The sequence below is a fragment of the Macaca fascicularis genome, chromosome 4 (assembly GCF_037993035.2).
Source record: "Macaca fascicularis isolate 582-1 chromosome 4, T2T-MFA8v1.1".
NCBI lineage: Eukaryota > Metazoa > Chordata > Mammalia > Primates > Cercopithecidae > Macaca > Macaca fascicularis.
The window spans coordinates 161,869,603-161,977,699 of NC_088378.1; the positions used below are offsets into that span (position 1 = coordinate 161,869,603).

At 41.1% G+C, this 108,097-nt stretch overlaps 1 protein-coding gene and 1 non-coding gene across 5 annotated transcripts; one reads left to right on the forward strand and one right to left on the reverse strand.

The window, feature by feature from the left end:
• Positions 1-5,046: 5,046 nt before the first annotated feature.
• LOC123573248 (small nucleolar RNA U13) lies at positions 5,047-5,150 on the reverse strand. The gene has a single exon (XR_006697975.2). It is a non-coding gene; the product is annotated as a small nucleolar RNA U13 (small nucleolar RNA).
• A 36,200-nt stretch (positions 5,151-41,350) lies between these two features.
• Positions 41,351-102,031, forward strand: ELOVL2 (ELOVL fatty acid elongase 2). 4 transcript variants are annotated; one of them, XM_074038870.1, is made up of 8 exons: positions 41,351-41,428; positions 74,972-75,138; positions 80,863-81,050; positions 86,324-86,401; positions 91,262-91,433; positions 95,658-95,782; positions 96,236-96,370; positions 98,954-102,031. In XM_074038870.1, exons 3-8 carry the CDS (start codon positions 80,886-80,888, stop codon positions 99,077-99,079), a joined length of 801 nt encoding a protein of 266 aa, XP_073894971.1. In that variant the 5' UTR covers positions 41,351-41,428; positions 74,972-75,138; positions 80,863-80,885; the 3' UTR covers positions 99,080-102,031. The 4 variants fall into 4 exon arrangements, with proteins under 4 accessions (XP_073894971.1, XP_045246458.2, XP_073894972.1 ...); XM_045390523.2 differs by having other exon boundaries at positions 74,972-75,035; XM_074038871.1 differs by lacking the exon at positions 80,863-81,050 and having other exon boundaries at positions 74,972-75,035.
• Positions 102,032-108,097: the final 6,066 nt, after the last annotated feature.

Genomic DNA, 108,097 nt, shown 5'->3' on the forward strand with positions numbered 1-108,097 from the left:
CCTGTAATCCCAGCTACTCAGGAGGCTGAGGCTGGAGAATTGCTTGAACCCGGGAGGCGGAGTTTGCAGTGAGGCAAGATCGTACCACCGCAACACTCCATCCTGGGCACTCCAGCCTGGGCAACAAGAGTGAAACTCCATCTCAAAAAAAAAAAAAAAAAAAATCAAATAGCTAATGAGACAATGAGAAATAAGTGGGCCAAGATTGGGGAGAAGATAGAAATAGAAAATCTAAAACAAGAACCAGGCATTTGGAGGTTCTTTTACCCAGGGAGGGCATTCAAAGGTCCTAAAAGGAGGCTGAGCAGTGCTTTCCACAACTCTGGGTTGACAAGGGCACAGCTGGAGTTGTGGGACTGGGGCTCTAGAGAATCCCAGGCATAGAGGGCTCAGACCCCAAAGGGCCTCACCACAGGAATAAAGGGGTGACTGAAAATAAACCTGAAGCCTGGTTGGCTTTGACTGATGGGGCTGACCCAGAAAAGTTCAATTTCTGAAACTGGATTAGGGGAATCCTGGATTAGTATAGCCTTAAGACCTGGCAGAAACAAAGAAAGAAGCTCATCGTCCTAGGCCTCAAATGATTTATGCAAACACCTTTTCAAACACAATTTCCAGCACATACTCAAGTATTTTTTTATTGTATGCCATTCTTAAGTTAAAACAAAAATTTTGAGCACACACGTTTAATACATATTTGTTTACAAATTATCACACTTGTTACTTTATATTATGGAATGTACAGAAAAAGAAATGCTAGAGGATGAGATGAATATGAATAAAATATTTAAGCTTTTACATTTTATTTTTGTATTGCAAGAAGCAGTTTTGAGTTAAAATTATTTACGAAAGCCCAAAGACATACTTCATGATACTCGTACAAACTTTTTTCCTTGGCTTTTGCTCCAGAGATCACAGCTGTGAAATACTGTGTAAAATAAAAGCAGGACTGGCCGGGCGCGGTCGCTGAAGCCTGTAATCCCAGCACTTTGGGAGGCCGAGACGGGCAGATCACGAGGTCAGGCGATCGAGACCATCCTGGCTAACACGGTGAAACCCTGTCTCTACTAAAAAATACAAAAAACTAGCCGGGCGAGGTAGTGGGCGCCTGTAGTCCCAGGTACTCGGGAGGCTGAGGCAGGAGAATGGCGTAAACCCGGGAGGCGGAGCTTGCAGTGAGCTGAGATCCGGCCACTGCACTCCAGCCTGGGTGACAGAGCGAGACTCCGTCTCAAAAAAATAAAAAATAAAAAAAATAAAAGCAGGACTGGATTCAGAAAAGTACTCTACTTTTCTAATTTCCAATGGGTAGTATTTTTAGAAATATTTACAATGGAAAAAAAAGTTTACTTTAAAACTTTAGTTAATTTGCAAGTCATTTCAAGAACCTCAAAAGGTAGAATTCTCTGAACGTTGAAAACACACAAATGCGCTGCATTTGGTGAAGGAGATATCTCCCCCACCTAAAACTTTATTTTTAATAGTAGAGAAAATTTTTAATATCACGGTGTTAGTTTGCTGGAACCACAAAGTACAAAGAACCACAAACTGGGTAGCTTAAAACAACAGGAGTTTATTCTGTCACTCTTGTGGAGGCTAGAAGTCCAAAATCAAGCTGCTAGGAGGGCCATGGACCCTCTGAAGTTCTAGGAGAGGATCCTTCCTTGCCTCCACCAACACTGGATAGCCCCAGGTGTTCCCTGGCTAGTGGCAACATAAATGTAGTCTTCGACGACTCCTTACCTGGTCCTCTCCTCTATGTGTATCTGCTCTCTCCTCTTGTTGTAGGGACACCAGTCATATAAGGGCCTACCAGCTGAGCACAGTACCTCACACCTGTAGTCCCATCACTTTGGGAGGCCAAGGGGAATGGATCACCTGAGGTCAGGAGTTCAAGACCAGCCTGGCCAACGTGGTGAAACACCGTCTCTGCCAAAAATACAAAAATGAGCCGGGCGTGTTGGTGGCTGCTTGTAATTCCAGCTACTTGGGAGGCTGAGGCAGGAGTATTGCTTGAATCGGGGAGGCGGAGGGTGCAGTGAGCTGAGATCAGGCCATTGCACTCCACCCTGGGAAACAGGAACAAAATTCTGTCTCAAAAAAGAAAAAAAAAACCCTTATGACTTCATCTTAATTTAACTAATTATATCTGCAATGACCCTATTTCCAAATAGGAACTGAGGATAAGGATTTCAACTTAACTTTTTGTGAGACATAATTCAATCAGTAACTATCACCAGTCTTCATTACTTCAAAAAATCTTTTGAAAATGATTAATACTTTGAGGTTTAGCAGTTCAATGACCTATATTCACTTTATCTTAATACTGAATTTTAATATTTGTCATAATTTAAAATAATCTATGACATAATAATAAATATATATTTGGTCTCTGTCTCCAGTTCTTGACACAGAGCCCCTAAAACTCTTGCAGTTTCCCAAGCAATAGGAGTACTAGGAGCATCTTTTATTTTAATATTTGGTCCTCAACTCTGTGATATGGTTTGGATGTGTCCCCACCCAAATCTCATGGGGAATTGTAATCCCTAGTGTTTGGGGTGGGGCCTGGTGGGAGGTGACTGGATCATGGGGGCAGATTTCTCATGAATGGTTTAGCACCATCCTCTTAGTACTGTTCTCACAATAGTAAGTCCTCTCAAGATCTGGTTGTTTAAAAGTGTGTGGCATCTCCCCGCTCTCTTGCTCCCGCTCCAGGCATGTGAGATGTCTCACTACCCCTTTGTCTTCCGCCATAATTGGAAGCTTCCTGAGGCCTCCCCAAGAGCAGAAGCCACTATACTTCCTGTACAGCCTGCAGAACTGTGAGCCAACTAAACCTCCTTTCTAAATTACCCAGTCTCAGGTATTTCTTTATAACAATGTGAGAATGGACTAATACACTCTGGTTCCTGAGACAGAGGTCCTACATCCTTTGGAAATTATTGGGATGTCCAAAAGCCGATGGGAATGTATTTTGTTCTAGCCAGGCAACTCTTGGTAGGCTCCTGAATGGAGCTGGTCACCAGAAAGACCAAGCCATGATTAGAAGCTTGGAACTTTCAGCTCCACCCGGCATCCTCTGGGGAAGAGGGAGGGACTAGCGACTGAGTTAATAATCAGTCATGCTTCCATGATGAAGCCTCCACTAAATCCCTAAACTACCAGGTTCAGAAAGCTTCTGGGTTGGTGAGTACGACCACGTGCTGGGAGGTTGGCACATCTCAACTTCATGGGGACAGCAGCTCCTGTGCTGGGGACCTCGCTCTATGTACCTCTTCATCTGGCTGTTCATTTGTATCCTCTATCATATTCTTTATAATAAACCAGTCAATGAAGGTAAAATGTTTCCCTGAGTTCTGTGAGCAGTTCTAACAACTTATGGAGTGTGAGGAGAGGATGGTGGACAGCTCTGATGTACAGATTTATAGCTGATTGCTCACACATACAGTAGGCCCAGATCTGGCACTGGAATCCAAAGTGGGGCAGTCTTGTGGAATGGACCCATAACCCGTGGGGGCTGCACTAACTCTGGGTAGTTAGTGTCAGAAATGAATTGCAGGGCCAGGCACGGTGGCTCACGCCTGTAATCCCAGCACTTTGGGAGGCCAAGGCAGGAGGATCACCTGAGGTCAGGAGTTTGAGACCAGCCTGGCCAACGTAGAAAAACCCCGTCTCTACTAAAAACACAAAATTAACTGGGCATGGTGGGCATGGTGATGGGCGCCTGTAATCCCAGCTACTAGGGAGGCTGAGGCAGGGGAATCACTTGAACCTGGGAGGCAGAGGTTGCAGTGAGCTGAGATCGTACCACTGCACTCCAGCCTGGGCCACAGATTGAGACTCCATCTCAAAAGGAAAAAAAAAAAAAGGAAATGAATTGTAGGACACTCAGCTGGTGTACAGAGGGTTGGAGAATTGGTTCTTGTGACACACACGCCCACATTTGTGTCAGCAGTGTGGTAAGAAATCATTTTTCTTTAATACCTTAAAAAAATGAAGAATTCCAAATGAAAACACTGCCCCTCTGACTGACTTTTGTTTTTTTCTTTTTTTAGACAGGGTCTCACTCGGTTGCCCAGACTGGAGTGCAGTGGTGTGATCATGGCTCACTGTGGCCCCAAACTCCTGGACTCAGGCGGTCCTCCCACCTCAACCTCCCATGTCTGTTGTCCTGGCTAATGTTTTTAATTTTTAATTTTTGTGGAGACAGAGTCTCACTATGTTACCCAGGCTTCTGACTAACTTTTGAATTATGACATACATTTTTTTCTATCTCATCTACTTACTATACAAATATTTTTCTTGAAATTCAGCTAGCAAATTTCCATCTTTACTATTTGTGGGGAAAAGAAAGAGATCAGCCTGTTACTATGTCTATATAGAAAGAAGTAGACATAAGAGACTCCATTTTGTTCTGTATTTGAGATGCTGTTAATCTGTGACCCTATCCCCAACCTTGTCCTTGCAAGAGACATGTGCTGTGGTAACTCAAGGTTTAATGGATTTTGGGCATGCAGGGTGTGTCTTTGTTTCTAGAAAAGCTAGGTATTGTCCAAGGTTTATCCCCATGTGATAGGATGAAACAATGCTGCTAAAGGTTTATCTCTAGGCACAGGATTTTCCTTTAAACTTATTCATGTCACAGAGATCCTTGTTCTTATGTCTTACTGCTGATTTCCTCCCTAAAAACGATCCTATTGTCCTGCCACTCCCTAATCTTTAAGATGGTAAAGATAATTATCTATAAATACTAAGGGAACTCAGAGACCGGTGCTGGCGTGGGTCCTCTGTAAGCTGAGCGCCAGTCCCCTGGGCCCCCGCTTTTCTCTATACTTTGTCTCTGTGTCTTATTTCTTTTCTCAAGTCTCTCGTTCCACCTAACGAGAAACACCCACAGGTGTGGAGGGGCAGGCCACCCCTTCACTGTTACTTAGTTGTTCTTGAACACTAAATGGAATACGTTACATTTTTATTGTTTTTATAAATAAGTTAGAAATCCACAGAAACTCTGTTTAGCAAATTTTTATTTTTTATTTTTATTGTTCACATCAGGCAGGGAATGTGCCAATGTTGTAACAAGGCTCAAGGGAGGCACATCTCACACGTGGAAGTGAAAACTCAATCATCAAGCTTATGAACCACAAAAGGATCTAGAAAAGTTTTAAACATATGAAACAATTCTGTGTCCATGCTTGTGTGCATCTAGATAGGTGACACTGTTATATAACTTTTTGACTTAAAATCATCTAACAGTGGAAATGCTTTCCAACATTCTTTTTCAAAACACTCTCTCAACTTCATGAACATAATGAAAGGAACAACACAAACTGGGGCCTATTTGAGGGTGGAGGGTGGGAGGAGGGAGAGGAGGAAAAAGAGCAACTATTGGGTACTAGGCTTAGTACCTGGGTGATGAAATTATCTGTACAACAAATCCCTGTGACATGAGTTTACCTATATAACCAGCCTGCATATGTGCCCCTGAACCTAAAACAAAAGTTAAAAACAAAACAAAAAAACCAAATCCAAAATACTCTCTCCATAGGGTGCAATATTTCTAAACCAACTATTTTCTCATTTGTTGTTATGATATTCTTTTTAGCTTGAGGAAACATATGAAATGAGGTTATTTTTCCAAACACATCTGTTACATGGTATGCTATAGAGACTCACTCTATCTTTTTGTTGCAGAAAACGTCACTGTCTTAGTTTAGTTTCAGCTGCTTTAACAAAATGCTATGGACTGGGTAGCTTATAATCAGCAGAAATTGATTTCTCAGAGTTCTGGATGCTGGGAAATTCAAGATTAAGTTGCCCGAAGAGTGGGTGTCTGGTAGTAAGCGCCCACTTCCTCGTTCATAGATGGCACCTTCTCACTATGTCCTCACATGGTGGAAGGGCAAGGCAGCTCTCTGGACACTAATCCCACTCATGACCTATAGCCCCTCCCAAAGGCCCCCTTTCCTAATGCCATCACATTGGGGAATTAAGTTTCAACATATGAATTTTGGGGAACATTGACATTTAGAATGTAGCAGTCAGCCAATTCTGTATCCTCATCTTCTGGGATGAATGCTGTGATCCTCACCCAGTATATCCCCCTGTGATGTTGGTCTCATTGCTCCAGGTATAGGGAGTGCTGGCAGGCATTTCAGGGACTGTCTTGGCCACACTGCTTCCTGGGGTGGACATCCAGTGACTATCCCATGCAGGAATATAAAGAACTGGCCATCTCAGCCCAACTCAGGACAACTCTGAAGGGCCATTCTAGCTCCAAAGCTCCTGTGGGTTCAGTCAAGAGTCCCGGCCTGAAATGCATCTCGACTTCTGTCTCTCCTCTGTTCGATTCCTTCTTCCCCCTTCCTTCTATGGGTGTTGAAACCAAGGATGAGCCCTAATAATCATCCAGCAGAATGTGTCTCAGAATTTTCTTCCCAGGAATCTAACTTATGACACTTTCATCTAAAAGAAATAAAAAATATGTGTAACTTATCTTTAAGTACTTTGCCAAAAAAAAGTCAGAAAACTCCTGGTGGTAAGAAAAGGTTTGCCTGGCCATTTTAGTGATGGCCTGTTAATTTATTGTATTTATTTATTTATTACTATTATTTTATTATTATTATTTTTTGAGATGGAGTCTCCCACTGTTGCCCAGGCTGGAGTGCAGTGGCGGAATCTCAACTCACTGCAAGCTCCGCCTCCTGGGTTCATGCCATTCTCCTGCCTCAGCCCCTGGAGTAGCTGGGACTACAGGCACCCGCCACCATGCCCGGCTATTTATTTATTTATTTATTTTTAGTAGAGACGGGGTTTCACCGTGTTAGCCAGGACGGTCTCGATCTCCTGACCTCGTGATCTGCCCATCTCAGCCTTCCAAAGTGCTGGGATTACAGGTGTGAGCCACTGCACCAGGCCATGGCCTGTTATTTTAAAATCTTGCTTTTACAAAATGAGACCCATTGAAAACAACTCATAGCAAGGAAACAGCAATACAGAGTGATACACTGACAGTGGAACTCCTACCATGCCCTCAGGATCCTTCCTAGTATTCTATTTGACACGTGATCATCGAACATAAGAGACAAATTGAGGACCCAGTGTCTATCCTTATAGCAAATATTAAGAAAGCTTAATTTCTTACCTTTTAACATAAATACATATACTTTCTCATATTTTCTATGTCCTTAAAATACAGCATTAAATTGCAAAGTCTACTCATGTGGGCAAAAAGTCACAAGAAGTGAATGTAAGGAAGGCAGATGGGGACAACCCAGTGGGGCCAGAACTTATGAACTGTCTGTGCTGCTGAGGACATGGGAAGAGCCAAAGATAACTTCTAGATTGCTAGCTCAAGTGACTGAATGAAAGTCAGTGCCCTGAAATCTTTGACTTGGGGAGAGGAGCAAGATGGCATTTGCCATGCAGGATTTGGAGCGTGATGGTGGAACATCTGGATACAGGAGTTCAGTGGGAAGGTTCCAGTGTATGTATGCATGAGGGGCAATCAGGAGAGCTGCCAGGACTCAAGTGGCCATCTGCAAGCTTGGGAACGTTAAAGCAAGGAAGTGATGAGAGTATAAAGAGAGAAGATGACAAGCCCAAAGTAATGTTTTTAACAGATTAGGTCCAGCAGTAGTATTAAGGATATGATATGCTGGAAAGGCCTCAGATCTCAAGGCAGCCTGCAGGAGGCTGTAGAGATGCAAATGTGGGCTAATGAAGTCCTGGGCAAGGACATAGGGAGGGCGGAGGGGTGGGAAAGAGAGGATGCGTTTGGGCAAGCTTTATGACTAACAGGAGTAGGGAACTAGGGAGAGGAGGGAGTTCATGTTTTCCTTTTAGACCTTATTTGGAAAAATACCTTTATTTTAAATACTCTGTGCCTTACTCCCATTCTGACGTTATGAAAATCCACATGCATATGAAGCCTTTATGGTTCCAGTTTTAGAAGTGGTTAAGCTGCAGTTAGGCACTGAACACACACCAGTTCCCTATGGCAATTTAGATGACTAACTATAGTAATAGATTTTTACCTACACAGACAGCAACGACATGTCATAAACAAGAAGGCAAGTATGACTGATTCTCACTTCCTTCTGTGGTGTAATCACTCCCATGACAGGTAGAATATTTAGTTCTAGACCATATTTATAAAAGTTTAGATTGTAGCTGTTTAGGTTCACTTGTTAGTGTTTTGGGGGAAAGTTAACCAATTTAGAACTTTGAAAGGGTATCTATACTATTATTTTCACAATTTAATAGGTAGAACATTTGAAAAAATAGATACCGTATTTCCTTCCTTTAGCAGCTGAATCTATCTTTTTCTAAACTTCCATAAGTACTTTCCACTGACCTCCCTCCACCCCAAAAATGAGTAACAACAAAGAAAGGAAGACCATCATGCAAAAAAATACAAATTTCTCAAACATGTCATACTTTCTTTGGTGTTACACAGAATGGAGCCTGCATCGTTCCATTTAAACCACAAAAGCCCTGATTGTTACATTCCCACAGAAATGTGACATTACTGGATCTTCATTTTCTAGTACAAGATGTAAATTTCTGGTAGAATTTTTTCCCTCAGTATGGTTTTAGAATGCTAATCAGTTGGATAACTAAGTTATTGCAGGCCTGTTTGAATCAGGACTGAGGGGAAATTGCATTTGGGATTACCAAAAGCACTTTTGGCCGGGCGCGGTGGCTCAAGCCTGTAATCCCAGCACTTTGGGAGGCCGAGATAGGCGGATCACGAGGTCAGGAGATCGAGACCATCCTGGCTAACACAGTGAAACCCCGTCTCTACTAAGAAATACAAAAAATAGCCGGGCGAGGTGGCAGCGCCTGTAGTCCCAGCTACTCGGGAGGCTGAGGCCGGAGAATGGCGTGAACCCAGGAGGCGGAGCTTGCAGTGAGCTGAGATCCGGCCACTGCACTCCAGCCTGGGCTACAGAGCGAGACTCCGTCTCAAAAAAAAAAAAAAAAAAAAAGCACTTTTATTGGACTTAATATTTACTATAGCTCCATATCAAGACACTGGTTTAGAAGTACTTATTATTATATTAATAAGTAATACGTATTATATTGCTACTCTTCTACTTTGTCATGAAATTGGAGTTAGGCTCAAACTTTACATTGTAATTTAAGCCTAGCTAACAGTAGCTAATAACATTCCTGTTGTGCTTGTCTACGATGTTAACTCATTCAATCTTCACCTCAATTCTATTAGGTAGGAACTATTGGCTGACCATCCCTAATTCAAAAATCCAAAAGTTTTGAGCACTGATACAACACCACAAGTAGAAAATTTCACCCTTGACCTTGTGTACACAAACTTTGTTTAATGTACGAAATTATTTAAAATGTTGTATAAAATGACCTTCAAGCTATGTGTATGAGGTATATATGAAACATAATTTTATGTTTAGACCTAGGTCCCATCCCCAAGATATCTCATTATGTTTATGCAAATATTCCAAAATCAAAAAAAAAAAAAAATCTGAAATTCTAAATACTTCCGGTCCCAAGCATTTTGGAAAAGGGATACTCAACTAGTATTACTGTTCCCATTTCACAGATGAGGAAAGTGAGGCATGTAAGGTTAAGTAAGTAGACTAAAATTATACAGCTAGTACGTGGGATGGCCAGGATGTTGACCAGACAGCCTGCCATCAGTTCATGCTGCTCTACTGCCTGCTTAAGTGAGGGTTAAGTAGTTTTGAGGGAAAAATACTCCAGTTTGCCTTTATAAAATTCCAGAAGTCAAACATGTAGTTATATTGTAGATTAGGGGGAAAATAAGTGGTAGCTATAATAAAAAGTGCTCCTGGAAGACATAGCAAGCAGGTCTTTTCTGCCATCCAGCCTACCCTGGAATCCCACTTTCCAATATTCCATTTCACACAATAGAAACGCCTGTAATCCTAGCATTTTGAGAGGCCGAGGTGGGTGGTTTCCCTGAGCTCAGGAGTTTGAGACCAGCCTGGGCAACATGGTGAAACCCCATCTCTATTAAAATACAAAAAATTAGCCTGGCATGGCATCATGCACCTGTGGTCCCAGCTACTTGGGAGGCTGAGGCAGGAGAATTGCTTGAACCCAGGAGGCGGAGCTTACAGTGAGCCGAGATCGTGCCAATGCACCCCAGCCTGGGCAACAGAGCAAGACTCCATCTCCGGAAAAAAAAAAAAAAAAAGACAAATGAATGCTTTAGGAACCTAAATGCAATACAATTTTATCACATTTTGCCAATGAATAGTGATTTTTTTTTTAAAGATGAAGGCTGAAAAGGTCATCCAGTTCCAATTTTGCGAGTTGCAGGCCACTATGCGCTTGTGAAAAGCATTTTAAAAAATAGATTGCAGACTAGGTGCGGTAGCTCACGCCTGTAATCCCAGCACTTTGAGAGGGAGGCCGAGGTGGGCAAATCATCTGAGATCAGAAGTTCAAGACCAGGCTGACCAACATGGAGAAACCCCATCTCTACTAAAAATACAAAGTAAGCCAGGCGTGGTGGCGCATGCCTGTAATTCCAGCTACTCAGAGGACTGAGGCAGGAGAATTGCTTGAACCTGGGAGGCGGAGGTTGCAGTGAGCCGAGATTGCACCATTGCACTCCAGCCTGGGCAATAAAAGTGAAACTCCGTCTCAAAAAAAAAAAAAAAAGGATTGCTATAGAATGAATGTTATCAGAGTACATATTAATATTGTTTTGTTTGTGAAACTGTTATTTATGTGCAAGATCATAACCTAAAATATGTTTCTCACTGTGGGTCACAAACAAAAACTTTGATATCTACTGATCTAGCTCACATTCACCTTCCAATAAGAGAGACGAGGCCTGAATTTTCACTCAACAATGGCTTGTCCACTGGATTTTAAGTGCATCCTTAAAAATTCAAGCCTCACACTTGTCACTTACTTTGAAAATGTTTATTGCCTTAGAGAAAATTCTGGGTTATATTTAATATTGTTACTTACCTTTTTAATTCATTGCCTTGAAATGTCCTATTTTGTTATCACCTGAAACTATACAGATTAAACTATAAGTGATTTATAAGTGAATACTTCCAAAAGGTAGAAAGTTTTTCAAGCAAAACAACTGCAACAGAATTAGAAAGGATTACCAGAAACCATCCAGTCCCTTGCTATTCAAAGTGTGGGCCACAGACTAGCAGAATCAGCATCACCTGAAGCAGAAACTCAGGTTGCACTCCATGCCTACTCAATCAGAATCTGTGTTTTCACAAGATCCGCAGCTCATACTTATGCACTGACCTCAGCTTTGTCCTCCTTACAAGTCAGGACTTGTGGTATTAGCAGGGGGAATAATGTTTATCAACTTAGATTTAATAGAACTTTCCCCCAAACTAGAAAATGGCAAAAGAGAATAGTAAGTACACATTATATCTTGTCTTACATTTTCAGAGATATACATATGGGTGTAGCTATCTCTCTATATGTAGACATACACATATGTATACACACACACACCAACTAGTTTATTTGTTCATGACTATTTCATATCTGTTTTTCCAGCCCTTAGTGTAAATGTGTGAGAAAAACAGAAGTTGTCTGAAGCAAGCCTTCAACTTTAGATCAACATGTATGTTAGTTCGTTTTCATGCAGCTGATAAAGACATACCTGAGACTGGGCAATTCACAAAAGAAAGAGGTTTAACGGACTCACAGTTCCATGTGGCTGGGGAGGCCTCACAATCATGGTGGAAGGTGAAAGGCTCATCTCACATGGTGGCAGACAAGGAAGAGGGCTTGTGCAGGGAAACTCCCCTTTATAAAACCATCAGATCTTGGCTGGGCATGGTGGCTCACGCTTGTAATCCCAGCACTTTGGGAGGCTGAGGCGCGAGAATCATCTGAGGTCAGGAGTTCGAGACCAGCCTGACCAACAAGGTGAAACCCTATTTCTACTAAAAATACAAAAAACTAGCCAGGCATGGTGGCATGCGCCTGTAATCCCAGCTACTCAGGAGGCCAAGGCAGGAGAATTGCTTGAACCTGGAAGGTAGAGGTTGCAGTGAGCCGAGATCACGCCACTGTACTCCAGCTTGGGCAACAAGAGCCAAGCTCCATCTCAAAAACAAAACAAAACAAAAAAACCCTCAGAACTTGTGAGACTTACTCACTAGCATGAGAATAGTATGGGAAAGACCCACCCCCATGATTCAATTACCTCCCACCAGGTCCTTCCCACAACACGTGGGAGTTGCGGAAGCTACAACTCAAGATGAGATTTGGGTGGGAACACAGCCAAACCGTGTCAGCACGGTTATTTATATGGTCATCCTCTGGCCACCTCACTTACTACTCACTTTTCACCTATTTGCCTCCCCACTCCAACTCACCTCCCTATTCCTTCCCACCTCCCTTCCCTTTCTCTGTCTACTTTCTAGGGTGTTCTCTCTCAACCCAAGCAAAGCATTAACTTCCTGCCCATTCTGCTCTTAGAAGTGTGCCTCTACATGTATTTGCATGTACGAATGTAACCTTACTAATGTGGATCTATGAGAGATCTAATGAAATTTATAGTATAATGAAATGTAATGATGAATTTCATTTCAAAGTGCCCTATTGAGTTCAAAGCAATGATCTAGGAAATACCGGGGGTCGGGGGAGGCTGGAGGAAGGAAAGAAGCTATTATCCCTTTTATATTTTTTACAATCTCATGGTGCAGAGAAGTGTGAGATGTCTTATGTAGAAATGCAGATGCTATGTTATGGAAGTGTAGAGGAAGTAGAAGCAGAATTCATGTTGAGTGGGGATGAAAAAAGAGAAAGCTTCCCAAAGGATGTGGTCTTGCATTGGTATTTTAAGAATAAATGGCATTTCCGGCTGGGTGCAGTGGCTCATGCCTGTAATCCCAGCACTTTGGGAGGCCGAGGCTGGCGGATCACCTGAGGTCAGGAGTTCGAGACCAGCCTGGCCAACATGGTGAAACCCTGTCTCTAATAAAAATACAAAAATTAGCCGGGAATGGTGGCGGGTGCCTGTAATCCCAGCTACTTGGGAGGCTGAGGCAGGAGAATCACGTGAGCCTGGGAGGTGGAGGTTGCAGTGAACTGAGACCATGCCACTGCACTCGTCTGGGCAACACAGGAAGACTCTGTATCAAAAATAATAATAATAATAATAAATTAAACAAATAAATGGCATTTCCACAGATGGAGAAAGGAGAAGTAAGAAAAAGAAAAGGCCTTTCAAGTGAGCATGATACATATTCTCAGGAAACAATCAGTATCACAGAGCGTGTAAGGATGAAATTGAAAAAACAGACAGAGCCCACTTAGAGAAACTTACATATCATGCTTGGGCACTAGGTTTAATTCTAGAGTAAAGGGAATCCAATCTTGTTATATCCAACCAATTATTTCTTCTCCCAAACACAGCAAGAGCAATTTTGTTTTGAAATGCAGAGCTGAGAGTGTACTGCCTATCCCATCTACCCTGCTTCCACTGGCCCCTTTTTACCAGCTCCCACTATTCTAAAGTAAAAGAGCAACACTCCCCCGATCTCCTTACTATGGAATCTTGTTTGTCTTTCACTCATCCTTTCTAGATGCAGAGCGGTGCACCTGCTGCTTTCCGTGTGTGCAATGTTTCTCTTCCACCAGCCCACCCCTCTCTTCAGCTGGTTAGCACTGTCCACCGAGTTCAGGTCATCTTAGCCCAAATACTGCTTTCTAACTTAGTCGGCTAAATTAGGTTAACATAGTCATATAATTAAGATAGTCACATAGAGTACCCTTTCAAAATACATATCACAGTTCATAACTATTTATTTTTTTAATTATTATTATTATTATTTTTTCTGACAGGGTCTCCCTCTTTTGCCCAAGCTGGAGTGCAGTGGTGTAATCTCGGCTCACTGCAACCTCTGCCTCCTGGGTTCAAGCAATTCTTGTCCCTCAGCCTCCGGAGTAGCTGGAATTACAGGTACATGCCATCATGCTCAGCTAATTTTTGTATTTTTAGAAGAGACGGTTTTCACCATGTTGCTCACGTTGGTCTCAAACTCCTGACCTCAAGTGATCCACATCCGCCTCCCAGCCTCCCAGAGTGCTGGGATTACAGAGCGTGAGCCACCGTGCCTGGCCTACAGTTCATAATTAAATACTTACCAACCTCTTCATTTGGTGAAAGTCTGTTCTCCAATAAGACCATAAACTCCCTAAAGACAGAGATATTGTATGCTTTGGATGTCTCCTCCAAAAGTCACATTGAAATTTAATTGCCACTGTAACAACATTAAGAGGTGGGACCTGTAAGAGGTGATAGAGGCTCTGCCCTCATAAATAGATTAATGCCATTCCCCTGGGAGTGGGTTAGGAGTGAGTTCCTGATAAAATGAACTCGACCCCCTTTCCTCTGCTCTCTCATGGTCTTCCAGCTTCCACTGTGGGTGACACAGCAAGAAAGCCCTTCTCAGATGATCAGCCCCTCAACCTTAAACTCCCTAGCCTCCAGAGCCATAAAAAATACATTTCTTTTCCTTATAAATGACCCAAACTGTGGTATTCAGTTATAGGAGCATAAAACAGACTAAGATAGGAGATAATGGGTTTAGCTTAAAATGGGATTCCCACCACTTAACACTTTGTCACATGGTTTGCTGAATGAATGAGTAGGAATGACATAATGTGGACTGAGATTTGGCAGATGAATCAGAAGATACTGTAGAGAGACTGGAAGCTGTAAGTGTGCTTGCCCACAAGAATACATGGTGGGGAGGCTGTTTTGAAGAAAGGCATATTACAAATTATTACAAATTTCTAATTTCCTTTTTTTTTTTCTTTTTTTAAAAGAGACGGAGTCTTGCTCTGTCGCCCAGGCTAGAGTGCAGTGGCACAATCTCAGCTCACTGCAAGCTCCGCCTCCTGGGTTCACGCCATCCTCCTGCCTCAGCCTCCTGAGTAGCTGGGACTACAGGCACCCGCCACCACGCCTGGCTAACTTTTGTATTTTTAGTAGAGACAGGGTTTCACCATGTTAGCCAGGATGGTCTCGATCTCCTGACCTTGTGATCCGCCCGCTTTGGCCTCCCAAAGTGTTGGGATTACAGGTGTGAACCACTGCACCCGGCCTACAAATTTCTCATTTTCATTAAGGACATTTCTACTTTTTCCATGTGTAAATTATATACACATTAATAACTATATGAACATGTATATGTCTTTCTAGGGGATCTGCAGGAGACAAATACCACTGGTGCATGAATAGTGTGTGAGAAGGCCAGTTGGCCTTAAAAGGAGAGGCCTTAAAAGGCCTTAAAAGCTTAAAGGAGAGGCTTCTTTTAGTACAGATTTTAAATAACATTCTCCAAACCCTATATTTAAGACACAAGTCAGAATGATCACATTGGCATAAATCACCCGTATTTATCAGAAGTGTATATAGTTTCTCCAGCAGAGGGTGCTAAAAATATAAATTTGACACTGTGAAGCCTAGCATAAATTTATTCAACAGATTTGTCAACTCAGTCCTTATTGTCAGGTTCTTGCAGCAAATCTAACCAAAAAGGGCCAGTCTTGTAGATTATGAGCATGGGAGGTCTTAGAACCAAAGTTTTACAAATGTGAAATTTTTAATATTAAATTTTAAATACAAGAGCAATTTCCTCCATGTTAGCTTGCTATGATACTTTGCAAAACTTTTAGTTAATGTTTGTTGGGGAAAAAACTTGTTATAAGGGGCTATATTATGTTATATACATAATATTTACATATTATGCTATATAATGTAAGTCATCAAAGGACTGGAAAATAAGCCTTTTTAGAAAGATGGGCAAAATTATCATTAGTCCCTCCAATTTGTAGAGGGTGAGTGTTTTATCACACTCACCAAGCCAAACTCTTTTCTGAAGTTATCTTAAAGGTTATCTAGAGGCTCATTTCTCATTTTAATCCTCAGAAGCCCTTTTTTTTTTTTTTTTTTTTTTTTGGAAACAGTCTCACTGTCACCCAGGCTGGAGTGCAGTGGCGTGATCTCGGCTCACTGCAAGCTCCGCCTCCTGGGTTCACACCATTCTCCTGCCTCAGCCTCCTGAGTAGCTGGGACTACAGGTGCCCACCACCACACCCAGCTAATTTTTTGTATTTTTAATAGAGACGGGGTTTCACTGTGCCAGCCAGGATGGTCTCGATCTCCTGACCTCATAATCCACCCGCCTCAGCCTCCCAAAGTGTTGGGATTACAGGCGTAAGCCACCGCGCCCGGCCCCTCAGAAGCCTTTTTAAAAGCCTATATTTCAGTCAAATGAGGCTAGGTAATGCTGCAATAACATTCCACCTCAAAGTTTCAGTCACTTAAAACATCCAGGGTTGATTTCCACCTCATGCTGCATATCTATCACAGAGTTGGCTGAGGGATCTACCGGGTGAATCAGACCGAAGAAGCAGCCGTCACCCAGAAAGTCACCAGTCACTGTGGCAAAGGGAAAGCAAAGCACAGGCAATCATGCATTGGCTCCCAAAGTTTGTCTGGAAGTGGCATCCATTTCCTTCACCCACACTGTCTTAACTATACAGCAAATCACATGCCCACACCTAACTTCTAGAGTTCAGGAAATATACTACTATTGTGAATCTTGGAGGAAAACCAGAAATATTTAATGGACAGCACTAAGACCTATTACATGTTATAAATGTGATAAGAAGAAAATAAAACATACAAGTGTAAAAATTTAAAAAATATTTCATTAGAAATAATATAGCAACATTGATTTATACGTTATCCTTATATCTTCGAAGTAAGGGCCTGTAGGCTTATTATTAACTCAACTTTCGTCCTTAGTGACAAGAATTGCTAGCATGGATAATGAAAATATTTTGCTTTTGAATTCATTACTACATACGGTTTGGAGAGGAGGAGCAGGTAGTCGATTTACTCCTCTACTTAGGTTTGTCTTTGATTAACGTTAAACCTACTTGACTTTCCTGAGAACATAACTGCAAGATGTGCGAGGAGGCAGGAAAGGAGACACTAGGCTTGGGATAAGGTCAGGCAGCCGGAGCCTGAGCTTCTGCTGCTGACAGGCGACAAAACAGAAATGAAAACTTTGCTGCTTAGCACATCCTTTTTGCTTAGCCTCATGAAGCCAGAGAAGCAGGTATGTCTAATAAAGATGTAAAATGAAGTAAGTACTCCCTCCAAGTACTAGAAAGGAGAGCTTTGTTTCTTAGCGCACCCAAAAGGAATCTCAGACGGATCTGCCACTAAGCACAGAGTTTTGCCACCTCGTGCAGTGATAGCTGCTCACTGCTCACCGAGAACAACGCAGGGCTGCAGTCAGGTTGTAATCAGAGAGACACAAAACAGGTTATCTTGGGAACCGAAGCTTTCCTGCCAAGGTAGACCTGGCAAGTTGCCTGACCTAAACAGATAACAGGTGGACAACATGACCTTAACATCAGCACCCCAACCTGGATCCTGTCTGGAAAGGCAGTGAAGACAGGGTCAGAGTTTAGGTCCTATCTGCCTATGTCGCAAGTTGCTGAGTTGGGGAGAAAACTTCAACGAATGCTTTGTGCATTTCCACACAGTCAACTGGGAGAAAGAGAAGCCCCCAAGGAACTTCATTAGAATGTGGTATCACACTTTAATACTCATCATCTTCAATCCTCATCTGCCTACACTTTGCTAATATCCTTCTCATCATTCAAGGGCCTTGCAGATCCCACATTCTCCAAAACGCCTTCCCTAACCCCCCAAATCAGAAAGCCCTTTCTGCCTCCATGTCTTTCTGTCTACAGCTCTACTACAGACTCCCGACAGCCCACTTTGTACTCAGTCTGCTTCGTATCCGTTTGTCTCCCGCCACCAGCCTTTGGCCTGTGAGCATCTGGAGGACAGAGATCAAATATCATTTATCTGTGGATTTTGCTCAGCTCCTACCCAGTTCCATGTACACAGATGGTTTGTTGATTTAGATTGACTACATGGCCATTTTATGACAGCATTCAATTTTTTTTCGTTAACCTAAGAAAAATTTCAAACACCCATAAAAGTACTGAGAATAACATAGCACTCACTCAGGATGGCATTAACTTCTAATACGTTTACTCAGGCAGTGTAGCCTAGAGGTTGAGAATGTGAACTCTGGAGTCAGAATGACATGGTTCAGCTCTGTTTATTATTACTTCACCTCTGAAATCTCAAATGGGAGAGTTTTTCTATCTGTAAAATGGGGCTGAGGGTTGTTACACAGATTAACTGAGATAATATATGCAAAGCACTATGAGTGCCTGGTTTATAAAAAGGCCTCAAAAGGCAGCTACTACTAGTGTCACAAGTATTACCATAAACTCTTGAGACTGAGCTTACAGTCCATACAAAAAGGGACTGTATATCCAAGCACAGTAATCACAAAAGTTGAAAATTATATGGATTAAAAACTATCTGATGAGAAAAAAAAGAAGTTACAGATCAAAAGAAAATTAAGAGACATATCAATCAATTACAATTATAGGCCCTTATATGGATCCCATTTCAAACTAAGTAAATACTGACTTTATCTGATGTTATTGGGAATTACTGTTAACTCTTAAAGGTGTAATAATGGTATTGCAGTTATGGTTTTTAAAAGGAGGAGTCCTTACTTTTGAAAGATACAGCACATCCTGATATGTTTACAGATAAAAATATGGCATATGGGATTTGCTTTGGAATAATATAGGAAATACAGTATTGCCTAGTTTTAAATAATACAGGAAATAACTGGGGGGGGTTTAGGTAAATCAAAGTTAGTTGTTGAGTTGGTGTCTTAGTCAGTTCAGGCTGCTATAACAAAATACCACAAATTGAGTGGGTTACAAACAACAGAAATTTACTTCTCATAGTCCTGGAGACTGGGAAGTCCAAGATCAAGCATCTTCAGATTCTGTGTCTGGTGAGAGCCCATTTCCGAGTTCACAGATGACACCTTTTAGCTGAGTTCTCACATGGCAAAAGGAGTGAGCTAGCTCTATTGGGTCTCTTTATAAGGACATGAATCCCAATCATGAGGGCAGAGCCCTTATTATCTAATCACCTCCCAAAGGCTCCACCCTCCTAATACCATCACCATGGCGTTTAGAATTTCAGCACGTGAATTGTGGGGGAATACCTTCCTGACTATATTGTTGTGGGTCCATTTGCCTATGGGAAGCAGTCTCTGAAATGGATAACATTTACTGGGGAGTGCTCTTGGGATCAATGTCTGTGAGGGAGTGAGGAAGCAGGACTGGCCAGTGATGGGGGGGACTCATTCCATCCTATGGGGTGCTCCAGAAGCGGCATAGGGAGCTGGGCCTTTCTATCCTCACATGACCAGTCACCAAATAAGAGCATAACCAGGACAAAGAGGTGGTGTAACTTCCATCAAGGCAGCAAGACTCTCCTTTGGCCTAGGACAAGGGAAGAAACACACTTAGCTAATCTGAAGTCAAGACTGCAGCAACTGGCACAATAAGTAGCTGAAAAATGATGAATATTAGTAGCAAAAGACTTTACTTATTCCACCTGAAGTATAATAATTACATTTTAAACATCCTTAATAAAGATTGCCTGATAGCAGATATTTTATTTTTGTATGTATTTCAGGAAGTCGTCTTTCTTTTCATTACTCTGTCTCAGTTACTAGCTTGAGGGAAAACATATCATTCTACAAAACAAGTGCAAGTGACTGAGCCATGCTTCCTCAGGTTGATAAACAGCTTTCTCTTGAAACCTTCTTTGAGAAAAAGCTAGAGGAAGTAAATAAAAACATTGAAAATTCCTGGATAGCCACCTTAATGAACACATTATCTCAGCCAGTTTTGTTTTCTCCTAAGGCTGACTGGCAGACTTCTGATTCCATCTCACAAGGGAGTCTCATCTTGCTAATCCCAGAAACAATGCCAGGGCCATCTGTGTGCATCACCAGCTAAAGGCTTGCAGCCAAAGAGTAGTGATTTAGTTTCACTGAGGATGAAGCAGCATTTACTCTCTTTTGCCACAATCTACAATACAGTTTGAAATTTGAATGAACAAATATTTAAAAAAGAAAAAAAAAGGAAGAAGGAAAGATTTTTTTTCTCTGAATAAAAAATGCTACTAGATCCTGAATATCTGAAGTCTTGGTAAGATTACCTGAAGAGAAATTGTAAGTTATATTTCACGAAACTCTGCTAGTTGAATGTACATAGAAAAATTATTATTGCTAGTCCATACCATCAGCTAGTGGAGACTTATTAATCTTTTTTTTTTTTTTTTAAGAGACAGAATCTCGCTCTGTTGCCCAGGCTGGAGTGCAATGGTGTGATCTCGGCTCACTGCAACCTCCATCTCCCAGGTTCAATCAATTTTCCCACCTCAGCCTCCCAAGTAACTGGGATTATAGGCATAGGCCACCATGCCCAGCTAATTTTTGTATTTTTAGTAGAGGGGTTTCACCACGTTGGCCAGGTTGGTCTTGAACTCCTGACCTCAGGTAATCCACCCACCCACCTTGGCCCCCCAAAGTGCTGGGATTACAGGTGTGAGCCACCACACCCAGTGCCCGCTCCTTTTTTTTGCCAGGGTCTCCACGCTGTTGCCCAGGTTAGAGTGCAAAAGTGCAGTCCTGGCTCACTGCAACCTCTTCCTCCTGGATTTAAGCATTTCTCCTGTCTCAGCCTGCCAAGTAGCTGGGATTACAGGCACATGCCACCATGCCTGGCTAATTTTTGTATGTTTAGTAGAGATGGCATTTCACCATGCTGGCCAGGCTGGTCTCAAACTCCTGACCTCAAGTGATCAGCCTGCCTTGACCTCCCAAAGCGTTGGGATTACAGGTGTGAGCCACCGTGCCTGGCCAGAGACCTAAGAATCTTGATTTACCAGTGAGTACAAGAGCTAGCCCCGTGTAATTCCAAGTTTCTCACTCTTACCCAAAGTCCTATTGAAAGATGGGGGAGCAGCTCAACTTGGGTGCAGGCCAAGGGGGTTCCTTGTTCATTAAGAATATAAACAATATTTTTTAACTGCATTAAACATTTGTCTGGTTTTTCTTACCACTATGTTAATAGGATCGGGAATCTGGGCAGCAATCAGCTGAGTGGTTCTTCTGCTTTGTGTGAAATCAGCTAAGGTCATTCCTGCAACTGAATTTAGAGGGTAGCTGGACTGGGATGGAAGGTCCAAGAAGGTTTCCCTCACGTCTCACATCTGGTGTTCCTTCATGTAGCGTTTCTCTCCGTAGTGTATCTTACAGTTCAGTAGTATGCTTGAGCTTCTTTACATTAAGGTGGCTGGCCTCCTCAAGAAAAAGCAGAAGCTGCTAGGACTCTTAAAGGCTAGACTCAGAACTTAACTTGCACGTAGTTACTTCTACCACAATCAATGGTCACAGCAAGTCACAGATCAGCCCAAGTTTAAGGGGAATGAAAGCAGATTTTACCTCTTGATGTGCTTACAGGGAGAAAGGGAATTAACAGCATTCATCTCCAGAGATTTATTTATCTCAGGTAAAATACTTGAAATCTCATGTAAACATGGGCCAAAAAAAAAAAAAAAACAAACAAAAAAAACACACAGAGAATTCATTACCTGAGACCTGTGCTACAAAAAGTAGTCAGAGAAATTCTACTGAGGAGTATGATGCTAGGCAGAGAGTTGGATCTGCACAAAGAAATGCAGATCTCTAGAAATGGCTAAGCTGAAAGTAAAATCTTAAAAAAAAATGTTTTAAGTTGTTCTAAAGATAACTGATTATCTGAAGCAAAGAGAAGAGTAACGAATTATATAGTATTATGGCACATAAAAAGTAAAATGCATGCCAACAATAGCACAAAAGGTAGAACCGGAGAATTGGGAATATACTGTGGTAAATTTCTTATGCCATATGAGAAGCAACACTATTTGAAGGTAGACTGAGATTAAAGATGAAGGCAGCTTAAGTATATAGAAGACCAAATATCACAAACAAGCATGACTTAGCTGACACTGGCTGAAACCAACATTCCACCCAACAACAGCAGAATACACATTCTTTTCAAGCACACACAGAACATTGTTCTGTTGTTTTCTGATAATGTCTTTGTCTGATTTTGGTATCGAGATAAAGCTGGCCTCAGTAACGAGTTGGACAGTCCTCCCTCCTCTTCTATTTTCTGGAGGAGTTTATGTAGAATTCATGTTATTTCTTCTTTAAAAAATATTTAGCAGTACGTATATTTGAAATCATATGAGCCAGAAGTTTCTTTCTTAGAAAAATGTAAAATATGAATTCAACTTCTTTAATAGACATAGAGCCATTCAGGTCATTTATTTCTTTTTGAGTGAGCTTTAGTAATTTGTGTCTTTCAAATAGTTTGTCCATTTTATTGTCAAATTTGTTGGCATAAATTTGTTCATCCTATTCCCTTATTGTCCTTTAAGTGTCTGTAGCATCTCAAGTAATGTCTTTTCTTTCATTTTTAATACAGACACACAATATTTTACTGCACAAAGAGATATCTGGGAAACCTCCAAATCCTTAGAAATGAAAAGAAACACTTCTTTTTTTTTTTTTTTTTTTTTTTTTTTTTTGAGATAGAGTTTTGCTCTGTCGCCCAGGCTGGAGTGCAGTGGCGCGATCTCGGCTCACTGCAAGCTCCGCCTCCCAGGTTTATGCCATTCTCCTGCCTCAGCCTCCTGAGTAGCTGGGACTACAGGCGCCCGCCACCGCGCCCGGCTAATTTTTTGTATTTTTAGTAGAGACGGGGTTTCACCATGGTCTCGATCTCCTGACCTTGTGATCCGCCCGCCTTGGCCTCCCAAAGTGCTGGGATTACAGGCGTGAGCCACCGTGCCCGGCCTAAAAAAGAAACACTTCTAAATAACACATGGGTCAAAGAGGAAATCACAGAGAAAATAGAAAATATCCTGAATTGAATAAAAATGAAACAAAACATGTCAAAATGTGTGAAATGTGGCTAAAACAATGCTTAGAGGAAAATTTAATGAATGAAATTTCCCAAATCCACAAACTAAATAAGAAAAAAGTGTATGATTATCTTACTAGACCACAATCAAGGCATTTGAGCAAATTTAACATCCATTTATAACAATAAAAAAAAATTCTCGGCAAACTAGAAAAAGAAGAGAATTTCTTTCTTTTTTTTTTCCCCCGAGACGGAATTTTGCTCTTATTACCTAGGCTGGAGTGCAATGGCACAATCTCAGCTCACTGCAACCTCTGCCTCCTGAGTTCAAAATGACTCTCCTGCCTCAGTCTCCCAAGTAGCTGAGATTACAGGCACCCACCCCCAAGCCCAGCTAATTTTCTGTATTTTTAGTAGAGACGAGGTTTCATCATGTTGGCCAGGCTGGTCTCAAACTCCTGACCTCAAGTGATCCACCTACCTCAGGCTCCAAAGTGCTGGGATTACAGACGTGAGCCACCATGCCTGGCCAAAGAAGGGAACTTCTTTGACCTGCTAAAGGACATCTACAAAACAAACACAAGCCTACAACCATCATCATAATGACTGGTGAAAGGCAAAGCTTTCTGCCTAAGATGAGGAACAAGCATTGGATGTCCGCTCTCACTATTCCTATTCAACATTGTATTGGAGGCCCAAGTCAGCTGAATGAGTTAGGAAAAGGAAAAAAAGGCATACATATGGGAAAGGAAAAACAGCCGTCTCTATTCACAGATGACCTGATTATTTATGTAGAAAATCTCCAAGTATCTACCAAAAAGCTTCTGGAATGAATAAGTAAGTTTAGCAATATCACAAGGTAGAATGTTAATATATAAAAATTAATTGTAATTCTAAATACTAGCAACGACCACACATTGAAATTTTTAAAATACCATTTACAATAGCATCAAAAAACATGAAATACTCAGGCAAAAATTTAACAAAATCTATGGAAGATATGCCTAGAATTACAAAACAGTGCTGAAAGAAGTCAAAGAAGATTTAAACAATGGATAAATATACCAGCATGTAGATTGGAAAACTCGATATTGTGAAGATGTCACTTCTTCCTAAATTGTCCTACAGATTTAACACAATCTCAGCCACACTTTCTCTAGGATTTTTTGTGGAATGTTGACAAGTTGATTCTAAAATGTATATGGGAAAGCAAAGAAGCTGGAATACCCCAAAACAGCTTTGAAAAAGTGGAAAATTTACACAACTTGATTTTAAGACTTACTATAAAGAAACAGTAATCAAGACAGTGTGGTATTGGTGAAAAGGTAGACACATAGATCAATGAAACAGAATAGAAAGTCTAGAGATAGACCCATATATATATGATCAACTAATTTTTGACAAAGGTACAAAAGCAATTAAAAAATAATAGACTTACTGAGGCAGGTGGATCACCTGAGGTTAGGTGTTCAAGATCAGCCTGGCCAAAATGGCAAAACCCCATCTCTACTGAAAATACAAAAATTAGCCCAGCATGGTGGTGCATGCCTGTAATCCCAGCCACTCGGGAGGCTGAGGCAGGAGAATCACTTGAACGCAGGAGGCAGAGGTTGCAGTGAGCTGAGATTGCGCCATTGCACTCCATCCTGAGCAACAAAGCAAGACTCTGTCTAAAAAAAAAAAAAAGAAAGAAAGAAAGATAGTTTTTTTCAACAAATGGAACTATAGCAATTGAACACTTGTATACAAAAGAAAGAAAAAAAAAAAGAACTTTGACCCATCCCTTACACCATACACAAAAATTAACTGAAAAATTAACTGAATACAGACGTAAATGTAATACCTAATGCTACCAAATTTCTAGAAGGAAATACAGGAAGAAAATCTTTGTGACCTTGGGAAGCAAATATTTCTTGTATACAACACAGAAAGCACAACTCATTTAAAAAAAAAACCAGCTTGAACTATATCAAAACTAAGAACTTTTCTTTGAAAGGATTTGTTAAGAGAAAGAAAAAAACAGGCCATAGACTAGAAGAAAATACTTGTAATATGCATATCTGATAAAGGACTTGTATGCAGAATATATGAAGAACTCTCAAACCTCAATAAGAAAAAAATAATAACAAATGGGCCAAAAATTTGAAGAGATTTTTTGCTGAAGAAGACACACACTAGTGGCAAATACTACACACATGAAACGAGCTCAAAAATACCTGCTGAATAAATGAATGAATGAATGAGTTTTGGTCTTGCCAAAGACCACTACTTGATTAACTCTTTAGAATTCATTTTGATGATTACTCTAGTAATTAGAGCAAGTGAAAATTATTGCATTACAAACATACACAGTAAAGTCAGATAAAAAATAAGTTATATGGACTTCTACCTTAGGTTCCTTCTAGTAGGGCAAGTAATTTTTTTTTTTTTTTTTTTTTTGAGATGGAGTCTCGCTGTGTCACCTAGGCTGGAGTGCAGTGGCGCCATCTCCGCTCACTGCAAGGTCTGCCTCCCACGTTCACGCCATTCTCCTGCCTCAGCCTCCCAAGTAGCTGAAATTACAGGTGCCCACCACCGCGCCCGGCTAATTTTTTGTGTTTGTAAGAGAGACGGGGTTTCACCATGTTAGCAAGGATGGTCTCGATCTCCGGACCTCGTGATCTGCCTGCCTTGGCCTCCCAAAGTGCCGGGATTACAGGCGTGAGCCACCGTGCCCGTCCCAAAGCCAAGTAATTTTTTAAAAGTTATCTACATTAAGATAAACACAACAAGGCTGGGCGCGGTGACTCGCACCTGTAATCCCAGCACTTTGGGAGGCCTAGGTGGGTGGATCACAAGGTCAGGAGATCGAGACCATCCTGGCTAACACGGTGAAACCCCGTCTCTACTAAAAATACAAAAACAAAATTAGCTGGGCGAGGTGGCGGGCGCCTGTAGTCCCAGCTACTTGGGAGGCTGAGGCAAGAGAATGGCGTGAATCCGGGAAGCGGAGCTTGCAGTGAGCAAGTGAGATCGTGCCACTGCACTCCAGCCTGGGTGACAGAGTGAGACTCCGTCTCAAAAAAAAAAAAAAAAAAAAAGGTAAACACAAGAAAATATGTCACAGGGCTTCTTATGGTTTTTTGTTTCTTTGTTTGTTTGTTTTGAGACAAAGTCTCGCTCTGTCACCCAGGCTGGAGTGCAGTGGCATGATCTCGGCTCACTGCAGCTTCTGCCTCCTGGGTTCAAGCGAGTCTCCTGCCTCAGCCTCCCGAGTAGCTGTGACTATAGGCGCGTGCCACCATGGCTGGCTAATTTTTGTATTTTTAGTAGAAACGGGGTTTTGCCATGTTGTCCAGGATGGCCTCGATCTCCTGACCTTGTGATCTGCCCTCCTCGGCCTCCCAAAGTGCTGGGATTACAGGCGTGAGCCTCTGCGTCCGGCCTCTTACGATATTTCTTAATACAAAATAATAGTATAGTGCAAAGTTTAGTCGAACAATTCAGTAAGGGTCAGTTTGATGTGGTCCCTGTCCTAAGCTTTCTGAAGACCTGGCTTAACGCAGGGACGGATTTAGCCTATGTAGATAAGATTACAAAAACGCCAAGTCCCCATTAAAAAATTCCTCTCTCAGACTTTTGGTGGATACTCAGTATCAGTAAGTTCAAGATAATACTAAGAGACAAATAGAGTATAGATGGATATCTATTAATGACCTTAATAAGGAAATGTGTCTGAGATTATTACTCAAATACTACATCTTGGCTACAGAATGAGTTTGTACTTTGTTTCAAGGCTAAGAGTTAATTTCCTTGGTTCTCTTTGTCAGCACTAAGTTGGGTGCAGTGGCTCATGCCCATAATTCCAGCTACTCAGGAGGTAGCATTGAGTTTGTAGAAAGTTAAGTGTTAAAAGTTGCTCTTGGCGAGGCGTGGTGGCTCACGTTTAATTCCAGCACTTTGGGAGGCCAAGGTGGATGGATCACGAGGTCAGGAGATCGAGACCATCCTGGCTAACACAGTGAAACCCCATCTCTACTAAAAATACAAAAAAATTAGCTGGGCGTGGTGGCGGGCACCTGTAGTCCCTGCTATTCCGGAGGCTGAGGCAGGAGAATGGCGTGAACCCGGGAGGCGGAGCTCGCAGTGAGCCGACATCGCGCCACTGCACTCCAGCCCCGGCGACAGAGCGAAACTCCATCTCAAAAAAAAAAAAAAAGGTTGCTCTTACATTTATTTTTCTTGAAGATTGATGATATTTAGAGCCCTTTGAGATTATGTTCTTGGTCTCCATTGTGTCATATTTTAAATTTTAATTTTCAGCCTATCTTCTGGCAGAGTAAGAATCTTGAACAGTCGCATTAGAACATGGATTGGGTTTTCTTTCCATTTATTTATTTTTTCTTTTTCCTAAAGTGTAATAAAGGGTATTGACCTGTTCCCCAGCCAGTTCCAAAGGCTATCAGTTTGCTTTAAAGTGTTTGTTGGCTGGGCACAGTGACTCACACCTGTAATCCCAGCACTTTGGGAGGTCGAGGTGGGTGGATCACCTGAGGTCAGAAGTTCAAGAACATCCTGGCCAACATGGTGAAACCCCATCTCTAATAAAAATACTAAAAGGTCGGGCGCTGTGGCTCACACCTGTAATCCCAGCACTTTGGGAGGCCGAGGTGGGCGGATCACGAGGTCAGGAGATTGAGACCATTTTGACTAACACTGGGAAACCCCGTTTCTACTAAAAATACAAAAAAATCAGCTGGGCATGGTGGCGGGTGCCTGTAGTCCCAGCTACTTGGGAGGCTGAGGCAGGAGAATGGCCTGAATCCAGGAGGCAGAGCTTGCAGTGAGCCAAGATCCGGCCACTGCACTCCAGCCTGGGCAACAGAGCCAGACTCCATCTCAAAACAAAAAAAAATTAAATAAATAAATAAATACTAAAAATTAGCTGGGCGTGGTGGCGGGCACCCGTAATTTCAGCTACTTGGGAGGCTGAGGCAGAAAAATTGCTTGAACCTGGGAGAGGGAGGTTGCAGTGAGCCGAGATCTCACCATTGCCCTCCAGCCTGGGCAACAGGGCAAGACTGTGTCTCAAATAAATAAATAAATAAATAAATAAATAAATAAATAAATAATAAAGTGTTTAAGAAATTCAGAAGTGGTCAGATCTTTGCATTTATAAGCACGTTCTGAGTACTGTTATGAGAGAGCATGCTAAAGTTCCAAGATATAGTCTGGTTGATAGTCTATTTGTCTGGATGAGAAAACTATGTGTAACCACCAGCAGAAGTTCACTTAGCAAGGTCCAAAGCTATGCAATACTTGCTAGAGGCTGGAGGCAGGATGAGAGTTGTGGGAGCAGGGTGAGTCCAAAGTTGTATGGTAAAAGAGGCCATCCTCCAAATATGAGGTCTTTAATCAGGTCTATGCATCCAAATTCAGGAATTTAGTGACTTCAGCTCACTGGAAATGATGGACTATAAATTGTTGCACCATGATGTCTAGCTGTTGGTGCGTTGCCTTTTATTTTACTATAATTAATTGATTCATTTTTAGAGTCAGGGCCTTGTTCTAGTGCCCAGGCTGGAGGGCAGTGGCACAATCACACCTCACACCAGCCTCGAACTCCTGGGCTCAAGCCACCCCCTGGTCCCCCACTGCCTCACACCCTCCTGAATAGCTGGGATTACAGGCACCCTCCTGAATAGATGGGATTACAGGCATGAGCCACTGCACCCAGCTTGGTGCACTGCCTTTTAAAGCTGCAGATATTAACATAAAAGAGCAGGTGAGCACAAACTCAACTGGAAGTATCACCAAGCTTCATTCAATTTCACTACAGGAAGAATGATCAGGATAGGTACATATGAATTGAAGTGTGTGTCCTTTTAGGGACAAAAAATAGAGAAAATGCAAATAAGCTAAATATGCTTTCATTGGTAATACTTGGCCCCACTCTTACTAGCTAACCTTATCTCAGGCTCCAACATATGTAAGTTTCCTGGACACTAATTCCCAGCTCACTGAATTGTCGCCATTACTGGAATTCAACAGACCCTGTGGGTACTGGTCAGGCAGCAGTTTCTTCACTGCTAGTACCATGTTCAGTGTCACTATCAGAAACATGGAGAAAATATTAGGACCTACAAAATACAAGGTCTAAAGCAGCCACTGTGCTTAACAAATGTGATTGTTGTTTTTATTTTTGTGTTATTTAAATGTGTTTTATATATGTGTTGTATCTCTGTGATAGCTAGAACTGTGTGTCCAAAGTTTCTTGCAAACATCTTTTTTTGTTTTTGTTTTTGTTTTTGTTTTGAGATGGAGTCTTACTCTGTCGCCCAGGCTTGAGTACAGTGGTGAGATCTTGATTCGCCACAACCTCCACCTCCTGGGTTCAAGCGATTCTCGTACCTCAGCCTTCCTAGTAGCTGGGATTACAGGTGCGTGCCACCACGCCTACCAAATTTTGTATTTTTAGTAGAGATGGGGTTTCACCATGTTGGCCAGGCTGGTCTCAAACTCCTGACCTCAGGTGATCTGCCTGCCTTGGCCTCCCAAAGTGTTGGGATTACAGACGTGAGTCACCGCGCCCAGCCTGCAAACATCTTATAATACTAGCATGGTGCAGGTCTCAAAATGGTAATGACCACATTTGTTTCACAATATTGTTTATATAAATATATTATTAAATTGGCATTTAATCAGGGACTATATTTCCATTATCTAATAAAATAATATACTTTTCAAAGAGCTTTGAATCGGATAAAATTCTCTTTAGAATGTCATAGAAACCCAGGTGGCATGGGGTAAACAACAAAAGGCCAGTTTGTCTCAAATATTTACCAAATATCTACTGTGTGACAGAAACTAAAAAGGCAGTCAAAATTAACATTATAAGTAAAATACTGAACTAAGCTGAAGTACTGATAGGATTAATTATAACTTTACCTGTAACAGAATTAGTTAGAGATTGGACATAGACTATATTTTCTCCCAAGATTACTGAAACATGTACTTTTCCATCCAATTAGTTCAATGAGGTCACCAAACAAGATTTTAGACAAATTCTTCATGACTCCCTCTCCTGAACTCTGACCTATCCCCTTGAAAAGGATCAATCATGTTAAAGCCTTCTGTTAATTTTTTCCTTTTCAGAGCTTATATAAATAAAACGAATTCTTTGAAAGAGCCACTCTATTTTCAGGTAGAACATAAGTGATGAAAAAACAAGTTGGGCAACAACAGTTAACGTGGCATTATTGATCTTGGCAGTTAGCACGAGTATTTCTAAATGCTGTTTATTCTTCGCCTATCTCATATCTAAATTTTGAACTCGCTCTCTGCATTTTTAGATTGTCTAATGAACCAGCTCTTCTTTTTTATAATTGGCACTTATCCTGTCTTTCCTACACAAACTATACCCCTTAGGTAATCAAAGAGTATATGAGGGATATTTTTCTGTAAAGTAGTCTAGCTAATGAATGAAAAAGGAATGTAGAGCTAGAATACCACAGTTTTTCAGCCCCTAATGAATCACTGGATGTAGTATTGAGCATGCCTGAACATCATAGAAAGAGTGGATAATCAGATGTTTTGTGCTTCCTGATACAAAAGCACACCACACATGTATGAAGTATTTTTGCCAAAAAAATTCTTACCTGAATCTGATCAAACCTCTAGAGCCAGTTACCGATTTACAAACATGCAGAATGCACAGCACTTGTTAAGCTATGGAATTCCCATTGCAGGGATGCCATCAACAAAATCCAGACTATTGGAAATTCTACGGTGCAAACAAATTACGAGAAAAAGAGATGAACAGATGTAGATATTAAAGGAGACTTAAAAGACACATCAAGCAACTGCAATGTTAAAAAGAAAGACATAAACCTAGTTGGAGAGTTGTATACTTATTTTATTTTATTTTTGTTTTGAGATGGAGTCTTGCTCTGTCGCCCAGGTTGGAGTGCAGTCGTGCCATCTTGGCTCACTGCAACCTCTGCCTCCCGGGTTCAAGCAATTCTCCTGTCTCAGCCTCCTGAGTAGCGGGATTACAGGTGCCTGCTACCACGCCCGTTTAATTTTTGTATTTATAGTAGAGACAGGATTTCCCCATGTTAGGCTGGTCTCGAACTCCTGACCTCAGGTGATCCACCCGACTCAGCCTCCCAAAGTGCTGGGATTACTGGCATGAGCCACCGCACCTGGCCTACACTTACTGTCTCTAAAGATAATAAGAAATCTGATTTTTAAGGTATTATAATGGTATTGTGATTGTGTTTTTTTAAAAAATCCTTGTCTTTAGAGATACATATGAAATTATTTACAGATAAATTATTATATCTGAGGTTTGCTTCAAAGTAATAGATGGAGGGAAAATAGGTAGGATATAGATAAAGCAAGATGGGTCATGAGTGTTTTAAGATAGATGATGGGCCAGGCGCGGTGGCTTAGGCCTGTAATCCCAGCACTTTGGGAGACCGAGGCAGGCGGATCACGAGGTCAGGAGATCGAGACCATCCTGGCTAACACAGTGAAACCCCGTCTCTACCAAAAATACAAAAAATTAGCCGGGTGTGGTGGCGGGCGCCTTGTAGTCCCAGCTACTTGGGAGGCTGAGGCAGGAGAATGGCGTGAACCCGGGAGGCGGAACTTGCAGTGAGCCAAGATCGCGCCAATGCACTCCAGCCTGGGCGACTGAGCGAGACTCCATCTCAAAAAAAAAAAAAAAACAGAAGATAGATGATGAATGCATTGGGATTCATTATTCATTATTATTCTGTCTTCTTTTGTATATGTTTGAAATGTTCTATAATTAAGAAAAATAAATAAAATCACTGGAAGGCTCACACCTTTTCTGCTCTTTTAGACATTAATACTAATAGCTGAAGGAAGACCGGTGACATACTCTTGTATTTTCACTCCTTCAGCAAACAATGCAGAAGAATTTCCCTTTCACCGTAACTGCAAAATTAACCTACAGATCACTGAAGGCTGTCTTTAAGCCACTATGACAACCTTAATGAGCATAACATTTTGCTTCAACCGTACTCTTCTACCAATGCTGTGAAGCTCTCCTAGAGTCATGGTGGACTCATGTCATAGAAGTGACTGACCCTCAAAAAGTGAAAAAATGACCTGAAGAAAGTGAATTTCTCTGATAAGTCTATAAGGATTCTTAAAGATAGGATTATTCAAAATAGCATGGTGTCCTGGAAACAGTCCAACAGGCCTCAGGTTGAATCCTGGCTCTCCTACTTTCCAACTGCCTAACCATGTGACACTGTGTACATTACTGAATGTCTCTGAGCCTCAGGTCCCTCACCTCTACAACGGGGCTAGTCACAGGACTATTGTGAGGATTAAATGAGCTACTGTTGTAAGTTACCTAGCATAATTTTGGGCTTCTATTGGATACCCAATAGCTACCTGTAAATGTCACATCTGAGCTTACAGAATGATGAAGTTATAAGCTGAGGCTGCCTGCTATGACTCCTGCACTAATTATAGGATGCCTTTAGTCAAAGCTTGTTCAACCCATGACCCATGGGCTGCATGCAGCTCAGGATGGTTTTGAATGTAAACTTTTCTAAAACATTATGGGATTATTTTGTGATTTTTTTTTTTTTCCAGCTCATCAGCTATCATTAGTGTTAGTATATTTTATGTATGGCCCAAGACCAATGTGGTCCAGGGAAGTCAAAAGATTGGACACCCTGCTTTAGTCTCTGTTTCGCAGACACTGAAGAACTTGTTCAGGTTGTAACAAGGTACATAATTAAGACCTGCATTCTTGACTATCACTGAGACTCGTCATCTCTATTTCTTCTACAAGGTTAATGGACTGATTTACTGGAAAGATAAAATGTTAACTACATTGAGACTGTTCTTATTTTGTATTCTCATTTAATACCAATTAGGACAAATATAATAATGCATTAGCTATGTTTAAATAAGACTCTATTTTCTAGCTATTTTTATTAGCCTGATGACTTCTTTTTTTTTTTTTTTTTTTTGAGATGGAATTTTGCTCTTGTCGCCCAGACTGGAGTGCGATGGTGCGATCTCAGCTCACTGCAACCTCCACCTCCCAGATTCAAGCAATTCTCGTGCCTCAGCCTCCCGAGTAGCTGGGATTACAGGCGCCCACCACCACGCCCAGCTAATTTTTTTGTATGTTTAGTAGAGAAGGTTTCACCATGTTGGCCAGGCTGGTCTTAAAACCTGATCTCGGGTGATCCACCTGCCTCAGCCTCCCAAAGTGCTGGGATTACAGGCGTGAGCTACTGTGCCCGGCCACCTGATGACTTCTTAGTACATTTAAATTCCTTGCTTTAGGGTGAAGTTGACAAAATTTTTGAGTAGATTATTTGTTGGCATATAGGGTTTTCATATGGAAGGCTTTTGTTCTTGATGACAATAGAAAGGAAATGCAGGACCAATCAGTCTAAGGTGAAGCAAAGTCAAGGGAAGAGTCTGTTAAATTTTGTGTATCCATCTAAATTTTATCACCAACTACATTCGCAATAACATCCTCAATAATTTACAATAATGAAAATAATTTGTGGTAGCATGAACTTGTAATCCTGGCTCCTCAGGAGGCTGAGTCAGGAGGATCCCTTGAGCCCAGGAGCTTGGGACCCCGCCTGGGCAACATAAGGAGATCTCATCTTGGCCAAGTGTGGTGGCTCACGCCTGTAATCCCAGCACTTTGGGAGGCCGAGGCAGGGAGATCCCTTGAGGTCGGGAGTTTGAGACCAGCCTGGCCAATATGGTGAAACCCCATCTCTACTAAAATACAAAAATTAGCCAGGCATGGTAGCATGTGCCTGTAATCCTAGCTATTTGGGAGGCTGAGGCAGGAGAATCACTTGAACCTGGGAGGCAGAGGTTGCAGTGAGCTGAGATTCCACCACTGCACTCCAGCCTGGGCAACACAGCAAGACTCCAGCTCAAAAAAAAAAAAAAAAAAAGGAGATCTCATCTCTTAAGAAAAACCAAATTTACAATAATGTTGTAAAAATCATTCGTTACAGATCAGCCCAACTACAGGCCAAAAAATCATAGCCTTCAAAACGATTAATTGTGGGTTGCTCGTCTACTCTCTTATTTACATTACTCTCATTCTAGCAGAAGAGGATGTGTGGCTTCACACTGCCACCCCCCTACACGCACACTCACACAATCACACTTACAATGGGGAACGGAAAGGGGGAGTCCCTGCAGTGTGCCCTCCTTGAGACCTAAGTGGTCAGATTTTTATCAGCATTTTCTCTCCTTCCTCAGTTGAATTCTAGGCTTCAAGTTTGCTGTAGAGTAGGTTTGCAACAAAAATAGACTGGAGAACTACTGTGTGGGGTTAATCTTGGAGGGGTACACCTGGGAAAGGAACAGCCACTCTGTGGTATGGATTGGGATGGCTATGGCAGGCCATGCTGAGGGACTGCCTTCCTTGTGAAGTACACTATTCCACTTTATGCCTGTGCTAGTTGCCATGAATACATTTTAAAAAAATTTAAAAAGAAATTAACAAAGACAATTTAAGTAAAATAGCTTCTATGAAAGACAAAACGGTAAAGTGCAAGAATGCATAAATAAGATCAGTTAAGTGAGCATCACAAAAGGATGAACGATAAAGTCAAATGGCTACAAAGGTACAAAGTAATGGCCCCCATTAGATTTTTTAATCTAGGATAAATGCAGCTGACTAGTAAACATCACATGAAAATGTTCTGCCAGGACCTGGATTCCTTAGGACTGAGGTCCTCAAAGGCATAGCAACAGAGCAGGGACCAGTGGCCACGGTGTCAACAAACACATGGATCTCTATCTATAGGATTTGGTCAGGAGGATGATGGACCTGCATCCTCACCACAATCCCTGATGATTCACACTTTCCAGACACACTGGCTACCTTCCTGTTCCTCAAAGAAGCCTGATTTTTCTGTCTCAAAGTGTTTCCATTTGTTATCTTCTCCAGGAAGGATTTCCCGTACATCTTCTCATGGCTTCATGGCTGGCTTGTTTTCATCACTGGTATCTCAATTTAGATATTATGTGCTTAGGGATCTTTCCTGACCATCCTGTTTACAGTGTTCTTCCCAAGGAAAGGACACCTACTTCAATAAATGGTGCAGGAGAAACTGGATAACCATATGCCGGAGAATGAAACTGGACTCCTACCTCTCACCATGTACAAAAATTAACTCAAGATGGATTAAAGACCTAAGTGTAAGACCTGAAACTACAAAAATCCTACAAGAAAACCTGGGAAAAAACCTCTTTTAAAAGACACTGGCCTAGGCAAACAATTTATGACCAAGTCTTCAAAAGCAAACACAGCAAAAACAAAAAATAGACAAATGGGACTAAATTAAAGTAAGAGGCTTCTGCACAGCAAAAGAAATAACCAACAGATTAAACAGACAACCTACAGAATAGGAAAAAATATTTGCAAACTATGCATCTGAAGAAGGGCAAATATATAGAATCTATAAGGAACTCAAATAGCTCAAAAAACACACAAATAATCCCATTTTAAAATGGACAGAAAATATGAACAGACTTTATTCTTTTTTTTGAGATAGAGTCTCACACTGTCACCCGGGCTGGAGTGCAATGGTGTGATCTTGGCTCACTGCAACCTCTGCCTCCCAGTTTCATGCGATTTTCTTGCCTCAGCCTCCCAAGTAGCTGGGATTACAGGCGCACACCACCACACCCGGCTAATTTTTTGTATTTTCAGTAGAGACAGGGTTTCACCATGTTGGCCAGACTGGTCTCGAACTCCTGACCTCGTGATCCGCCTGCCTCGGCCTCCCAAAGTACTGGGATCACAGGCATGAGCCACCGCGCCCGGCCAACATTTCTCAAAGGAAGACATATGAGTGGCCACCAAACATGAAAAAATGCCCAACATCACTAATCATCACAGAAATGCATTTTAAAACCACAATGAGATATCATCTTACACCAGTCAGAATGGCCATTACTAAAAAGTCAAAAAACAACAGATTGGCAAAGATGTAGAGAAAAGGAAATGCTTATACATTGTTGGTGGGAATGTAAATTAGTATAGCCTTCATGGAAAACAGTATGGAGATTTCTCAAAGGACTAAAAATAGAACTACTATTTGATCCCTCGATCCCACTACTGGGTATATACCCAAAGGGAAAGAAATAATTATATCAAAAAGATACCTGCACTTGTATGTTCATCACAGCACTATTCACAATAGCAAAGATATGGGATTCAACCTAAGTGTCCATCAATGGAGGACTAGATTAAGAAAATGTATACACATACACACACATACATACACACACCCTGGAATACCAGTCAGTCATAGAGAACGAAACCATGTGATTTGCAGCAATGCGGATGGCACTGGAGACTTTAACAGGTCAGAGGGTGGGAGAGTAGGAGGGTAGAAGGGGTAGGAGGGTTGAAAAATTACCTATTGGGTAGTATACTCACTAGTTAGTGATGGGTACACTAAAAGCCCAGACTTCACCAATATGCAAATATGCATATAAGAAATCACACACCGAAATTTGTTGGGGTTGGGGGGTGATGGGAGGGAGAACATTAGAACAAATACCTAATGCATGCAGGGCTTAAAACCTAGACGACGGGTTGAAGGGGCAGCAAATCACCATGGCACATGTATGCCTATTAACAAACCTGCACATTCTGCACATGTATCCCAGAACTTAAAGTAAAATAAAAATAATAATAATTAAAAAAGAAATCTGCACTTGTATGCATTAAATACATAAAAATTAAAATACATAAAAAATTTAAAAAGCAAAAACTTAGAAAAATAAAGTGCTACCCTCAAGTCACTCTATCATCATACTGTTTCTTCATGATACTTCTCTATCTAGACTTTTTTATTGTCTTCTTCCTCTCGTTGAAATACAAGCTTCATAAAACATGGGAAGTTATCTATATTGTTGCAGGTCATATTAATATCATCCAAGTCCTACAGAAATTGGCACTTTTTTTTTTTTGTAAAGGGTCAAATAGTAGATATCTGGGGACTTGCAGACCATACAGTTGTGTCACAACTCTGCTGTCCTAACATGAGAGCACCCACAGACAATACGTAAATGTATGGGCATGGCGGTATTCTAATACAAACTTTATTTACAAAAGCAGGCAACTGACTGGATTTGTCCTGCAGCTGTAGTTTGCCAACCTCTGCTCTAGAACATTATACTAGAACATAGTACTCAGCATAATATTTTCAAATGAATTAACATAAACTTTATTTTAAATCTGGATTGATACAAGGTTATGATTGTCTCCTTGTTACTACATCCAATCAAATGACCAATATACACATATATTTCTTTGGCATAAATCCTTAGTTCTAACATATCGAGTGAAAGCTGCACTAAATTTGATGGAGGGAACTCAGTTTCGTCAATGTGCCTTCACTTGGGCTTACTCTTTACTCTTTATCTTATTATTTTTCATTTCTAAACTCATATAGGTGCAGAGCTTTCTTTACACAAAGCAGAGCACATGGCCAAGGAAAGGACATGATTTCCGTAGTCTGTTTCTACTACTACCCTAAAAGTACAAATACTTTGAAGAAACGTAGTAGATTGATTTAAAGTCAAAATACATTGTGAGTGAGTATTTTTCTCAAGATAAAACACGAAGATGCTAGGTATATCAAAAGAAGGGATGCTTCAGAAGAGAACCACACTAAAAGGAGATTAAACTCCCCCCAAAACAAAGCTTGCCTACTTCATAATTTTGATGAGGGCTGGCAGGCTAGCATTTGAGAAGCAGTAGAGACAATGAGAATACTCACCCAGGATTCAGGAGATCCAGGCTTTAGCACTGTCTATTAATTGCTCTTCTCTAACTCCTCTGAGACATCCTTTCTTCACGTGTAAAATCTAAGATATGTGACAGAGGGAGAGAAAGAGTATCAGTCAGATCTCTATTTTTAGGTTTAAGATTCTTAGATTATGCTAATCATCACTTTATATAGTACCACATCCATGTAAGTACCTAACACACAATTAGTCTACGTTATTGTACACTTGCTCAATATGGGCTTGCCATACAGCTAAGAAACAGATTCCACCTTTTGTATAATCCATACAAGAGAACAATGAAAGTAAATATTATAAAATCATATAAGTGATGGCATGTTAAATTTTTCATTGATAAATAAATGGGAATTTATGTTATACCCAGTTAAGACCCTTTCCCAGTTATATCTGGTTAAGGTACGTTTCCAGTCCTGTGTTTATACGGGTAGAATCACTTCCTTTTTAAAAAATTAATTAATTTATTTATTTTTGAGACGGAGTCTTGCCCTGTCACCCAGGCTGGAGTGCAATGGAACTATTTTGGCTCACTGCAACCTCCCCTCCTGGGTTCAAACAATTCTCTTGCCTCAGCCTCCCGAGTAGCTGGGATCACAGGTGCCCGCCACCACGCCCAGCTAATTTTTGTATTTTTAGTAGAGATGGGGTTTCACCATGTTGGCCAGGCTGGTCTCAAACTCCTGACCTTGTGATCCACCTGCCTCGGCCTCCCAAAGTGCTGGGATTACAGGTGTGAGCCACCACGCCTGGCCACCACTTCCTTTTTCTATTTAATAAAATATTGGTGGGGAAAAAGACCCTCTGGCATTTGCTGTCTCATTTGTTCCTTTGTTGTAGTGATAAGGAAAGCCATAAAATAATATTTTAAGAAACAGATAAGATATAGATGACTTTTTAGATCTCTTTCTGGCCTTATGGGTTGACGTGTTTTTAGAGAATAAAGGTAAAATAATGATTATCAGGCTAAATGGTAATGTGGAAGTATAGGGATAATTCAAAGTTTAAGAATTCCTTCCCCATGTTTACCTGGTGTGCTTTGCAAGGTTTAGATTACATCAATGATACAATTTTTGCAAGCAACAGCAGCAGGGTTCTTGGATGTCCGTTGTCACTTAAAAAAATTTTTCCCCTTCTTGTTGTTAGAAAACTAGACTAAAGCTTTCCCTGAATGGATAATGGAATTAGTTTCTCAAAATATCATCCATGGACTGCCTGGCTGCACTAGTATCATTTGTGGTGCTTGTTCAAAATTCATATTCCTTGGAAATGGAGGTTTCACCACTTCAAGACCCATATAGACCCATTATACTTTATGCAGGGTCAGAGATGCCTCTAGAATGAAGTAGATACTCCCGCAATGTGAAACTGATAGCAAATATTAAACCCAAAGCAAAACAAAACAAAACAAAATTCATATTCTTGGTCTGCACCTGAGGTCTTGATGGATCTCAGCCATCCCTGTATTGTATTAAACCCTCTGGTGCTACTTATACACAATAATGTCTAAAAATCACTATCTATCTAGATTAAGAATTCACATTCTACTGCATCAGATTAGTGATACAGTGAAATTTAGGTCCAGAGTTTTTAATCATTCAATATCCACAAGACGTGGAAGCTACTTTTATAGCTTTTAAACATAACATGTGTAAAATAGAAGAAAGAACACGTAAAACAGAAAGAAGAAAATCATTCCAAGGAAAAACAATATTTGGAGACTATTTGTGTGAATTTCCTTCAAGTCTCTCAATATCCATAATATAGATCATCACAGGTTCTAAAACCTCCTAACAGCAGGGACTGTGTTTTTCTTCATCACTGTAAACCTAGCTGTTACCAAAATGCCTAGCACATAGTAGGCACTGAAATCTTTGCTGAGTGAACAAAGTAAGTGAAGCTGAAATCAAATCGTATCTTTGATTTGGGCCACACTTTTTATAAAAATTTGCCAGCATTCAATAGAATGTCACTTTCTGATTTTCAAATGCATCAAATTGATAACAAATCAATAACTAGTACTTTTTGTACCAGATATTTTTCTAGAGTTTTACCCATATTAATTTAACCCTAACAGCTACATATAATGTTAAGTGCTATTTTATCCCAAATTTGTAGATCAGGAAACTGGAGCACAGAGAGTTTAGGTAACCAACCCAATGCCACACACCCAGTATGTGGTAGAGCTGACTCCTGAGATTTTTATCAGACTAGGTTAACCTACCTGTTTATGGTCATAAAATCATCCGCCTTTTATAAACAAGTATGTGCCTAATTTTACCACTTCAGCTACGGAAATTCTATATTAGGAAGAAAAACTCTCTATTAGGAAACTACATATTAGGTGATTGTAGGACGGTTAAGATTTAGCCCTGGTACTCACTCTGCTACTGCACAAAACTCTGCAAGGGCGCCCGTCCCAGGTGTGGGATGCTAAGTGTATGGTACAGGTACCTCCGTGCACAGCCACACGGGCTGTTCTCAACCCCAATAAACATGTATACCACATGAGCCTCACAAGTTCTTTTTTTTTTTTTTTTTGAGACAGGGTGCCATTCTGTCGCCCAGGCTGGAATGCAGTGGCACGATCTCGGCTCACTGCAGCCTCGACCTCGTGGGCTCAAGCGATCCTCCACCTCAGCCTCCCGAGTGGCTAGGATCACAGGCGTGGGCCACCACACCCAGTTAATTTTTGTATTTTTTATTTAAGAGGTGAGGTGTCGCCATGTTTCCCAGGCTGGTCCCGAACTCCCGACCTCATGTGATACGCCTGCCTCAGCCTCCCAAAATGCTGGTATTACAGGAGGGAGCCACCACGCCCGCCAACTTCCCATGCTTAAGGGTGAAATGGAGGAAAGTTCATGTAATACTCAGGCAAGTCCAATTTTTCCGACGTCTTTCCCTCGGGCCACACACAAAACTAAAGTAACTAGAAGCGCAGGCTCTAGGAGGCCACCGTTCTGTTCACAGTGAAGAGGGTGCGCTCACCATCGGCGGTGTCTGCTGGAAGCCCCGCGTCAGGCCGGGAGGGGGACAGAGCCTCCTGCTCAGGGCCGTTATCCGAACTGATCCGCTTCCCACCGCACCCCCAGAGAAACCCACCCCACCCCCTAAACCTAAGGAACCCTGACTCCGCAAACCTGCACGAACAGAGCCATTCCCCCCTAATGTGTGCTTCAAACCCACCGAAGCCCAACTGGCAGCAGGACCAGCGTGCCCGCCCTACACGCTACTGCTTCTCCCCGCGGCAGCGGCCGCCGATCTGACCAGCGGGTGGGTACTCGTGGGGCTCCGCGAACGTTGAGCCGCCGCGTGAAACCGGCGCCGGCTGGGCCTGCAAATCGCCGCCCGGCCGGCAGGGGACGCCGCCAACGCGAGGGCGAGATCGGTCTCCCAGGACGGGGCGCGCGAGGCCGCACGGGAGGGGGGCGCCGCCTCCCTTGCCCTGCGCCCCTCCCCCGCGCGCCCTCGTGGCGCGGCGGCAGGCGAGGCCCCTGTGGGAGAGGGGGCGGGGACGAAACGGCCCCGAGGCTCGGAGCGCCGCGCGGCGGCGGCGCGAGCCCGAGGGGGCGGGGAGGCGCAGGCGGGCGTGCGCGCGCCGGGCGTGGGTGTGAGTGGGGGTAACCGGCGCGGGCGCCGAGATAGCGCCGGGCAGAGGGACCCGGCTACCCTGGACAGCGCATCGCCGCCCGCCCGGGTCGCCGCGCCGCAGCCGCTGCGGATCATGGTGAGTGGGGCCGCGCGCCGCTACCGCCGCCGCCGCCGCTCTTTCTTTCTCTCCTTGACCCACGCACCGGGCGGGAAAGGGCCAAGCGGGCGGCGGCGCGGGCGCTGCGGGTTCGCCGCTGGAACCCGCTGCCCTCGGAGGGGCCGGGTCCGCGCGGGCCTGGGGAGCGGGCGCTGAGCGTTTGGGCCGGGGGCGCGCGGGTCGGCCCGAGGCCCGCGGGTCTCGGGAACTTTGCCTCGGTCCCCGCTCCCCGGTCCCGCCCCGGCACCTCGAGGCGCCCGCTCGCGCCCAGCCCCCTGTTGCATGCACGGGGCCGGGTGCCCGGGATGTCCGAAGAAGCCGCTACTCCTTCGCGGCGGCCATTCCCGCGCGCAGCCCACCCTCCGGCCCCCTGAACCTGCTCTCGCCGCCGCCCGCCGGCGCCTGGAGCGGAGAGCGGCGTTTCCCGCGCGCGGCACCCACCCTGCCTCGGGAGTTCTGGGGTTTGGGCCCTAACGGTCAAGCTCCTGCCCCTCTCCTCCCTGCACCGCGCCTGCACCCCGGGGGTGTGTCTGCGCGCTCGTGGGTTCCTCCGGCGTTTGCAGATTGGCTTGGGAGGGGGCTGGGTTTCTATCAGTGTGTGGGCTTGGAGGGGCTTCTGGTGTGTTGTTTCCGACAACTCCTCTCTCTGCCCGTTTTCCCAGGCCAGTCCTCCACTCTGGATTAGTAACGCTTCTTTCTCCTCGGCAGTAAGCTCTGTGTGTGTGTGTGTGTGTGTGTGTGTGTGTGTGTGTGTGTGTGTGTTCACCCGTGTCCGATGGACGTTTTAGCAGCAGAGCCTGGTTCTTTGGTTACAAAGGGAGAACATCTGTTGTGCCATCCTCAAAAGACTGGTGTTTAGGCAAAATGTGAAATCCGCGTTTGTCTTCAGTGGTCCCTATTCACTCTTTGCCTCTCCCCCTTCCCGTAGGGTTTTCTCTCCACTTCAGGGCTTGTTAAAATAAGCTCACTTCCTTTCTCTTCCCCACTCCATCTGATTTTGCTCTGGCTACCCTTTTAGGCACATACCATCTGCCTGATTATGTGTGACCACTTAATCTTAAAATTCCAACCTTTCCTACCCCGCCCACCACTGTGTATATTCCCCTCGCCTGCTTCATTTGTCGTCTCTTGAGCATGTATTAGTTAGCGTACTGCATATTTTGTTTCTTCAGCTTGTTTCTTGAACGTGGCCTCTACCAGAATATAAGTTTCAGGAAGACAGAGATTTTTGTCATTTTGTTCACTGTTATATTTTCAGTACCTACAGCAGTGCCAGGCGCACAGTAGGTACTTGGTAACTCTTTTGAATTAACCCAATAAAGCAGCTGCTTTATGCTAATGCACAAGTGGGGAGCAACTGCAAAGATTATACAGTTGACATTTGTAATGATGACAGTCTCAAGTGAAGTTTGGGAGGAGGGAGATACTCCCCGACAGGAGAGACCCGATTTTGGCAGCCTTCAACGACGAGTCTAGGTGGCTGTCTCTTGTGCCTGGTCTGTCACTTCATGCTCTTCGCTCCTTGGCATCAGAGTGGACAAAGAATTTTTAGGGACAACTGGCTCTTTCCTTTGGGCCTTTGAAGCTTTGTCCTAAAGTGTAGGTAGGAATTGTAGTGAGTAAGGGAACAAGTCCAAGGAAATCTCTTTAGCTGAATAGAAAAGTCATGGGAACGTTAACCCAAAAGGGCTAAAATCAAGGGCAAGCTCTTGAAAGCTTTATCCTGCCCAAGTGTGATGCTTCCTGTTTAGGTAAGTATTTCTCAGAAACTTTGGGTCTTCAGAGGAATTTTTTTTTTAATACCCAAATCCAAATTGTATTACTTTTTTTTCTTTCTTGTTTTGTGGCAGGGTCTCACTCTGTCGCCCAGGCTGGTGTGCAGTGGTGCAATCTCGGCTCACTGCAACCACCACCTCCTGGGCTCAAGTGATTCTTGTGCCTCAGCCTCCTGAGTAGCTGGGATTACAGGCGCAGGTCACCACACCAGACCAATCTGTGTATTTTTGGTAGAGACAGAGTTTCACCATGTTGTCCAGGCTGGTCTTGAACTCCTGACCTCAAGTGATCAACACCCACCTCGGTTTCCCAAAGTGCTGGAATTACAAGGCGTGAGCCACTGTGCCGGGCGGAAATCATATTACTTAAAAAAAAAAAAAAATGGGCAGGGAGTAGTAAAGTTAGGGGGTTGAATTGAGAAGGAAATTAGTGGGTCACTTCAGAAAGTCACCCTTTTGAATACATGTCCAATGTGAACTGTCTTGTAAGATATCTCTGCCAGTTAGTCTTATTATTCCAAAATAAATATTTTTCTTTCAAATTTCCTTTTGTTTTTCTATTTCTATAATGTGGATTTATGGCAGTGGTTTTTAAAAAATTAGTCTGGAGATATTAATTGGAAATAAATTGTTTAATAACATTTACATGAGTAAGTTTTTGAAAATTATGTAATTATAGCTATGACTATACAAGTTCAGCACTTCTGTGGTTACCATCTTTCCCAGGTAGGTAGTAGAAATTAAAGGTACAAAGGAAAGAAAGATAAGTTTGTCTTTGAAATTAAAACCAATGAACCAACCAAAGATAAATGAAAGATACCTTGTTGACTTCAGTTTATATTTGTAGGAGAGTTTACTGTTAGGATTCCTAGGATTCCAAAGTATCCAGCTTTTTTCTCTTTTTTTTTTTTTTTTTTTTTGGAGACGGAGTCTTGCTCTGTCGCCCAGGCTGGAGTGCAGTGGCCGGATCTCAGCTCACTGCAAGCTCTGCCTCCTGGGTTCACGCCATTCTCCTGCCTCAGCCTCCCGTGTAACTGGGACTACAGGCGCCTGCCACCTCTCCCGGCTAGTTTTTTGTATTTTTTAGTAGAGGCGGGGTTTCACCATTTTAGCCAGGATGGTCTCGATCTCCTGACCTCGTGATCCACCCGTCTCGGCCTCCCAAAGTGCTGGGATCAAACGTATAGCATTTTCAAGGAGTACAAAATCCACTTTTAAAGTATCCAGTTGGGTAAGCCTAATTTTTGGTTCTTCAACAAGGGTTCCATTTAATCTAGCTTCCTTCAAAACGTTTTAGTCAGTTTGGGAGATTCAGGTGCCTTCGTGGTCTGAAAGAGAATGTTGAAAATGTGTCAAGTAGATATTATGTATCTAGTTATGTTCAGAAAACAGGGCCCTGCTATTCAGGGTTAGGTGGATGATCATCTCAGTTGGACAGTTGGATATGTACCATCTAACTTGACAGGTTTGCATTTCTGGGAGTAGACACTGATAAATGGAAAGAAGTTGCACCAGAAACTTCTTTAATGGCCCAGTGTGGTGAAAATATGCCAGCATCAGTAGCTCGTCATAATTCTAAAGTTACAGATTTGTAGCTTTTCTTCTTAATTGAATTGGGACATAACTGACTTTGACAATGAACCATTCTAATAAATAGTTAATTTAAATATGACATTTAAAATCTAACCATTTAATAATTGGAGAGCATAACTTGTTCTGAAATTTATGTGACAGTTTAGATCTGGCGTCATTAATGGACTTGAATCCTGACACCTGCATTTAACTATATGACCTTGGGCCTCAGTATTTTATCCTGTAAAAGATGATAATATTTAATAAGGTTTTTGGGAGGAACAAATAAGATGGTGCTCTTTATGTGTCTAGCATAGTGCTTAGGGTGCTTAGTAAATATTAACTATTATAATGATGTGTGTTCTTTTTTCTCCCATGTCTGTGTTTAATTGAGACACTTCTGAATGATATCTCTGTCCCTTTTGTGATGTTAATATGTAACTAATATTGCTGTCCAATAGAAACAGAACATAAACTGCATATGTAATTTTCAATTTTCTACTAATCACATTTAAAAAGTACAGAGACAAGTGAAATTAGTTTTAATCATGTTATTTAACCCAATCCATGCAAATATTTCAACATGTAATCAATGCAGAACAATATTTTTACTTTTTTTTTTTTCATAGAAAATTTTCAAAATCTAATGTGTATTTTATGCTTAGAGCACATCTCAGTTCAGGCTAGCCATATTTCAGTTGCTCAATGTTCACCTGTGGTTAGAGGCTACCGTATTGGACAAACAGCTCTAGATTGTACACAACTTCCAAGTTTACCTCTTAAAGCTCTTAACACTCTTTCCACTAGTGAGAACCTCACTGCCACCTTAAACCCAGCATTACAAAAAGAAAGCTACTCGTCTTTCAGACTCTCTTCTCTGTTCCCTTTTGCTGTTAGTAATTCCACCAGCTCTTCAGTCTACTGTGTCTGAAATCTGATTCTTATTCTCTTTTTTCTTTTATATTGTTTGTTGTCTAATATTCTCATATTTTTACTTGAAAATATTTCAAAATCTCTTTCCTCCACCCCTTGAGCCCCCTTTCCACCATTTTTGCCTTTTCTACAGATTTCTTCTTTTGTAGACTCTTTGTTTTAACTTTCTTACTTCCTGTCTCTTGGAAAATGCATATCTCTCGCTGAATCACTGGGCTCCACATTCTCTCCATTCTTTCCTCAGCCCTTTTTCATGTTGTCAGAAATGGTTTCTATTTTATAGGTTATTCCTACCCTTAATACTTTTCCTTTGTCAAATATCCAGAGAAGTATAATTACTTTCACGATAGTCTGATAGTAAAATGATCCATTCAAGAAAAGAAGCACATATAAAGGAGAAAAATAAGCTATGAGAAGGGAAGATGAAATCATTCTTTGAGTTTTATTTTCCTTTCAGGAAATATCAGAAGGAATAGATTCTAGTAGTCTGTAGCACAGTAGAGAAATTATATGACAATTTGTTGTATGTTTCAAAATAGCTAGATGAGAATTGTAATATTTCTAACATAAGAAAAGATAAATGTTTGAAGTGATAGATATTCCAGTTACCCTAACTTGATTAGTACATTTTATACATGGACCAAAATGTCACATGTACCCTGGAAATATGTACAACTATGATGCATAAATTAAAAAATACTAACAAAGAAATATCATGGAACTGATTAATAATCACAATCACTACCACAACCACAATAGCAATGAAACTTGATGTTTATATGGTGCTTTCTAAGAAACAGGGCACCTTCCTCTGTGCCTGGTGAACAGAGGGAGAAAACAAAAGAAAGGCACTGGACCAAGAGTCAAGAAACCTGGGTTCTAGCCCTAGCTTTATTATTTACTAGCTCCATTCCCTTGCTTAAGTTGCCTTGAGACATTGTTTACTCACCTGCTAAATGGTATATTATCTCTCTCACAAGATTGTTTTGTTAGAATCAAATGGGGCCTCAGCACCTTTACATTAGCTGTCCTTTGGCTGTGTACATCTTTCCCCCAGAGACCTTTATGTCTGTCTGCTTAATACTTTCATGATTAGACCTACCCTAACCACTCTACTAAAACTGGAACCTGCCTTACCATATATCACACACCATATCCACACACACAGTTGGATACGTACCACACCTGATCCTCTTACACTGCTTTATTTTTTTTTCCACAGCACTTAAACCTAGCAGTTTGGTAATTTACATAGCACTTGGAACCATTTAATCATTAATCTCTCTTGATACATTTAAAATTATTTAATTATCACAATTCAGTTTGGGCATGTTTCAGTAATATAGGTGCTTCATCAATACACATCTGCCTGTGTAACCTTTTAGTAAATGATAATATGTATTCCTACAGCATATTTACACTTCATAGTCATATTTGTGGGAAGGGCCAGGTTATGTCATTTTAAAATAATGAAATCCATATTTCATCATAAGTTTTTAATGAAATTAAAATGCATATGTATTTCTATAATTATATTTTACATAATTTATAGATTATGTTCTTCTTACATAAATCTATATAGCATTAAGTTCTTGCTGAAATTAAAAATGATTATCTTAATAGTAATATAAACAAAGCTATGATATATGGATTTGCTGAATAATTTTATTATTTATTTATTTATTTATTTATTTATTTTTGAGCTGGAGTCTTGCTCCGTCGCCAGGCTGCAGTACAGTAGCACAATCTTGGCTCACTGCAACCTCTGCCTCCAGGGTTCAAGTGATTCTTCTGCCTCAGTCTCCCGAGTAGCTGGGACTACAGGCACGCACCATGCTGAATAATTATTTTTACTTTACATATATGTGTGGCCTTTAATTAGCATAACTTAAATATGTTTCAAGTACTGTATAATATTATTTTACATTTATTAATCAGTTGAATGTTTTTCAATGCATTTTAATCCACATCAACTCTTTCTGAAGCCTCACAAAAAAACTTTGGTGAGAGGCAAGTCCTGTAGCAGTATACCTACTTTACAGTTTCAGAGAAGATAAATGATTTGCTCAAGGTCACATACTAGAGGTAGCAAAACCAGCTGTAAATCTTCTCATTCCAAATAACCACCTCTTCTGCTATTCCATATAGCCTTAGCCTTTGAGAAAGGCAGTAGTACTTTTCCCCATTATTATAGATGAAAATGGAAAAATCAGAGTGACTTCCCCATGTAATTTCTTTTCCATAAATTACAGGGATGGATGGATAGATATGGATATATACATATATTGCATATATACACTTAAACATATTAAATATATAAAGTCTTAAGTTTCATTTCATATATACAGAAAATGGAGCATGCAAAGGAAAGTATTAATTTGAAATGGAGGTGATTGTGAACAACATCCATATGTACTTATCAAAGTTAGTCCACTGACTAATATAATTTAAGGGGAACAGATCTTTCTTTTGGATAAAATGGTACACAGACATGGAAGAACACGGACTGGCCTGAGTGACTTGAGGGCTCACTGCCTGTAAATGAGCAGTACTGAGCACGTGGCTGGTACCGTGCTCCCTTATAGTAGTAATATAGTAATTTGCAAGAGAAGTAAGGCCATCACTTTTTTTTTTTCTTTTTAGTAGAACGAGTGTAGTATTCAAACATTAATCAGAACAACAGTAGCTTTACACAAAAATTTTGATATCATATGTGAGTATTTACTATTTGGTTTTATTTCCAATACTTTAAAGATTTAAATCTGTTGAATTTTCCACGTGACTAAGCAGAATTTGGTTAATGAGATCTTGGAGTTTAACAGACATGACAATGTGGAGGAGCCTTTTATTCTTTGGCAGGGTCAAAGAGCTTATTGACCATTACACTGAGGAGTTAGATTAAAAATTAACTCATGCTGTCTCTCTCCCTCTCTGCCTCCTCTGTCTCTCTCCATCTCTCCCTCTCTCCCTCTCTGCCTCTCTCCTTCTCTGCCTGTCTCTTTCCCTCTCTGCCTCTCTGCCTCTCTCCCTCTCTGCCTCTCTCCCTCTCTGCCTCTCTTCCTCTGTCTCTCTCTCCCTCCCTGCCTCCTCTGTCTCCCTCTCCCCATCTCTCTCCCCTCCCTCCACCTCTCTTTCTCTCTCCCCTTCTCTCCATCTCTCTCCCTCCTCAAAAAAAAAAAAAAAAAAAATTAACTCATGCCTTGAAAGAAGGAAACAGAGTATGTCCATAGGCAAAAGTAAAATTAGGCTATTTTCAATTTTCCTGAAAATTCAGTTCTGAACAACTGATGTTCTATTTTGTCTCTGGAAGGTCTATGCAGAGTGTTCTCCAAGGCACGCTGGGACAAAGAGGAAGCCAATACCTAGATCCTTTCCGCTCCCATTCTAGAAGCTTTCCTGAAATTGTTACAGGGAAGACATTCTCTTGGATCTGTAGCTTCCTTGACTTTTGGAAATGCAGATTTGATGACTGTTCTAATGTCAGTGGTTCATTTATGCTGAAGAGTGTGCTTTGGGATGTCAAAAAAATACTCATTTGGCTGTGCTTTCCTCTGGGGTAACACAGTCGAAATGGTACATGTGGGCTATTTCACATCTCAATCTTCGGAGACCGGGGAATTGTTATTCCTTTGTAAGGAAGAGAATGCCCTCTTTCCTTTGGCCTTTTCTGTGTTCAGACTCCTAAAAAAAAAGGCATACATCACAAGTCATTTTGAGATTTACTGCTTGAAGTCTGCATCAAACTCATAAATACAAAGCAACCACACTGGCTTCACTATGTTCTGGAAGCCATGTTTCTCTGTTAAAAAATAGCAGGGTTATGACATCAAACCCTTTAAAGTCCTGCCACTGCTACTAAAATGCTACCACATTCCTTTTGTAAATTAGGTTTACTATCTCAGAAATCATTTTCTGTTTACCATTTTAAAAGTATCATTTTCTGTTTACAATTTTAAAAGTAAGCAGAAACACCCTATTTTAATACATTTCGTAACACTTATCTCATCAGTACTTGGTGCCTGTAAGACAGAACATATGTCTATAACAGTCTTAAGTCCTTAGTGTAAACTTTGGAATTAATACTTCACATTTGTTCTCCTTTTGAAGGAAAGAAATGTGCTCTCTGCATTGAATACATATTATTTAAAATTGTTCTCAAGGAGACATGCAAATACATTGCCTCAGTCGTTTTTTGATTAGATACACTCATTGTTCATTCATTCAGCACGTGCTCAGTACCGCTCAATTAGAGGCAGTGTGTAAGCACTATCAATTTAAATATAAAAGACAGCCCCTGCTTCACGAAATCTGTAGTACAAAAAGAGATTCCTTTGTCTCTTCCAGTGCAAGCATACTTCACAAGTCAGCAGTGTTTGGACCGCTCAGTCCAGTAAATGTGCCTCCGTGTCCATGTGCCGTTCCATCCAATAGAAAGACTTAGTCTAATAATGTGACTAGTAATATTATGACAAAAAAAATCTAGACCCTACAGCATAGGTAACTTTTATTCTTTATCATGTCAAGAATGTGTTCAGGACCAAGAGGTGGCTGGTAACTAAAGAGCTAACATCACCGGGATGAATAAAGTTGAGATCGAGACCGTGTCTGTGTGATACCACAGTACTCAGCAGTCAATTCAGTGAGAGCAGAAAATGATGAAACCGATGGTGTGAAAGGATGGATAGAAACAGCATGGACCTAGGAATCTGACAGATATATTTAAATGCACATTCTTAGGCTAGGTGAAGTCGGACCTACAGAATGAGAATCTCTGAGGAGGGGCCTAGGAATCTGTATACCAACAATCAAGTGCACACAAATTTGAAATCTTATGCTCTAGGGGTCCAAATGAATGGGAACAATCTCTATCAAAATCGTTTTGTGTATGCTTCATGAACGGGTTGGATTTTGGTATATGGGGAAGGAAGGAATATAGGTAGAACAGAACAGCCCATTTAGGAGAAATAACTGGGTGAAGGCCTCAGAAGGTAGTAACACAAATATAATTATGGAACACTATACTTTGAGCAATTTATGGACAAGTCTGTGTTTTTACAGAGTCCAGCACAGATTAGGTGCTCAGTAAGTGCTTTTAATTATTATTTTATTTATTTATTTAGAGACAGAGTCTCGCTTTGTCACCCAGGCTAGAGTGCACTGGTGTGATTTCAGCTCACTGCAACCTCCACCTCCCAGATTCAAGTGATTCTCCTGCCTCAGCCTCTAGAGTAGCTGGGATTACAGGCACGTGCCACCATGCTCGGCTAATTTTTGTATTTTTCGTGGAGACTGGATTTCACCATGTTGGCCAGGTTGGTTTTGAACTCCAGACCTCAAGTGATCCGCCTGCCTCAGCCTCCCAAAGTGCTGGGATTACAGGCCTGAGCCACCACGTTTAGCCATAGTAAATGCTTTTTGTTATTTATTTATTTATTTATTTATTTATTTAGACAGCGTCTCACTCTGTCACCCAGGCTGGAGTACAGTGGTGCAATCTCAGCTCACTGCAACCTCTGCCTCCTGAGTTCGAGTGATTCTCCTGCCTCAGCCTCCCTAGTAGCTGGGACTACAGGTGTATGCCACCACGCCTGGCTAATTTTTGTATTTTTAGTAGAGATGGGGTTTTACCATGTTGGCCAGGCTGGTCTCAAATCCAGACCTCAGGTGATCCACCCGCCTCGGCCTCCCAAAGTGCTGGGATTACAGGCATGAGCCACCACGCCCAGCAAGAAGTGCTTTTTAAATGTGTGAAGTTTGTGGACCAACAGGATAATGGGATTTATGCTAGGAGAGAAAAGTCAAATTTTGAAGAGTCTTGAATTTGAGGCTAAGAAGTTTCTTCTAGATTGAGAACAGTTAGGCTTTTGAAATAGGGAGTCAAATGATGAAAATATCATTTAGGAAGATTAATCTTATTTTCATAATATACAGGACTTGGAGAGACTGGATAGGGAGGTTATAAAGGGGCTGAACTGATATGTCACTTCTTTCCACTTATTTTCATATTGCCAGCTTCTGAAAAATTCTCTCTTTAACCACACACTCCTGGATTCAGTTCCCTACTCCACTTCTTACTAATTGTTTAGTCATTTGAATATCAGTGTTCTCATTGCTAAATATGTATACTCACACATAGTGAAGATTCCCTGATAGTAAACACTCAAAACTGGTGGCTGATACCCACAGAAACTTAATCATGTTTATCTTTACAATCCTAACTTTTTTCTCTGTGGCTGGAATAGAGATTTTTATAAAATGATCTTGATTAATCCACATGTATTTACATTTTTAAAAATTCTCATATTTCTGTCATGATGGATTTTAGTTTTGACATTAAGGATTTTTCTTCTGGGGAGGATAAAAAAAGTGATAACGATTTTATTCTCTGATTTTTGTTTCTTCCTCTTCGGGTTACATGAGTTTTATTAGCATAATCAGTGAAAATTGAAAATCTTAACTATATGCTTGTTTCAAAACAATTTTTCTTATTGAATAGTTCTCACCTATGCACTCATAAAGCTGAATGATTTTTGAAAATTGTTTCATGGATTTGAAACACAACTTTAGAAAATCTTAAGAGGTCTACATAATCAGATTAAACCTGAGCTATTTGCCCAACCACCTACATCAAATTGCCTGTGTGTTAGGCTCCTTAACAGTGCTTAATCTAATGCCTTAACCCTTAAAAATTTACCCTCAAGAAAATATATCATTCATCATCTGCCTTGCACACTGGATTCTCATTATTTCAGTTACGAAAATCCTAAATACATCAGAAAATCCTAAGTGTATTGGATTTGTGTATTGTATTGGAAATAATGAGGAACAGAATGCATATATGCATGTAACTTCTTTTTTAACTTTTTCTCTGTCAGTTTGGAAATAGTGAAAATTGCCTAGACTTAATACACTTAAATAGTATATGAGTAAAAACTAAATAAGTGGAGAATAGACTTTATGTCATCTAGGAGGGGAGAATGTTAGAAGAGGCTAAGATAGGTAGACATTTAGGGGCAGTAAATAGACCAGCCTGGCTGGAGTGAAGTTTACTGTGTAAGGGACTGGTCAGAGAAAAGGCTAGAGGAGTACTTGGAACCAAACGGAATGAAGTTTCTGGGTCTCTGGTATGGCTTGATTCCCTACCAGCTTATTTCAAATAAGATAAAGTAATTACACCTCTAATTTGTGATCAACTTCAGAGGAACTTTCTACCACATTCCTAATGATAGTAACTTAGAATACCATATGTTTGTATGTTTCCATTTATAGAACACTTTCAAGGCGTCATCTCAGTTGCATGTTATTAGTTGCTTGTTTATCATTGTTTACTTGTGTTTTATCTGTCTCCCTTACTGCAATATAAACTCTTTAAGGGCAAGAACTTCTTTATCGCTGTAACTTCAGCACTAGAAAGGTACCTGCAGACAGTTAGATGCTCAAATAATACTTGTCTGATAAATCAACAGGCGTGTAAAGTCACTTTCCCAGGTTTGACGAAACTGAGACTGAGAGAGATTGTTTTATTCAGTCATAAACTAGTAAGTGATTGGTTGAATCCACGGATGCAGAATTCATACATACAGAGAGTGACCATATTTTGTAATTTTTTGAGGAATATTTGATTATGCTTTTTCCATTGGAAAATATGTGACATGTACAACTAAATTTCCAGGATTTGTCCATGGTTTCGTACACAGAGTAGAAAAAGCTAAGGTTTAAACCTAAATTTTTGTGACCCTATAGAGGCCCTATCCTAATCTCCTCTCCTTTTTTTTTTTTTGTATGGGAAACATTTATCCAAATTGTGTAAAAAGATGTGAAAATTAATTTTGGCAGCCATTAGGAGAATATGTTCTGCTATTTAATAATATGATGGAAAACTTTTCTTATGGCCTTGAAGTTCTTTCATAGGTAAGACCTTAACCTTGTGGAGGAGCCAGGTGGGAAAATAGAATAAACTCTACATGATATGGATGACAAAACTGAAGCACAGAAAAAGTAACTTCTCTGCATGTCTGTGGCAGACTAGAAACCTAAGCCCAAGTCTTTGACTTTTAGTTCATTGATATGTACAAGAGGAAAACATCTGTGGTTTGCTGTAGTGATGCAGAAAGTTTGGAATAGACAACCAGATTAGTAAGGCCAAAGGAGAAAGTCTGGTGCAGATATGGGAACTTGCCATAAAAGAGAAGTAGCATTACAAATGAGTGTGGAAAAGACTGTTTGAGCAATGATGTTGGGACAAATGGCCTTTCATATGGGACAAAATAAAATAAAAAATAAAAAAAAGCAGTTATCTCTACCAGATAACAATATGCAAAAATAAATTCAGATCATTTAAAAACCTAAAGAAAAATTAAGCTTTGAAACTGCTAGAAAATAGAGGTTATGGCAGGAGTGATTTCTTAAGCAAGATTAAACACAAACCATAAAAAGTGACATTTGACCACATCAGAGTTTGAAAATTTTGAGATGACAGAAGACACCATAGACAGATTTTTTTCTTTTTAAGGGAAGAGAAGTTATTTGCAGTGTATGTAACAAAAGATTAGCACCAGGAATGTGCAAATGACCCTTATAAATCAAAAAACAGAAGACAAGCCATCCATTAGAGACATGGGTAAAGGTGATTTAATGGCAGCTCACTGAAGAGAAAACCTGCATAGCCACTAAATATTTAAAGACATACACAACTTCAGTAGTAATAAGGAATTGCAAATTAAAACCATGTCAGACTCATGAACTTGGCAAAATGTAACAATTCTGACAGCAGCAAGTTCCATACATTTTTAGAGCTTTGTGGTAGTTTTCAAATAAAAATGTATTCCCCACTATAGCAATTCCACAGAGATTTATTCCCAAAGAAATTCTCATTAATAAACATAAGGAGATATGTATAAAGCAGCATTTCTTTTCTTTTTGCAATAGCAGAAAAATTGGAAATAACTGAATATATCCATTAGTGGATAATGGATAAATGACAATATGGAATATTCATAAGATGGAATACTGTACAGAGTTACAGTGAGTGAACCAGAGCTGCTGTGTAAACATGAATAGATCTCAAAAAAAAATGTTGAATGACAGAACAAGCTGCAGAAGGATAAGTATGCTATGTTATAGTGCATATAAATCCTTAAAACATACAAAACTATTTTTGCTTGTGAATATCTGCATGTAAATATATAAAACCATGGACTGGAAGTCTTGACATCAAGTTGATTACAGCAGTTATATCTGAGGAAGGAACAGGGGACACAGGATTAGGGAGATGTACAAAGGGAGTGAGAACTTTATCAGTTGTGTTTCATTTCTCAGTGCCCAGGACATGTTTATTTAATTAGTTTAAAAAGATTTGAATGGCCGGGCACAGTGGCTTACGCCTGTAATCCCAGCACTTTGGGAGGCCGAGACAGGCGGATCACGAGGTCAGGAGATCAAGACCATCCTGGCTAACACCGTGAAACCCCGTCTCTACTAAAAATACAAAACAATTAGCTGGGCATGGTGGCGGGCACCTGTAGTCCCAGCTACGTGGGAGGCTGAGGCAGGAGAATGGCGTGAACCCGGGAGGCGGAGCTTGCCGTGAGCCGAGATCAAGCCACTGCATTCCAGCCTGGGCGACAGAGCGAGACTCCGTCTCAACAACAACGACAACAACAACAACAAAAAAGATTTGAAGCAAATTATGACACAGTTTTAACATTCATAAGTGATATGTCTGTTTTACTATTCTCTGCTTTTTCATACCTTTACACTTTTCCCCCAAGTTAAAAATAAGGATCTGGGATCTGCATTAGAGTCCCAGATCAGAGGTCTGTTAAGAATAGCACATCTAGGACAGATGAGCTACAGGGCAGGAGGGCCTTCTATTGTTTTCTTAGACCCTAATTCTTCCTTCCTGGCTGACTGAATTGGCATCTAAAAGGCCTCACCAGGTCAGACTCCACATCCATGTAGTTTTAGAGAACTAAAGGACAAGTTATGTTAATATAAGTTTGTGTTTGTCATTCTTAGCAACAGTGAAAGAGAGAAGCATATTTTCTCATGTGTGGAAAGAGAGAGAATAGCCAAATACCAACAATAGCTGCAACCAATTGCATTTATTAAATTCTTACTATGTCCCAGCATTGTCATAAGAACCTTTACTGTATTCCCACAGCCCCACAGCAATCCTGGGAGGTGGTACTGTGATTCCCTCTTTACAAATAGGAAAACTGAGGCAAGCTGGGCAGTGAGCATAAAGGAATAAGGAGAGCATTTTTATTCAAACAAATTGCACACCATAAGTATTTGTTTCCTCTTTGTAAGTCAGTTGTGAAAGGGTTCAAACCCACTGCATGCAGTGTCCTCTCAGTGTCTTTTCCCACAAAAACTAATTGACCTTTGAGAATAGTTATGTTGACTATCAACCAGTAACAATGGTAAACCCCAAACTGGAATTTTGTTATTCTCCCTTTTATACCACTACACTTTCTCTTCCGATTTTTCTTTAAAAAGACCACTCATGAGACAAGCACTGAGTGCTTAATGAAGGGGCGTTTCTGCTATACGATGTCACTCCCCTTAGATTATCCAAGTCTGATGCAGTGGGAGTTGTGAGGCTATGACAGTATGCCCCTGCATTGGGATTTGAAAATGCAGACCACTGAATCAGTGACTATCTATTCAACTTCTACTCTGTGTACAGGCCTGTCATAGATGCTTTTAAACAAGTATGAAATAATGAGTCTTCACAACCACACTGTGAAATTAGGATAATTATTCTCATTTTATAGAGAATGAAGATGTTGTTCAAAGATAACCTTTGCCCCAAAGTTTTGCAGCTACCTAGTGTCAGAGCCAAGACTAGAACCTGCGTAAAACTCCTGTTCTTTGCAGTGAACCACACTGAATGCCAGGCTACCTTTTTTTTTATTTTTATTTTTTGAGATCTTCCTCTGTTGCCCAGGCTGAAGTGCAGTGGCGTGATCTTGTCTCACTACAGCTTCTGCCTCCCAGGTTCAAGTAATTCTTGTGCCTCAGCCTTCTGGGTAGCTGGGACTACAGGCATGTGCCACCACTCCCAGCTGGTTTTTTTTTTTTTTTTTTGTTTGTTTGTTTGTTTGTTTAGAGATGAAGTTTCGTCACGTTGCCCAGGCTCATGCTACCTCTTTTAACCATAGCCTTAGGTGATGCCCCACCCAGAACCATACTCAGTACTGATTTAAGATAATCACCCCATGCATGAGTGACAAGAAGATGCTGCAGTCTCATTTACTAGCTCTGTGAAATCAGGCAAGTTGCTTTACCTCTCTAAGTCTCATTTTCCTCATCTGTCAAGGGGGGTGAACATACCTGCCTTATAGAGTAGTTGCGAGAACTAAACGAAGTAATAGATAATAGGATATAATGTGCCCAGTACAATGGCTGGTATCTAATAAACACATTCTAGCTATTTATAATAAATACATTACTATTATTACTATCATCTATAGTTTCTATAATGAAGAAATCAGTGACAGAGAGGGCAACTCTCAACTGGCAATTAGGAACTTCTTGATACATTATTTTAAAATTTAAAAAAATCATAAAAAGCAAGCTTTCATGGCTGCTGTAGGGTAGCTATGTGGGAGAATTTAATTTTTTTCTTTATAAACCAATCAATAGGTAAAAAAGAAAGCCCATAACCATTCTTCCAATGTGGAGGCAATATCCTTTTCTGATGGAGACAGTTTCTGTGGATGGAAGCCATCCAACCACAGATCAGCCTGTTTGTCTACACCTGCTTCTAGTCAACGGTAGAATCTCTATAAAGTGGCCAAACTAAAAAGTCAGATAAACCAGATAAACAGGATGTAAGTCAGGCAATGGCTTACCTTCCCAGCCACAGCAAATGAGGCATACAGTGCTCTAGGATGACTTAATTTGTTACGGCATTAAAATGCTGTATCCAGATCCAAAGCTAGAAACCAAATCTCCAAAGAGGAAAAGACATCCTATAACCAAAGCCGCTTATACATAGTTACAGAGGAACTCTATTGTCATCAGTTGCTTGATGGAAAAGAAAAGGAACCTATGTGTGTAGACTTTTTTCCCCCAAAAAAGTCCAAATTAGACCCATTTGGAGGAATGGCATTGGGGAAAATAGCAAGGCTCAGGCAAAAGGAATTGGGTATACCAAGAGAAATACGATGTTCAGAGCAAGAAAGATAATAGTTCTATCACATTCTGAAAGTGTTCACTTCTGGGGGCTCTATTGAAAGAGAAATGTTGACAAACTGGAATCAATGTAGAAAGAATGCTGAAGAAGGTGAGAGTCTGGAGCTCATGTCATTTATATGGGCATGTGTCTAGTGTCTGATACCTAGTAGATACTCAGTTGGTGCTTGTGGAAAGTGGGAAAGGTCAGTCCACATAGTAAAGCAGAGAAAGGCAGTGAGGGAGGGAGAGGAGAATGGGAGAAGTTGAATTTCCTGAGGCTGCTTGCCTAGGAAAGGTGAAAGCAGGGGGTGAATTAATGCCTCTAATCAAATATCTGAAGGGCTCTCGTGTGGAAGAAACATGGTACTAGTTTTGCGTAACTCCAGAGGAAAGAATTAGGATTTATGGCTAACAGTTGAATGGGGAAAGATTTTTAGCACACAATAAAGTAGGACTTTCTAAAAACAAGAAACATTTTAAAAATGGAATGTGCTACCTTACAGAGTAGTAAGAAGTCTTTCCAGTAAGGTGGGTAAATTTCTATCAGAATTATTGTAGAAACCTATTATTTCCAGCTTTGGGTGGAAAGTTAAAAAGTCCATGATTCTCCCATATGACAAGAGCCAATAAGCTGCTCCTACTCATCTGAGGTTTAAAAAAATCACTCGTTTCTGAACTCATTTCTGTTCCTAACAAAGACTGTGGACCATGCAGAGCTCATTCTTGAGCCTTTACAATGCTGTGTGATGGGAAGTGAATTTCTATAGTAAAAATTGATGTGGATTTATACTATACTTTTAAGGTTATTTTTCATAAAACATAGAAGGATAAATTTAAGAAGTGAGAAGTATTTATACCAAAACTTTAAAAATATCATTTTATCTAAAGATATAAATCTCTTGTTGGTCAAAGGATACAAAATTCCCATCAGACAGGAAGAATAAGTTCAAGAGATACATCGAACAACATGGTGATTATAGTTAAGTATTCTCACCACAAAAAAATGATAAGGTTGTGAGGCAATGGATGTGTTAGTTAGCTTGATTTCACCATTCCACACTGTATTCATATTTCACATCATGTGCACCATAAGTATATATAATTTTTGTCAAATATTTTAAAAGATAGAAATCTCTGTGTAAGGATAGTTAATCTATTAGATATAAATAATAATACTCCATATAGCTATGTAAAGTTTACATGAAGAAATCAGGCTATGATCCACAGACGGCAATAATCCTGTTATTCTATTCCATATGCTGCATACATATAAAGCTAGAGGCCTTTTAGTATGAGGTAAGAGTGTGGACAGACACAGATGGAAAAAGACAAATGACAAAAGTGCTAATAAACAGCCTCAGTTTCCCTACAACTCCTAGTTAGTTGAGTGAAACAAAGGAGGCTCTCTAAGAATCAGTTCCTTGGTGGCTGTCGTGGATGTCTGTAGTACAACACTTCACCCCCAGGTCCAGGATTAACGTGCAAGAGTCTGCTTGCCTCTCCTGTTACAGCCCAGAAGGATCACAAAAGGATTTCCTGCCACATGCTGCCCACCTGTATCTTGGCAGCCTGGCACAGCCCGACCCAAAAGGCACTGCCACTTGCTGGTTACAGGAGCCATTTGCATTTTCAACCGTGGCTATTTTAAGGTTATGCAAATGAGTTGGCGGGACTTTCTCCTTTAAAAGACAATGACAAAAAAATTCATAGTCTAACATCTCCTTCTTTAACTTTTCTCATACATCTAAACCCAATACACATTTATTTTTATGGAATCAGACCAGGATACTTTCTTTAAGTCTCCTCTGGAGATTAATTTTGCCTGCCCTTTGAGGGACAGTTAGAACCACTCATCCCTGCTAGCACTAGCAAAGGGGAAGCCACGCTGTCGTAACTGGCTCTTGCAGTCGCTACTTCCACTTCACTGTCCTGAAAACTTGATGGCTTATCAGCTTAGAAAACTCAGGAATGTTTCTCACCACCCCAGTTCGCTACCCTTTAGTGTTACTGAACTGACCCTTTCTCTTTTATAGGTTGGAAGCAAAAAGACGATACATCTTTTACAGCTGCATTCAGTACAGCAGTTAACATTCTCTATAATGATACAGTTCTAAAAAGCCTTATATAAAAAAAATTATTTTTGAGAGCTGAGAGGCTAAAACTGGGTGAAGACTTCTGCAGAGAAAATATTTGTAAAATCATAAAACCACGAAAATAACAACTACTGTACTTTTGTGTTAATTTTATAGAAGTCAAGTAGTTTCTGATAGACAAGCGATTGATCCATAAGCTTTTTAAAGAAAATTTGGTAATCTCTTAAAGTATTTGTATGGCTCTGAATGGGTGTGCTTTTCTAACTTTGTTTTAATTTTTATGTTACACATATAATTGTTTCAAATAGGCATTTGTTCATTTTAAAACTTCTACTAGAAGTTGCACTGAAGAAAAGCATTCAAAAGAAGACTTCAGAACAGAAAAATTGTTGAATGAGTGAAATGCCTGAAGTAACTCAACTTACCAAACACAAGTCACTCAGTATTAAAGGGCTGCAGATTTCAGTTTTACTTATTTCAGTTCTGTCTGCCCAGTTCATTTCCAAATTATGTATCAGTTTTACATACTTTAGACACTGGCACCATATGTGAAGCTAAAAAATATTAGCATACTTGTTTATTTTGTTTTATATTCTTATATTTAGTAGTGGTTTCGAAATTCTTGTACAGGCAAAGAATGGGCTGCCTGTCGGTTGGCAGCAGGGATGGACAGTGGGAACCTGAGGGGAGGGCTTGAATCTGCTATTAATTAGCACTTTAAAGAAAACTGAGGAAATATGAATTTTTCTCTCCAAGGAATGGTGGTAGAGGTCAGTGGCTGCTAGAATTTATGGGATTACGCTGTTGTTCCTACAGAAACAATGCTTTGTGCTACCATTGCACACTGCAAATTCTGCTAAGTTTAACAAGTCCACTGAAATCTTTCTAAGGTTGTGTGTTGAGTGGTAATCTATCCCTTCTCTCTGAGTTACCTGAAATACAGATACAGAAGAAAGTTTCAGAAAGAAACAGTTTCTCTCAAAAGTATAGGTGGGAAATCCAAACAAATTTGTCTGTTGAGGTTAGGAACAAACTCACCATACCTTTCCTCCAATTAACCACCCTGCTTTCCAAAAAAGCCAATTTAGGTTAAGGTTACTTTTGAGAAATTTGTACTTTTTGTTTCAGAATCTGTGACAATTTCATGTTTGCTGATTGCTGATATTTGGTCAACAATATTGTAGAGCCAGTTCTTTCTTTTTGTGTGAATCTGGCACTCTGCCTACTGCCTTCGAGAATGTAGAAGAAAGCAGAAGAGGGAAGAATAGGAATGATGGGAGAATAAAGAGACTCACTATCATTGTCTCTTTATTTTATTTTTTTTTTTGAGACGGAGTCTCGCTCTGTCGCCCAGGCTAGAGTGCAGTGGCGCAATCTCGGCTCACTGCAAGCTCCGACTCCCGGGTTCACGCCATTCTCCTGGCTCAGCCTCCCGAGTAGCTGGGACTACAGGCGCCCGCCACTGCGCCCGGCTAATTTTTTCTATTTTTAGTAGAGACGGGGTTTCACCATGGTCTTGATCTCCTGACCTTGTGATCCGCCCGCCTCGGCCTCCCAAAGTGCTGGGATTACAGGCATGAGCCACCGCACCCGGCCCATTGTCTCTTTAAAACTGAGAGCCAGAAGGGGCCTTGGAGATCATTTTATTCAGTAATACTAAGTACTTAGAGAATATATGTACGTATTTTTGTCCTGTAATACAAAAAATAGTGGTGTCTAGAGACCTAATAATAGGAATATTAAAATGATTATATTTACTTAAGGAACATTTCATATTACAAGGTACTATTGGCCATTGGATAGAAATGATTTATCAATAAGAAAAAGGATAGTATTTCATAAAAGTGTACATTTAGCAGGATTCAAAACAATATCCAAGAAGAACCTGGAGAGAAGATTGTGTGTGACACAATGCCAATTTTAAAATGGGGGCCAGAGGCTTACATTTACATAATTTTCTTTATTTTGACTCAACATCTTGGCAAATCCATTGGCTTAGCCACACATGGTGTATAGCTTGTAATAAATAACTTTATTTTGTGCCTCTCATCATCTGTAAAATAGATAATACTCTTCACCTGTTTCTTCCCTCCCTCCATAGAGTTGTCTGTCTTTATTCATCACCTCTGTATTTGGAGACTGTGTTGGGCTGATGATTCAACAGTGATGAATGAATTAAGGTGAATTACAAGGATATCCTAGAAGATGCTGAAACTAACATGAAATTCAGTGATCTAAAATTAGTTTGTAATACTCTAACCATCATAGAGGCCAAGTAGAGTGTTTTTCCAATTTTTTTTGCTCACACAGCTTAGGCTGCATTTTTCTTTTTAGTGATTTATTTTCCTCTTAATGGTACTCAATTTGATTTGACATTATTCAGATTAAAATGCTAAGGGAGAGGTATTATTTTCCTTTACCTCCTAGAAAAGAGGATGCAGTGAAGGGCAGATCACCATCACTTTGATGGTAATGCACTGCCAAACAAAAAAGTGTGTGCTGAAGATTTCATTCAGCAGAGATGGAATCTGAATCGCTCAATAAATCCCCATATTGGTTGGTTTTATAGCTTAAAAGAAGGAAAATATAAAATAGTCTGTTCAGATGACTCACAGATTGTCTCTTGCTCAGTATTAGCAGTAAAATACTAATCCTTTTGATGACCATAAATATATCAAAATACTGTAGATATTTTCAGAATATATAGAAATACATAGAAATAATTCAGATGTGATTGTTGCCTAAAAAATTAGAAATAAAATTTGGCCCATATTTTTTCTAAGAAATCATTAAAAGCTTTCCTTTGTTTTCATATTCAAAAGGATACCACTTGTACATGCAGAATAGCCAACCTGCTTCCCCTCTGGTCAGTACTTGATAACCAGAGCACACACAGACAGAATCTCCTTTCATTGCTGCTCTTAATTGTGAAAGAGTTTTATTCTTCCCCATGTTCCCAAATCCAGAAACTGGTACAGTTCCAAGGTGTCCTGAATACAGATATCTGGCTTTGGATGAAATCTCCAAGGAGTTTTATATTCACTCACCACTTCCTGTGGAAGAAGTTGTAATAATCATTACAAATATTTTGAACTGCAAACTTAGCAGCATTGTTCGCTTTTCTGTTTCAGACATATTCAGCATTGAATCACTGAATAACTTTATTTCTAATTGTGAAATTGAAGCTTTTTGTTTTTCTGTATAGTAGATTTCATTTTATACACTTGAAATTAAAGCAAGTTATTTTATATATTCTAATGAGATCAGAATATTACAAGTATGTGTTTGGATTTTATTTCCATACTCTTGGAGAGAAGGATAACTTGAAAGATAACTGGAAAGAAACTATTATAGTCATTATTAAGATGAGACTATTTATTATAGTCATTATTTAGTAAGGTGAGTTTCCTTAACCTTGGCACATTTCTGTGTAACCAGTGAATTAAGTCACAAGTCATTTAAGCTTCGTGAATATATTTTAAATGTTTAAAATCTATTTCAGAAGCATAACCAATAAGATACAGTTATATCTGATAACGAAGCACCATTCTGTGCACCAGAGATACACACCTGAGTGGCAAACTCACAGTTTTTTTGTGTGTGTATAATTTATGTTTCACCAGTTCTTTCTCCAGCTCCTCACAGATTCCCTGCTCCATTCTTCACCGTTGACGTACACACGTACCCATACCCAGAGAGTTCTTCCAAGAGTTCTCCCGGGATTGATTGTGAGTGATTCTGGTCTGTCTTTTCATGCCGTCTGTGGGGTAGTCCTCTTCTCTTGCTCAGGTCCCTCTCTGCTGGGTAAGACCCCCATATCCACTGACCACCCAGCCCTGCATGTGGAGTGCCGGCTGCCTGCCGAGCGCAGTGCTTGGCAGTGCTCGCTGCTGTTCGTACCAGGTGTCCCAGACTCTGCTGGACACCAATTCTTGTTTAGCTGGACACAACTTCTGACACAGGAGGCTTGCAGGTAACACACTCCACACAACATTCTGTGGAAAAGTTAAGGAGAATACCTTTCTCCTCTTTCCTGTTCTGGTAGAGAGATCACAGAGCACTCCAGGTGCAACCCCAGTGTCTTATGTGAGTACATCCCGTTCTCTTTCATCACGGCCTCTCTCTCCCTGGGACCTTGGGGGAATGCAGCCATGAAGAATCCCAAGTGACAGACTCCCTACTACACTTAACATTACTCCTCTCACGTTCAGTTAGTGCTTTGTTACTGAGACAGCCCCGTCAGCATCTGACACTCCACCTCCTTAGGATGAGCTCCCTCTCAAGCGTAGCTCAGGTTCTCATGCAAAGGGGACTGTCCTGCCAGTTTGCTGAGGATTCTGAAGCCAAAAGTTGAGCCAGCAGCACCAGCCACCATGTGCAGATGAAACAGATGAATGAATGTACACATGCCCTGTAACACACTAGAAAACTGCTGTTTAAAATATATTAATGATATAAATAATTATTTAAACCTCGGTATTTACCTCTTAAAAATCTACAATAAAAAGGTTTGTTTTGGGTTTTAGTAGTTGGTTTCTACTGAGTCTTGGTGTGTGTATTTTTCGTATTATTGCTGTCTCAGTATCTCTCTGCTTTAAAATAGTGATACTTTCCCAAAGCTTTCTCCATGTCTGTTCTCTCTTCCTACTCTCCTACACTCTTTATTTGCCAAATATATATTAATACACATACAATTCTGACACCCCTCTGAACCTGAAGAAGGGTGTTGTCAAAGGAAAAAGAGGTCAAAAGTGGACCCTTGAAGTCTTCTAGCCCCATTCCTGGTGTGATTCTGGAACTTGTTCATTAAAAGACGCTTTTCACAAATGCTTATTGAGAGCTCGGTGTGTGCCAGGCAAAGATCTTGACTAGTTTGGGAGAACAAGGGGGGCCAGGGAAAACCATCATAGAGTTAGGAGGCATATCCAGGCAGAGGGAAGAACACATGCAGTGGCACATGCAGAGAGAACAGGATGCGTTGGAGGAACTCCAAGTAATTAGATATGCCTGGAACAAAGAGGACATCCGAGGATTTGGAAGGAGCAGAGACTTGCAAAGTGGGTGGAGGTCGTCACATTCTGGCCAGTCTGCAAAAGGAGTTGATAGCAATTGTTTAATTTTTTAAAGTTCTTCAGATTTTATGTCAGATAAGAATGCTAGTTCCTCTTGTAACATAGAGCTGGTTACCAAGGAATTGAGGTTGAGATGCATAGTGCATACATCCAAACTACTATAGCACAGTTCACTGAGATGGACTTTCCCTTCCACTGAGCTCTGCACTGTGTTAGTTCCGTCATAGTTAAACATCGATAATAGTGACAGTAACCACACTTGTAATGATAAAAATAATGAGTTTGTCGCTGGACCATGCTTGCTTTAGAGTTTTGGTTTTTGTATGAATTTGACCTACTAGGGGGAAAAATGATGTTTTACTGTTACCACATGGCAATCTGACCAACACTCAGGACCGACTACTGCACATCCACTGAGGGAAGCCCCTTAGGGGTTTGTTGGGGTTGAATAAAATCCTTCTCTTACTGTGGGGTTGGAATCATATTATTCCTCTGAGGTATGTTGGCAGATAAAGCAGAATGGAGCAACTAAAGAGCTAAAGGACCCTCTTGTACCCCTTCCCTGAGCATCTGGGAAAGACCCATATGGAAATACTAGACAGTGACTGGCTTTACTGATGTTTTGAAGATAGTTGGATTGTGGTAGCTTAGCATATGTAATGTGAACTTCAAGACTGATCCAAACATTTATTGCCAATTACTATAGAAAGTTGGGTTGATTACTATTATCACTGATCTGTTTGTACCAATATAAAATAATACATATTTGATGAATATTTAAGTTACTTTTCACTTAGTCAAGAATTTCTCAAAGAGGGTCATACTTTTTAGTCATTTTATATCATGATATCATCTCCTTTCTCTCACCTTTTATTTCAAGTAGATAGGAAGAAACCAACCCATTGGAAACTGATTTTTTTTTAAGACTTAAGGAGGAACATGTACAACTTTCCTCTATAAGTCATTTTGCTAATAGTTTTTTCCTTAGTTTTTAGTTTTAGTGTTTTAATTATACAATTAACATATTGATAATGATTTATTGTTAAAAAGTAAAATGATACAAGCCGGGCCCAGTGGCTCACGCCTGTAATCCCAGCACTTTGGGAGGCCAAGGCAGGTGGATCACCTGAGGTCAGGAGTTTGAAACCAGCTCGGCCAACATGGTGAAACCCTGTCTCTACTAAATATACAAAAATTAGCCAGGCATGGTGGCGCACACCTGTAATCCTAGCTACTCAGAAGGCTGAGGCGGGAGAATCGCTTGAACCCAGGAGGCGGAGGTTGCCGTGAGCTGAGATCGCACCACTGCACTTCAGCCTGGGCAAAGAAGCGAGACTCTGTCAAAAAAAAAAAAAAAAGAACTAAAACAATAGAGACATATACAGAGTAAAGAGTTAGTCCCTCTCTTTTCCTTCTCCCCCATGCCCACCATTCTCCTTGCCTCCCCAGCAGTAGTCCCTGTTGTTAAGTTTAATGTGTGCTCTTTGACATTTGTCTTATGTGTATACTATATGTACTTGTACATACATGCATAGGCAAGTAGATTGGGGTTTGTAAACAATTTATTTCTCTAAATCAAATCCCAAAAAGCGAAGTTTGTGCTTTATGTTATCTAATTTCACTCTGATTTTCTTTCTTACAGGAAAGTATTCTTTAAGGCTTACAGAACTATAGGAATTCTTTGAGGCTTTTTTTCTTTTACCTAGTTTAGTTAGCTTATTTTAAAAATGTGTTATAGAAGTGTAGGATGTAAGACTTGATTTCAACAGTAGTTAACATGAAAATAACCTGGTGATGTTTGTTGGCAAGGACTAGCTGATGCAGTGTCTGAATGCAATGTTGTGATAACTGTAATAGAAGTATAATATCCCGATCAAGAAGGCACAAGCCTCTTTGTACCCCTCCTTAAGCAGGCCACTTTCAGAATAGTGTATTCAGGTACAGCAAATATAAGGTAAAATACAAGTAGCCCAGAGATTTTATTTCTGTTTGGAGCAATATGGATACTATCTAAGTGGGTTTGTATAGCCCACTAATTATTAAATGCTTGGAAATTAATGGTTATATAATAAGTATAAACAAGTTTGAATTTCATCGACTAGATAATAATGAAATACTTGGTTGATTTGTAGAAAGTAAGCAAGGACTTGGTATTTTTGTAATAGAAACACATCAAAAAATCAATCCTTTAATTGTAATCTAAACCAATTTCATGAGCCTGTGCGTGGTCTAATTGTTGCTACTCAAAATGTGACCTTTAGCCCAGCAGCTTCAGTATCACCTGGCAGCTTGTTAGAAATGCAAACTCAAAGCCCATCTAGACCAATTGAATGAGAACCTGTACATTAACAAGATCCCCAGGTGACTTAGGAATATTAAAGTTTAAGAACCTGAAAAATTCTGAACTCTCGACAGTGTTCAATGAAAGCTTTAAAAAGTCCATAAAGATGGTGTCTCCAAACTTCTTGTGTATCTTCTTGAAGCATGATGCAATAGTTTGTTAAAGAAATGAGAAAAGTGAAAGATGAGGCAATCGTGGTGGCTTATTTGACTCTTGCATTGTCCTTCTAGGCAATACCATTATTCTTACCTTTTCACATTTTTTACTATAGGTTGGAATTATTGATAAGGAGTGATAATTCCTAGGATGACTAAATAGAAAAATGTTTTAAGTTATAGAAAAAAATAAGATCACTAAGATCCCATAATGTATCATAGACTTATAAAAGGGTTCATTCTATTCACATTAATTGCAAGAGAGAATAAATTTGGCTTTACTTTAAAAATATATAGGCAATTTTTTTCTGTGTTCTTTGGAAGAAAACTTCCAAAAAGAAATTTAAAAAATAAAATTGGATCCAGTTGACCCTGAGAATTAACTGGGAGTTAAGAATGTTAAGGCTCTTTCAAAACACACTGAAAACCACATGTGTATGAAAGTATAACTAGGAATGCGAAGTATATGAAATGGATATCATGTGAGTATTGTAAAGGTTCAGAAGAATGAGTATTTTATTAATTCATTCAATAAATATTAAGTGCCCATTATGTGCCAGACATTGTTCTTGGAATTGGGGCTAACTGGAGCTTAGATTTTAGTGGAGGACCTAGACAATACACAAATTAACAGGCCAGCGAAAGTCTGGGTAATACGCGTTGTAAATTAAAAATAGAGCAGGTCAGGGGATGGTGAGTGACTGCACCACAGGCCAGGATGCCACAAGCAGATGCTTCCCTCTTCTTTGGTAATTAGGCCCTTGAGATGATGGGGAGATATGTAAGGAGTTACCATTTGGCCAGACTCTGAATAAAACACAGAGCCATGTGCGGGAAGTGGAGCATAACCAAACTGTAACAACAGTTCTGTTCTTAAAGTCCTTTTATCACCTTAATTGAATGGGACAGTCCTGTAACCTCAGGGCCACCTAGGATGCAAATAAAATCACCCACTATTGACTTTGTGGTATCCTGAGATACCACAGCACAAGGAAGGAGCATGAGATCCGCAGATATTGTTCTCCACTATCCAAGCTCTGAAACCCTTCAGTCTGAAGGTTGAAAAACACTGATTCATTGTAGTTGAAGTCTCACCTGACAGCACCACTCTGGAGTCTGCAGTCTCAATTTCCACATCTGTAAACTGGGAAAGATACCCAAATTGCAAGGTTATTGTGACAACCATAGAGAGTATGTATCAGGTGCCTGACACATACTAAATGTTTAATAAACAGTAGCCGGTATTACTCCCCATGAGGGTTAGCTTATTAACATCTCATTTCTAAGATGTTAGAAATGATCCTCAGATTCTTTAGAACCTAAGGTAGACAGTTTCAGCCTTACGATGTTACTGAAATACATAATAACAATTTAGAGTTCCCATACATGAAAGATTTTTCTACCCATTGCCTACCCTCACCCTCCAACTTAGCTCATTACTCCCTACAGAGAATAGTAGTCGGGAGGTAGGGATGATGAGTGGATAGGCCCCGAAAAGGAAGTTTAGGGGTGTCAGTGTAAAATGTGCACAGATACGTATTGTGTGAAGTCAGCTGCATGACAGCCAAATAATTTTATGCATTTTTATATATCCACTCTTATCCATCCTCTAAACCCAGTTTCATTCACAAAGGTAAACACATTTAGTTTCTTCGAATACGTGAGAGACTGGCCGGGAATAATCCCCCCAGGAGTTGCCAAAAGAGGTTTCAACATTTGAAGGCCACCCTGAGCCATGGGAACAATGGAGCGGACTCATTGTGTGATTCTAGTCTGTCTCCCTTGCCCCTGAGAGCAGATATCACCTCTTCTTCTCTCAGCTCTGTACAGCTCAGCCTTGACCTTGAGGTTCCTGGGAAGTTGTTAGAATTGTGTCAGGTTAGTACGAAATCTATTCTTTCCTAAGCTGATCAGATCCCATTTCCTGACTTGTTGTCATTGAATACTTCACATTTAGTTTACTCTGAAATGTACATTAAAAAAAGAAAAGACAAAGTCTTTTTGGATGCTATATATCAAACAGTGTGTTTTGTGATCTTAATGGTTTTTGCTAATTTTAAAAAGCAGTGAGTTGGTGTAGAAAATAGCTGTTCTCATTGAGTTGGTGTTAGAAAATAGCTGTTCTCATTGAATGTGTCTTTTAAATGTTCTATAAAACTGTATCAACAAAACAGGGCAAACATCAAGATCTTGAATCACTGGGTTTTTATACAACACAATGCCCATGGTAGACAGATGCCAAAAACCAGAAAATGCCTAAAACGTAAATTTTTAAAGGGAAGGTAAAGAAGGAATGAGTAAAAAAGGAAGGGAGAAGGGGAAGAAGGAAGAAGGAAATAGAGGGGAAAAGGAAATCAAAGGAAGAGAAGAAAGAAAGGAAAGAATACAATGGAATCAAGAGTCCTATCCTTTCGAGACCAGAGAAAGCACAGGCAGAATTTTATGGCAGGGTTCATTTCTGCCTTGCTTCCTGCCTCAGCTTCTCTAGAATGGCCCTTAATCATGGTGGCAGTGATTCTGATTGCAAGGCAGCCTTTGCTGAAGAAAATCTGGGCCATCAAGGTTTTGAGGATAAAGCAGTGATCACAGACTTAAACCTTCCAGAGCCAACTGGGAAATGCCTTCCCATTTGAGATGCCCTGGTTTGCCCTAACAGATAGAGTTAGGGATGGGTGGACATCCCAGTCAACATCAGGGTGGCAAAAAAGTATGCCCAAGAAGTGTGCCCTTCTTGGCTCTCGTGTTTCCCAACTACCCACAGAAGGCAGGGGTGTATGGTGAGCCAGTCTACCAGCACTAGGAGCTGCACATTCCACAGCCAGGAAGACCCTCTCAAATTTCTATAAGAAGTCAGTCGAGGCCGGGCACAGTGGCTCACTCCTGTAATCCCAGAACTTTGGGAGGCTGAGGCGGGCAGATCACCAGGTCAGGGGATGGAGACCATCCTGGCTAACACAGTGAAACCCCGTCTCTACTAAAAATACAAAAAATTAGCTGGGTGTGGTGGCAGGCACCTGTGGTCCCAGCTACTCAGGAGGCTGAGGCAGGAGAATGGTGTGAACCCAGGAGGCGGAGCTTGCAGTGAGCCAAGATAGCGCCACTGCTCCAGCCTGGGCAACAAAGCAAGACTCTGTCTCAAAAAAACAAAAAACAAACAAACAAAAAACAGAAGTCAGTCCAGTGAGACTGCCTTACATGGATCCCTAGTACCTCCAAGTGGTGTATTTATTGCCAATAGAAGGGACAGGTCCAGGGCATCCCTGGGTATTAGGCCACACTGATTCCTGGTGGTGGCGATGGACGTGGCATTAGAGGTGGTGCTGGTGCTGCTGGCAGTAACAGTGGTGTGATGAGGTGGGGGAGGCCAGTTTGCTGTAGGGTGCTCAGAATATTGCTCTTCAAATATATAGATCAATTTTTGGTGCTCTTGAGTCTTTTCTGCAAATTCTACTTTCCATATGGAGTCATTTCCCTTTGGCATGAAGAGCATGTTTAGCATACTAAGTGCAGTTCTGCTGGTTCCAGATTCTCTCACTTAGGCATACATGAGTATGTCCTTATTTAACCCTCATTTTGAAGGCTATTCTGGTCTCTTCTTCTGCAGTCCCCAGGCAACCACTGATCTGCTCTCTGTCACTAGAAGTTATATTTTCTAGAATTTCATATAAATGGAAACATATAGTATGTAATCTTTGTGTAACTTTTTTCATACAGAATAATTTTAAGATCCATCCATGTTGTGTGTACGTCAATTGTTCATTCCTTTATATTGCTGAGTAGTATTTACTGTATGGCTATACACAATTTGTCACCTGTTGATAGACATTTGGGAGTTTCTCCTTTTTAGCAATTGCAAATAAAATTGCTATGAATATTTGCGTTCAAGTCTTTGCATGGGAATATGCTTTCTTTTCTCTTGGGTGAATACCTGGGGGTGGAAAACTGGATCATGTGGTAGGTGTGTGTTTATGTTGAACTGTTTTGCAAAGTGGTTGTGCCATTTTACATTCCTACCCACTATGGTAAGTAATCAGGGCTCCACAATTAAATAAGGCTCTCCTTGCTACCAGTCTTGCCATTCTTCTTATATTTGCTGTACACAGCCACAAATTGAATTCCAAGTCATTGAACACAAGCTTTCTTGTAAGGACACGGAGTTGTTCTGGAAGTGGATCCAGGGTTATTTGGCAGAGAATTCTGTGGCCTGGGGAACTTGGAATGTCATCTGGAGAGGGGAAGTTGTGGCCATAGGGAGGCATGATCTCTTGACTTAAAGGATTTTTATTTTTTTTATTTTCTTTTTATTTTTGCTTTGTAGAGGGATGTGGCCAAAGGATGACCAGAAGGGGGCCTTGAAAGCATGGAGCTCAGGCCAGTGCCTCTCACTCAAGTCTGAGGGCTATACTGTTCCCTTCTTCTAATCCACCCAATTGTAACCGTCTTGAAAAACCCATCCTGCGTCCTCATGCCTGTATCTTCTGTCATGTGGCAGTTCTGTGTCCCCCTCCTCTCGGTTTTTGCTGTTCGACTTTCTGTGTCTCACTTTCCCAATTTGTGCATAAACTTTTCAGTCAACTACTTTGTCTCCTTTCCCTTCATATATATGACAAAGTGTTATATACATGAATGCTCTTCAAAAATGTGTCAATGAAATGCATGGAGTTTGCTGCTTTTTCTCTGCTCCTAAGTTGGTGTTAATCTTCAGACATTGTCCAGCATACTTGACATTTACACATAGAATCTAGTGTGCAGCTAGGACTTCCTGGCCCAAGCTCTGCCTGGTTAGCCTTCCTAATTTCACCCCAGTTGACTAACACTGCAAACCTCTCTGCGCTTATGCTATGTTTTACTATTCCAGTGTAAACCTCGGTTTGTTCCCCTGACATCACCTCATCTCATCATTGCCTTTTTAGACTACTTCCTTACTAACTATATTAAGTAACCCAGAAATAGAGAATTTTTATCAGGTTTCCAATTTTCCCAGCATTGGATGTGGTTCTGCCTGTCAGATAGGTCACTAGAGACCCTGGCCATAAAAATATTTCCCAAGGGAGTCATGCCTCAATGTGTTTTATCTGTGTTAATCTTTCTTTCTGATGTGTTCTTTCTTTCCTTCTCCATCTGGAAAATGTCTCCAGTCTTTCAAAATTCAGCCACAGCCTTATCTCTTCCAAGAAGCTTTTACTTTTTAAGAGATCTAAATCAAAGTATGTTTCTCTATCCATTATAGCACATTTCTTGTAATACTGAAGACACTGGTACTGTAATTTTTTATTTATTTGTGTATTACTCTCTCTCAACTAAAAACTCTGTGAAGATAAGGACCACATCTCATTTGACTTTATTTTTCGGCATTTAACAGTACTAGTATATAAAATCCTCAAATAATTGGTTAATGAATCAATAAATTAATGAATGAAGGAATGGAATGCCTCTTTTTATTCATCTCTTTCCTTTTCTGTTCTCCATGTCTTCTCTTGTTTTACTTTTGTTTCTGCCCTTCTTCCACGGTGACTAAATTTTTGCAATATAGAAATAATAGGGGCTTTGTGACCTTTAGAGTTTTCTTAGCTCTACAAATGTTGGAAAATGGATTTTGAACCTTAGCAAACAAGCTGAAACAGTTTAAACATTTGTTTGTGGGTGCAGCAATGGAAGAAAGATTTCATTGGCATTTATGATGGTGAGTACATTTGTGAGGTTAACATTCTTTGCTCAAGACTGAGAGGCCTCTGGTCAGATCTGCCCCCATTCTAAAGCAACACAGATCATATTCTGTCACACTGAGATCTCAGATAACTGACCTTTGTCACATCTGGGGGCCTCCTGAGATGTCCTGCATGGAAACAAAGATGAACATACTGTTTAAAAATTTTCAGGCTTGGTTTAGCCCAGATATTTTTTATAAAGATATTCTGAAATAATGAAAATAAAGTTCCTAATATGCTGGCCAGCAATAGTAGGTGCCAGTAAATGTTAGTCTTTAATCTTCATCCTCTTTCCCAAGCTTTCTGAAGTTCCCGAAGACATACGTTTCCTTGAAATTTCTCTCAGGATCAGAGTCACAAATAAGGAATTGGTCCAAGTGATATGTGCCAGGCACCAAACATGCAGCTCCTCTTTTCAGATGCCAGCAAATTAATCATCTGTTTTGGCACTTACACCTTTTTTGGAGAGTGAGCTGAATCGAATGCGTGCCCCGTATCAACTTCCCGAGGCTGTCCTGCTCAGCTCACACACAGTCAGGGACCAACCCGCCGGCCCCACATCCCCAGCAGAGATCCCTTTCCTGGAAATGCTGGTAATGTTCTGACTTCTCCGGTTGCTTGAGGAGGTGCTGCAGACCTTTGTGGCGGGGCTGGGAAACACCTGAACGGGGATTTGAGCAGTGTGAGAGCAGACCAAGCTGGCAGTATTCCAGCTCCCACCTGAATCCAGTGAAAGTGACAATAATTAATCTGGTGTACCCAAGTGGCACTATTTACAGTAATATAAAGTAGATGTTAATGTGTAAGAAACAGTTTGAAAACAACCAAAACATAAATAGAAAAAATAGCTGTAATGCTCAGTTTCCTTACGTGAAAAACAAGTCCTATTTAAAGTTTTTGATTCAGTTTTTCGAAATACAGTTCAGCCTGAATTTTCATTTAAAAACTGGATTTATTAATATATTTTGTGGAAATGGACGTTCTCTATTGCCTACCCACAACTGTTAATTATAACAAGGGAAGTTGCTTATGGAACAGCTTTGCCTATAAGCATTTTAGAGGTAAATGGAATTTAGGTCAATAACCCTTCAATGTTTTGTTTTTTTTTTTTTTTTTTTTTTTTTGAGACAGAGTCTCCCTCTGTTGCCCAGGCTGGAGTGCAGTGGTGCGATCTCGGCTCACTGCAAGCTCCGCCTCCCGGGTTCACGCCATTTTCCTGCCTTAGCCTCCTGAGCAGCTGGGACTACAGGTGCCCACCACCACGCACGGCTAATTTTTTTTTGTATTTTTAGTAGAGACGGGATTTCACCATGTTAGCCAGGGTGGCCTCGATCTCCTGAACTCGCAATCCACCCACCTCAGCCTCCCAAAGTGCCGGGATTACAAGTGTGAGCCATGGCGCCCAGCCAACCCTTCAATGTTTAAATGCACCAAGCCTGTTCTCCAGGACTCCTCTTGCCTAAGGAAATAAGAGGAATTGTTTCTTTCCAAATCTTTACAGGCTTGTGAAAGGCGAGGATGCATTTACTGGTCCTCTTTCCTTAAGTCTTTACAGTCAAAAGTCCTTGAAGCTGGGACCCTTGGAGAGTCTGGCAATTACATGTTGTTGGTAGTGACTTGTTTTGACAGTTTCAAAAAAAAAAAAAAGAAAAGAAAAAACCATTTAAATCATTTTTCTTTCTCTTTTTAGGAGCATCTAAAGGCCTTTGATGATGAAATCAATGCTTTTTTGGACAATATGTTTGGACCGCGAGGTCAGTGAACTACTTGAGAACTTAATGTGGAAGGAACACAGCAAGAACACCATTTACTTATAGAAAGGGATTATGTTATTTCTGGGGTCTTGGAAATAGTAAGGTACTTAATATTTAGAAACTTAACTTCCTTAACTTTGATATCCTTCCAGAATGTCCAGAAGATCCCATTTCTCCTCCTGCTCAACCTCTCCTAGGATTAAAGAAGTTCTGGGAGCAGGAAGCAGAGACAGAATGAAATGCAATGCTTTCCTCCAGTGTCTGTCTGGCTACAAAGCCGGGTTGTAACTTTCCTTCTAAACTATGCTGCTTTCTTGTTCCCTCTCCACCACCCATTCATCTTCTACCTTCCTCACATGCATAGTTACACGTGACATTTCTGCCCTTAGATGCCTTGATAAATTCCCTTTAAAGATGTGTGTGCTGGCTGGGTGTGGAGGCTCACACCTGTAATCCCAGCACTTTGGGAGGCTGAGGTGGGTAGATCATGAGGCCAGGAGTTCAAGACCAGCCTGACCAACATGGTGAAACCCCGTCTCTACTAAAAATACAAAAATTAGCCAGGCGTAGTGGCTTGCGCCTGTAATCCTAGCTACTCAGGAGGCTGAGGCAGGAGAATCGCTTGAACCCGGGAGGTAGAGGTTGCAGTGAGCTAAGATCACACCACTATACTCCAGCCTGGGCAACAGAGCGAGACTCTGTCTAAAAAAAAAAAAAAAAAAAAAAAAAAAGATGTGTACACTTTCTCTGCCTAGGGCCTGCAGGTAGGATGAGCTTAGACATCTCTCCATCCTTCCTTCATCACCAGTCACTTACTCTACTGCAGTGGCCTCCTAACAGGTCTCCCCTCTTCCACTCTTGCCCCCTTCCAGTCATTTATTCAGTGTCAGCTGGAATGATATTCTAAAGACCTAAGTCATATTGCATGGTACTGTAGCTTAAAACTCATCAATGTCATCCCACTGCTCTCAGGTAAAAACCAAACTTCTTATCATGGACTGCGCACCCTTGGGCTGTCTAACCCCAGCAATCTCTCCAACTCAGTCAGTATCCGTCGTCCTCACTGGCTTTCATACAGCTACTCAAGCCATCTTTTAATTCTGCAAATACGTAAAATTCTTTTACGTGCTATTCCTTGAGCCTGGAATTCCCCCCTAGGATCTCCTACCCCTCCCTCCAGATGAGTCAGTTCCTGTTACACTTGAGGTGTCAGCTTAAACATTGCCTTTTCAGTTGGGCTTTGCCTCTCTAAGGTATAGTAGTCCGCCCTTAGCAGCAGTTTTGCTTTCTGCAGTTCCAGTTACCCGTGGTCAACCATGGTCCGAAAATAGGTGAGCACAACACAGTAAGATATTTTCAGATAGACAGATGACCATATTCATATAACTTTTATTATAGTATATTATAATTATTCTCTTACTATGCCTAATTTATAAACTTTTCCATAGGTATATATGTACAGGAAAAAGCATGGTACACACAGGGTTTGGTAGTGTCTGCAGTCTCCGGCATCCACAGGGGTCTGCTGTTGTCCCTCATCATTCTCTGTTTCAACCCTTGTTTACTACCTTCAGATACTTCATGGTTACCAACAGCGATTTCTCCCATGAGGGTAGGAGCCCTGGCCGTTTTACTCACCATTTATCTCCAGGGTTTATTACAGTTCTGGGAACATATTCAGCACTGTATATTTTCCAAATAAATGAATGAATTCTAGACAGAAGATTTCATTTTACTTGAGTCTTACTGGCTCACAGAACTGTGGAAAGTCCTTAGTTCTCTACAAGTTATTTCCTCAGCCCTATTGGAGGAGAGAGCAGGGAATGAGGAGGTTTTCCTGTTTCTCAAGATCTATAAACAATCACTTGGAGAGTATTTAGGCCATTCTCCATTTTCTCCATGGGCTCTATTAACTTTTTAAATGAATGACTATATAGTTTTAATATGATGATACTGATTCTATACAGCTTTGAAAAAAAATCCTTTCACATAGTTTTTTTTTTTGCTTTTTCCATTTTATCCTCCTGATGACTCTGTGCGGTAGGCAGGGCAGAATATCTTTATCTTCTAACCTACTTTTACTATGTTCTCTCCCTTACAGGTCTAGTGGGTAGAAAGGAGAACAGCTCAGTGTAGAGGGCATGACCCTCTCCCTCAGGCATGCAGGACCCGGGGGCCCTCTCCCTCAGGCATGCAGGACCCGGGGGCCCTCTCCCTCAGGCATGCAGGACCCGGGGACCCTCTCCCTTAGGCATGCAGGACCCGGGGCCCCCTCCCTTAGGCATGCAGGACCCGGGGCCCCCTCCCTTAGGCATGCAGGACCCGGGACCCCCTCCCTTAGGCAGGAAGGACCCGGGGGCCCCCTCCCTTAGGCATGCAGGACCCGGGGCCCTCTCCCTTAGGCATGCAGGACCCAGGGCCCCCCTCCCTTAGGCATGCAGGACCCAGGGCCCTCTCCCTTAGGCATGCAGGACCCGAGGGCCCCCTCCCTTAGGCATGCAGGACCCAGGGCCCCTCTCCCTTAGGCATGCAAGACCCTGGGTGCTCTCCCTTAGTTAGGCATGCAGGACCCAGGGCCCCCCTCCCTTAGGCATGCAGGACCCAGGGCCCTCTCCCTTAGTTAGGCATGCAGGACCCAGGGCCCTCTCCCTTAGTTAGGCATGCAGGACCCAGGGCCCTCTCCCTTAGTTAGGCATGCAGGACCTGGGGCCCCCTCCCTTAGGCACGCAGGACCCGGGGGTACTCTAGCTTAGGCATGCAGGACCCTGGGCCCCCTCCCTTAGGCATGCAAGACCCTGGGTGCTCTCCCTTAGGCAGGCAGGACCCGGGACCCTCTCCCTTAGGCATGCAAGACCCTGGGCCCCCTCCCTTAGGCATGCAGGACCCAGGGCCCTCTCTCTTAGGCATGCAGGACCCGGGACCCTCTCTCTTAGGCATGCAAGGTCCAGGAGGAACTATGATTTGTTGGTGACAGTGGTTTTCTACTTGACACTTCGACTAGACAGTTAAAACACTGACCTGTCTGTGCCAAGTTCAATGAGCTTTGCTGCCAGTAAGATTGGCGTGATCTGGAATTATGTGGATGTGGGATCAATTGAGGAAAGGATTACAGTTGTTTACTCTGCATTGGTCATTTTATGGAATTTTCCTTTGTAGCAAGGAGATTGTAAAATTGACAGTTGAGAGTGGAATCAGATGAGCTCCACAGTGACAAGGTGTCTAGCATGTAAGCCATCAAGAATCCTTTTTTCTTCCTAAAAGTCTCACACGCTGATGCTGACTGGCACGTCACCTAATAAACCTCTCGGTGTCCCCTAGCCTCTTCTGATTTTGCCCACACCATGTTAGTACCGTCAAGGGGTTCTGTTCTGTGCGAATACTGACTCAGAGGAAGAGCTAACATTTCTCAAGTTCCAAAGAAAAGAAAGTTTATTACAAGCATTTGTTCCCATCTTTTGGCTAAAACAACTATGATTATCCTTAACAACTGTAGCAAACATTTGCAGCACTGTGACAAAAGAAAACAAAAACATCAGGTGCTGTGTTAGTTTGCAGTACGTGCTTGACTCAATGTGCCAATGGACGTGCATTTAATGAATGTTTCCTCTTAACTCAGCACTAAGTGGGTATGAGTCAGACAGAGTAGAGATATAAGACCTAGTAGCTGTCTCCTGGAGCATATACTGTAGTTGGGGAGGTAAAGCCAGCACATCTGAAACTACTGGAAATCAATTAAATACTAAACCATGTGTGTTTGTTTCCTAGGCTGCTATAAAAAGTACCACAAACTAGGTGGCTTAAATAGCAGAAATGTATTCTTTCACAGTTCTGGAGGCCAGCAATCTGAAATCAAGGTGTCAGCAGAGCCTTGTTCCCTCTGAAGTTCTAGGGAAGAGTCTGTACCATGACTCCCCCTAGTTTCTGGTTGTTGGTGGCAATCTCTGGTGTTCCTTAGCTTGTAGATGCATCACTCCAATCTCTGCCTCCATCTTCACATGGCCTTCTCCTCTTTTGTCCTTGTATCCAGACCTCTCCTTACACTAGTCATTGGCCTAGGGCCCAGCCTAATCCAGTATAACCTCATCTTAGCTAGATTAGATCTGCAAAGTCTCTATTTTCAAATAATGTCACATTCACAGATATCAGGAGTTAGGACTTGAAGGCATCTTTGTGGGGGACACAATCCAATCCAACACCATAACAAGAAGTAGCGCAGCAGTTTAGTGCAAGTAATTTCACTTTTTTAGGCCTCTACAGCTTAATTTTTCTTAAGGGTAAACTGGGATGATATCGCCTATATAATAGGATTGCCTTGAGAATCACATAAGTTAGTACATGTAAAAAGCTTCAGAATAGTGCCTGGCACAGAATAAGTGCTCAGTAAATGTTATAGTAACAGTATCATAGCCATAATTTGTGAATTACAAAATGAGAAAAAGTATCTTGCTATGCATATGAGGAGCTGTAGATACAAAAACACAGTAGGAAATGTCTCCCTTCAGAAATCAGGACCTTCATCTGGGCATTAAAAGGTGAGTAGCACTCAGATATGGAGAGGGACATTAGGAAGTGATGCACAGTACAGACTTACGGCAGGCGATTGCAAGCCTACTGTATCAAAGGTGGTATCTGTTAGTCACATGAATGCTGAGAAGAGCTTCCTTTTTATCTCTATCACCAGTGGGAGATATTTATAAAATAAGTGACAGGACAGTCGGAGCTTGAGAAGGCACTTTCCTTGTAGAAATGGTACTGTCTGTAGGGTGGGTGGTTTAACAGGAGGCTGTGGTATACAGGGTAGGACATACCAGAAGGAGGGACTTAGAAAACAAAAAATTCAAGAAAAGGCCATTGCCTGTTGGTGAAACCAGCTCACTACAACTCCATTTGTAGAGGTTAAAAGCAGCATGCAATTTTTATAATTCTCAGCCAAACCATTTTCTTTATTTAAACAAATAAAAAGAGCAGAATAGAGAACAAAAATCATTTTGTGTGTACAATGATTTTCAGGTGTTACTAATTATATTGTAGCTCTAGCATGTGGGTTTCATTTAGGCTTTTAAATATTCACTCTCCAGTGTAAGGGGCCCTGATGTATTCAGCTGCTTGCCTCCCTGCTGTGTAAACGTCCAGTCCCATGGCCAGATCTGGGTCCTCAGTTCTGAATCACAGCTCCCAGGCTTTGCCTCTGCTGTCTGCAGCCTCCAGACTTGCTGCACTGTCATCCTATTGCTTTCTCTGAATCAGCTGAACTCTGAACCCATTCCATTACTGATCCTAGGCAAATTCGGAGCTGTGTGGGCTTTAGGAATTAGGATACGGTATCAATATGCCTTCTTTCCTCTGACTGCTCTGATCTCCATGGGAGGACAGCTGCAAGGTGTCGTGGGCTGGGAGGCAGATGTGACTGGTTCAAATTCTGACTCTGCTGCTGACTATGACGTAGCCTTTTGAAAGTTACTAAAGTTTTCTGAGCTGTTTTTTCCATCCATAAAATTGCATAATAGTACTTCCTATTAATTTAGAATAAACAAATAGCAGTAACTGTTCCAAAATAGGCATCACGAACTGTCACTTCACACCTTTACTTCTTGTCCTTTTCATTCTGTGTTCAGCCTGAGCCCTGTTTGCTCCATGAAACCTTTACCGATTCAGCCCCCACGGGCTTCCTCTTCCCCTGAACTCTAACCCCAGGCCAGCCTACCTCATGCTGTATGGGGTTGTTCCCTGTTGTGCTGGTGTGTACAAATGCAATGTATGTGACAATACTGATGACTGAACAGGAGCGTCATTCCTCAGGATCCTCACTGTATGTGTTTCTTTTCAGATTCTCGAGTCAGAGGGTGGTTCATGTTGGACTCTTACCTTCCTACCTTTTTTCTTACTGTCATATATCTGCTCTCAATATGGCTGGGTAACAAGTATATGAAGAACAGACCTGCTCTTTCTCTCAGGGGTATCCTCACCTTGTATAATCTCGGAATCACACTTCTCTCCGCATACATGCTGGCAGAGGTAAGTGTTTAGCCAAAGCTGAAGTCCAGTAACTAGCAGTTTTTATCAATAGAAACAATCATATCTAGCCTGGCAGAACTATGCAAGGTTGCTATCAATACTTTAAGTCCTAAAGAACTTATTCCAGCATTTGATATTATTCTTTCTGAAAATTCTGGAAGTCCTTGTTTATAACTTGAATCTTTCGTATCCCAATTTAGACCTTTTTTTTTTTTTTTTTTTTTTTTTGAGACAGAGTCTTGCTCTGTCATCCAGGCTGGAGGGCAATGGCACAATCTCAGCTCACTGCAACCTCCGCCTCCTGGGTTCAAGCAATTCTCATGGCTCAGCCTCCTGAATAGCTGGGATTACAGGTACTCACCACCATGCCCAGCTAATTTTTGTAATTTTAGTACAGACAGGGTTTCACCATGTTGCCCAGGCTGGTCTTGAACTCCTGATCTCAGGTGATCCTCCTGCCTCGGCCTCCCAAAGTGCTGGGATTACAGGTGTGAGCCACCACGCCTGGCCTAGACCTATTTCTTTAGTCTCTAGTCTAATTTATAATCACAACGTAGATCAAATGGGCCTTTACAGACCATGTTACAGTTTTCTCCTTTTACAGATGAGGATACTGAGGCTTTAGAAAAGTTTCATAATTTGCCCAAGAATAGACAGTGATTAACAGAATATTTTAAAAATGAACTTAAACATCATATGCAGTTAGTTTTACTGAAATGCCAATATATATATTCCCTTAAAGAATAGTCCATATGTCTTTGGAACACTGATGTTTCAGCTCAGCTCTGGTGGCCCTTGTTACATCCTGCGCTCCAAATTCCTCTGTGAAGCACCGAACGAGGTCATTTTACAGGAGAAGGAACAAGGATGAGTGCCCCGTCTGTATAACCAAAAGTTATTTTAATGTAATAGAAGGGGAAATCTAAAAGTGTTAAATAACTTGCTGTAGGAAAAAAAAAAAAAAAAAGAAAGAAAAAGAAAAAGAGGGACAAAGAGAACGAAAACAAAATTTTTTAGGGATTTTATAGCTTGTATAAAATCACTCATACAAGCTATAAGTGGCAGATAATGGCACAAATATAGCTAGCTGCCTTTCTGATGATCTTGAATTCTAAAAGAAAATAAATCCTTGCCTTAAAATGAAGGTTCTCTTGCGAGTTTATTCTATGCCTTATTCTAATATGTACCATTCTTAATAACTATTAGTATTACTATAAATGACTGGAATGAAGCTCTCATAATGGAATTTTAGGCATCAGTCAGTATAGGAGATGGAATTTTGGAGTCAAAAAAGCCATGCTAACAACTTTTTTTTTTTTTTTTTTTTTTTTTGAGGCAGAGTCTTGCTGTGTTACCCAGGCTGGAGTGCAATGGTGCAATCTCAGCTCACTGCAACCTCCGCCTCCTGAGTTCAAGCAATTCTTCTGCGTCAGCCTCCCGAGTAGCTGGGATTACAGCTGCCCACCACCATTCCTGGCTAATTTTTTTTTTTTTTTAGTAGAGATGGAGATTCACCATGTTGGTTAGGCTGGTCTTGAACTCCTGACCTCAGGTGATCCATCTGCCTCGGCCTCCCAGAGTGCTGGGATTACAGGCCTGAGCCACCACCCCCAGCCGACAACTCTTAAAATTATATCACATAGGTGCTTACTAATCTACTTGACACTGAAAGGACCATTTTTATTTTAGGTTCTCTACCAGCTGAATTTTAGCTCACTAGATGAGTTAGCAAGATAGTAATTTATGGGATTCGTTTCTCTATATAGCAGAAGGAAAAATACTCTTGGATTGTTTTCCATAAGTGACAGCTGCATACTATTTACAATAGCAAAGACTTGGAACCAACCCAAATGCCCATCAATGATAGACTGGATAAAGAAAATGTGGCACATAAACACCACGGAATACTATGCAGCCATAAAAAAGAATGAGATCATGTCCTTTGCAGGGACACGGATGAAACTGGAAGCCATCATTCTCAGCAAACTAACACAGGAACAGAAAACCAGACACCACATGTTCTCACTCATAAGTGGGAGTTGAAAAATGAGAACACATGGACACAGGGAGGGGAACATCACACACCCGGGCCTGTTGGTGGGTGGGGGGCAAGGGGAGGGAGAGCATTAGGACAGATACCTAATGCATGTAGGGCTTAAAACCTAGATGAAGGGTTGATAGGTACAGCAAACCACCAAGGCACATGTATACCTGTGTAACAAACCTGCACATTCTGCACATGTATCCCAGAACTTAAAGTAAAAGAAAAAATAAAAATAATAATAATAAAAAAGAAGTGACAGCTGCAGCAGAAGGGCCAGCCTGCATGTCCAACCACACCAGCAGTTCTAGTACCTGTTTGGACGGAGCTTTGGTATAATGGAGTCAGAAGACACAAGTTTATTTTAGCTTTGTCACTTTCTGTGTAATTTTAGAGCAGTTACTTAGGCTTTCCAAACCTTAGGCAACTTATCTATAAAGCAGAGATACAATATTTATACTACATAACTCTTGAGTGACTTGTAAGGATTAATGACTTCTGTTCAATCAGCACATAGTGACCTTTTACTAGGCACTGAATATGAAGCCCTGAAGTATATGGATAAGACACAGCTTCTACATTTGAAGAGCCTATGGACTAGTACAGAGTAGGAGTTGGTAAATGTGAAAATGCTTTGTGAATTACAAAGTGCTAGTTGAACAGTAGTCACCATCAACAGGAGCAAGAACAACCGTTTAGTTTTTGAACAACTAGGTAAATGTCTTCTTTCTAGGAAGAACATATCTGCACTGAGCCCATTGCCTACCACTAATTTTATCTACTGCTTACCCACCCTTTCTCTTACACTATGTATAAGTATAAAATCACTTAGTTCAGTTCAAAATCACTACCATTGATTGCCGCCCAGTCTCCTCTCTTTGACTGTGACCTCTTTCAGAGCAGGCAGAAGGTCTTTCTTTGACACTCTGGGGGTATGTTTAATAGACACTGGTCAGGTGACAGACTGATTTAACCTTGCTAACTTGTTAGGGGTCAGCAGATGTCTGCTTAAGCCAGAAAGTCACCGCAATAATTATTAACAGTCTTTCGGCAAAGATGTATTGAGTTCACACACTGTCAGATTCAACTGTAGATTCTAGAACACAACCTTTGCCCTGTGGGAAAGAGTGAGAGGCTGGTGATGGGGCAGCCTCTGAGAAGCTGACATTGGAGTTGAGACTGAATGACACAGTGGACAGAGGATCAGTGGTTCAAGATGAGGTGGAGAGATGGCAGATGACATTGGGGCCTTGGAAGGAATTTGGCTTACACTCGAAGTGTCATGGAAAGATATTGGAGGATTTTAATGATAGGAGTGCTATTATCTCCCTTTTAAAATAGATCACTCTAGCTCCTACATAGAAAATGGACTGTGAGGTGACTTGACAAGAATGTTAGCAAAGAGTCCAGTTAGGAGATCATTGCAGTACTACAGGCAACCGATGCTAGCATCTTGGATTAAGATGGTGAAGACGGGAAGAAGCTGGTGGATTCTAAGTATATTTTGGAGTAATTTAGTCCACACCTCCTTACAACTAACCCTATTTGACAGCCTTCCTTCCTTTTCTAACACATAGGTTGGATGACTCCTGCACCAGTAAGGGGATTAAGAATGGTCCAGGGAGAGACAGATAGAGCCTCTCTAGCTTGGCTGTCTATTCAGTTATTAAATTGTCAGGTAGTTCTGCAGAGATGCCACAGGAATGGGGACAACCCGGATAAATCTGACTAAAACAGGAAACGTCATGGGGAAACAGAATATGCCCTGCCCTTTCCACACTCAGGAGTTACTCTATAACTGCACTGTTAATGTGCAGAGTAGAGATTAGAGCCCCTGACTACAGAACCACAGCCTGACCATAGAGGCTTTCATTTAATCCTTGTACACAAAGTTAAACAGCTTTCTTAGTTTGAAAAATGCGCCAACGTCAAAATTCATATGTAGTTTAAGGTCTTTCTGGGTCCCCTCTAGCCAGTCGCACTGATTCCCAGTTGAGGACTAAGAGCATAAATCCCCTGGGAGATATTGGGAAATGACCTGATTTGTAATAGATCCCATCAGGAAAATCCAAGGTTTTCTTCTTTCACTGGACTTATTTATATCGATAATCTTCAATTGGCATGATGTTAACAGAAAGGGTTTTGTTAGAAGGAAATAGAGGTGTATCAGGACAGTGAAGAAGTCTCACAAAGGTTCTAAAACATCTAAATGTTATTTAGTAATCTCTCTCTAACATTTAATTAATCAACATCCAAACCCTCTCAGCTGTGTATATGTATTTTAATGGATATTGTATATGAATTTGATACATCTCTAAGGCAGCAGAAAATATTAAATCGTAGGCCTTTCCCCTGTAATACCTGATCCAAATCACAAATGCCTTATATTCTAGAATTTTAACTTTTTACAGGGAGAAAACTTATTTCATAGAATTTTCAACAAAGAATAAAAAAGCTCATTTTCTCATGAGGTGGAAAGTACACCAAACAATGAATTAGGAATTCTGAATTCTAATCATCCTTCTACCACTTTCTAGTCATGTAATCTTGAGCAAATCGTATAGTCATCAAATGTTTACTGAACACTTACCATGTAGCAGGTACTGGGCAGGGAATTGTAGATACAAAGATGAGCAAAAACAGATGCATAAATTTTTTGGAGCTTTTTGGTTTTTGAGAGTAATGGGGAAGACAGACATTAATCAATTAACCACCAAATTGATTACCAAGTAGCATAAATACAATGAAGAAAATGGTTTAAGAACCTTACTGAACACTGTTTTCGATATCTGTAAAATGGCAATATATATATATTTAAAATTATTGAGATGATTAAATATATCTAAACCATTACAAAATATTAAATTTTTACTGTAGTTCTCTCACAGTTGTTTTCAGCTAATTCTACATTTCACTTCCAGAAACATGACTAGATAATTCCTTACATAAAATTTTGTGACTCAAATGATAGTGAAAATCTGTTATTTTGGCCAATGTAAATAGTTAGAGGTAACATATATTAATTAAGGAAATAGCCATTGATTTCAGTTCAACAGCAGGAAATAAGTCCCCTGATAATAGGTGTTTGAGGACAGGATTGAGACAAACTCAAATTCTGGGAAATTCCTACTCAAACCCTGAATAGATGCCAGAGACATGAATGGGAAATTCAATCTGCATCCAAATTCTTGTGCTGATGTTTGTTTTTCTTTCTTTCTTGGTTCTTTGGCAGCTCATTCTCTCCACTTGGGAAGGAGGCTACAACTTACAGTGTCAAGATCTTACCAGCGCAGGGGAAGCTGACATCCGGGTGAGCCACTAGAAGCAAATCAACCAACCATAACCAGTTCTTATTGACAAGGAGAGGAGGGGGCTGAGGCTAGAATTAGATAAGAAAGGGGTTCCTGTTCTAATAGAAATGTTGATTTCCAGCTGTCCCTCTATAGGGGACCAGCTGAACAAACCACAGCACATCCACATAGCAGATGCCTCTACAAAGTGAAGTGAGGAAGAGCTCTATACTGCTACAGAATTGTCTCCAGGATATAGTTACATGAACAAAAGTAACTTGTAGACTGTGTTTATAGGATAGCACCCTTTGTGCAATAAATGATATGAATGTGTATTTGTATTTGCTTGTATTTTGAAAAAGAAACAATGACAGCATAAACTAAAAGCTAAAAAAAAGTGTTTCCACTGGGCATGGTGGCTCATGCCTGTAATCCTAGCACTTTGGGAGGCCAAGGCGGGTGGATCAAGAGGTCAGGAGTTCGAGACCAGCCTCACCAACATAGTGAAACCCCATCTCTACTAAAAATAAAAAATTAGCCAGGCATAGTGGTGGGCACCTGTAGTCCCAGCTACTCAGGAGGCTGAGCCAGGAGAATCACTTGAACCCGGGAGGCAGAGGTTATGGTGAGCCGAGACTGTGCCACTGCACTCCAGCCTGGGCAACACAGCAAGATTCCATTTCAAAAAAAAAAACCAAAGTGTTTCCTTTAAGGGGAGGGAACAGGGCAGAGGGGATACAGGGCAAGCCAGAATTCTCTGAATGTACCTTGTGCTATATTTGATTTTGGAACCACTAAGTGCTTTACATAATTATAAAACAAAATTAAATTTAAAAAGAAAGCAAGGCAACCAGCCCCTAAAAGTTGGAAACAAACTTAAATAAATGAATATACCTACATACTAAGTTGGCGACATAACCACCCAAGGAACTATTTCAAGTGACTTTAAAGCAGTTTTTTGACTGAACGCCCCTAGTGAGATATATCTTAACAGTATTCAGTAATTCTTTTGTTATTGTTAATAATATTGGTATTGCTTTTTTGACACTGTGATAGTACACTATGGGATAAATTAAGTATATAATAATGTTAATATCAGTAGGCACTTCGATTTGAAACATGGAAAAAGATACCAATAAAAAAGTTAAACTAAAACTCATTAATAATAGATTCAAATTGAAAATATCAGAATTAACTTTATTCTTTTTTAAAAAAATTTTATTTTCAGCTCTGTATACAGAAAAGGCCTAGTCTGTGACAGCCCAGTACAACGAGCAGCGATTACCCAGATCGCGCTCTCTAAATAGAATTTTCTCCAGAAAAGATTAGGTTTCTTAGATAATGGGCCTCTTCCGGTTTGGGGCAGGAGAGGTTTATAAGATGAACCCAGGATATCTATGAGAGAAAGCGAAGCAGCTACCCAGGACTATGAGGATCGTCACAAAAAGAGGAGTTGCCTGGAAGGGACCCCACTACCTAAAATGGGGCAGGTTGAACATCAAAAAGAATACTGACTGGAATGAACTGAAGCATTAAGTATGTAAAAAGCCATGAGTTTAAAATGATACTCATTTAAAAAACTTATTGTTACCTTTTGAAGGTTGTTAGAGCACCAATTCATTTTAGGAAAGAAAAAGGGAAAGAATTAAACATTTATTTTGCCTTTCATATGTGAATTTCCAAATAGATGAAAAGGGAAAGTTCTTCTCTACAGAAAAGAAAAATGCTTAAGTAACAATATAATTAGAAAAATCACCATTTTGCAACTCCTAGTGAAATAATGGATCGTATTAGTCTGTTTGGCAGTGCTGTAAAGGAATACCTGAGGCTGGGTAATTTATAAAGAGTTTCAATTTGGCTCATGGTTCTGCAGGCTGTACAGAAAGCATGGTGCCGGTATCTACATCTGATGAGGCCCTCAAGAAGTCTGTAATCATGGTGGAAGGTGAAGGGGGAGCAGGCATATCACATGGCAAGAGAGGGAGCAAGGCACAGGGAGGTCCCAGACTCTTTCAAACAATCAGATCTTGCAGTAACTCACCACAGGAAGGGCACCAAGCCATTCATGAGGGATCTGCCACCATGTCCCAAACAAACACCTCCCACCAGGCCCCACCTCCGACAATGGGGATGACATTTCAACATGCGATTTGGAGGGGACAAACATCCAAACTATATCGTGGATCTGACAGCAGTCACCTGTGAATGGTAAAACTATTCGGTGAAAATTGAATAGAAACTTCATAATGACTGGACTCAATACCTGAACTCACTGTTCAGTCTGAATATCAGTGGAACAGCCAGAAATTATGTATCTCCTGATGTGAGGCAGTAGGAAGTAGACAGAACCCTCTGCAATATTCTTACCAAAAACATTACACCTGAGTCTAATCAAGCCTGTAAATCTAATTGCCGGTAACAGAAAACGCATGTGTAGAGAAACAAGTGAAATGATACTAAGAAACAATCTTACAAATCTATTAGAAATTCTTTATAAAGCATCTAGTTTTTCTAAGAAATAAAAGACATGAAAGAATGGGCGGAGCAAAGAGAGAGAACTGTTACTGGTTACAAGAGACTTAAAAACCATTTCAAACCAATGAAGATGGATCTTGTTTGGATCGTGATTTAATTATAAAAAGACATTCTGGGGGCTAGGAAAAAAATGACATATTTGAGACTAAGAAATTTGAACGTGGATTGGGCCATTAGAAGATACTAAGGAATCGTTAATGTTGTTAGACAACATAATGACTTCATGGTTATGTTAAAAAGTCTCCCTATTGGAAGTATTTATAAATAAAATGATACCTTAGATTTGCTTATAATATTCATACTTCCCACTCCCCTGCTCCCCAAAATGGTAGAAAGTGGAATTGATAAAAACTAGATTGGCATCATACTGAAAATTCTGAAGCTTGGCATTGGATGCTGAGTATTCATTTGACTTATTCTCCCTGCATTAGTGAATGTTGGAAATTTTCTATAACTAAACATGACATATTATTAAGACAGATAGTAGAAACCATTTAACTAAAATCTTTAATATCAAGATGGACCTTTTTTTTTTTTTGAGACAGAGTTTCACTCTTGTCACCCAGGCTGGAGTGCAGTGGTATGATCTCGGCTCACTGCAACCTCTGCCTCCTGGGCTCAAGCGATTCTCCTGCCTCAGCCTCCCGAGTAGCTAGGATTACAGGCGCCCACCACCACACCCGGCTAATTTTTGTATTTTTAGTAGAGACAGGGTTTCACCATGTTAACCAGGCTGGTCTCAAACTCCTGACCTCAGATGATCCACCTGCCTCAGCCTCCCAGACTGCTGGGATTACAGGCATGAGCTACCATGCCAAGCCAAGATGGGATTTTTTTTTTTTTTTTTTTTGAGGCAGAGTCTCACTCTGTCGCCCAAGCCGGAGTGCAGTGGCATGATCTCAGCTCCCTGCAAGCTCCACCTCCTGGGTTCATGCCATTCTCCTGCCTCAGCCTCCCAAGTAGCTGGGACTACAGGTGCCCGCCACCACACCCGGCTAATTTTTTTGTATTTTTAGTAGAGATGAGGTTTCACTGTGTTAGCCAGGATGGTCTCGATCTCCTGACCTTGTGATCTACCTGCCTTGGCCTCCCAAAGTGGGACATTTTTAAAACATCTTCAAAACTGCAATACAAATAAAGTGAGATATTTCTCTGCATACATTTTATTTCTAATGCATTACCACAAACCGGTGCATTTTGGGACACCATACAGTTCTCTAAAGGTTGTTTTATATTTATTTGTAGTTTAATACTTCTGAAGGTTAATTATCCCATCAGACATTAAGATGGTTGCTGCCACACCTTATGATGGTCTTCTTGGGAAGCAGACAGTAGAGCATGATATTTTAATTTCAAGATTCCTATTATGTAATGTCTTTAAAAATATCTTATGTTTAATGTTAGTGGTAAAAACACAGTGCCTTTAACTAAAGAAATGTCTTCCTATAGATGAGACTGACTGAAGGCCTTAAGAAGGAAAGGATGTGTTATCATGACCTCCCACCGTTAGCAAGGATGAATAACACCTTGATTTTTAATCTAGTCATCTGAGGAAAAGATACAAAAGATGTAGTCATGGACTGCCCTTGGATAATCTAAGAGACAAAAAACATAATACTTTAGAAGAGCAGAGGAAAGTTGTAATTGAATGTAACAAACAATAATGACCTCCTGTTGAGTGCTAGGCACTGAGCAAATGTGAGTGACAGTTTCTGCCTTTGAGTGATTTGCAATCTATTGATAGATTCATAACACTAGCTACACTCTATTATGGCTATTGATTGTGGAGCCATAGTTAAAGTAATTTGAATGCAAATGAAGCAGCAATTCAGCCTGAGAAAGGAAAGGGCTGGGTGAAGTTCCAGAGAAAAGGTGGCATTTAAGAGGAATATAATAAAGGATGACTAGAACATGGCAGACCTGAAGTAGGAAAGGAGTGCTGGGAGCAGAGAGAAGAGTTTTCATTGCTGCAGGAGGAGTAAGCAGGCCACTGTTCCAGCACACAGGACACCGTGGTGGGGAGCCTGCAGGAGGCTGGTGGGAACAGCAGCCACCCAAGCCCATGGGAGATCCTGGGTTCAAGCCAGGAGTCGTGGACTTGGTTCTGCAGGTGCAGAGGAGTAACCTGATCACACGTGTGTTCTGGAGAAATAACTCATCTCTCGCTAGAGTGGGGTGGATTGCTTGAAATTAGGAGAAACTGGAGACACCCGGTGAGCTGCCTTTTCAGCAGTGAGAAAGAAACAGCAGGAAAGCGCAGGCAGCACGCAGAAGGCCGAGCAGTGGGGTGGCACCAGGAACACTGCCATTTCTCACCCTTTTCTCCCCTTTACCAATTTCTCTAGGTAGCCAAGGTGCTTTGGTGGTACTACTTCTCCAAATCAGTAGAGTTCCTGGACACGATTTTCTTTGTTTTGCGGAAAAAAACGAGTCAGATTACTTTTCTTCATGTATATCATCATGCTTCTATGTTTAACATCTGGTGGTGTGTCTTGAACTGGATACCTTGTGGACAAAGTAAGTTATTTTGTTAATTCTTCTGTTTTGAGGAATAGCTCTTAGAGACCACTGGTGCTGTCTTGTATTGAGCATCGCATGCAGATCAGGAGAGCATGAAGGGAGGCCTAGAGCACTGGCCTCGCCCCAGCAGGATGCCCGTGTCTGCCAGGGGCCGTGTATTCTAGTGTCTGGTCTTTGATACAGGCAAAATCTGGGCCGAACCTTAAATTTAAAACTGTTTTCTTTTCCACGCATCATATGTTCCATGGTCAGAGGCACATACCCCAGCGGGAGCTGCTTCACTCCAATCCCAGGTGCTGTTCGACTCCTGTGGAAATATATCACCTTCCACAGTCACCACTTTCCCGTGAAACAGATTGAGGCATTTCAACTTTTAGGGTTGCTTGTTTTCGCATTCTGAAAAATTAAGGTTACATCTCTGAATGACCTACCAGATTTTCCTTTTTTTTTAAACTGAGAATCACAATAAGAAATATATTTTATATCACAACCCAGTGCAATCATTCATATTTGTTCATTTTCTTCTTCTTCTTTTTTTTTTTTTGAGATGGAATTTCACTCTTCTTGCCCAGGCTGGAGTGCAGTGGCGCAATCTCAGCTCACTGCAACCTCTGCCTCCTGGGTTCAAGCGATTTTCCTGCCTCAGCCTCCTGAATAGCTGGGATTACAGGTGCCCGCCACCACGCCCAGCTAATTTTTTGTATTTTTAGTAGAGACAGGGTTTCACTATGTTGGCCAGGCTGGTCTTGAACTTCTGACCTCAGGCTATCCACCTGCCTCAGCCTCTCAAAGGGCTGGGATTACAGGTGTGGGCCACCCAGCCCTTCTTTTTTTTTTTTTTTTTTTTTTTTTTTAAGAGAAACAGGGTCTCACTCTTCTGCACAGGCCAGAATGCAGCGGTGTAGTCATAGCTCACCGCAGCCTCGACCTCCTGGGCTTCCTAATTAGCTGAATACATGCATATACCACCAAGCCCAGCTAATTTTTTTTTTTTTGTAGGGCTGGGCATAGTGGCTCACGCCTGTAATCCTAGCACTTTAGGAGGCCAAGGTGGGCCAGTCGCTTGAGCTCAAGAGTTCAAGACCAGCCTGGGCAACATGGCAAAATCCCATCTCTACCAAAAAAAAAAAAAAAAGAAATACAAAAATAGCTGGGCGTGGTGACCTACGCCTATAATACCACCAGCTCCTCAAGAGGCCAAGGTGGGAGGATGGGCTTGAGCCCGGGAGGCAGAGGTTGCAGTAAGCTGAGATCGCGCCACTGCACTCCAGCCTGGGAGACACAGCCAGACTCTGTCTCAAAAAAAAAAAAAGTGTAGACATAAGATGAATTTAATTATATTCAACCAAAGCAATATACTCTTACATGACTTCTAGACCCCACAACCCAATGTCTAGAGGCATTAATTCCAAGCAGTTGTTTGCTTTTAAATGATTGATTTCATTTTGGGAAACAGGTTTCAAATGAATATATATACATGGGTAAAATTACTCTGCGCTAGTGTTGTCCTATTAGAGAATGTTTATGGTCCCACTTGTATATGAAAATGTGGTTAACTGGATAATGTATATATAAGAAGTTAAATAAAGTATGTAACGTATAACTTCAGCCACATTTTAGAACAGTTTAACATTTTTGCAAAACCTTCTTGTAGGAAAAGAGAGCTCTTTACATGAAGATGACTTGTTTTATATTTCAGATTTTATTTTAAAAGCCGTGTTTGTTAAACAAGAAAAAACACAAAAGAACCCCTGATTCCTGGTTCATAATTCTATATTCTTACTCACTTTTTCAAGTTACCTATTTTGTTGCATAAACTAATTGTTAACTATTCATGGAACAGCAAACAAATGCCTGTTTAATAAAGAACTTTGACCAAGGCTATAAATGCCAATTACATTATTTTCAGTATTGTTGGTTATATTTAAATTTTCCTTCTAATAAAGCACATTTTTATTAAAAAAAAAAAAACTGTAGACACAGGGTCTGTGTTGCCCAGACTGGTCTTGAACTCCTGGGCTCAAGCAGTCCTCCCCACTCAGCCTCCCAAAGTGCTATGATTACAGGTGTGAGCTACTATGCCTGGCCCTTTTTGTATGATATTTTATGAAACAGTATTTACCCTGGCTCTGTATGATGCACAGTATATATTTTTTTAATCTTGTTTCACTTTTACAAAGAGTTGATGACAATTCTCACTGCATTGACTTCACCATTCACTAATGGGTCAGTTATGACCTACAGTTTGAGATGCACTGAGCTATAGGGAACAGTACTTTCTGTTTTATACTGTCTTGTACTCAATAATTTTAAAATACTATATGAAAAATCAGAACATGTAAAACTTAAGTCAAAATGACTTTGTTCTAGGATTTAGGATCTTGTAGAGATGATATTAGGGGAAAAAGTGCCCAGGGATATTTGGAGTGTCCATGACTGTGAAGGTACAAATGAAAACTGGAGTGTGAGGGAGGAAACTGCTGGGAGTGCAGGGGAAAGAAAGAAAGAATTGATCGCTCTCCTAGACGGATAGAGATCCATTTCTTGAGTTTAGTTATTAAGGAAGGACAACTATAATCAATCTTAGAGGAGAATTACCAAGGTTAAGTATTTTTATGATTATCAAGTTTCATTACAAGTCACTAAGCATCTAAAACCCAAATCATCACTGTGTAAAGACGTAGTTCCATGAATACTGTGACAATTTCTGCTTAAGAATATTAGAAAAATAATACTTGATGTGACCTACCAGAGCAGACTTTCAATTTTTTGAAATGCCTTAATCTGTATCACAGTGAAGTGGTGACTGTGGAAGGTGCTGTATTTCCACAGGAGTCAAACATTATAAGCAACAACTACTCATGGTTCATTAATTGATGGAAATGAAAAGTCATGGGGGTAAAGAAATACCACTAATACTATGCTGCTTGGTAGTCTGAAACTCTGTTTGTGTTTTCATATAAATTCAAGTGCCATAACAGTTTATTTCAGCCAGTATTGGTTGAGAATTTATTCTATGCATGCTATTGTACCTTTTGTTTCTTATTTATTAATTTGCATTTAGCTATCCAGATCACTAATCTAGGATTAAAGAACCAGGCTAGAGAATTTAAATTGATTTATGAGCCAGCATATGTGCGATGCTTTTTAATTCATATATTATCTCAGTTAATTTCATCCCAACCTTAAGAGCTAGTTATTATTATACCTATTTTCCAGGTAAGAAAATAAAAATTTACAGTCAAAGCAATGTCTCCAAGGGGACATGGCCAATGAATGGCCCTCTAATGCCACAGTCTCTCCCACCACAGGATAGCTCACAGAACAGCCATCTGGATCCCAGGCTGACAGCTGAAGAGCATTCACTTTGTGCCAAGCATTGTTCTAAGCACTTTCATGTACTGATGAAATCCTCACAACACTGAGTTTCCTTATTTCCAACAAGTGATGCATCTGTGGCATCTCACCTCTTGCAGCTAAATCCTTTCAATGCTTAGCTGACCCAACAGGGAACATCACCCTTTCTTCATGGTTTCCTGAAGCCTTATTCACCCATGGTGGAGGCAGTTACAGAGATGTTTCATGAGGTTGATGGCAGGGGCCTGGATTTTAGATATCACTCATCCTAAAAGTCCCTGCGATGGCCAATCACTGGGAAGGTCTCGCTGGCCAGTTTCTCCTCCGCCCCAGCCTTCTCTGTCTCCCTTATGCTTTCTCCAGCACCTCCGGGTCCGTAAGTGTCTTTCAGACAGAATTTATTTACTTAATTATGAAAGCAATATATTTTGTCTCTCTAGCACCCTGTTCAGCCATGTACAAAAGGCTCTTTCTACAGTCAATATGTCTTATCAAAGGTTTAGCTAAAGCAAAGACAACTCTATTTTAGAGGAATTCTGCCAACAGCTTTAAGCTAGTATTTCTTTTCCTCCCTCAGTAGCTGATAGTGACAGTTAAAGAGACAGTAAAACCTTGTAGGTAAGGCGTTCCCTGTGTGGGGGGCATTCTGAAAAACCGTGCCAGGCTAGTCCTTCTATCATGGAGTTTCTGCTGAATCTTGGAACTGACACAGTAATTGGGGAATTTATTAGTGTGGATTTTGTTATATGATCATGTCATATGTGCGATTCATTTTCAATTATGATGCAGAAAGAGAATCTCACTTGACAAAGAAGAGTGAGCAGTCCTTTCTGGAATAGTGATTTTTATACTGTACTTTTATAGGCTTCTTCGGACCAACACTGAACAGTTTTATCCACATTCTTATGTACTCCTACTATGGACTTTCTGTGTTCCCATCTATGCACAAGTATCTTTGGTGGAAGAAATATCTCACACAGGCCCAGCTGGTATGTTGTCCCTTCTTTTAGCTTTTCTCTGTGTGGCTCATGGATGGGGAAAGGAAATAGAAATCTGTCTTAGAAGTCAGAGGGCTTTTGATGTGTGATGAGGCTGCCTATGTTTTTTCCAAAATTGGCCTTTTAAGAATTAAACTTTTTGTGTTAAAATGCCCTTTGTGCATGTAATTAGCTTATAATGGAAAGTTCCTTGCTTTGAAATGTAGATGAATACTTTTCAAATGAATAAGTTAAATCCTTTGTGTCTAAATAATTTTAACTGCGACTTTTCCATGTGGAAATAACGGGCACTTTTACATACTAATTTCAAATAAGATTTCTGGATGAGGGGGCTGCTTCAGCATCTTTGTTTTGTTCCTACATAATTCTGAGAGTCCTAGGAGTTCATTTCTGAATTGATCAAGCCTGGCTCGCTCACAGCGATGCCCTCTCTGCCGTCCCCAGGTGCAGTTCGTGCTCACCATCACGCACACCATGAGCGCCGTTGTGAAACCGTGTGGCTTCCCCTTCGGCTGTCTCATCTTCCAGTCATCCTATATGCTGACGTTAGTCATCCTCTTCTTAAATTTTTACATTCAGGTATGTGGAATGTAAATGTTCAGCAGGAAAATAGAATAGATTGTGCACTTTTTTTTTTTTGAGACAGAGTTTCACTCTCATTGCCCAGGCTGGAGTGCAGTGGCGTGATCTCGGCTCACTGCATCTTCCGGGTTCAAGCGAGTCTCCTGCCTCAGCCTCCCGAGTAGCTGGGATTAGAGGCCTGGCTAATTTTTGTAGTTTTAGTAGAGATGGGGTTTCGCCATGTTGGCCAGGCTGGTCTCGAACTCCTGACCTCAGGTGATCCGCCCACCTCGGCCTCCCAAAGTGCTGGGATTACAGGCGTGAGCCACCGTGCCCGGCCTAGATCATGCACTTTCACATTATATATTTAATTTTACTGATTAAATATTATAGTAGACATGCTTGTAGATAAATTCAGGTAGCAGATACACAAAGCGAAATTTGTATTCCTAACTTCTCTCTCCACACCCTCCTCCTCGAAGGGTAACTACAGTTAATAGTCTAGTGGGCATTTAAAAAAACATTTTTCAATGCATGCACATAAGATTTTATCAAAAATATCATTGGATTATGTATACATTTCTCAATTTGCAGTATGTATTTGTACCATGCTACCAAAGTCTGACATCTGAAAGTTAAAACTCTGTATAGTAAGGCAGATCCAGGAAATGTGAATGGAGCAAAGCAAGGGCTTCTTCAATGTTTTTAATTTATTGAATTTCATACTTAAAAATTGTTTCCTTATCAGCTACCCTGATGTTGCAGACTCGGTACTTATTTGGAAAAAAATTCCTTTAAGGCAAACCAGAGTGGAAAGGTCACACTGACTTTTTCTTTATCAAGTGTCATTTTCTTTTTAATTAACAATTTAAATGGAAGACAGCTTCAAAATGCAATTTAAAAGCCATGCTATTGTACAAGAACAGATGAAAGCTATAACAGAGAAGAGGCCTCAGGTGGATGTAGATTTTAAATTGCTCTCTTTTGTGGGCTGGGGAAATGGAAAGCTTCGTTTAAAAAAAAAAAAGTACATTTATATTCAAAACTGTACTTTTGAAATTGTATTCAACTCTGTATTTTTTTCAGACAAATAAGAAAGTGCTTTATTTTTTAGTTTGCATTTGCTGAAAGTTAACCCATAGTGGTTTTTATTTTTTATTTATTTATTTTTTTGAAATGGAGTTTTGTTCTTGTTGCCCAGGCTGGAGTGCAATGGCGCGATCTCGGCTCAACACAACCTCTGCCTCCGGGGTTCAAGTGATTCTTCTGCCTCAGCCTCCCAAGTAGCTGGGATTACAGGCGTGGGCCACCAAGCCTGGCTAATTTGTATTATTAGTAGAGACAGGGTTTCTCCATGTTGGTCAGGCTGGTCTTGAACTCCTGATCTCAGGTGATCCGCCCACCTTGGCCTCCCAGAGTGCTGGGATTACAGGTGTGAGCCACCGTGCACATCTCCATAGTGGTTTTATACAGTGTGGAACAGTGGGAACTGAATTTTGACAGCTTTTCAGGTCTTGTATTTCTGAAATTGGACTAGGCTTTGTCTTTTATAAGAGATAAAGGTTTCCTTTCAAGATTTCCAAAGAAGTAATCAACGATGAGACCAAACAAAGCTATGTGCGGGTGCGCAAACCCCTGCCCCCACCTTCCCAAAACAAGCTGAGTGTTAAAGGGAAGCTAAGGGAGTGATTTGGTGCATGGTGTTGAAGACTGAAGAGAAGCGCATAGCCCAGCAAAAGTAGGTAATGGCATTCAAAGCCTTAGCCCTACATGCTGGTTCAAACTGAATCTTAGTTCTGAAGTCAAGCATATAATTGAAGTCTGGACCCTTGTTAATACTATTGCTTAAAAAAAAAAAAAAAAAAAAAGTAAAAATGAGATGAGAGATCAGGTATTGTGTTAGAATAGGAAGGATATGCCAAAAACTAGATCAAGCCAGAATCCCAGGTATTGGTACTTTTAAAATAACAGCACTTTTTCACTTGAATTATTTTTTAAAGTTTTATCTTTCCAAGTGAGCAACTAATACAGAATACTTTGAATGCTAACCCCAGAATATACAAATCCTGACCTCTAATATTCATTGAAATACATGCATTTGTTTTGGTCTTTACCCTATTTTTAATCTTTAACCAGAAGTTTAAAAATGATATTACAAACATGAAATCTTATTAGAAAATCCAGCACCCAACTGGGCATAGTGGCTCATGCCTGTAATCTCAGTACTTCGGGAGGCCGAGGCAGGTGGATCATCTGAGGTCAGGAGTTCAAGACAAGCCTGGGCAACACTGTGAAACCCCATCTCTACTAAAAATGCAAAAATTTGCTGGGCATGGTGGTGTGCGCCTGTAGTCCCAGCTACTCGGGAGGCTGAGGCAGGAGAATCACTTGAACCTGGGAGGCAGAGGTTGCAGTGAACGGGATCGCGCCATTGCAGTCCAGCCTGGGCGACAGATCGAAACTCTGTCTTGAAAAAACAAAAAAACAGAAAATCCAGCGCCCAACAAAATCACATACTGTTTTAACTATATGCAATGTTAAAGACAAGGTCTTATTAAATAATCTTTTTATTTTTCTCTTCAAAATATACACATCCAACAGACATACCGAAAAAAGCCAATGAAGAAAGATATGCAGGAGCCACCTGCAGGGAAAGAAGTGAAGAATGGTTTTTCCAAAGCCTACTTCTCTGCAGCGAATGGAGTGATGAACAAGAAAGCACAATAAAAATGAGTAACAGAAAAAGCACATATACTAGCCTAACAGATTCGCTTGTTTTAAAGCAAAGACTGAATTGAAAGTTACATGTTTTAGGATAAACTAATTTCTTTTGAGTTTATAAATCATTCGTACCCAGAATGTATTAATATATTGCTATTAGGTTAATCTGTTCACTGAATGCTTTGATCAGCATTGAGGTGATGCTGACCTCTGAGGACCTCAGAACTGGTGCAGCTTCTCCCACCCTCCCTCCCACAGACTGAACCTTTCGCCGGAAGCTGTCCTTACAACGCCTTATACGCATACACAGCCAGGAAACGTGGAGCATGGTTTCTCACAGAAAGTCTCCAAAGAAAAAGAGTTTTGTTCAGATTAAAATGTTTACAACAAAATGTTAATTATATTCTAAATACAGGGTATGTTCTAATCTATATTAAGCAATAATTGCCAGTACATAATCATTCCATTTGTTCTTTAGCAATCAACCCCGGAAAATATTAAAATGGGATCATACACAGAAGACAGAAAAATCCAGCAAAACTTCTCTAAGCCAGAGTCTTGTCTATCAAATTCCCACAACCACTCCTGATTCTAAATTTAGTGATATGGTAATGAAATTGGTATTTCTTTTATTTTAAATATTAGTTATTTTAAGGAGAAAAAAATGCTTCTGCAAGATTTTCATAATTCAGGGGCTTTGGATAGGATTTTTCATCTGTTTCCCTCATCATTCATCTGTTCACGTCTCCCTCCTGTACCAGTCAGCCTCGGTTACTAGGTTACTAAAGATGCCATGCTCCACATCACGAGCAGTGTACAAATCTGGCTGCCCATTTCCATTCTGAGCAAGGACTGGAGTCCACTCCGACCTCTTTCTTTGAACACACATGCTGCTGGAATATGTATAAATCAGAATTAGCAGAGTGATGGGAGCAAAACAGGCACTGAATCCGTCAACTCTTTTTTGTGAGCCTACTTTTGAATATTACCTCAGATACCTGTTGTCACTCTTTGCAGGTTAAGTTTTTGAAGCTGGGAGGAAAAACAGAGTAGCCTGGAAAGATTCCAGCACTGAGCCGTGGGCTGGTCATGAGCCACGATAAAAAATGCCAGTTTGGTAAAGTCAGCACTCCCGTTCCCTGCCCAGGTATATGCGATCTCTACTGAGAAGCAAGCACAAAAGCAGACAAAAGTATTGATGAGTATTTCCTTTCTCCGTAAGTGCAGAGCAGTTACTTACTGCTAAACTCTACCAAGAACGGAAACAAAGAATATTTTCTGAAGATTTTTTGGAAGAAGATTAATTTATACCCTATAAAATAAAACTTGCCAACTTCGATGAAGACACTTCATCTTCTCTCCTACCTTATTTTTTTAAATAAGTTTTTAGGTCCTGACACTGACATCAACTACACGCACACCAGAAAGGCATTTCCCCCACCGTCCCCACTCATTACCGTCCAGAGTGCCTTTCTCTCTTGGCTTTTTTTCCCTTCTGAGCTCTAGTTTTAAACTTTGGGCATTTAGGATTTGGGCATATTTTTTGGAAGGTGCCTAATGCTTAGGATAGTCTCGAGGGTGATGCACTGCAGCTGCTTCCTTCCCTTCAGTGCGGCCAACCCATTTCGGTTGAACAGATGTCTCCTGTCTGATGCCCCTGACTCTTCCATTTATCTTTCTAAATCATTTTCTGAAACTGACTTGCTCTAGGGTGCTCCATCACCACTTCCATCTTGCATCACCTTATAACTACTGTCTTGTTCTCTCCCAGCAATTCATTTTAAAACAAGGGCTAGCTGCAAGCGTGACTGTTAGGGCTCCTCTGTGACAAAACACAAGTTGGACCAAGGAGAAAGCCCTTTGGAAAAACTGGACCTTAGTTCAGTTTAGGTCTCAATACAGGCTAAAATCTCTTACCAAAGTGTGTTCCAGGTGAAAATGAGACTTAGACTGGTCTAATATACTCACTGGTCATCACATTCAGCGTATTCTTACTTGCCAGTGAGGCCCTGCAGTCTCAGTGCACAGCATACCTGCCGCTTTGGATGTTTTCCAGGGCTTCATATCTGTATGGCAAGGAGGGAGCTGTCCTTCAGCAGACAAAGTCAAGCAGCTTGAACCTCTCCGAGAAAGTGAAAGATGTGGGTAGTTGATCCTTTCAAACTAATGCCAGAGACTAGAGAGAGGTTTCATTCACGATGTGCATTTCCAATTTGGTCTTTAATTCAAGAGAAGCTTCATAAAACACGTAGAGCCTTAAACCATTCAAGGGCTAATTTAAAAAATACAGAGATATAAAGTCTTAACCACAAAAAATAAATCAGGTAAACATTTTAACCTGTTGTTAAGTGTTATAACTTCAAAAAACCAAAATGCTTAATGTGATTTTTCTAAAACTATTGAAAAATTAATATTTCTACAATCTATTAAAGAAAAAAGTGGAAAATGTTTTCTCTCAAATTTCTTCTTACCCATAGGAATGAAAATAGTTAAATACTGTAAAGCATATCTATTAATAATTCCCCCAGTTTTTTAAACTAACAAAATAGAATGTTAACTGAATGGAATTAAACATAGCAATTGTCAAGCCATCAAAATCATATATTGAACTACTTAGGCATGTTACGGGGTAAAGTCCTCACCCCTGCATTTGAGAAATATTTTTTTTTATTTTTATTTTAAGGCAAAACAGTATTTACTGTGATGGGCAGAACAGCCTTTTGTATCTAAGAGTCCATTTTAGTTCTTTCCATATTTCCATATCGTTTTGTGAATGTTTCTGGGGACTTCCTTATTTGGAAAATATGGATATCATTTTGTTTTCATTCAAAAGTAATTATATCTTAAGAACATAGTATCATGAATGGAGTGGACAGGGAGGCTGGAGAAGCCATTTTTCTTTGTAGATAAAAAGCATTCTTTATGATTGTTGTATAATAAATTGATTTTTACACTAAATGCATGTTGCGAGTTTTATTTGGTTCCAAGCAGTTAAAATGTATGCCTGCATGGTACTCGAAATGACCTATCACTTGGGGGTTATTTTTACAATAAGGCATTAGTTTAGCAATGAATTTCAGACGTTAATTCTTCTCTTGTTTCAGTGAGCAATGGGTTATATCATTACCTTTACATTCTATTCACATACCAAGTTAAGCTATTTCAAAAAAAGGCCATTCACAAGAAAAATTTAAGGTTACCAGAGGATATAAAGGCGATAATAAACAAATAAATTGCTATATAAAACCACCTGGGGAGGAGCACTGCGTTTGTTTGAAGAGAAAATGTTAGGCCGGAGCGACATCGTGTAATGCCCTGAAACCCAGGATGCCCTTCAGAGAGTGCCTGCCCGGGAGAGATGGTGGGCAGCTCAGCTCAGGAGGTGAGTGAGGCCTGACTGTGAGGATGCCTAGAAGAGCGGAGGCCAGGGGCAGGACCATAGGTTGGTGTTTTGTCAGTGTAGAGAGTAGAGTTTTGAATGTGATAGTATAATGAGAGACAGGTCCTAAAGAAAACTACAAAAGATGTGCTTAAAGTCTGATTACAAAATTGCTTAAATTCCTGGATAGTAACAGATGGGACAGGATAGATTTTAAGGAAGGGCAGGAGGGGAACAGGGAATGGGAGAAGTCTTCATTTTAACTATCTGAATGGGAGCTAGAGTTTGGGGTGGGAGGTTAACATTTTAAAGAGGAGCCTTCCCTTTGTTATTTTAAATGGTGGGTGGAACTTAATAAAACTTTGTGTTTAAAAATAAAAGATAAATTCTATGTCTCTATGGCAAGCCTAATAACTGTTGTCACAAACTAAAAGAACTGCTTATACAACAAGCGTTCACATAAATAAGCCTCTTAATTTCTTCATGTAAAGAAAAAATTCAGCATGTGTTTTTGTTATAGCAGGCTTTCTTCCAAGACAAATTACATTCTCATATTTAAGGAAGAGTTTCTCTCCAGGGTATGCAAGGAAATAATCACTCCTAGGAGACTACAGTCACCTCAGGATTCCTTGACCTTCAGTAAAACATGACTTTCAGTCGTTGGGGGGGAAAAAGACTGAAAGCTATTGATTTGTAGGTCATTTTTCCATCTTAAATGGCACTGCAGAACACTGGAATAACACTGAGAGGACAAGGAAATCTGTAATCCGTACCCTCATTGAGCAATTGGTAAATGCAGACATTGTGGATCTCACGAGCAACCCACCAGGAGCCTGTGCTGAAAGTGTTTGTGACCAAATCACATTTGGTAGGCTGAGGAGGGGGAAGCTTGTCACACATCCCTTGATGTTGTGTGTGCCATAGTGTATAGCTACCTGTATGCCTTGAGATGGGCATTTTCTCTTGTATTTGCCACAGTCATCATCACTCATCCTTTTTCTTTTTTTTTCTTGAGACAGAGTCTCACTCTGTTGGCCAGGCTGGAGTGAAATGGCGTGATCTCAGCTCACTGTAACCTCTGCCTCAGCCTTGTGAGTAGCTGGTGGTATAGGCATGTGCCACTACTCCCAGCTAATTTTTTTTTTTTTTTTTCAGTAAAGACAGGGTTTTGCCATGTTGGCCAGGCTGGCCTCGAACTCCTGAGCTCAGGTGATCTGCCCGCCTCAGCCTCCCAAAGTGCTAGGATTACAGGTGTGAGCCACCGAACCTGGCCCACTCATCCTTTTTATTCAGCCTATTAAGCTGGCTGGCCCCTGAAGGCATTTGAATTTGTGATGCCTACACATTGAACAACAAAAGGAGAAAGTCTATACAGTTTTGCCTGGCACCGTATGATACGCTTAGAGGGAGATGAAACACAGACTTATTGGCAGTGGCCCTAGAAACAAATGATAGATGTTGCAGATTTCTCTGAAAGATGGAAGCACTGTATGTAAGACAGTTCATGTAGAACCAGCTGCTTCTTTTTTTTTTTCTTTTTTTTTTTTTGAGACGCAGTCTTCCTCTGTCCCCCAGGCTGGAGTACAGTGGCGCAATCTCGGCTCACTGCAAGCTCCGCCTCCCAGGTTCACGCCATTCTCCTGCCTCAGCCTCCCGAGTAGCTGGGACCACAGGCACCCACCACCATGTCCGCTAATCTTTTTGTATTTTTAGTAGAGACGGGGTTTCACCATGTTAGCCAGGATGGTCTCGATCTCCTGACCTCATGATCCGCCCACCTCTGCCTCCCAAAGTGCTGGGATTACAGGTGTGAGCCACCACACCCAGCTACGAGCTTCTATTCTTTTAAAGCTAGTTTAGACCTATGGAGTTTGATAACCTCTGGAAATAGTTATATTCAGTTGAAAAATTCATCAAATCTTGTCCAGCACTATGTATCGTGGTAGTGATATAGAATGATCCAGATGAAATATCTGTTCTCAGAGTTCACAGTCTAGGAAAGTAGATAAACATTTAGTTATAAAATAAGTATTGAGGCTGGGCACAGTGGCTCATACCTGTAATCCCAGCATTTTAGGAGACCAAGGCAGGCAGATCACAAGGTCAGGAGTTCGAGACCAGCCTGGCCAACATGGTGAACTCTTATCTCTACCAAAACTACAAAAATTAGCCAAGCGTGGTGGTACATGCCTGTAAGCCCAGTTACTTGGCAGGCTGAGGCAGAAGAATTACTTGAACCCGGGAGGCAGAGGTTGCAGTGAGCCGAGATCACACCACTGCACTCCAGCTGGGGCGACACAGTGAGACTCCCGCGCAAAAAACAAAACAAAACAAAACAAAAAACCTTGCCAGAGAAACATCCCTAAAGGAAGTAATGCCTGAGGTCAGTTTAGATGGGTGAAGAATTCAAATAGACTTCAAAGAAAGTGGTGTCCCGGAAGCCAAGGAAAAAGAGAATATTTAAACAGTAAAATGCTCCAAGGCAGCAAGGTGAGCAACTAGTGAAGGGAAAAAAAAAAAAAAGGCACTGAATTTGGTCCTTGGGAGGCAGTTGGCAAATTGCAGGAGCCTTTAGAATGAATGGGAAGTCAAAGAAAAACAATGATCAAGCAAGCCACATGAAAATCCTTCCTAAGAACTAGGGATGTGAAGGAGCAGTTACAGCAGTTGCTGAAAGGAGAGCTAAGGGGTGTATGTGTTGAATAGTTCCAGGAGCATCTGAGTGACTGCAGCTGAGATGGGGGAGGAGGAAGCAGTAAGAAAGAAGCCGGCCCCTTGCTCAGCTCATGGGGCAGGGGCAGGGGATGCTTCAGGTGCCTTTGTCACCACAGGGAAAAATGCCCACAACAACATGCTGGCGAGACTGCAGAGCAAAGGGAATGCTTATCCCCTGTGGGTGGGAATGTCCATTAGTTCAGCCCCTGTGGAAAGCAGTTTGGAGATTTCTCAAAGAACAAAAGCTTGGATTACCATTCAACCCAGCAATCCCACCACTGCGTATCTACCCAAAGGAAAATAAATTGTTCTACCAAAAAGATACCTGCATTTGTATGTTTATCCAGCATTATCCACAATAGCAGAGACACAGGATCAACCCATGTGCCCATCAACAGTGGATTAGATAAAGAAAATGTGGTATATATACACAGCCATAAAAAAGAATGAAATCATGTCCTTTGCAGCAACATAGAAGCAGCTGGAGGCCATTATCCTAAGCAAATTAATGCAGGGGCAGAAAACCAAATCCCACATGTTCTCACTTACATGTGGGAGCTAAACCTTGAGTCCACATGGACATAAAGATGGGAACAACTGACACTGGGGGCTCCAAAAGGCAGGGGTGGGGGGATTGAAAACCTTCCTATTGGGTACTATGCTCACTATCTGGGTGACAGGGTCAACAGAAGCCTAAACCTCAGCATCACACAATATGCCCTTTAACAAACCTACACATACACCCCCGAATCTAAAATTTAAGAAGTTTTTAAAACCATAGATTTCAATAAAAACTTAACAATACAGGAAAGAAGACACTTCCCTATAGTCATCTATGGCCTCTAGCAAATGTCCCTGAAAACAGTCTACTAGAGCCCTGAACCCTGCAAAAAATAGGCCTCGGTCTTTGTCACAGGAAGGATGGGGAAGGAGTCAAGAGGGGAGGGTGCTTCATGCAGGCCTGGTCAGCTGAGGTTCCAAGTACAAAGGCCAGGAGTTCATCTGCTGCCTGAGGGCAAAGCAGATCCTCAGGGGAGCTGCTTGGAGGACGGAAGGTCAGAGCACAGAGGAACACCTAAAATGACAAATGAGGCTGAGGCCACAGATGGCAACAGAGTCTGCCGGGGTAGCTACAGGGCTGCTCCCTGCTACAAGTGAGTCAAAAAGGAAGGGAGCCTGAGTGCAGAGCTGGGAATGGGCCCAAGGGTTGGCTCAGTCCCCAGGGTCAAGGTGAGGAAGCTGATGCTGCTCTTTTTCCCTGAGGGCTGGATGTCAGCATCTCCAGGATGCCTCCTGGTCCAGCCTTCTCCCCGTGTTGCCTGGAAAAGCACATCAATTCCTGCCTCCTGCCACCCCGCACCATCTTTCCAGGCCTGAGCAGCTCACACACCACCCGGCACAGCACTCCCCAGGCTGTTTTCCTGTTTCTCTGTGGAAGCGTTGGACTGATGTCTGTCTCCCCATTAGACTGCCACTCCTTGCAGACAGGGGCAAAATCACATTGAATCCTTGGCGCTGAGCACAGCACATGGCACACAGGAAGTGCTACAAGGATTCACTGAAGAAGACAATGTGGAATAGGGCCTCTCTGGTATTTTCAAAGAGATGTCCCCAATATCCCCCCAATATCCCAAGCTCATGGTTTTTGCAACTTCCATCAACCCATCCTCAAAATCGCTCTTTAAATCTTACACCTACCATAGCCTCTCCTCTCTGTCCCCTCTTTTTCATTCCCAGTCCTATTGTAGTTGAGGCCTTTATTGCAACAGTCACCTCTCCCAGTGTATTGAATGCAGCCTTCACACTGCTACCGGATTAACCTTCCAAAACCACTGTGTTCCTGTGTCTTCAGTGGCTGCTTCTTACCTACAGAATGAAGTCCTCCCAATCAAGCTGGTAAAGACACTTTAGTCTGGGCCTAGCCAAACTTAATTCCCACTAATATTCCATAGTATTACGGCCTCACATTCTGCATTTTCATCTCTGTTCTTATATTCATGGAGGCATCCCTTTCCTAATCCTAGAAAAAAACTCCTTCATCCTTCAAGATCTATTTCAAGTGATACCTCTCCTCCAGGAAGCCATCCTGCTCACTGCAACAAAAATGACTTCTACCTCCTCATAATCCTGATGGTGCTCAGTTTACGCTTCGTTTTGGCACTTGTCACATAGAGCCTTGATTTACAGTGACCTGGGTGTCTTACTGTCCTCTCTAGACTAAGTTCCTTGCAGCTAAGATAGTGTCGTATCCATCCCAACATCCTCCACGTCAGCTAACTCAAGGGTTTGTAGAGAACAGTGCTCAAATATATGCTCACTAGGTACTGGAAGTCATATAAATTCTTCAGATGTACTTCGATGAAGACAGGTCCATGTAATGGCACTGAAATTCATACACTCTCAGGTCATGAGAAACTGTGAGCCCTGAACTGGATATACCTAAATGAAATGAAGTTAGTTAACCTCATTCATGCTTTTGGACATAAAAAATAAGTGCTCTTGGCTGGGCATGGTGGCTCATGCCTGTAATCCAGCACTTTGGGAGGCCAACGCAGGCAGATAACCTGAGGTCAGGAGTTTGAGACCAGCTTGGCCAACATGGTGAAACCCTGTCTCTACTAAAAATACAAAAATTAGCCAGGAGTGGTGCTGTGCGCCTGTAATCCCAGCTACTTAGGAGGCTGAGGCAGGAGAATCACTTGAACCTGGGAGGGAGAGGTTGCAGTGAGCCAAGATCAGGCAATTGCACTCCAGCCTGGACAACACAAGCGAAATTCCATCTCAAAAAAAATGAATAAATATATATATATATAGAGAGAGAGAGAGAGAGAGAGAGAGAAGAAAAGATGGCAAAACTGGACTTATAAACATTATTTTAGACAAATTAAACTGTAAATTAATAACCTACATAATGTAACTAAGTTTTATTA

Coding starts and splice junctions, on each gene's coding strand:
- ELOVL2 (XM_045390523.2), top strand. Junction 86,402..91,261: donor CAGGGGAAGCTGACATCCGG/GTGAGCCACTAG, acceptor CAATTTCTCTAG/GTAGCCAAGGTGCTTTGGTG. Junction 96,371..98,953: donor TCTTAAATTTTTACATTCAG/GTATGTGGAATG, acceptor CACATCCAACAG/ACATACCGAAAAAAGCCAAT.